Raw genomic sequence first — 130,469 nt, forward strand, 5'->3', positions numbered from 1 at the left:
TCCTCTTCAACCCATCAACCTTCTTTGTAACCGGCTGAATGGGTCGGGGCTCCGAAGCGAGCAGGTTTTGCCCAGGCACTCGCAGCTCCAAGCTGGGAAGTGGAGAGCTAGGCGCGCCTGCTGGAGCGCACCAAATGGAAAAGCTCAGTCTACGCCATTGCCCCCAAGCCACCGGCTGTTCTGGACTGGAAAACGCCCTAAACGGAGCCTGAGCGACCACTGAACGCCTCACTGTCCCCGGGTAGGGCAGCCAGAGCACACTGTCATCTCCTTTCCCGGCGGCGCCACCATTAACCCAGAGCCAGACCCAGGCGGAGACATCGGCGCCGAGACCCGCGGAAGCCAGGCTGTGACGGCCTGCCCGGATCTCAGACTAGTTTAGGGGGGCGGGGGTGAGGTAACGCATGACAGCGGAATATTGTCACCTGCCTGATCATTCTAAGGCCTCATCCCCTCCCCCAGTAGTAATAACAGCTTGGGCGCGCCTCCCAGCCGGGTACCAAGCCCAGGAGCTGACGAATGAAGCGTCCCCCCCCCCCCCCGCCCCAAACCCCAGTAGGGGAAAATCTTGGGAGCTGTCTTCTGTCCTATTACCCAAGGGGACTGGCTATAAATCTTCCTTCATTGTAACCACATTTACCCTCATCCTCCTCCGGGCTAGGGATGCTGTGTTAAGATTGCACTGATGTGCCAACGCTCAGGACCAGCTGCTCCTAAATACAGACAGGTCCTTGTCAATTAAGGCTTTGAGAAGCAGGTCCTTCAGGGCCCTGGGGCATTGGAGCAGCCAGCAGTGTGCAGCCCCCACAATTAGTATCCATTTGGAAGGGACCTTCAGGGCACAAATGCAGAGGCAAAGGAAGAATCAAAACACCAGGCAACTTCAATTCTGGAAATTGGTCTTGTAAGTGTTGTGAGACTGAACAGACGCCCCCAAGAAGGAAGCTGAGGTTTCTGGTGCGAGATGGGCCTCACATGCTACCCTCCACCTCCCACCCTCCCCCAATATCTTCCCTTTTGTCTTGTCTCAAGCCAGTCAGTAGATTGAGTTTGTGGATGGGCCTAGGGGTGGGCAGAGGTTGGGGGGGGGGGAGGGGGTGGAGAAGGGATAAATGAATACATTCAACTGGCAGGCTCCAAGCTGAAGTTGTCTTTGGGTGTCTTTTGTGGCCACCTCAAGCAGCTGGTCAGTCCTGCCCGGACTTTGGCCTTTGGCCCAGGGGGCGCTGGACAAGGCAGGCGCTCCAAGGAGAAGAGCTGGGATGCATCAGGTCAGCAAGGGGGGGTCAGGGGCCCCACCAGGAGGAAAGGTGTTTGTTTAAGGGATTACCAGCGGCTGGTAGTTAGGGGTGGAGAAAAGGGCAGAGCTTGTGACACGGGGCAACTGCGCTGGACAGCACGGGTGGACATTCGGAGCACATCACTGTTGAAGAATGTGTGACCCCACCAAGTTCAAGAACAGAGCAAACAGCACAGGCCATTAAGAACAGCCGTCAAACGGAAGGCAACAAAGCCAAGGGGGACGCTGAGAAAAATGCTTCAGTATTAAATATGGAAAAGTATTGGGGACCAGGTCAGGGGGGTCGCTAAAAGTCAACAAGAGCATGGGCTTCAGGAGGGAAAGAATTTAATATCAAAAATGCATATATCTGCAAGTGCCGGCAGCCCCATAATAGAGATAAAAGAACCAGTTAGGTCAACATTCTGCGATAATGGCACCATAATAGATAGCATCAGATTGTTAACATTTAACACAAAAGTTAAGGGAATGAAAAGACAAGGCAGCTCCCTTAACAGAGAACCTGCTGGAAGATTTCCACAGGCCACCCGGGGATGCACAGAGAATGGCTGAGCTGCAGGAGCCACCTTGGGGCCATCTGAGGAGAGGGGAGAGGAGGACCTGTTGGTCTTGGGGTTCCTACCGTATTTCTCATTTTCCAAAGTTTCCAGGTTTTCTGGAAAGAACCAAAGTTCTTTATTGTTTTTCCTCCTCTTGGTTCAGCAAATAAATTCACTTTTAACACTCGCTTCACCTCCCAAAGGAGATGCCTAGCCAGCAAACATCCTGACCAAGTTTGGAGTTCGCTTTATTTTTCATGCTAATAATTAAAATACACTTTTCTTCAGTAGAAGAAAAGAGCAGCCAAAAGACTTCAAAAGAATTTCACTTTCCTCGCTTTTCCTCCCCATCAACCAATAAGAAATCTTATTTTCAAGGAAATTTCCAAGAAGCCCAAGACCTTAAAATCCAATGAGGCTGGAGGAAGCAAGTCTTTCTCAGTGTGTTTACCAAAACTGGCTGGGACACTGCTCCATAGTACCTAGGAGCAAATGTTTTATCCTGACAGCAGCACAGCCACGTGGGCTGTCATGCCAGTGTGCGCACCTGCTGCCCCCATACCCAGCATCCTCCAGTTCCTGCAGAGCCAAGAGAACCAACCCCCACATAGTTATCTTGAACCTGTCTTCTACAGAGAGCAATTCTGGCTCCTTGTCTGTTATTTCAACTGCCATGATGCTTGCTGCTGCCCCAAAACACATTTCTATACATCATCAAAGCTGCTGTGAGCTGCTACTTTTTTGTGTGTGAATAGAAAAAAATATATATATATATATGGAGAAAACAAGTTCAGAATGATTAAATAAGACAACTAACTTTACACGAGCAATAATAAGTTCCTGACTGTGTGAGTGTTCCACACGCATGGTCCCCCACCCTGGGATTCCAAGCTCAGAGGTGCAGTCACAAACGGAGGACATCCTCTGGCCTGCATGAATGCCACTCACACACATCTGTCCTGCTCTATAGCACCTGCAGAATGTAGGGGGGGGGCGTTCAGAGGAGTGTCTCACAACACTTGTCATAAAAAAGACAAGACGCCTGACTCAGGAGCTGGTCATGTAGGCTGAGCCTGAGTCCTGTGGTCCCACAGTCAGAATCAACCTACCGGCCCCACTACATCTGACTTTTTTTTCCCCAAGAGAACCATGTTCCTTGAGGGCAGTGTTTTTGTATCTCATATGGCATTGTCTCCTGACAAAGCATTTGTGGAATTACTTAAGGAATGACTAATGGCTCCTCAAGGGAGGATGGCACCAGCGATAATAATCAAAGGGACGTTGGCAGTTTGCACCTGCCCCCAACACCATGAACAGTGACCTGGGAAACCGCACTCCAGATACTTGGGCATTGAAGAGTCCTTCTCTTTTTCTTAATGGTGAGAAAACATAGCAAAAGAAAAACTGATTCCTTTTGTTCTGTTCTATTCTGACACTGCTGCTAAGTCAGTCTCCTTTCTCCAACCAGCACTTCTAGAATGGAACAAGGGGAAAAGGGGGTCCCAGGACACACCCACGCTAGCTCTTCCAGCAGACAAGGCCCCGCCTCAACTCCTCACAGGTGGGTCATCCAGGACAGGCAGGAGGCCAAACTTATGTGCAGATACAGACTTGCTGTACCTTCACACCTGGCTTGCTGCGTCCTGTTCTGACCTCTGACTTGCGGCAGTGGCCAGGTAATGCTAGCTACTCCTCACTACCCACCCAGAAGAAGGCTCAAATAGCACAGTGGGCTCTGCCACCTGCAGCACACTGCACCCTGCAAGAGCTGATCAGGCCGGTTCTCCTCCTTCATACCACCGTGCTGCCCTGCATCTTGGCACCTGGTGCCTCAGGGTGTGGCACCAGGGTGGCATCACTCCCCAACCTTGTCGCCCTTCCCTCAGATCCAGTCAATGATCACATTCCACACTGCACTCCAGGAGGACGCCAGGTTGCCCTGGCTGGGGCTAGCTTTGTGGCCTGGCCCCCAGTAGCAACCCTCAGACTACTGGAATGGGGAGAAGGTGCTCAAAGAGCTTCTTTCCGTCCCCTGGACTACCTCTGCCACCTAACTACAGAAGACTGCCCAGGGGAGGGCGGGGGACAAGGTTTTTGAAGACCAGAGCACCCACTGGAGCACCACGCACCCGCATCACCGCGTTAGAAAGTGAATGAAAACCATCTTTGCAAACACAAGATGTTGTGATGCTCCACCAGCACCCAAAGGTGCTAGAACCTCAAACAGTTTTACAAGTTTGTTTTCTTTCTCCTAAAGCAAAAGCACGATTTAGCTAAATGGAGAAGCCTTGGTGGGGGGGGGGGTGCAGGAGGTCAAACAGATGTTAGACAAGCACACGGGAGTTACTTATGTCAAGCCGGGTTATTATAAAGGCGCGAGAGAGGATCGCCCAGTCGGCGCGGGTAAGCCAGTGGGCCTGCGCGCAGGGGTTAGAATGGCGGGCAGTGTGTCCATCCTGGCGGGACAGTAATTGCCCTGGGTCTGACACGACGCCGGGGCTGGGGGAGCTCTGGGCGCCTCCATCCATCTCCATCCAGTTAGCGCCGCGCCCCCCGCCGGACCTGGAGAGAGGCCGGGCTGAATAATGGAAACAATTGTCTCCCAGCCTGGCACAGACCCCCACAGCTCCCGATTCGCTGCCGGCTCCGCCTCGTTTTCCTGGCGCTACTTGGTCCCCAGCCTGGCATGAGAGGTCAGGGAAGACCAGGTACGCCCTGCGCCCAAGTCAGGGTGCCCGGGAGGCGCTCCGCAGCTGCGCGCCCTCTCTCCTCCACTGGCCTGCTACTTGCCCCATCTCCAACCTGGCCCCCCGCGAACCCGGCTGCCTGGTCCCTCCCAGCCAGGACCCTCCTGCTTGTCTCTAGAATTTTCCACCAGCTCCAGGGGCTGCTAAAGAGCCTCCTCTCCCCCAACCCCAACAATGTAATAGTCCCAAGTCATCATCTGCGTGACACTGGCCATCCATCTTCTCCCAGGGGAGGACAAAGCGAGGCCTCCTAGACTCCAGGCCTCTCCCGCCCCAGCTGATTCTATTTCGGGACCGGCTCCCCACAAGGGCGTCCTTATGAACCATAATGGCGATGTTTATGAAGGCCGCAATACCAGTGTATGAAGACAATTTTATGCCTAATTAGAAAATGATGTCACCCCAGAGAAGACAAAGAGGAACTGTCCCCCTCCCGTTTTTTTCTCTCTCTCTCCAATCACACCCCCTCCCCAAATTTCCCAGGACCAGGCTCCTTCGCAAGTGAGGGAGCGCTCCGGGGCTCCAGGGCTGTTGTTTTGACAGCAGCCTGGCGCCCCACGCTCCGCCGGCTCTGGCAGTCTCCGCAGCTCAGGGCAGAGGCAGGGGGATGCGGGCGGGGGTCCAGGGTCGGTGGGAGGCGGGACGCCTCGGGGAGGGGGCCAAGGCGGATGCAGAGGCTTAAAGAGATTTGGGACTCGCGCTCGCGCACTTTCTCTTTTCCCTGCGCGCCCTCATCCGAGGGGACCTCACCCCTGGGAAGACTCCAATAAATGCAATGCGGCGCCACTCGATTCCGGGATAATTTTTAATATATATGCAATAAATGTTCACTTTGTTAGATTGAATGACAGACAATAATATCGGCGAATCTTCATATCCATCCATTACCAGCAAATGAGCCGCACAAACGACAGATTTGCTTTTGATTAATTTATTTGCAGACTCCGGTTGATAAAGCAATAACTATTTGGTTAAACTTGACATTTGGTCTTCGGGGGGTTATCAGACAAATCCCTGTCGTTCGGAGAGATAATAAAGCTGTTTAAAGGGGATTAATTATTAATTGGCTGCAATTAATTTCCCCCCTTTGCTCGGCTGCTGCCACGATGGGCATTCCTCATCCGTGAACAAAAGGCGGGGGGCGGTTAACCCCCACCACAAGCACATCAAGTCGGAGTACAGAGGGTTCCCCCAAATCCCCGAGCGGAGATGTGGCACCTTGCATCCCCGTTACTCCGGCTCACTGTATTTAAGTGAACCCGGAAGCTTAATAAAGCCTATACTCGTGTGTCCAGAGCAGGTTTTCCTAAAACGCACAGTCCGTTTGAGCACCAGTGTAGGGATGATGGGACCTCGGGCCGATTTTTTCCTCTCTGAGAGTTTTGGAGATCTCTGTTCTTTTTAAACACATGCACCACCACTCCTCATTTATTTTCCCAGTGCAGAGGCTTGGGGTCTAGGGCGGAACCCGACCACAGGAGAACCCAGAGGTAAGCAGGCTCCCCGGGCCAAGAGCGCCTTCTCTCTCCCCCTGGCCGCTGCTCCCGCTGCGCCCGGGTGCGGAAACCCTTCCAGTGGCCGCGCCGTCCCGCGGGCTGAGGGCCGCCGGGGTCAGCCCCCACTGCGCGTGCACACGCGGGCTGCGCTGGGCCCGGAGCGTGCTGCATCTGCCTGACCCCGGTGCCCTCTCCGTTGCTAATAACCTGTCACAAGTTCACAGAACACACGCTGGGACCTAAGCCAGCCTTCCCGTCGCCCAGGGACAGCACCCTGGTTACCCGCGCGGCCTTCTGCGGACGCCCCCCGGCGGGCTTCCCTCTCTCCGCAGCCGTCAAACCGGCCAGTGGTCCCAGGGAGGCGTCGGCCATCCCCTCCCTTGCCCTCGCTGACCAAAGAAATAAACTTGGCTACACACAGCAGTAACTGCCACGCTCAAGGATCCGGGGCCGAGGAGCGCGAACTTGGGAGCAGCTCCTGGCTCCGCGGCCAGGTTCCTTCTACACCGACACAAACCTCAAGGCCAACCACGTCCTGACGACCTGGCCGGCCAAAGGATGCCGGCACAGGTGCTGGGTAGCAGAGGCCGCACGCGGAAAGGCCAACGGAGAGTCTGGGCCTGGCTCTGCCACCTGCTTTCTTGGGGTCCTGGGTTTTTTTTTTTTTTTAAAATCCTTTTTCTTTTATCCCTCTTCTTTTCTTTCGGTAATAAAAGGGGAAGGGTCCCTCACAAATGGGAGCGCCCAGGAACCTCCGGGGCGCGCGATGGGTGCGGGTCCCGCGCCCTGGCCCCCAACGGCGCTTTAGGAAGTGGTCACTGCTTGCTATTTCGAGCTCGAGAAAATGCATTCATGAGATTGTTTCTTTATCCGCCCCCCCCCCACCATCCCCTTTTCTGCCGCCTCTGCATTCTTTGCCTATTTGCTTTAGGGGGCTTTTCAGCCGTGTTACAGCCAAGAAAAGAAACCAGGTTCTTTTCTCTGGCGATTGGATCCGTTTTCCTGGTTGGGGCGCCTTTTGATGTCCCCATTTAGAGCTTTTGACTGGTCGGCTGAATGGGGCCGTCCGCCTTTGTCCTTTCCCACAAGTCCCTTCAGAACGATCCCTTGAAGCGCCCGGTACCCGCTGATGGATCCGTTTTCAAACGGCGCGCGGGGACGGCAGCGCGGGAGGCCGCGTCTCCTTAGTAATCGCCCGGGCCGGGCTGCGGCGAGGGGTCGCCGCTGGGGTCGCGCTCGCCCGCCCCCCGGGGCATGGGCGCCGGGCGTCGGCCGGGAAGGCGACGGGGACTCGGGGCGCTCCCGTGCACCCCGCCGCACTCCCCGGCGCCCGGCGCGCCTTCGCCCTCGGGGCCCTCCCTGTCTCCATCCCTGGGCGCCGCAGCCCAGGCCCCTCAAGTTCCTAGAGCCGCCCGCCAGGCGCCCTGCCCTATTTCATCTCCGCCCCCCGCCCCTTTCCCAACCATCACACTTTCCCAGAGGGGCCAACTGTTTCCAGAACGTTCCCACTCTGTCCCCGCTGTTGGGGGCGGGGGGGGGGGTGCTGGCGGGCTGCGCCCTGCAGGCTCTTGGCTGGGCGCCCTTGCCTCTTCCACTGCGGGTTCTGGGTGCGGGGTTCCCTCCCAGGAGATCCAGCTCTGGCGGCAGGGACCCCGCCCCACCGGCTAGGGGAGCCCGGGGTGGGGGGCGCGGGTAGTGATCGCCGACCCGCCCGGGCACCCCGGGCGCAGCTGGCCGGAGGCCCGGCATTCGCTCGGGGTCCGAGAGTGGCCATAGGCAGCCCAGTTAATACCGCAGCGAGGTAGGAACCCTCCCCACCCACCACCACCACCCACATCCAAACCCAGATGACACCCAGCCCGAGGCGATTACACTCTGAAAACCACAGACAACCCCTAACAAACAAAATGTCCGAGGCCCTTTTAGTGGCAAACCCCTGCCGGGTCGGGACCAGAACCCGAGCAGCCGCGCCGGCTACTTACGTGGGCGGCGCGCGTCCGCACGGCTCCGACCTGCCTCCGCCGCTCTCGATTATTTTAGACATTTCTCGGCGCTACACTTATAAACAAGTGGAAATTTTGCATCCTCCTGCACCATTTTATACATGATGAGCCGTCAGTAATAGGATTATTAAACAAAAACCGTCTCAGGCGCTGGCGTTAACCTTTTTTTAAAATGGCTAATTAGGTTTTGCACAGAAAAATTAGATTTCACATTGCTAACATTGTCTACATTTTCAGCTGATGCTCCGGTAATTTCGGATGGGCCGGGCTGCAGCCTTGCAAAGAGATAATAAAAGAAAAAAATTAGCTACCTTAACATATATTACAGATCCCCTATACCAAAATAAGGCAACGGATATTTTCATGATCAAATATTATATACATAAAACTAATTATCTTTTTTTCGGCTGCCTCCATCCATTACGTGCGCAGCGAGGGGCGCAGCGCGCCCTCTGGCGACTGCTCGCATCCTCCACGTTGTCCCTGTTCTGCTCGGGAGCAGAGCTTTGTGGCAGCCCACTAGGCCCAGACACTTGATAAATACAATAATAATAATAATAAAAGGCTACCTTTTGGGGAGCGATTTTAGAGCAATGTGAAGAATCAGTGTGTCACCGCGCGGAGTGGAGGGATTTGGAGGTGGTCAATCTGGTGTGGCCGACAAGGGACCATGGCTGAGGTCATGGGGCATTTAGTCTGCAAAGACTTCAGTGAGGATCCAAATACTTTGAAAATCGCTTAGATACAAGAACAACAACTCCTACTAAGTCGTTGGTCTGTGTGCTGAGCACCACAGCTTCTCCCATTGACATTACTTACAGCAAAACGCAGTCTTACTCCGGCTCTTGGCGGAGAGGTAAAGGGGCCCCCAGTGTCACCAGTGTGTAACCAGTGGGTCTCAGACCTGGGACCTGGTGTGGAGTTCATTCGGGTTTGCAGGTGGCAGCAGCGGGTGAATGGCTGTGCTTAGTTTGCCTGAGGCATACAGCCATGAGGCCCATGGTGGAAGGAGGTAGGGAACAGAATATGCAGAAGTATATTTGGGTAGAGTGACAGACTCAAAGGAGATGATTGAGGTTGCTGGTGGGCAGAGCAGAAGAAAAGCAAGAGAAAGCAAAGTTGCTTGCAAGAAAAGTTATTTTAAAGGCACCTGCACATCTGTCCTGCATCTGCATAGGACACCGTTACCAACCACTATAAATTTAAAGAATGAGTGATAGCTTTCCATCCTTCCACTCAATCCACCGTTGCATGACGGTAATTCATCACTTTAAATCCATCAAGCAAGCATGCCAGCCCTAACGTGATGTAAAGCTTTGTGACGATATGCAGGGAAGAGTCAGCAATGCTAGGACCTCGTTGCCTCCTTGCCTCCTCATTCGCCGTCCTTGTGGACTTGGGAAGCAGGAGGGCTTGACCTCAAAGCGCAACAGAGGAAGCCATGTTTAGCAGGAAGCAGCAGGCTCTTGCGGGGTTTTGTTTGTTTGTTTGTTTGTTTAATTTGTTTGTCCTGGCCTCAGCCACACTCAGACACTAGAGAACAGACTGGACTGGCCCAGTGTTTCTTTGAGAGGCTGACTGGCAGTTCTGGGAGGCAGGGTTTTATGAGTTAATCATGCCCGTAGGGGGAATTGGGCTGTGTGTGGTGTAGTCTCACCCTAGGGGTGTGATTACACGGCCGTAATCACTCCCACCCATGATGCCTTAGTTCTTAACTAATAAATCACTACAAATGATGTGATCAGCACAGCCATCTCTCACATATACTCCTCGCCCTGCCTGTGCGGGGGTGGGGGTGGGGAGGACGGGGAAGGAAGTGAGCATCCAGGAGCGCACGCGCGCGCGCACACACACACACACACACGAGATGCCAGGTGTGGAAAAGTGACATTCTCTGAGTGGACATATCCCATCTTTCCGTGGTTTAGGTATGCCTGCTTTGCCTTTCTCCAACCGAGCTAGGAGAGCGCAGCCCCTTGCCCACCCACGGTGAGGCCCCAGGACCAGTGTGGTGTGCCCCAGGCCCTCACTCCTGCTGGACAGAAATGTGAGCGCTTGCTGGGAGCTGGGTCGCTCGCTGGTCGCTGGTCAGGGAGTAGGCCAGGAGCACGCTTTGTGCTGTGCTTTCTCAGCAGGTGCACGTGCGCTTAACTGTCCCTCCGCATGATCAGTGACACCCGCTTCGTGCTGGGGTCTTGCGCTTGCCCCCCTCCACCACCTTCCACCTTCCTGCGGAAAGCGTTCGTTGGCTTTCAGCTTTACCTCGCCCTAATGGACCGAATCCATTGTTATTTGCCTAAACCTTTTGTTCTTCTGTACTTGTACCCTCCACTCTGTGAAGACCAAGGCCTTTTACTAAGGAAAAATATCTGGAGCTGATCCCATTTGTCTCTGCGCTTAGACAAAGGTAAAACCCAAGATGGAACCACATTTCAGAGCCCCCGGGTGAGGCAGGAGCTACACACACACACACACACACACACACACACACACACGGCCGAACCCGGGCAGGGCTCAAGCAAACACAGCCAGCCCTTCCCACAGTGCAATTTTCCTGCTGCAGAGTGGTGAAGAGGGGGAGGGGGGAAGCATGAATGTTTGAACGGTGACACAGCTTGTCTTCTGCCCACGGAAACCAACTCAGAAAACTCACAGCAGAAGCTGGGAGAGGAACCGCCAGGAGGGGGGTCTGTGGCACCAGCTTGCCGAGGAAGCAGCCAGTCCAGAGCTGCAATCGCCAGGGTACCAAGAAGCTTTGTCGTTGAGCGGCCCCGGCAGTTCTCCACAGGACTCACCAGCCCAGGCTCCACACAGCGTTTCTGATCCCACTGCCCACTGCATTTGGGGATGAGGCCTGAGGAGCAGGCTGTGTGACCTGTCACAGGCAGATCAGGAGAAGGGACCTGCACGTTTCAGGGTGACAAGCAGGGTAATCTCTGCCTCGCAGTGTCATGTGTCTTCTCATAGATGAATTCAGAGCCAAGGCAATATCCAGTAGCTTGATGAGTGAAACGATACAGAAAGAGAGAACCTCCATCCGTTGGGTCACTCCCCCAAAAGGCTGGAGCTTGATCAGTCTGACACCTGGAGCCCAGAGCCTAGACCTTGAACTTAATGTCTGTCTGGCCACTGTGTGCTAAGATCTGGCCGTGAGGACAAGACAACTCAAGCCCACAGCACTGCCCAGAGGAGCAGGTTGTGATGATGAGAGCTGCCACACATCGCGTGCACGTTGCATGTTCGTTCCACGTGCTTGCTGTGGACTTTCATTAACCCAGAACCTGAGGGAGGCCCTGCTCAGGGAGTCTAGCACAGTGGCCTAGTGGCTAAATCCTCACCTTGCATGTGCTGGGATCCCATACAGGCACTGGTTCTGATCCCAGCTGCTCCACTTCCCATCCAGGGAAAGCAGTCGAGGATGGCCCAAAGCCTTGGGACCCTGCACCCATGTGGGAGACCTGGAAGAAGCTCCTGGCTTCAGATTGACTCAGCTATAGTTGTTGTGGCCATTTGGGGAATGAACCAATGGATGGAAGATCTCTGTCTCTCCTTTTCTCTGTAGATCTGCCTTTCCAATAAAGATAAGTAAATATTTGTTTTTTAAAAAGAAAAAGCAAAATGCCTCATTCTTGGTAAAGCTCCAGGAATATACAATAAATGTTCTACATTGCAAAAAACCATATGGATCTGGCCTGACTGCATTTCTTTGTGATGCCTCGAACATTAACAATTCAGAGTTTTTAAAAAAAAAAAAACTTTCTACCATATACAAAGGCGCTTTAAAAGTTCATGGAGGGGCTGTGCCATTATGGCACATCAGGTTAAGCCACTGCCTGCTATGCCATCATTCTGTATAAGCACTGATTGAATCCTGGATGTATTTTCTTTAATCAGCTCCCACTGAATCTGCCTGAGAAAGCAGCAGAAGATAGCTCAAATGCTTGGACCCCTGTTACCCCTGTGGGAAACATGGAATTCCAGCCTGGCCCGAGTCCAGGTCTCCCTTATAGCTGGCAGGGGCCCAAGTACTCGGACCATCCGCTGCTGCTTTCCCAGGTGCGTTAACAGGGAGCTTGACAGGAAGTGGAACAGTTGGGCCTCCAACCAAACAGGCACTCCAAAATGGGATGCCAATGGAAGTGGCATCTTCAGTTATTTAAGTGGTACCTTTAGTTGTTTAATTTCCCCTTTTCCATGTAGGAGATGTTGGTGGCTACTTAATCCCTTTGGCCCACAGAACCAGCCCTGAACCTTCTGTTTTCATAGCAGCTGTTTCTTTCACGGTACTTCAGGAAGTAAGGTATGCCCAACACTCTTTGATGAACATCCCTGCGCTGTGATGGGAAGCCTTATAATTTCATAGGATGGCGTTGTGGCATAGCAAGTTAAACCTCTGTGGTGGTGCCATCCAGGCACTGGTTCAAGTCCCGACCGTTGCACTTCTGACCGAGCTTCTGGATAATACAGCTGGGAAAGCAGCTAAGAATGGCCCAAGTGCTTGGGTCCCTGCACTCATATAGTAAACCCAGAAGCAGCTCCGGGCTCCCAGCTTCAGAGCAGCCACACTCTGGCCATTGCGGCCATTTGGGGAGTGGATGGAAGATCTCTCTATCTCCCCTTCTCTCTCTGCCTTTCAAATAAAAATATTTTTTTGAAATGATCCTACTACTTGTCACTCCTTCTCTTGCATTGAACCCTTGTTCTGTACAATGAATGCAGCCATGGTCCAATTCACTTTGAGGATTACACCTCCCCAGATCACCTCATTTTCCTTTCTTCTGTGACTTGATTGCTTATCTAACAGAAGGCTGGAACAGGGATCAGTTTTGATATGTGGTTGTAACGCTAGTAATGATTTTGTTGAAATGGCAGTTCATTTGAAATGTGATTTTAAAAAAGAAATTACGGATGGGATTATGAATGTCCTTCTCGTTTCAATGAGTGGACTGCCCCCTGGTGGTGTGTAACCGTCATTGCACATGAAAACAGCCGCAGCACTTGGCTTCATGCAATGAAGGAAATGAATTCTAGTTCTTCAGTTAATATGAATCAGGTCCACAAGAACAGAACTTCCAATATATGAAATTCATAAAAATGGGCCATTTGACTCCTCTAGGCTTAGGACAGCCTCAAATATGAGGACAGGTTCTTAATCTTGGAACAATATCCATTTTTCCTAGAGTGGCTGAGGAGTTAAAAATTCTAAACTAGTGGATTATCTCAACATCATTGACATACAACTCAAGGATCAATCATTTTCAAAAATTATTAAGCAGTATGTCATGAATACATGGGTTGCTGAATGTCACAACAGCGTTTGATGATAACAGCCCATTCATACACATGTCATTGCAATGCTTCAGGTACTTTATTTAATTTCCCCTTTTCCACGTGAGAGATGTGGTGGCTACTGTCCCTGTGCAGGTGAGGGAACTGTACTGTGACACAGGTAGGATATGAGCAAGCTGGGTGGCCGCATTCCAGAGAGAGCGTTCTGCCCCTGCAGGGCTCAGGAGCCCAGCTTGCAGGTCACAGAACACGTTACAACACACAGCCTGTCTCCTGGGTACGCTGCTCATCCCGGCTGCAGATTACACTCCACCTGGAGCAGATGAGGCCCCTTGCTGCGCCTTCCACACCTCCCTGCTGTGACAGCCTGCAGAGCACTGAAGGGAGTACCCCCACCCACACGCTTCGCTGTCCAAAGGCTTTCCTCCAAGGTTTCAGCTTGCTTAGTGTTCATTCTTTTTCTCCCATAAAACTATGGTGAATCTTCCTTAACAAATCGTGGGGCTCTGATGGTTACATCTGGAATAAGATAGTTCACACAGGCTAGAATTACAAGTTGCACATCTGGACCAAAACAGGCCTTCTCCATTTTGGTAACCATGGCTCCCTATCCAGAGACACGCTTTTGAGACAAGCTGTTTTGTTCATAGCAGATGAATCCAGCTCATATTCCTGAGTATAATACCTCGGAGAAGTTCTCTTTTTTTTTTTAAGGTTTATTTATTTATTTTTTTATTGGAAAGTCAGATATATGAGAGGAGGAGAGGAGAGTAAGATCTTCTGATGATTCACTCCCCAAGAGACCACAACGGCTGGAGCTGAGTTGATCCAAAGCCAGCAGCCAGGAACTTCCTCCAGGTCTCCCACATGGGTGCAGCATCCTAAGACTTTGGACTGTCCTCTACTGCTTTCCCAGACCATGAACAGGGAGCTGGATACCGCAAGGGTGCGTGCAAGGCAAAGACTTCAGCCGCTAGACTAATGCGCTGGGTCCTTGGAGGGGTTCTTTGATGCCGAACTTCGAGAAAATCACTGTAATGAAACCTAAGCAACAAACTCTAATGACCCAGGGCGCACCCTCCCAGACATGGCTGGGGAGAATGGCTAGGTTCTGAAGTATTCCTCTGCCGGGTGACCCGTGCAGTCTCTGTCCCTCTTGCTCCACACAGTTGACACATTTCTTGTTTCCAGCCATTGGGGGATTTGCTGACCCACCAAAAGCTTCATTTGCTGGGGCTGCCACTTTCTGATGATCCTGTCTGACAATTTTGACCTTGACCTTTGCAAGTGTTTGAGCTCCACCTTTTTGTAATGTGTTTATCCTCATTCTATTTGAAGGAGAGAAAGACAGAGAGCTGAGCCCAATCGTGCACTTGAGCCATCACCTGCTGCCTCCCAGGGTGCACATTAGCAGGAGCCTGGGCCAGAAGTGGAGCCCAATACAGGATGTGGGGGTACCAAGTGGTGATGCTTCACCTGCCGCCTGCCTTCCCCTCGGGGAGCCACAGCCACATCTCCCAGGACACAGAGCATGGGCTCTCAACATTGTTGGGCTTCTGTGTGTACCCACCCCACACGCGACACTGGGTGAGGCTCCCGGGCGTCACACTCGGCACACACTCAGCTGGCACGCGGGATGTTGATGAACACACTGTCGTGTGCCACAAGCCAGCTATGCTTCTCTGTCCTCACTGTCCCTGGAAAGTGCTTCAGGACTACTGACAAGTGCACGCTCCTGAGACAAGTGTGAAGAAAGGAGGGGCGAGAAGCTACGTCAGCAGCCTACGCAGAGGGATCAGACTTCCGAACTGAACCCCGTACATGCCATGGTAGAGATGGGTCGCTGTGTCTCAAGGTTAAACATTTACCTGGTCACAAATCTCCCCGCTTATCCCTGCTGCTAGTAAACTCTGTGTTATAGGCTTTTTAAAAATGTATTATTATTTTTAGTAAATCTCGAACAAGAAAGACAAAACCCTCCCATTGGCAATACAGCATTAAAGCATTCTGTCTTCCATCTTTACCAAAAAATACTCAAAATTCTAATCGTTGTCTCAACTGTTGGTGTAGTGCTTCAGGCTTTAAGGACATTCTACCCACAACTCCCAAAGAGAATGGGAGAATCTTAGCATCAGCAGTAACCCAGGAGCACTGGCGTGGTTGGAAGCAGGCTGCCTGGGTGTCTGGGACACAAAGGAAGGCTTTGAGGACGGAGAGGCCTGAGCACACCCGTGTGGGGAACCCCTGGGGAAGCCAATCCCGGCTGCAACAGGGTTCCCATTCACAGCCATCAATGTGCCTCTTGAAGGGGTTTTCAAAATCCCAAGAAATTGTGATTACATGGCCTTAGCTTTTCATTTCCTAAAGAATAAATGAAAAGCATGAAAGTCTGCTGAACAATCCGAAGAAAAGTATTTTTTGGTTCTGCTAAGCTTCTGCTGTCCACCAATGAAAAGTACGTGGAAGGTGCCTTTAAGATCTATCCGATGGTCACTCCGTGGTGACTGTACTGGGACAGTTACAACCCCACCCAGGCTCAAACAGACCCTGCAGTGGCCACTCTTCTCACCAGATGGTCACTTAGTCAATGAAAGAATGCATCCCAGGACCAGGAAGTGGCGATTTTCCATCGGCTGTGAGATGTGCTTAGTTTTCCATGGAAGCAGCTTGGGCCATGGATTGGGAAGGGGGAGCTATTTCCAAATAAGTAGCTGGTAGGTTTGGGCTAGGAATTCCCTTCAGCTGCTTGATGCCATAGCTGCTGGACAAAAATGGACATCACCCAGTTCCCCAGCATGCTTCTAAACTGTGTTAGTAACACCGCCCTGACTGTGAGGGAGCTTCAGGAAGTTTACAAAACACTGGAACTGACAGATAAGCTTATTGTGGGGCCAAACAAAAAAGTTTGAAATCCATGCATTCAAAGAGTCTTCTCAAATTTCATAGGAAATGTGTATTATATTTAAAAAAAAAGAGCACATATGGGTTTCAAGATTTTTTTTTTTTTAATTAAGTAAACTTAGAGATTTGTGTGTGTGTTTCTTGTTTGCTGTTTGTTTTAGAGATGAAGTGTGAGAGTTTCCATCTGCTTACTGCTGGTTCACTCCCCAGATGAGTTAGCTCCTGGCCAGGGAGGAAGACGCCAGCCAAGCACTCAATCCAGCACTCCTATACAGGCACAGAAGCAGATCAGCGGTGTCCTCACCGGCTGCCTCCCAGGCTCCACATTAGCAGGAAGCTGGGATCAGGACGGGAGCCAGGGACCCAGCCAGGCACTCCAATAGGAGACCCAGAATAACCGGCGTCTTGAACACAAGGCTGATTATCCACTGCTAAACTTATCTTTTGATTCCATTTGCCACAAACGTTTTCCAGTTTCCTAGGGTGTTAACTCTGTATTTACTGTCAAAATAATAATAATAATAATAATAATAATAATAATAAAAGCACCAGGAATAGGACCAAATTGCCAGTGGACTGACTGATTTCAGCAAGAGTTCTAAGTAAGGAACCAAAGTAGTGGTTACCAAATGCTTTACAGCATGACCAGGTTTGGGCCCCAGCACTTCCACTGTAATTAGTTCAATGTACCATGAGCTCATCAGAGACCTCAAAGGTTCTCTTTGAGCTTTAACGTGTGTGAGACTTGCTGGGGCAGATATCCACATGTTAAAGATGTAGACTCTTGGGGCCTGGCGGCGTGGCCTAGCGGCTAAAGTCCTCGCCTTGAACAAGCTGGGATCCCATATGGGCACCGGTTCTAATCCCGGCAGCTCCACTTCCCATCCAGCTCCCTGCTTGTGGCCTGGGAAAGCAGTTGAGGATGGCCCAAAGCTGGTTACCGGCAGGCACAGCACCGGCCGTTGAGGTCACTTGGGGAGTGAATCATCGGATGGAAGATCTTCCTCTCTGTCTCTCCTCTCTGTCTACCCGCCTTTCCAATAAAAATAAATAAATCTTAAAAAAAAAAAAAGACATAGACTCTTCTCAGAAGTTATGATTTAGTTACCTGGGGTAGCATTCAGGAGCCAATATTGGAGCACACATATGATTTTGCTTCAGGAGTTGGTGGTGGACTCTTCTTGTTTTCATCAATTTAAAAGGCAGAGTATAAAAAAGAGAGAGAGAGAGAGATTTCCCATCCACTGGTTTGCTCTTCAAATGACTGTGACAGTAAGCTGCAGGCCAGGTTGAAACCAGGAGCCAGGAACATGTTCCAGTCACGTACTAGGTGGGTGGCCAGCTCCAAGCCCCTGGGAAATCATCTGATCATCTCAGGCGCATTAGCAGGCAGCTGGATTGGAAGTGGAGCAGTTGGGATTGTAATGTTGCCTCAAGTGCAGACTTGTTCCTGAAGGAACCAGAAGCCAACCAGCCATGCAAACAATACAGGACAGATGTAGCAGTGCAAGGGACCATCTTCCTCAGTGACAGGCATCTCTCTCCTTGGAGCCTCGCCTGGAGTTTGCAAAGGACTATAATATACATTCTTAGCTGTCCTGACAACTGGGCCAGGCATGCCTGGGCACCAGTCTCTGCACAGAAGTGACGGATACAAGTGGCTTGAGGAGCTATCAGTATCTGTGTTTTAGCATGAGTGACCAGAGCTCTGAGTGGCTAGTGGAGACAGTTCAAGTTGTGGTACCTGGACCTAGCATAGCAGCAAGGTGGCTCCATGCGGCCCATTCCAGATATGGGATACAGGTGTCCTGAATCTTTGGCTGCATCAAATGCCCCTCCAGCACCACATTTTCAAATGCTTTGCTTCTAAAATCATTGCAGTGGTGATGGGGTAGTATATACTGTGGAAGCTGGGGCTGAGCTGAGACTGACGTTGGGGTCAGAGGCTAGAAACCTAGGTCTCATGGGTGAGGCAGGGAACTAGTTACCTGAGCTATCAGCTGTGGCCTCCCAGGGTCTGCCTGAGCAAGAAGCTGGAATCAGGAGCTGGAGCTGGGAACGAACCAATGTACCGTGATGTAGAATGCGTCATCTCAACTACTATGCTATATGTCCACTCCTCAACTGAAATTCTTTTTAAAAAAAATTATTTGGAATTGCAAAGAGAGAGGGAAAGCCAGAATGAGAGAGACCTTCGGTTGCTGGTTCACTGCTCGGATAGCTGCAATGGCCAAGGATGGGCCAGGCTGGAACCAGGAGGTTCTTCCAGGTCTCTTGTGTGGGTGTATGGTTCCAAGCACTCAGCAGCCTTCCGCTGCTGTCCATGCGCATTGGCAGGCAGCTGGATCAGAATTGGAGATGCCGGTGTCACAGGAACCTGCTGTGCTACAGCACCAGCCCCGACTGAAATTCTTGTGGCCTTGCCCTCCATTCTCCAACAGACTCAACGTACCAGGTAGGTCTCTTAGCTATAAGCAAAAGATATCAAATCTGACTCTTTTAACTTACTCCAGACTGCTCTACTTCCAATTCAACTCCCTTCTACTATGCCTGGGAAAGCCTTAGAGGATGTCTCAGCAGGCTCCTCGGAGCATGCCCCACATTGGGGACACTGGGATGGTTAGGAGGCTGGGTGTGGCTTCTCCCCTTATCTCTCCACTCCTCACAGATACAGGAAGGAAAAAAGAGAACGTCAAAACGATGGTCTCACCCACTTTCCTTTAGCCCTTGACCCTTTGCACCCCAGTCAAATATGTAAAAATTATCAAATATAAAATTTATACAATTAACAAAACAAACACGTAGACGAAAAAGAGGATAGCAGGTACTTGGGCCCCTGCTACCTGTGTAGGAGACACAAAAGATGCTTCTGTTGCTTGCTTTGCCCTGACCCGGACACAGATATTGCTGTGAGTGAGCCAGCAGTTGGAAGATCTATCTCTGCCATTCAAATAAGCAAATAAGTCTTTTTTTTTTTAATGTCATGATCCTAATATTTAATAGATGTTCAGCAAACTTGTCTAGCAGGAAGAGATGAGTTAGAATACATTATTCTGACAGTATCTTTGCGGGAATGTTTTTAGAAGTTAAGACATGTTACTGTCCTGTCTGCCTTTCCCTTTCATTCTTTTTTTTTTTTTAAAGATTTATTTTTATTATTTTTTTTTATTGGAAAGGCAGATATACAGAGAGGAGAGACAGAGAGGAAGATCTTCCGTCCAATGATTCACTCCCCAAGTGAGCGCAACGGGTCGATACTATGCCGATCCGAAGCCAGGAGCCTCTTGCGGGTCTCCCACGCGGGTGCAGGGTCCCAGGGTCCCAAAGCTTTGGGCCGTCCTCGACTGCTTTCCCAGGCCACAGGTAGGGAGCTGGAAGGGAAGCGGGGCTGCCGGGATTAGAACCGGCGCCCATATGGGGTCCCGGGTGTGCAAGGCGAGGACCTTTAACCACTTGCGCCACCGCGCCGGGCCCTCCCTTTCATTCTTAAATAAATGCATTTTAGCAGCAAGTTTAACTCAACTGAATCTTGTATCTTCTGGGTCCAGCTTCTCCTTTAGTACTTTCTTTTTTCAGTTGAACAGAGAGGTGATATGTGTGCAAAGAAATCTGACTTGGGCATTCTTACAAGTGAATAGAGGAAACAGGTATTTTATATGTGATGATGCAACAGGATGCATCCGGGGCTTGTGCAGTGGCTTAAGCTGCCACCTGCAATGCCAGCATTCCATATAGGAATATGAGTTCAAGTCCTGGCTGTTCCACTTCTGATCCAGCTTTTTGCTAATGTGCTTGGGAAAGCAGCAGAAGATGCTCAGAGTACTTGGGCCCCTGTACCCACATGGGGATGGCGTTCCAGGCTCCTGACCTTATCTTGGCCCAGTTCCCCCAGGCCATTGCAGCCACATGGGGAATGAACTGCCAGATGGAAGACCTCCATCTATACCACTCTCTGTCACTCCATCTTTCAACTTAATAAATACTTATTTTCTTAAATAACATTTTTATTAAAAAATATTTCTTAAAATTTTTCTTAAAAATAAATATTTTCAAGGGTAGCACAGTGCTCAATAGACTAGTCTCCTGCTTTGCAGAGCTAGTGTCCCATATGGGAGCCAGTTTGAATTCAGGCTGCTCCTCTTGTGTTCCAGTTAATGACCTGGGGAAGTGGTAGAGGATGGCTCAAGTCCTTGAGCCCAGCACCCATGTGCAAGACCTAGAAGAAGCTTCTGGCCTCTGACTTTGGATCAGTCCAGCTCTGGCCATTGTGGCCATTTGGGGAGCAAACTACCAGATGGAAAATCCTCTCTCTCTTTCTGTCTCTCCTTCTCTACTTATCCAATAAAAAAGTCTTTTAAAAAAATGAGATAGTTTCACCTTGAAGATGATTTTAACAAAGCATAAAGTGTTGGAAACCTCTCTGAATCATCAATATTTTCCCAGCACTTGAAGCAGAATTTCCAAGAGCCTTTTAAACTTCTCACAGTAAGTCATTTCTGTTTAGACTGTCAATTTGTTTGCAGGTCTGCCATCCTGTACCGACTTTGCATAATTAATATCATCAACAATATTAACAATGCTCTTTGGTATTGGGATTGGAAATGAAAATTTAATTTAAAATATATCCCACAAATAATCTGACAAGTGCTTCTGTAAATGTCATTTTTAATGTACTTACAATTGTTTTCTCAACAACTTCCCTGGCGATCAGCCACACTGCACAGCAAATGCCTTATTTTCTTGGAATAAATTAGACAACATACTCACCTTCATCTGCACTTGGTTTTTACTTGCTGTGACTCAATCTGCTAACCTTGAATTTTAAAATGAGCAGGAAATTCTGGTCACCTTTTGTTTTCCCATAAAATTGAAAAAGAAAAAAAGATAGGATAAACACAAATTAAAACTAAGACTGGAAGGCACCTCTGAATTCTATCATCATCCACTTTCAGAAAGGAAACAACTGTATTAGCTTCCCGGGCTTGCTGGAGCAAGGCGATTGCTGGAATCAAGGTGTTGGCAAGGCCATTCTTTCTCCTTTTGAAAACTTTAGAGAAACCCTTCTTTGTCTCTTTTTAGCTTCCAGTAATTTTTCAGTGATCTTTCACATTCCTTGGCTTACACATGCAACTCATAACAATAACATGATATGGACTTCTCTGGGGTGTGCTGAACCATGGTCAAGCTTCCCTCTTAAAGTCTGGATCAAAATTTTCTCTCTTTTTAAAAAGATTTATTTATTTGAAATGCAAAGTGACAGGGAGCTCAAAGAGAGAGAAAGAAAGCAGGATACTCATCTTCCACTGACTAGTTAATTTCCAAAATTCCTTCACCAACAAGGGCTACATCAGTTCAAAGCCAGGAGCCAGGAGCTCCATTGAGTTTTCCCTTCTGGGTGGCAGAAACCTAAGTACTTAGCTGTCACCTGCTGCCACTGAGGCACATGAGCAAGAAGTTGGATCAGGAGGGTGGAGCAGCATGGACTCAAGCCAGGTACTCCAACAAGGGAGGCAGAGAACCAAGCTTAAGCTGTTGTGCCACAAAACTCATCCCCAAATTGTCTTCCATCTCTCTTTCTTTGCTTTTGAAGATTTTATTTATCTATTTATGAAAGATTTATTTTCATTGGAAAGGCAGATAATACAGAGAGTAGGAGAGAAAAAGATCTTCCATCTGCTGACTCACTCCCCAAATGGCCGCAACAATTGGAATGGGCTAAGCTGAAACCAGGAGCTTCTTCCAGCTCTCCCACAAGGGTGCAGAGTCCCAAGGCTTTGGGCCGTCCTTGACTGCTTTCCCAGGTCACAAGCAGGGAGCTGCAGGGAGCTGGAAGGGAAGTGGTGCAGCCAAGACACGACCTGGCACCCATATGGGAACCTGGCATGCACAAAGTCATTATTTTGCCACTGAGCCAGGCCCTACACAGGATTTTCATATTGCTAAGCTGTATGTATTTACAAGTTCAGATTTTCTCAGAACCAAGTCATCTCAGCATCTGATGTGTGTGAACTCCTTAGAGTGCCTCTGCTCTGTTCTGACTCCCTTGCATTCTCCATTGCCCACCCTCACACCAACACAGCCACCAGACACCACAAACTGCCGGATGACCAACTTTCACTCAGGTTAGCAAGTATGTGCATCCCATAAAGTAGCATGTTGGTCTGCTGTTTAAGCAGCCCGATGGGATGCCGGCATTCCATAGCTGGAGGGTTAAGCTTGGAGTCCCAGTTTCATTTCTGACCCCAGCTTTCTGCCAACACAGACAGACCCTGGGAAGCAGCGGGTGGCAGCTCAGACTCCTACCGCCCATGTGGGAAGCCTGAGTTAGTCTCTCAGCTCTTGGTTTTGGCCCAGGTCAGTCTCAAAACTGTTCTGGGCATTTGGGAAGTGAATCGGCAGATGGGCGCTCCCTCTGGCTCTCTCCCAGTGTCGCAAATAAAAAAGAAAAAAGAAGTATGTGTAGACTGCATATCAAGTGCTGAATTCTGGAACAGGTGGTTTTTTTTTTTTCACAGTTGATATCTTCAGTTTTCTAATATTGGAAACTTTTGTCTGACAAGACTATGGCTGTGTGAAGTGAAGTGAAAATATCCCATTGTAAGAATTAAGAAAAAAAATAAGGAAGGAAGAAAGTGAGTGGGGAATGTAGGCAGACAGGAGGATAGAGGGGGCAGTGTCACTATACTCCTAAATCTCTATCATAAATTATGTGATATTTATCCACTTTATATAAATAATTCTTGACGATAGAGCCATTTTTTTTCAGTGTTTCTAATACCCTTATTTAACACATCCCTTCATGTGATGTGATGTCAAACTAGTAGCACATGTTTCAAAGGAAGATGTTCTTCCTATCTTCCTCTCTCATGTTTTACTTTCAAATAAACAAGTAAATCTTTAAAAAGAGGTAACTTCTAGGGCCCGGCGCGGTGGCGCAAGTGGTTAAGGTCCTCACCTTGCACGCCCGGGATCCCATATGGGTGCCGGTTCTAATCCCGGCAGCCCCGCTTCCCTTCCAGCTCCCTGCCTGTGGCCCGGGAAAGCAGTCGAGGACGGCCCAAAGCTTTGGGACCCTGCACCCGCGTGGGAGACCCGGAAGAGGCTCCTGGCTTCGGATCGGCATAGCATGGGCCGTTGCGGTCACTTGGGGAGTGAATCATCGGATGGAAGATCTTCCTCTCTGTCTCTCCTCTCTGTATATCCGCCTTTCCAATGAAAAAAATAATAAAAAAATAAATCTTTAAAAAGAGGTAACTTCTTATATATATACATATATATACACATATATAAGAGAAAGAAGAAGGAGCACACTCAAAAAAAAAAAAACCCACAATGCTTAAGTGTTTATAGGATCAGGCAACCCCCGGAATCCTCCTCAATATGCAATTGAAAGTACTGTGCATTCTGGGGCCAGTGGCATGGTGTACATACCAGTTCAAGTCCCAGATGTTCTACTTCTGATCCAGCTCCCTGCTAATGACCTTTGAAAGTAGAGGAGGGTGGCCCTATTCCCTAGGTCTCTGCACCCATGTGGGAGACCTGGCAGAAGCTCCTGGCTCCCAGCTTCAGACCAGCCCAGCTCTAGCTGTTGTGGTCATTTAGGCAGTGAACCAGTAGATGGAAGAGCTTTCCCTCTCTGTCTCTCCTTCTCTCTATAACTCAGCCTTCCAAATAATAAGTAAGCAAATCTGTAAAAAATAAATAATTTAAATACGTACATTCCAAAGTCTTACGTTCTTCCTTACAGTACCAATTTTTGAAAAGCAGCAGTACTCTTTAACTAGTGTGCAAGCTGTATCTGCGGAGTTGACGGGACTCAACTTCCAGGCATCAACTCAGGGGGAAGTATTCCTAAGGAAGTGGGTGACTCAGCACTTCATATTGTAAAAATGCCCTTCCTAACCAATCATGGATGGACGTGGAATGAGCACATTTGTGACTTGATGGTTCAGTAGAATCCTCCATGAAAACTGGGGACAACCAAGTTATCGAGCATTCTGGAATCAATTCTTGTTCTATCAGCCAATTTCGAGCCACAAAGGGTAATAATGGCTATTTGGTAGCCAATGGTTTCAGTTTCTGAGCTTGAATACCTTGAGAGTGCTCTGACCTACAGTGAGAATAAGCTGGGTAGCAGAAACTCACCCTGACACTACTGACGTTTTTATCAAATGGAAAAAATTAGGCAATGGCATGGGCAATGGTTGTACACTGGACTGACCTCCACCAGGGACATCTGTGTCTCGTAGCAGAGTACCCATGGTAGTCTCAGCTACTACAGGCTTCCCCTGCAGATTCCTGCTATTGTGCCTGCGAGGTAACAGATAATGCCTAAATACTTGGGTTTCTGCCATCCGTATAGGAAACCTGGACTGAGTTCTCATTTCCTGATACTGGCTTGGCCCAGGTCTGGCTGGAATTTAGGGAGTGAACCAGTAGATAGAAGATTCTCTCTCTCTCTCTCTTGCTTGCTTGCTCTTGCTCTTTCTTCCACCTCTTTAAATAAATAAATAATGAATAAATAAATCTTTGCAAAGTGGTGGTGTCAGGAATTTTCACCATTTACCCAAGACACCAGACGCCAGCCAACCACAAAGATCTCTTCATTCAGAGCACAGGGATGGGGCTTGGAAGGGGGAACAATCAGGGTAGAGGAAGATGGTCCTGGGGAGGGAGCCAAGGCAGAGAAAACAGAGAGAGAAAGAGAGAAGGAACAAAAGAGAGAATTGGAGTACAGGGCCGCGGGGATCGATAGATGTGGTGGTAGGCAGGCCAGGAATACGGGGTAGCAAGGGATTTTGGGGTAGGGCTGTCAGGTGCGTATTTAATAACCCGAGACTTACAGAAATGAAACTGAAACTTAAGGGAACTAAAGCCTAAGGGAAGCAGCTATCTAAAAGCAGTGGGTCTAAACTGGTGGGGATCTCATCAGTCTCAGAGGTTGATGTTCAGTCACTCCTCACAGGTGGTGGGGCATTAAATATCAGCCATACATTCAGCAACAGAAACACAAAACAAGCCATCAAACTGTTGATGACATTTTGGCAGAGGAAAAAAAAAAGAGGTTATCGCACTTAAATAGTTGCAAGCAACCACCAGAAAGTCTCAAATGAAATACCTTGGAAAAGTGCCCTCAATGTGTTTCTCTTCTGCTTCATGTGTTTCCTGCTACCCCTAAATTGCCTGAAAAACTGTCCTGGAATCCACTACGGCGTTTTCTACTTCCTTGAGGCCTGGGAGGAATGACAGTCGGCTCTAGAGAGGCTTATGTGTGATGCTTAGCCAGTTTGTGGTTAGCACCCACTTGTCAGGTTAATTGACAGCAGACACAGTGTGGAAACTTCAGCACCCCGCCCTTCCTACTTCCTCAAGTTCATTGTGCCCTTGAAACCAGCTCCAGAGGCACCAAGTGTGCACCCCACCCCTCCCACCTGCCACATTATTGACAACAAGGAAATGGCTCCAGAGACTCCGCACTTGGCCCCTTCTGCCTCCTATTGGGCTAGGTTAGGTTAGTTAACTACAGGAAAACATTGGGCTCCCATAACTCCCTTCCTGCCTCCCACACATGGAAACGCTGCTCTGTACAACTCTCAATCTGACTGGAGGATGACAGCTTAAAAACAGCTGACTTCTGCAGGACGGTGCAGTGGCCCCTGGAGTGTAGCAGAAGCTGCTGTCACCAAGCTTAGGCACAAAGGCTCCTCCTAACATGTTACACTTGGATCCAGTCATCTCTCTCTTGTACTCTGCAGCATACGAAGTGAGAGGAAAATCTAGTCACTAAAAATGGTCCTGGGTTAGAAGGCAGGTGTACTGCCTGAGTGCAAAGACGTGCAGCCACCTGTCCACTATCAGAAAGCCAGGTCTCAGGACCATTTCAGCCTTCTGCTAACACAGACCCCAGGAAGCAGTAGTGATGAGTCCAGTGGCTGGGTTCCTGTCACCCATGAGGCACAATAGGTTCTGGCTTTGGTTTTTGCAGCATTTGGGGAATAAAAAATAACCCCCTACCAGGCCCTGTACTTGCAAGTACACACAAGAATCTGGTCTGGGATCACCTCAGACAAAGTTTTTTTTTGGGATCTCCCCAATCAAACTGCCAGACTCAGAACCCATGGTCTGCCATGGAGTGCAAGTGCCAGAGCAGATCCTCCTCAAAGGCTCAGATGAAGCAGTGGAGAGCATAACCAGGTGCACATGGAGGATATGGCAGTCTATCGGAACCTGCAGAGGATACCTGGCATCACAATAGAGGACAGAACAAATCAATCAACTACCCCAGCCATATGCTGGCAGTGAAAAACTGGGCAAATGGAGGCTCTAAGGTGGACTATGTCAATCAGTGGATTCTGCAGCGACCTCATTGTTCTTGGAATGGTGAGACTGGCAGCAATTCAAAAATATTGAACTATCAAAACCACTTGAGCAAGATCCTCGGAGCATGCCCCACATGAGGGACCTGGGATGGGTGGGGCTTCTTCCTTTACCTCCCCCTTTATCCCAGATACAGGAAAAAAAAAAAAAACAATGTGGAAATAATAGTCTTACCCACTTTCCTGAAGCCCTTGAACCTTTTTGCCCTAATTAACTATGTAAACATTGCCAAAAATAAAGAAAAAAAAATGGAAAAAAAAGAAAAATAACCTCCTGTGTATCATAAAAAATAGCACAAATTGAAATAATTATAAAAGAGGTGGGTACTGTGGTGCCATGTGTTAAGCCATTCTTGGGATATCAACACCCTCTATTAGAATGCCTGAGCGGAGTCCTCCCTCCCACATGGGGGTCCCAGATGGAGCAGCTGGCCTGGCTTCGGGTAGACATAGCCAATCTGTTCATTTGGGAGATGAGCCAGTGACTGGAAGATCTCTCTCCCTCTCCCCCTTTAAAATAAAATGGAAAAATTTTAAAAAAGATTTATTTTTATTGGAAAGTCAGATAATACAGAGGATAGAAAGGGAAAGAGCTTCCATCTGCTGGTTCACTCCCCAAGTGGCCGCAAGCTGAGCTGATCCGAAGCCAGGAGTCAGGAGTTCCTTCTGGGTCTCCCACATGGATGGCTTTGGGCCATCCTTGACTGCTTTTCCAGGCCACAAGCAAGGAGCTGGATGGGAAGTGGAGCAGCCAGAACACAAGCCAGCACCTATATGGGATGTGGCACGTTCAAGGCTAGAATTCAGCCACTAAGTCATCACGCCAGGCCAATAATATATTTTTTTAATGCTTTAAAAAAGATTTAGTCTCCAGAATTACCTTTTTCAGGGATCCATGTCAGATTCCTGACTTAGGTATTTTCTAGGTTCTCTGGGATTAAATCAGCTTTTGGTTACATTACGCAAGCACTATACTGTGATTCACGCGTGCAAGACTCTCTCCAGCAGTGTGTCAGAGGAAGGGCGCTTACCCGTATTCTGGAATCAGGACAAAGTTGCCTCCGCTGACCCTGTTGGCCAATGGGCGAATCAATGGGCCAGACTCACAGGTGGAATCAAAATCGAGAGAAAAACTACACTTCCCGTGATGCCTCGAGACTCCGGTTCCCTCCAACCCCGCGTCGCCTTCGTTAACGCCTCTTCCTCACGGAAGTGAAAGGAGCACTTCTGGGTTCGGCCTTCGCCGGGAGCCGGCCTTGTGTGAGGGCTGCCCCTTAGGGCCACACTCGGAAGCTCCGCCTTCCCGTCGGTTTTTCTGGAAAGCCGTCGGTGCTCGCGTCCGTGAGGGCCGGTGTTTCACGGCAGCTGCGGCGTGTCCTCGGAGCCTTGTGCTGCCCCGGCCCGGCGAGACCCTCTTCGCGCTCGCAGGTCGGGCAGGGCGGCTAGGAAGCCGGCGAGCCGGGGTCGGAGCCCGGCTGCCGGCGTTTCGGCCCTTTCTGTCGTCCCCTTGGGCGAGCCGGCGGCCCACCGCCATGGCCGACACGACCCCGAACGGCCCGCAAGGGGCGGGCGCCGTGGTGAGTGAGCGGGCCGTCGGGCTTGCTTTAGGGTTAGGAAGGCGAGCCGGGAGCTCGCGGGCGTTCGGAAGATCGGGGGTGGGTGGGCGTGGAGAGGCCGAGGGACAGCGCCGAGCCCCCGCTGGCTCGCCCGCAGCTGGTGCCCCTCGGCTCCAAGTCGCGGAGACGAGGCCCTTCCCGCCCTCCGATCGGCCCCGGGGGCCCAAGGGTGACCGAGGTCGTGCGGGGACGCCCACGCCTCGTGGTGCGCACCCCGGAGCCGCCCGAGCGCGTGTCGGCCCGCTTTGTGCCCATTCTATGGAAATTCTTAGGCCAAGACCCTAGAGCCGACCCTTCTCCCCCTCTTGGTGCATTTTGTCCTACGCTGCTTCTGAAGCAGGAATGCCCTTTACGCTTTTGGAAATGATCCTTTTAAACGTTTAGACTGCTGATCTGCAGCTTATTCGTTTATTGTCCCGGAGGCACTCTGTACGCTACTGTTTTATACAGGGGGCTACGGAAGGGAGCCAGCCAGGTCGCCCACGTGGGGGACAGGCACCCACCTTGAGCTGTCACCAGCAACCGCCAGGCCTGGGGGTTGAACCCTGGCGCTGAGATGTAGCGTGTGGAGGTCATAACGGCTCGGCTAAGCCCCTGCCCACTCTAGATATTAAACCCTGTGGGCTTATGATTTGGGCAGGTCACTTTTTCCTTTTTTTTTTTTTTTGAAAGTTTTTGTGCCATCTCACTATACACACTTTTTCATTCTGAGAGTTAGTCTCTGTGGTTAACCCACACGGAGGTGCAGTTACACAAGATATCACGTGTTTGTACATGTATTGTACCAGCCGAACAGAATTCTCTAGTCGTCCTTGGAAATGGCCTCCTCCTCCTGGGTTTGTAGTGGTGTCTGCTGGCTCTACCTTAGTGCATAGAGCAGCTCCCCTGTCCACCTCCTCCCTTTATTTGTATGTTTGTTTGTTTTGTCTTTCAAGACACTGATAGGGAGGAGTGACTCAAATGTCAGCCCCAAAGATTGATGAGACCCCCGCCTCCCCTACACGACATTTTAGACCTGCCTCTCAACCCTGATTTATACTTTCTTTTTTAAGACTTCTTCTTCTTCTTTTTTTTTTTTAATTTGAAAGCCAGGTTTACAGAGAGAAGGAGAGACAAAGATCTTCCATCTGCTGCTTCACTCCCCAAGTGGCCGCAAGCTCTAGGCTGAGCTGATCCGAAGCCAGGAGCCAGGCAGGAACTTTTTCTGGGTCTCCCACACAGGTGCAGGGTCCCAAGGTTTTGGGCTGTCCCCCACTGCTTTCCCAGGCCACAAGCAGGAAGCTGGATGGGAAGTGGAGCTGCCGGGACATGAACCTGCGTCCATATGGGATCCGGGCATGCAAGGCTAGGACTTTAGCCATTAGGCTATCGCACGGGGCCCCTGGTTTATACTTTTGAAAGTGAATAAAGTATTCAAGTCAGAAATGTCAATGAATCTTCAACAAAAGACTTTTGAGCAAAAATACTTAGTCTTAGGGGCTGGCACAGTGGCTTAACTGGCTAATCTCCACCCCATAAGCAGCATCCAAATGAGCGCTGGTTCTCGTCCCGGCTGCTTCAGTTCCCATTTAGCTCCTTGCTTGTGGTTTGGCATGGCAGCGGAGGATGGCTCAAGGCCTTGGGACTCCGGACCCAGGTGGGAGACCCAGAAGCTCCTGACTATTCCACTTCTGATCCGGCTCTCTGGCTATTGCCTGGCAAAGCAGCAGAGGATGGTCCCAAGCCCTTAGAACCCTGCGTCCATGCGGGAGACCAGAAGTAGTTCCTGGATCCCAGCTTTGAATCAGCTCAGCTCTGACTGTTGCATTCATTTAGGGATTAAACCAATGGGAGAAAACCTCTGTCTCCTCTTGGTAAAATCTGCCTTTCATTTAGAATTAAATCTTTTTTTTTTAAGTATAAAATAAAGCAATACGTTTTGTTTATTTGGAAGGTTCGGTTTCAGAGAGCGCTTCCGTTGATCTCAGTGGCTGGCCTGGGCTGGAGCCAGAGTCAGGAGCTTTTTCCTAAAAATAATGTTTAAAAGATTTGTTTATTTGAAAGGCAAAGCAAAGGAGAAAGGTCTAACATCTGTTTGTTCAGTTCCCAAAAAGACTGAACAACTAACTCTAGCCCCTAAACATTTTAAAGAGAATGTTCTAAAATTAAATTTCAGACGAAAGAGAATATTTGTAGAGAAATGGAACATTTTAAGAGTTACAGTATGTCATGCCTCAAAGCATAAGTCAGGTTATTTCTGATATTATATGGCATGTGATTAAAAAGACATACATTAAGACAAACTTGAATTTTAGGGGCATGGTGTTGTGGGGCAAGTGGTTTAAGCCACTACTTGCAGAACTGGCATCCAAGTCTGTTCCACTTTACTTCATCTCTCTGTAACGGACCTGGGAAAGTAGTAGAAGGTGGCCCAAGTGTGTTGGGTCCTTGCTGCTTACGGAGGAGACCTATGTTGTGTGGACTTTGGTTATATTCTAGCTCGTATGGTTGTTTGAATTGGAGCTGGATGTTAAAACGACTTATTACATTGTGGTAAACAAAGTGTAGCCACCCCTCCACCTTTTTAAAAAATTTGTGTACTTGATGTATTTTAGTGCTGGAACAGATTTTTATATTCTTGCCCTGATGGTAACGAACTGTGTATTGGGAAAAAAAAAAATAGCAAAGGAAAAGATAAGATGAAGGGAAAAAAGAGATGAAAATTATATTGTGGGAATTTAGTCTAGTACTATTGAACCAAGAGTAAAACTTAGGGGGAGCTTTTAGGGGAACGGTGCCATGGGACGGCTGACAGCCGTGCTCTGCACCTGCTCTGAGCCCAGGTCCTGCATATGCAGGCACGTTGACCGCAGGCTGGATTCAGCAGTGACGCTAGTATTTTTTCTTGGAAAGGTTTGTTTGGTCCAAACTGTTCCTTCAGTGCCCTCTTGTTCTGCTCTGAGACCCTACGTATTTGGATTTGTGATTTTTCTAAAAGTAGGCATTATGGCTCTCTTGAGAGCAATTAATTTTATTTGACACTGTTTTAAAACAGATGAAGACTATATTCCACATGTTGAAAGAGCACAAGACAATCAGCTGAATTTCCATTCAGGACTTTTTTCCCTAGTGAATTTTTGTTTTTAAAATGTCAGCCGGGCCCGGCGCGGTGGCGCAAGTGGTTAAAGGTCCTCGCCTTGCACGCCCGGGATCCCATATGGGCGCCGGTTCTGGTCCCGGCAGCCCCGCTTCCCTTCCAGCTCCCTGCCTGTGGCCTGGGAAAGCAGTCGAGGATGGCCCAAGGCTTTGGGACCTGCACCCGCGTGGGAGACCCGGAAGAGGCTCCTGGCTTCGGATCGGCATAGTATCGGCCCGTTGCGCTCACTTGGGGAGTGAATCATCGGGCGGAAGATCTTCCTCTCTGTCTCTCCTCTCTGTATATCCGCCTTTCCAATGAAAAAATAATAAAAATAAATCTTTAAAAAAAAAAAAAATGTCAGCCAATAATTTTCTATTTCTGCTAATTTAAATACTTCTGTTCCTTCCACATCAGAATTTAAGGTGTTTGGACTTGCCATCGGGCAGATAGTGAAACAATTCCTTGTGTTTTCAACTGGTGATTTGAAAAAAAGTGTCCTGAAGTTATGAAATCACTTAGAATAGGAATGAGGCTACATAATCTTCATTCCTAACATAATGTATACTGTAATATTTTTCTTTTTAAATGTAGCAATTCATGATGACCAATAAGCTGGACACTGCCATGTGGCTTTCTCGCTTGTTCACAGTGTACTGCTCTGCGTTGTTTGTTCTGCCACTTCTTGGGTATGTATTGTGCATATTTCTGCCTTTGACATTGAACTGTCTTTCAGGTGTAAGAATTGTTTAAAAAAAAAAAAAACCTGTAAAGTGATTTAGGGGCAAATCCCCTTATACCAAGCTAGAAACACCAGTTGGAGGAATAATTTACATTTCATGATTTCTGAAACGAGCATTGCATTGAACATCTAAAGAGAATGGATATGTGGGGTGGAAATGAATTTTTGGCTTCTTTTAACCTGACAAGAAGAGCTGCTGCTTTATGTCTGTAAGGGGATACTGCTGAGAGGATAGAGTTGTAATGTATTTGTACTGACAATTAAATGATTTAGGTGTTGTGCAATCATGATGCAATTCACAGAGGAGGAAGAGAAGTGATTGCTGTGTGTGTCTCCTGACACCCTCTCTGGTAATTTGCAGGTTGCATGAAGCAGCCAGCTTTTACCAGCGGGCTCTGCTGGCCAACGCACTCACCAGCGCTCTGAGGCTGCACCAGCGGCTGCCGCACTTCCAGCTCAGCCGAGCGTTCCTGGCCCAGGCCTTGTTGGAGGACAGCTGCCACTACCTGTTATATTCCCTCATCTTTGTCAACTCCTACCCGGTCACAAGTATCCTTTTCTGCTGCTTTTACAGTGGAGTTGTCAGCTAAGCAACAGGAAGGACTCAACAGTGAGGGCGTTCCATAATGCTTATATATTGCCTTTTGGTATTTCATTTGAAAGAAGATAATGTTTAGTGTAAGAATTTCAGAATTTTTTCTTAATACTAAGTTTTTTCTTTTGTTTTAAGATTATTTCAGTTGAACGTCAGAATTACAGAAAGAGAGAGGGAGAGACAAAGAACTAGATCCTCCATCTGCTGGTTTATTCCTCTGGATCTCTCGTGGGCCTTGGGCCATCCTGCTGTTCTCCCAGGGTATCGGCGAAGAGCAGTGAGAAGCCAGCATGCGGACTGGCACACATAGAGGAAATGGGTGCTGCAGGTGGAGCGTTGGCTGCTAAACCACTTTGCTGACCCCCGAATTTCTTTTAAAATGCGAAATCTAGACTTGGAAGACTTGTTTGGGGAATTTTTAACTTTTATTCTTGTCTCTTAAGCTTCTGTATTAGCAATGGATATTTTAAACTCAGATTCAAAGCACAAGCCTATGTATAAATTACTTTAGTATTTAATATTTTGATTTAACTTATTCATATCTTTGAGAAAATGCCCAGTTGTCTCTGGCTTTAAAAAAGTTCCTCAGCTCTTTCCTAATTCTCAGTGAGCTAGGAACAAATGGAAATTAATAAAGTAAATTTTTTATTGGAAAGTCAAAAAGGAAGATCATCTGTCAATTGTTCACTCCCCAAGCAACCATAACAGCTGGAACCATACTGATCCGAAACCAGGAGCCCGGAGCCTCTTCCGGGTCTCCCACCTGGGTGCAGGGTCCCATGGCTTTGGGCCATGCTTGACTGCTTTCCCAGGCCACATACAGAGAGCTGGATGGGAAACAGGGCCACCAGGATTAGAGCTGATGCAAAGCCAGGAGGAACCAGGAGCTCCCTGCGGATCTTCCATGTGGGTGCAGGTTCCCAAGATTTGGGTCATTCTCTACTGCTTTCCCAGGCCATAATAGCTGGATGGGAACTGTTGCCCATATGGGATGCAGCACTTGAAGGTGGAGGATTAGTCAGTAGAGCCAACATGCTGTCCCTGAAAAAGAATTTTTTAAAGCTAATTTTTATGAAAACAGTTGCACATTTTTTAAAATGAATTAGTTTACTTCTGTCTTTATAGATTACAAAACTTTATTTGATGTAAAATATACATAAGTAACACAAAAGCTATTGCACTGAACTCACTAATGTTTCACATCTGTGTATTTGGACATAATGCAAAGCCTACTTGACCAAGTTCCTGATGACGTTTGAATGTTGTCCTTAATTGTTTTCTACAGTGAGTATTTTCCCAGTCCTGTTGTTCTCTTTGCTTCATGCAGCCACATACACGAGAAAGGTCCTTGATGTAAGTACAGTGATGCTGCTCCTTTGACTTCTGGGTTAGGGTTGATATGACTGAGTTCTGAGTCATTGGTCATGCAGAGACTTCCCTACAAACTTGTTATAAACTATTTGTGATTTCAAAGTTCAAAAGTTTTGGCAGTTCTTATTGTTGAAGTTTCACAAAGTAGTGCATTGTGTAGATGAAGGATACCTCAGACTTACCCCTAGTTCTTGGAGGAATGCTTGAAGTTTGAAATAAATCTCTTACGGTTTTTGAGCAGCATGTGTCCTTCCAGTTTGGTGAGCTGGCAGGGATGTTTTGTTGTGGTGGTGTTTAGCATGCCGGCTAAGTGCAGTGTGGCGACTCACGCTGGTGGCAGACCACTGCTCTCAAGTGCTTGCTCGGGACATTAAGGCTGACTTCTTGTGCCAGATGACTTACTGCAGGAATTGCAGTTTCCAAATTTATTTGTATTGGTCTTTTTCTTTAATTCCTGGGCCACAACAATCATTGAATCTATTCTTGATTTGTTTTTAAATTTTTATTTATTCATTTAAGAGACAGAGAGACAGGCACAGAGCCACGTAGCGCTCCAGTTGACTGGCTCACTCCCGCGAAGGCCCAAGCTGGGAGCTATCACTAAAGCCGTCACTGCTGGCTGCTCCCCAGGATTTATGTTGGCAGAAAGTGAGTAACTGCTCTCTAGTGTTGGTTAGCTGGAGCCGCAGATATTTATAATTTTGGTTACTGAATAGTCAAAATTTTGTTTTTATTGGAGAGAGTAATTACCATTTTGGCTGAAGTCATCTGATGTCTCAAGAAAAACGAGCATCTAAGAATGCCAATATTTTTACTAAACTCAGGTATTTTTTTAAACTTCTTAAAAACACAAACTAAAGCAGGAAAATTTGTCCTTAAGTTATTTGTGAACTTACATACAATCATCGTCAGATAACTGGTTGTTAGTTGTGTTAGTTCTACAACCTTTAATCTTGAGAAATACAATGCAGTTGGTCCCCATGTTTGATTTCCATATCCATGGGTTTAACCAACCATCTAGGAAGGTATTAGAGAGAAAATTGGCCTAAAACATGGTCAGACTTTCTTGCTATTATTTCCTAAACAGTAACAGTTTAACAGCAATTTATATGGCAGTTACAGTGTGTTAAGAACTGTAAGTAATCTAGGTTTGATTAAAAATATATGTGAATATGTGCATAGATTTAGATGTGTATAGATTATATTGTGCCTTGTTGATGTAACAAAGTTGAATATTTGCATTTTGTTATTGGGGATTCCTGAAACCAGTCCCTCACAGATACTAGGGGACAATTATAGCTATTAAAAATGCTTTGTTTATAATATTTATTTCTTTTGTTTTAGGCAAAGGGCTCTAACAGTTTACCTCTGCTGAGATCTGTCTTGGATAAATTAAGTGCTAATCAACAAAATATTCTGAAATTCATTGCTTGTAATGAAATTTTCTTGATGCCTGCTACAGTATTTATGCTTTTCAGGTAAGAATAACAATATATTTGTTCCAGAAAAATGATGGCTTACTAAGAATAACTAAAAATTTAACTACTGGGCCATTGTTGTGGCATAGTGAGATAAGCTTCCGTTTGAGGCCTGGATATTTGGCTTCACATCCAGCTTCCTGTTAGTGCATCCAGGAAGAACGCGGAAGGCGGCCTACGTGCTCAGGAGGCCGGGGGCAGGGGCTCTTGGCTTGGACCTGGTTCCGCCCTGACGACTGCAGCCAGTTGGGGAACAGATGGAAGAAACCTGTCTGTTGTTTGTCTCTCTCTTCATAGCTCTGCCTGTGACATATATCAACTCCGAATTTCTCCTGCTTAGAGTGGGTAAGGTGTCTGCATGTAGAGCTCGATCATCTTGGCAGTCACCTAGTCCTTTTCTCTTTATAGTAGACATTCTATTTACTGAGCCATTGTAAGAAACTTAGGAATGTATACTATTTCTTCTGATATAGTATTTAACATTTTCAAAATTAATTTCAGAATTCCTGCTACCTTTGAAAGAATTTTGAGAAGTCTAGCTTAGCCTTTTCTGCCATTCTTACCCTTACACTAGAAAAAAAAAAATTACAGTCTTGTCATTAAGCTCCCTACCATTGCCTTCTTGTGTCTTACTTGCAGAAGTAGTACATGACTAAGGAAAACCTGCCTTTTAGAAGCTGAAACATTCGTCTGGTCTTGTTCCTCTTGGATAGTCTCGCATTTAAGTTCAGAGTCAGTGTACATTTGTGCATAGTTGGTTGCTGGATGAATATCCAGTCTTACAAGGACATTACAGATAAGGGCTAAAATATGTAGTAAACACCTTCTTACCTACACTTACATGCCAGTATTTTCTTAAGATATCAACTAATTTGCTATGTGTGTGATATGTTTTGTAGTTAGGTATTAGATCATGTCATATTGCCCTTTCAAATGTCTGTATTATCTGTTTTCCATAATTGTAATTTCTAATAAATATGACAATATGTTTTGTGATTTTTAATGTTCATTGTGTAAACTAGGCAACTTTTTTGTTTGTTTGAGAGGAGATGGAAAGGAGGTAGAGAGAAATGTCTTGTATTGTTGATTGACTCTCCACTTGGCCACAGTAGCTAGTGCGAAGCCAGACTGAGCCAGGAGCTTGGAATTACAGCTGGGGCTCCTGTGGCACATCAGCAGGAAATTGGGATCTGCATAGCTGGGACACTCTGATAGGGCTGTGGGTATTCCAGGTGGTGTCTTAACCCACTGGGCCCCAGCACCTGCCCCTAGGGAGGTTTTTATGGACCTTCTAGTTATTCCCTTTCTTTTTTTATTAAGATTTATTTTTATTTGAAAGGCAGATTTATGGAGAGAGAAAGAGATGAAGAGAGCGATCTTCCATCTGCTGGTTCATTTCCCAAAAGGCTGCAATGGTCAGAGCTGGGTCAGTCCAAAGCCGGGAGTCTAGAGCTTCCTTCCAGTCCCCTGCATTAGTGCAGGGGCCCAAGGATGCAGGCCATCCTCCACTGCTTTCCCGGGCACATTAGCAGGGAGCTGGATTGGAAGTTGAGCAATTGGCAGCTGAACTAGTGCCCAGTGGGATGCCAGCACTACATGTGGTACTTCTGCACCATGAAGCTGGCCCTAACTCCTTTTTTTAGTGGTCTCTTTCCCAGCATAGGGCAGAGTTTATAGATATTATTAGTAATTCAGAGCAGATCTGAAGCAAGGAGCTAGGAGCTTCTTTCAGGTCTCCCAAGCAGGTACAGGTCCCAGGGCTTTGGGCCGTCCTGGACTGCTTGCCCAGGCCACAAGCAGGGAGCTGGATGGGAAGTAGGGCAGCCAAGACGAACTGGCGCCCATATGGGATCCTGGCATATGCAAAATGAGGACTTCAGCCACTAGGCTACTGTGCTGGTCCCAAAACAAGTCCTTGTAAAGGTAATGGAAGGTAAAAATTTGTTACAATATGTGGCTTGTCTTTCGATTCCTTAACAATATCTTTTAAAGGAAAAAGATGAACTTCAATACACTTTTTATCATTAAAAAACAAATACATCTGTTTTATTTAATTGACAAAAATTAATTTGAGAGACAGAGAGCCATTATCTCTCTTAATTGACCTCAGAAATACCCACAGCAGCCCTCGCTGGGCTGTTGGCTCAGAAACAGGGGCAGGCATCTGGCATGAGTGTTAAAGCAGTGAGTCCCATAACAAAGCACCTGGGTTCGCAACCCACGTAGGAAATCTGCTTCAGCCTTCTCACTAGTGCAGACACTGCATAACGGTAGTGATGGCTCAAGTGATTGAGTTTCTGCCGCCCGTGTGGAAAGCCTGGATGAACCTTCTGGCTTTGGCATCAGTCTTAACCCAGCCGTAACTGTGGACATTTGGGGAGTGAGTCGGCTGATGCAAACTATTTCTCTCTGTGTGTCTGAATCTCTGTGTCCCTACCTCTCACAGTACAAAATTAAAATAATAATAAACACCGTGGTATTAATTAAAATAAATAGATGTCTAAAATCCTTCCATGTGCAACATTCCCTGAATGCTGAATACAGGCTTTGGTTAAGCAGTATTTTTAAATTGTTCAACTAAACTTTCACTGTAATGTTGAATAAAAGTCTTCTTTTTTCCTAGAAGGTAAAGGCAAATAAAAAGAAAGGGTAATTTGTGGTGAGGGGCAAAAAAGGATAATACAAAAACTCCAGGGTATCTCCAAGATTTTAGGTTTCAGTTTTTCATTTCCCTGTCTTGTAATTCTTACCACTTACACACTAATTAGTAAAAGGAACTTTTTGTTGTCCAGTGCTATTGTTTTCTTTTTCTTGGGTGACACCAAGTTCTGAAATTTGTCTCTAGTTAACTGGGTGAAAGTTAAAATATTTACCAAAACTAATTTTTTGTATCAGTTGATGCTCACATTCTGAGACTTGCAGCTTCTACTCAGTGTACCTTGGGCTCCTTTTGGTCATCTGGCAGTCAGGAACAGAGGTACTTGTACGCTGAGCTAGCTGCAGGGACGCTGACTCCATTGGTATTGACTCCATTGTGCTCTTGGGATGTTTTATTGGAACGTTAGGGATGTACAAACTTATCTTAATTTTAAACATTATTGTAAAGGAGATGAGAATTTACCAGAAATATTTAAATAGATGATTTAGTTTTGAAAATCAAGTCATACTTCATTGTTATTAGGAAAAGCTATTAATGCTTTAATCTATGACTTGAATATAACTCAGGTTATAGAATTAAAAGCAATGTGAATTCATTAGTAGTCTTCATTATGAGTCCCACCCTTCATGGTAGACACATAGTCTAATATCAGCCGGCTTTATTAAGTTATATTTGCTCTGTGTTTGAAAATGAGCACACAGTCGATTAGTTTATCTTCCACAAACATGCACTTGTGTGCAAAGACAGATAGAAGGATAATCATTGATGCTTTATTTGTAATTGTATGCTGGAGCCATCCTAAATATTCATTAGTAGGGAGCTTATTGCATAATGATAGAGACATAAGATGGATTACTTGAAGGTGGGGAAGGAGTGCAATTGTTTATGTGTTATGGTATGGGACAGCCTCCAAGAGAACAGGTCAGTTGGCTGACAACACTAGGTTTTTCTCATTTATAATTCGGAGTATGTATGTACAGCTGTGTATGTTTCTTTTTGTGTCAGTTTCATGGGTATGATAAATAATAATACCTCCCTCCTATGTGTGTTAAACGGATTCAGTGAATTATAAAGTGAACAAAGTTAATGGTTACATATATTTGTGTACATGTGTTTCTAGGGAAAAAGAATATCTTAACAAGTTGTGTTGTAACTGAGGAAGGAGCTAAACTGAATGCTTGGAAACTTGTTTCCCAGTGAATTTTTTTTTCTGTTTTTTGCATTAAGTGTTAACATTTACAATTTTAAAAGAAAATCTCAGGTTATTTTTTTCAGAGAAAATTAATGTGACATTTAGCTTAGTGTTAATTTATAATTGTTTAAATGATTTTTGTTGTCATAGTAATATGCAATTTAGGAAAAAAGACTGAGAAGTCATGTTTAGCATCTGAATGTCTTCCATAGTAAGTGTAAAATACATAATACGTTACAGTAGACATAGTTTTATATTCTGCTCTGTGGCTTTCACAATCAAGATTTTAACTAACTGAATACTAAGTCCACTAACTAGATAAAATTGCTTAGTCTTGTCACCTTGCTGTCCACATTATTTTCAGTTACTCAATATTTCTGTCAGTCCTGGTAGTTTTCTTAGGTAAATTTTTTTTTAAGATTTATATATTTTTATTGGAAAGGCGGATCAGATTTATGGAGAGAAAGACAGAAAGATTTTTCTTATGTTGGTTCACTCCCCAAATGGCTGTAGTGGCCAGAGCTGAGTCAGTTTGGAGCCTGGAGTTTCTTCTAGGTCTCCCACATGGGTGCAGGGTCCCAAGGCCACAAACAGGGAGCTGGATGGGAAGTGGCACAGCCTGGACATGCACTGGGTCCTAGATAAGCATTTGTAATTGAAATTTCATAAACTTCGGCTCAGCGCAATAGCCTAGTAACTAAAGTCCTTGCCTTAAACGTGGGCGCCGGGTCTAATCCTGGTGGCCCCACTTCCCATCTAGCTCCCTGCTTGTGGCCTGAGAAAGCAGTCAAGGATAGGCCAAAGCCTTGGGACCCTGTGCCCACGTGGGAGACCTGGAACAGACTCTGGGCTCCTGGTTTTGGATTGGCCCAGCTCCAGCCATTGTGGCTGCTTTGGGAGTGAATCATCGGACTCAAGATCTTCCTCTGTCTCTCCTCTCTGTTTAATCTGACTTTCCAATAACAATAAAGCTTGTAAAAGTAATTTTTTTTAAAAAAAGAAATTTCATTAACTTAATACTTGTATGTCCTCTTGGAGTATTATAATTGAGCTTTATAACTAAGAATACTAATTAGTACGGACTAGATAGGTTTACTAGTGAGCCAGTTTAGTTAAAATAAGCCGTTTATATTCATTTTAGGGTCTGATTTTATATTTGAAAAGCAGAGTTAACAGAGAGAGAGGGAGAGATCTTCTTTGTGCTGATTCACTCCTCAGATAACAACGGTGGCTGGGGCCTCGCCAGGCTGAAGGCAGGAGCTGGAATTTCAGCAGTCTCCTATTTGCGTGACAGGGGCCTAGGTGCTTGGGTCGTCTTCCAAGGCTTCCTGGGGGTGTGGGAAGGAGCTCGATTGGAGTGGAACCCGGAAACTCAAAACTTCTGCTCACATGGGGTGTTGGCATAACTGCTGTGGCGTGATGCCACCCCGCAACTCCCCACCCTCGTATCAGTTGTGATTGCAGAAGTGTTTGTGTAATATCTTATGATTTTATAAGTCATACAGAACATAACTCTTGAGATGGAAACAATAATTTTTTAGTTAACAGTTGTTTTGTTTTAAGAATTTGGGTATAGGGCCTGGCGGCGTGGCCTAGTGGTTAAAGTCCTCGCCATGAACGCGCCAGGATCCTATATGGGCGCTGGTTCTAATCCCAGTAGCTCCACTTCCCATCCAGCTCTCTGCTTGTGGCCTGGGAAAGCAGTGAGGATGGCTCAAAGCCTTGGGACCCTGCACCTATGTGGGAGACCTGGAGGAGATTCCTGGCTCCTGGCTTCAGATCAATGCAGCACGGGCCATTGTGGTCACTTGGGGAGTGAATCATTGGATGGAGGATCTTCCCCTGTCTCTCCTCTGTATATCTGACTTTGCAATAAGAGTAAATAAAAGTCTTTTTAAAAAAAGAATTTGGGTATAGATATGATAGACATTGCTGTCTATTTGATGAATGAAAAAGACATCTTCTGTTTGAATTGCTTTAAGTTCTGAAATTATGCATATGAATTGGTAGTGTATACTTACACCCTGTATTTATTTATTTCAGTGGTCAAGGAAGTTTGCTTCAACCTTTTATATATTATAGATTTCTTACTCTACGATACTCCTCTAGAAGAAATCCATATTGTCGGTAAGTTGAGAAATAAATGAGTCAGTTAAGTAAGTAAGTTTAAATCTGTTTTGTTTGTTAAAAATGTTGTGAAAATACAGTGTCTGTAAGTCTTAGGAATTGAGCTAGCGTATTGGAATTTAGAAATTGGCAGTGTTTTCCTTTTAGGCCTGTTACGACTGAGGTAGTAAGAAGGTAATTATACACGGTCCTCCTCTTAGGAAGGGGTTCTATCCTGATAAACCTTGATGGGGTGAAGATCTCCCAAATAGGAGTGTGCCTCCCCTCGGGAATGTCAGTGCTTTCCACCACTGTCCACTGTGGGTTTGTTTATCCTTTAGGATGCCGTCACTGACCCCTGCAGCCTGCTGCTGCCCAGTGCCGCCCGAGAGCCACACAGCAGTCTACTAGCCCAGGGACAGTAAAAGACTAAACCTCAAGCACAGTTCATATTGAATGTGTTTTGCTTCATACCATTATGAAGTCTGAAAATCTGAAGCCATCATACATTGAATTCATTGGCAACTGGGGCTGACGTTAACCTGATGACCTTTGAAGCAGTGCCCATGCCGAAGGAGCTTAAAGATGTCTGGCAGAGTGATGTAACTGGGAGGATTGGCTCGAGTGAGCGCACTCCGTGCTGCCTCACTGACTGTGTGACACCGGGAGAGGCACGCTGAGTGAGAGCGTGTCCATTCAAGGAAGCAGTGCTTGGACTGCTCTCATCATGTGATTTTTCTTTCTCTTCAGGATAGTTGAATTTGCCCAAGAAAAGGTAACTTCTGTAAAGAAGAAAATATAAATAATCCTTAGAGCAAGCAATTTATTAAACACTTTTGTTGAATAAACTTTCTATCCCAAAAAACCACAAGTGTTGATTTTGAGAATTTCCTTACATGCATTTTTGTACCTTCTGGGTCAGCAGTGCATCCAAGTTAAACATCTTCAGATTCTTTAATGTCTGCAGTAAATTCTCTTGTCAACATTTGCTTAGTGTTGTATTGTTTTTGCCTTGTGTTTCTAAAAGAAAACCATTTTGTTTTGCAGCATCTTGTTTAATGAACTGAGGATTGTTGTGGAACACATAATAATGAAACCTGCTTGCCCGCTGTTTGTGCGAAGACTTTGTCTACAGAGCATTGCCTTCATAAGCAGACTGGCGCCAACAGTTGCGTAGTTTTATATATAAAATATATAAGCATTATTAGCTGCTGGTACTTCTAGGGGTTGTAAATTCCAGGTGTGGCACTGACCTCGATCTAATTTACATAATTTACATGAATGCATCTCAGTGGAAAATAATCGTTTTCCTGGCATGTTAAGTCAAGCCTTTTTAAATTTTTCTGAGAAAAATTTGCTGTGCTATGTAGCTCATGGCTAAGGAAGTTTGTACTAAATTTTTTAGATGCTGCTGTCCCTGAATCATGAAGTACATTTACTTCTGTTGTAAAATAGCTTTAAGGTTTGTTGCAAGTTAATTAGTAACCTGAGTTTATATCTGGCATGGAATCATTATGGTAATATGTAAACATGAGAATTTAGTGTACTTTGAGACAGTATTCTTTTGCCATTTAGTAATTTTTGTTGGTGATTTATAGAAACACTTCCTACCTACTGTATGTAATTCCAAATTGTTACTGATTTGTGGGGCTGCTTTACCAGGATATACCATTTTAAGTATCTGATGCTAGAACCTTCTAAAATTTCATCTCCATAAGGACTTCTCCGGTTTCTAACATCTAAAAAAATGAAAAGGCTCAATTGTAAGCCTGTTAGCCAACTAGGTAAATAAGTGGGGTCAGCTAACCACTTTATATCAGCAGGCAGTAGTGACACAGCTTTCAGGAGCTCCTTGAGTAAAGCTTTCAAATAAGAAATCCTTTACAAATGTGGACACATAAGTTATTATAGTTTGTACAATTACCTAGTTCATTTTCTTGACTGCCAATTTTCTCCATTTCTTAGGCTTGAATTTTCCTAGACAAATGCAGAAGTTCAGATGCCTTTTCAAAGGAATGTAACTGAATATTGAGCATATATCTGTGTCTGTTCTGAAATAATAATGATGAGTATCCTACAGATTGCATACATATTTACTTACTAAATCTGATTTAACAGTAAATGAAAAGGTTTGTAGGTAAGCTGACTGGGAATGACGTGAGGTGGGGAGTGGTGGGTAACTAGTGTGCGTTTCAGTCTCAGTGCGTAGTGAAACTGAGGGGAATTAATGTATTATGCAGCTGTGATTTGTATAGTATGTTAAATGCTGTTTGAACTCCCATTAACTTCTTTATAAAATTTATTCTGATGCTTATTGCATGATTGGAAATGTATAGGATATTTTATAATTTTAATATAATGTGATGGGATTTGTAACCAGGTTGCTTCTACCTGCATGTAATTTGGATTTCTAAAATATATTCCTTAGTAATTTATCAGTAACATTAGTTTTTTGTTGCTGTTTTTCAACTTCCTAATCTGTGAAAAGGTGATATTCTTAGGATAGATTATGAGAAAGCTCTTGATAGCTTAACTGTAACCAACTATTTTTATATTTTTGTAATATCCACTAAATTGGAAAAGCAGCCCTATACAAATGTTGTGTGTGTGTGTGTGTGTGTAGCCTCATTATCACTAAATGTGTAATACTTTTAAAAACTAACCTTTCTAGAGCAATAAAATGATTATAATGTTAAGTAAACCTTGATTTATAATGTTTTTAAAAACTAAGTCTTGAATTACACATTTGACAGCTGAAAGGATATTTATTTTGAAGTTACTTTTCTCCCATTTTTTATCTTGAAATAATTTTACATTTGTCGAAGAGTTTTCAAAAATAGTAGAGTACCTATGTACCTTTTACTAAGCTTCCTCCTGTGTTAACACCTTCATAACCGAAGAACATTTATCCAAAGTACAAAATTAACCTTGAAACAATATTAGTAACTAAAGTAAAATATTTACTTGGTTTTTACCAGTTTTTCCAATTTTTTTTGTGTGTGTGTAGGTGTGTGCACTGATTTTTTTTTTTTTACCATGACCATCTTTTGCCTCTGTATTGAGTTTTTCTTCTTTATTTTCAGAATTAGTGTTGTTAAAAAAGATTTTCCTAAAGGAAATAGTTCATGCTGGTTTTAACAAAAAGATGTTTAACATTAAAACTATTACAGTTTCAAGCAGGGTTTAAATCAAGGCTTTTAATCACTAGCAGGATTATGTTTCTGATATGCTCATGCTTGAACAAAATGCAAATTTGTTCCTTAAAGGAAGGCTTACTTAATAAGTATAATGCGCTTAAATTTATGATAAAGTAAATTTTTTGGTAATTTGAACATATTTGATAATTAGTTTGCATGAACTTGTAGTTAGAAATTCTGCAGCATAATTATGTACAAGCAGCTAATTTAGCATCTGAAATTATAGTTTTAGGTGTACACCTGTCAAATTTAAATTAGGAAAATACAACAACAGTACATTACAAATGAGTGCCGTAGGAGAAGCTGTTTTGGATAAGTGGAGCCTCACACAGGATTTTTATTTATAGAGAACATCAAGGCAAGATAGCATTAAATTGGAAGTTGTAGAACGTTCATGGGGTTATTGGTAATTGAGCATTGCAAAGCTGACAGTGGTTCTTTTCTTCCCAAGAGCGGTTGCAACGATTCAGCTTAGGTTGGCTAAGTCTAAAACGTGAATATTATTTATCCTGAAAAAGAAATTGAGTACATATATTTAGCCCAGCAGAGATTTGGTTTTCAAAAGTGTTTCAGATCAGAATTAAGTGAAGTTAATTTTGAAGGATTTTTGCAAAGCCCCTGAAGTAATGCTAAGGGATTCAGTCCAGTTACTCTAGAACCTACCCGTATCCTATTCTTACAGTCTACTAGCTTCAAAGATGTCACCCAAAGTACACAGATTTGGGGCAGAAATGAAAACTTTCCGGAAATTAATCACAGTTACCTTTATCATCAGTAGGTGGCACTCTTTCCTCAAGGAGTCCTTCACACCCATCCCTTTTTTTTTTTGACATGCTATATTAGGTTAAAGGTCTCCAAATATATTGTCATAGAACTAAGAAGCCGAGTTTCATGAACCTTTTAAATGTGTAATCATTTAATATTGAACAATAATTAGTAGTTATTTACTGTGACTACATGTTTTAAAAACTGAAACATTGGAAAGGAATACCTTATCCAGTACTTATCCTGGAGTACTTTCCAGGAAAAGAGTCAGATTTAGACCACACAGTTGGGAGTCCATCACTCAGTTCATTGTGTACCTGGGTTTTTGTGTTTTATTTTAAGAGCCTAAATCACAACAAAATTATAAAATTGTTCTTTCTCTTTCATTTTTGCATGTGTGGAATCAGTAATATTTTCATCATTATGCAAATACATTGTATATACTAATTCAGTCTCTTAAAATTTACTTTTCACAATAACAGAAACACTAAACTTTTTGGATGTTGCACCAGCAGTGGTGTCTAGATTTGAATATTATTTGGGCTATAGACACAACTGATTTTTCTTAGCACTTCATGGGCATTCTCTAGCTTTAGAGTTCTTCAGAGACCAGATGATATATGCAGGCAGGCTTTCAACTTTGGTTTTTCCAGAGATTGTTTAAATGAGCAGTCCTCTTAATGCACCCAGGGCAGGAAGTTATTATTAGATCTGGGATTCAGAATAAGACAGGAATTACCAAAAGTTGGGAAGGTTTCCTAGAGATTATTCTAGGAAAGGTGTAGGCCGGTGGTGGTATTCAGGGGGCCCTTAACAAGGAGTGCAGTCCTAGTGGGGTGTTCCTTGTTATTTGCCTCCTCTTACACTGACTTGCCTTCAGTTGGAGGTCATGTGAGAAGAGATAAGATGCAGTATTTTTTGAATCTGCATCTTTTTCTCAGAAACTAACAGGAAAGTGCACATGGAGATCATTGTTAGAATATTGTTGTATTCTCAGAGAAGGAATGGTCCAAGAACAATGTACATTCCCCCCTAGCCTTCCAGTGCTACATGTTTTAGATATATAGGCTCAGCACTTTGAAACCTTTTCTTTTCTTAGCTCTTGACAGTTTGATTCCATATTTACTGTTTTCCAACTCTTAGAACAGGTTTTTTTTAAACACTAGGTTTTATCTACGTGTATATATATTTGTAAGTTGAGACCAAATGGGCAAAGTCTTGGGCAGGCACGTTTATGATGCGTGTATGTTGAAACAAATGTGAAAGGGCCACAAAGATTAGAAATCGAGCTGCTTGTTTTTGTAAATGCATTACTTCTGGTGCTCTATAATGGGATATATTGAACTCAAAAATTTGTATATATAGTGTGTCAGCGTTTCTAAGTTCTCAAGTGCAATTTTAATATCTAGTATTATACAGGTTGGGGAGTTATACTGTTTGGGCCAATACTATCTGGACTATATAAATTTATAAAATAAATTGAGAAATTCATCATTCCCCTATATTCAAGACCAAAGCACATAAATGCTAATGTAACTCAGAGGGAAAATAGACTTCTCCTGCATATTTGAGGAAATGTGAAGTCCTTTCGAAATCTAATCAACATAATCATCATAGCCTGCTGACACTAAGGAAAAAAGGACCTCATTCGCTTTTTTCTTTTATGCAGCGATTTACTGGTCCCTACTGCTTTCTAAATTGGATCACTGTAGTGAATTATCCATGCTGGTACCTGCGAAAGTAAGCCCTGGGATCCATATTGTTCTGTGTTATGCTTAAATCAGCAAGGATGATAAATGCGATGGTGTGAAATTGGAAATATCAAGGGCTTTCTGTGGTGATTGAGCAAAATAGTGTCTCCACTTGTAATTTACTGTGACCCCTTTTCACTGTGCTTTGTCTAATATTTATTTCAATACAAATTAAATTGTTGTTCCTTCATCTATATTATTATTTTATTGATTATAAAAATCAAATTGTGTAATAAAAAATCTCTGGATTGAAGTAGATTTTAAAGTGTTGCGTTGCAGTAGAACATTTTTCAGTTAGCAATCAGCTTTCCTTTGAGCCTAGTTGCCTTGCCGTAGAATAAGGTGAGTTTGAACTCACCTCTGCCATCCTCAGCCGCTGTGAAGAGTGGAAATGCTGTGACTTGGGCTCTGGCCTGAAACTGGCATAAAAGAAAAATTACATTGGCTACCTCAGCTGTTGGCTAGTTTCTGCGTGTGTGTGTGTAGTGATATTTATGGCCTGGTGGGTGAGTTAAATGTCTGCAGTGATTCTCAATATACAGTTGATCCAGAGTTACAGTCACACAAGCCAACAGGGAACATAGATGTCTCTTTCAGGTGTTCTAAGTTGGCACATCTTTTCTGTGGAGTTTAGTAACTGGTACTAAGTAATACAAGCAATTTGAATCTTCATCCACTTGGCCATGTAATGTAAGAGGTGTTACAGAGATCAGTTGTGTAAAGGCAGTTGTAGAAGTAAATGTTGGATTAATAAATGAATTATTCACGTAAGAGGAGGGTTAAAAAGCCTACTAAAAGTTAATGGAAATATATTTTAAAAACTATGCATGTGATTAAAGTGCTTGAACCACAGTGAACTTATCTTTTAGTTCAACTCCTCATGCATTTTTTGAAGTCTCTCATAAACATGATTGATGCACAATGCTTTTTCATTTATATTTTGGGACTATTTGGAGTTGTGTATGAAACTGAGCTTTGTGCAGGGAAATAACATCTCATCCCTAAGGCTGGCTGGCTGGCTGCAGAGTGTCTACAGAAGTGGTACCCTGACATCCTGAGAGTGAGTCTGATCAGGTACTACACCAGCAAAGTCTTTTTAAAGCTTTATTTGGGTTAAGGTGCTGCTTAGGTCCCTTGCATCCCATATCAGAGTGCTTGGGTTGGAGTCCAGTTCCACTTCCAATTCTAACTTCCTGTTCATGAGCACCCTATAAGACAGCCGGTGGTGGTTCAAATACTTGTGTTCCTGCCACCCACATGGCAGACTGGATTGAGTTCCTGGCTCCTGGCTTTGGCTTTGCTCAGCCCCCCAGATACTGTGGACATTTGGAAAATGAAGTGGACGGAAGATCTCTTTGCCTTTCAAAGCCAGGAGCTTAGAATGCCATCTGGGTCTCCCACATGGGTGGCAGAAACCTAGGTACTACAGCCATTAATCTGCTTCTTTTCCATACATAAACATTAGCATAAGAAGCAGGCCACAAGCAGGGAGCTGGATGGGAAGCGGGGCCATCAGGATTAGAACTGGTGACAATATAGGATCTTGGCACATGCAAGGCAAGGATTTTAGCCATTAAGCTACTGTCCTGGGCCCAGCTTTTTTGCCTTTTAATGCAGTAAAGTTAAAGAATCTCTAAGGAGGCTTACTACAATTGTTTGGATGTTTGTGTTCATTAAAGTTGCTCTCAGTGGTTCTGTTGCAGCTAGAATTAACTGATTGTATATTTAGTACTAACATGCATTCAGTAACATCAGATCTTAATAAACCTTTTGTCATTAAGTTGCACAAACAACCTTGAAGCAGATTTTTCTTTAAAAGATTCATTTTATTTTTATTGGTAAAGCAGACTTACAGAGAGAAGAGAAAGATCTTTTGTCCACTGGTTCACTCTCCAAGTGGCCACAATAGCCAAAGCTGAGCTGATCTGAAGCCAAGAGCTGCTTCTGGGTATCCCATGGGGGTACAGGGCCCCAAAGCTTTGAGCCATCCTCTATTGCTTTCCCAGGCAATAAGTAGGGAGCTGGATGGGAAGTGGAGTAGCCAGGACATGAACTGGTACCCACCCATATGGGATCCTAACAATTCCAAGGGGAGGATTTTAGCCACTGAGCCATCACGCCAGGCCCTGAAGCAGATCTTAGAACAGCATTTTCAGGGTGGCATTTGGTCTTGCTGTTGAAAATCATATCCAAATTGGAGTAGCTAGGTTTGATACCCAGCTCTAGCTCCTGATTCTGGCTTCTCACTAATGCAGACCCTGGACAGCAGCGGTAATGGCTGCAGTAGCTGGCTTCATGCTTCCCACATGGGAGCTCTGGATTAAATCCCAGCTCCTAGCTTTGGCTCCAGGATGGTGTGGGCATTTGTCAAGGGAAACAATGCATGCATGAGAGCTGTTCAATCTCCATGCTTTTAAAAGAGTTCTAGAGAGGCGGAGACACAGATCTAACATATACTGACTCCCCAAAAGGCTAGAACAGCCAAGCTTGGGCCACTCTGAAGCCAGGAGCTTCTTTTGGGTCTTCTACATGGGTGCTGGGGTCTAAGTGCTTGGACCATCTTCTGCTGCTTTCCCAGGTGCATCAGCAGAGAGCTGGATTGGAAATGGAAGCAGCCAGAATGTGAACTGGCACCCACATGATATGTTGACTCCACAGAGGCTTAGCCTACAACACCACAGTTCATTCTTCCTGTCTTGAAAAGACAAAGCTTTATGTCAACAATTAAATTTTTTTTTAAGTCTTAAAAATACCAAATCTTACACAGAACACAAAGCAAAGGTGCTGTTACTGACAAAATTAACTCCACCTTTGTAGCAATAATAGCTCTCCAGAAATGCATCTTCAGAATCAGTAGGCAATTAAAAGTCCTCTAAGACATACTGTTTTTTTTTTAAGGTTTATTTATTTATTTTATTGGAAAGTCAGATATATAGAGAGGAGGAGGAGAGACAGAGGAAGATCGAAGATCTTCCATACGCTGATTGACTCCCCAAGCGGCTGCAACGGTCCGAGCTGCACCGATCTGAAGCCAGGAGCCAGGAGCTTCTTCGGGTTTCCCACTCGGGTGCAGGGTCCCAAGGCTTTAGGCCATCCTTGACTGCTTTCCCAGGCCACAAACAGGGAACTGGATGGGAAGTAGGGACACCAGGATTAGAGCCAGTGTCCACGTTGGGATCCTGGCACATTCAAGGTGAGGATTTAGCCACTAGGCCACTGTGTCAGGCCCAAGACATTACTGTTTTTAAAGTGCCCTAAGTGAATAATAAGGATGCAGAAATAGGGTGGTAAAGGCTGAAGATGAAATTCAGCTGTAGTGTTCAAAATATGGGTTAGAATTGCAATTCTGTGATCACTGGGGAATTTGCCACAAATGGGGAGTGGCTGGACCACGTGTGAGGTACTAGGAAGTGTTCAATCAGAACATCTTCCCTGAAGGGCGGTGTAAAGGTGCCCAGCTCCAGGGCTCTGAAGTCCGGTTGCTGACACTCGTTAACTGACCTCTACTTCTCTGTAAACTAGAGCAGCAACTCCTGTACTGCGAGATGAGCTCACAGTGTTTAGCATAGTGCTTCACACTAAGAGCTCAGTAAGTTTTGCTGTCATTTCTCCTGTAATTTACAACAATCCTGTAGATGGATGAATAAATTGAGAAGTTAGCATAATTTCCCACTTACATCACAAACAGTAAGTAACTATAATTATCCCCTAGATGCCATATTGTAATTGATGATATCACCCCCACCCAGGTACTGTTTACATTCTGGAGACTACATGATACTATGATAGAAGTGAGAGCTTCAGGTGAGTACCTAGGTTTCAGGAGTGAGTACTTCACGCAGTCAAAACCTTGGCGAGCACATGTAAGCACTCTGAACATCTGTTTCCTCTTGTAAAACAAGGAGAGTGATACACGAAATCATGCCATGTATGAGCATGGCATGGGCTTTCTTGCCTTCCACCCTCTTCGTTTTCTAGAATGTTGGCTCTGTAAAGGCCACTCTCGCAGAGCGGTGTTTGTTTGAATGATGATGTCCCTTAAGAGAAACATCTGTAAAACCAGCAAAGATCTGACTGTTAAGTATTTTCCCTGGGAATCAGACCCCATCAAGGTTATTCCCTTCTGGCTCCTGTGCCTCCATGCACCCTGAAGTTCTGTGACCTGCCCAGTATCAAAGCAGAACCATTTGGGGCTGAGAAAGATTGACATTGTCCTTTGGAGGCAAGACCCAAGGAAAGCTGGAGCCGCATGTAGAAAGGAATAGGTCAGAACAACTCACTGGGGATGGTGTGTGATGTAATGAGTTGGGCACCAGTTTGAGTCCTGGCTATTCCAGTACTTCTGGTCCATTTCCTGCTGATGCACCAGAGCATGACTGAAGTGCTTTGGCCCCTGCATCCCATGGGAGATCCAGAAGAAGCTTCTGGCTTCTGCCTGGTTTAGCCCCATTGCAATTATTTGGGGACTGAACCACTGGATGGAAGATCTCTCTTTTTCTAACTCTGCCTTCCAAGTAAATAAAATAAATCTTAAAAAAAAAAAAGACGAGTAAAAGGTTGTTTATAGAGAAGTACTGCCCAGTAAAAATAAAATGCAGAGCACAGATATGAGCCACACATTTTTGTTTTTCTTCATTTGAGAGAATGAGAACTTTGACCACTCCCTAAATGACTTCCATGGCCAGGGCTGAATTTGGGAGATGGCAATAGTTAATCCAGGTTTGAGGGGACTTCAAAAATTTCATGGAGGAAGAAAGAGAAAAAAAAAAAAAAACAGAAATGAAAGATAAGTTTACCTTGGTTCAAAAAGTGTTTGAACTTCATGAGCAAGTTTTTGCCATAGTACTCATTCTCCATGAACTTTCTGAAGACTTCCTCATATTTTATTACATGCATCAGATAATGTGAACGCAAGAGAGTGTATACACCACTAACAATGTTGAACACACTATATGCTTTGGATTCCTAGAAAACACATTGTCTCCTAATGCTAATCCTACTTATCGAACCATTACCTCGTCAAACCAGCCCAAGAACAGTTTGCATCAGTTGCATCTTCAACAGTTAACCAAAGTCAGATTGTTTCTCTTCACCCACCAAAAGTTACCATCAGAGACGGAACCACCTTCTTCTCTCACCTAGATTATTACGAGAGCTTTCTTCTCTTCCTCTCCTGCTTTGGTCCACTGGCCTCCCCAATTTCTGTTCTTGATCCAATAACTACAGTGATTCTGTTAAGTGATCCATTCATTAGAAAATGTCTCCCGCGCACAACACCCTGCAGTGCCTTCTGACCTTGGAGCCCTTGCCATGATGGGCAAGACATCTGGGCTCCCCTCATTCACTGGGTCCCAGCCTCGCTGGCTACCTTGCTTGAAATGTGCTACTGCTCCAAGCATACAAGTACTTCCACCCTAGAATGTTGACCTAGACATCCTTTAACTCATTCCTTTACCCCTTTCAGCTCTGTATAGAAGTGCCACCTTCGTAAGACCTTTCCTTACCACCCTAATTATGCTACACTCACCTCTGAGCTTTTTCTCTTTCCCTGCTTTATTTTTCTCTGAAACACTCATCATTGTATGATAGTACTTGGTATTTAGCACACAGCACCACTGCACAATTGCTTATTTTATCATTGGCCTCCCCTACAAGTGGATATGCTTTACCAGAATGATTTTAGTTTTGTTACCAAAAGCCAGTTCCTGAAACAGTAGGCATTCCGTAAGTAAAATGCAGAATACTTGCAATCAAACACACCCTACTTAAACAGGAGAGGAAATCTGTTTTGAAGGACAAAGGTAGTTAACATAACCTGGAAGCAGCAGAGGATTGGGCTTGAATGCTATACAACCAGGACTGATGCAGTTTCCATTGGGAATAGTCATTGCTGTTTGTGGAACTCTCCTGGAAATCCATACATATGACAGGTCTTGAAAAGTTTGTTAAAAGTGCATGTTATGAAAAAATCACATTCATTGATTTCAAAAAATTTTGAACCAAAGTAAACTTTTAATTCCATTTTCCATGGGCTTTTTGGAGTGCCCTCATACATTCCACAAGGAGCCTTGCTTTTCCAGTTACTTTGCTTGAAACTAAGCTGCTCACAGATTTCTCAGGGTTGGAACCTGTCCCATGCGTGGGTCCTGATTGCAGGAGCCTGGGAAAGCAAGTTCCAGTCTTTTATCAAGAGGAGGCAGCCTGACAAGATAGGAATCTCCTCACATCAAAGTGTTGTTCAAAAATATGATAAATTTCCTCCATTGGCACTGAGTTCTTGTTGCTTTAAGAGTTGTTTATTTCAGAGGGCGAATGACAGGGATATAGAATTTTCTATTTACTGGTTCACTGTCCAGGCCAAAACCAGGAGCCTGGAAATCCATATCCACATGGACAGTGGGAGTCCAAGGTCTCAGGTCGTCTGCTGCTGTCCCAGGCATGCTGGCAGGGAGCCAGTCCAAAATAACGCTGAAGTACTTGAGTAAGGCATGTGGTACAGGATGCTGCTGTCACAATGTAGCAGCTTAAGCTGTTGCACCAAAACACAACATCCCCTTTTGCCCATTTTTAAAATCTCAATTGAACAGAGCTAATTTAGCAAAAACAATTTTTAATTTAGAATTTGCTTTTATGGCAACTAAAAATCTACTTTCAAAATTTTCTTCATTCCTAACTTTGCTCCTGTTTTTACGAGCTGCATATTTTCTCATTTGACCCCTTGATAAATAATACCCCAAATCCACTGCCCTGAGTAGGGACTGATACTCCTTTGGTGGGGTGTTTGTTGGGTGAGCTAACAAGTGAATATATTACTTATGGCAAAGGAGTAAGGGTGTGAACCCATTATCAGGAAATGCAGCCAGGATGTAAAGCAGTAGACTGTCATCTCAGAGCTCTCGCCTGTTTGTTACCTTCAAAACGCTGCATTCAGTAGCAAGGTCAGTGGCAAGCCGGCTGCCCAGCTCTGGCGGCATATCAAATACTATGGTTAGTCTTGACATCACTTTATATTTTCTATCATTTTTATGCTTCCTTTCTCTTTTTTTGCTTGCAAGGGTGATCGTTAAATTATCAGATATTCAAGTGTTGAATTCGCTGTCATTATTACACAGTGTAGCTGCTAAAATAACATGTAGCAGATGCCACAGTATAAGTTAATGAATAATTCTTTCTTGTACTCTGGCCTCTGATTGCATTGCCACAGACGTGGGTTGAGCAATCATTCTTTTTTTCAACTTTTTAGAAAGCATTACTTCTTAATTTTTAAAATATCCCTTTTGTTTATTTCCATGAAATCTTCCCATTTATTCCAATACGGGGGGCAATCTCTGGCTTTTTATGGTTTACTTCCGTTATAGGCAATGAAGATGTGAAATACTTCAGTGAGCTTGTTCCTTATTGAAAATAAGCCAAAGCCATGACCATCCTGTTTACCATCTCATAGCCACACAGTGGAAGTCTGAGCTTTCAAGGGCATATTTGCAACCTGTCATAACCATGCCTGTCTCCTGACCAGAAAATAGGACAGTGATGAGATTTTCTTCCATTCCAGCTTCTCTACAGTTGTTTGTGTCCAGAAGTAGACATAGCATTGTTATATGTAACACCAGACTGATTCAAGTCAGTCTCCTTTTACTAGTCTCCAATATATATTTATTTTTGAGGCAGAGAAAGATTATCTTCTTTTTTTAAAAAAATATTTTATTTAGCCTCCTGGCTAAAGTCCTTGCCTTGAACACACCCATATCCCATATGGGCACCAGTTCTAATTCTGGTAGCCCCGCTTCCCATCCAGCTCCCTGCTTGTGGCCTGGGAAAGCAGTTGAGGATGGCCCAAGGCCTTGGGACCTTGTACCCACATGGGAGATGTGGAAGAAACTCCAGTTTCCTGGCTCCTGGCTACGGATCAGCTTGGGTCCTGTCATTGTGATCACTTACGGAGTGAACCAGTGGATGGAAGATCTTTCTCTCTTGTTTCTCCTCTCTTTAGATCTGACTTTCCAATAAAATAAATCTTACCAAAAAAAAAAAACCTAAAGTTATCAGGTTAGCTTTCTTCAGCGGGAATCATCCATAAAGATTGGTGGAGATTTTATGCAATTAGTAAAATTCATTAAGCTTTTAGGTATATTACAAAGTTGAATTTCTGTTAAGATGTATTCATAAGGAAGGAACAACTTTCCAGTAATATTCAGAGTTTGGGGTAATATTGAGTCTAAGAATATATATAAGATGGCATTTCTTTTAGTGTCTGTCCACTGAACATTCTACATTATCATAGAAGGTTAACATACATTATCATAGGAAGTTAAAATTGCCTTACCATTCAGTTACAATTTGTTCACTTCACTCATCTGGTAAAATAAGACTGTTGAGGGGCTGAAGCAATGGTTAAACAGGCTAATCCTCCACTGGTTAAATCTGTGCTTAGGGTTCCCAATTTCCGTGTTGGAGTGCCTGCCTCCCAGACTCCCGCTGCTGCACACCCTGGCAGCAGCAGGCGGTGGGTTAAGAATTTCAGTTCCACCCAAACTGAGTCCAAGATCTGGCTTTGCCTCACCTGGGCCTGGCTACTACATTTGGGGGAGTGAACCAGCAGATAGATCTCTCTCCATCTTTTTGGTTTTCAGACAAAATGCAAAATAATAATAATAAATTTACTGCTATAACTTCTTAAGGACACCTCCTGTGGTGAGGGTAGTCAAGGAAGGGCCCTTTGGAGCACACCCCCCCTACACACGGTTCACGCTTCTGTTAGGTCTCTGTGCATCTCTGCAGAACCCAACGTACCGGGAACATACTGCACTTGTTGGTATATTATAGGCAACACTTCAGGGTTCCGAGATGAGCTCGCCTTTAAGGTGCTGGGCTACAACGGGGTGATCGAGAACGAGGGACCTGGGCAGACAGTGCAGAGATCAGAGTGCTGTGAGGACATTCCAACACCCGGGCCCAGCACAAAGAGGCAGAGAGGGCGGCTGCGTCCCTCAAGGCGTCCCTTGGCGGGGTTGATTTCCAAGAAAACACACCGCACAAGTGCAGGCAGAAGGCCGGGCTCCATCCCCACCTTCACTTGCAGCTACGCCCCTCTCTCCGCAGCCGGAGATTCGCGCTCCGCCCTTGACGTCCCTTCCGCTGTGGCCGCGGCGGGCGTCGCTCCCTCAAGTGACAGTTTCCGGGTCGCCGAGGCCGCCCCGCGGCGGCGCAGGCTTCGGGCTGTGCTGCTGTCCGGTCTATGGAGTCAGCGGGTGGCCGCGGCGTCGCGGAGGCCAGCGGTGCTGCGCGAGTCGGGGCCTGCGGCCCGCCAGGATGCTGCCGGGCTTGGCCGCCGCCGCTGCGGCCCACAGATGGAGCTGGGCCTCCGTGTGCCGGCTCCGTCTGCGCTGCAGGGCGGCGGCCCGCGGCTCCAGCGACCGCCTGGGTGAGTGTCCCCCGCCGGGGCCGGACAGGGCTCGCCTCGTCCGCCCCTGCCGTCCGTCCTCCAGCGCTCCGGTTCTCGGGGGTGGAGGGGGGGACCGGACCGAGCTCCCCGATCTCCGCCCGCAGCCCCCTTCCAGCACGGCGCCCCGCGAGCTCCTGCGGGACCGGGGCGGATCCGGCTGCGCCGAGCAGGGGAGCTGACTGTGTCCCGAACGAAGCCTTGGGTGCACGTCGCTGGCAAAGTTGGAAATGGCGGAGTGTCTGACTCATCTTTCTTGAGCACCGTTGGCCGCGGTTTGCATGCCCTGCCCGTTTTTCCACACTCCCAACTTGTTTTCTTAAATGTCCTAAGCGGCAGGGAGGCGCTGCTAAAGGCTGACGTGGTGGGAGGGTCGTGTACGGTCACCGCACGAGCCGGGTTTGGGGCTCAAACACCAGACCTTACTGTCCCGTGAACAGCGACAACGTGCGTCCTCCTCCTCCAGTTCTTTGTTGACATTTTAAAGTTTGCATTGCCGTGGTAAAGTGTAATCCAGTTTATCCTAGTGTTTGCCGTGGCATGACCCTAAGAAGTCGGTGGGAACGCTAAAGCGAGAAGACAGGACCCCCATCCGCGCCCAGCTTAATCCCCCAGCTGCTTGGGGTGGCATAGACGCCCAGGAATGTGTGTTTAAACCAGCCTGGTAGACTGTGACCTTCCAGCAGGAGGCAGAACGGGAGGTGTTGCAAGTTGCAGTGCTGTGTTAATACTTACCTGTGCAAATAAGGAAGATACTGTCGTTTTCTGTTTGTAAATAAGTAAAAGCTGGCTCTTACTATTTCAAGTGGATTCATTTTAACTCTTAGCGTTGTAGGGTAGTGAATGATAAACTTTACCGATGAGCTCTCCCCATTTTGGCAGACTACTTGATTCTCTAATGAGTGACGTGATTTATTTGGTCATATACTGTATTCCAAAAAATTCTAATATAATTACTTCTGTTGACCAAACAATTTTGGGCTTTTACACTGAAATAATTATAGTGGCTGTTAAATGAAGCCCAAATTGCCCGTTAAATGTTGATAGAAAGGAATTGAAATGCTGTCATTTGTAATGCCTATTCCTTGGGGCTGTCATCACGCTGGAAATTATATGCTCTTTGTCTTATCTGTCATTACCCATCTCACCAGACAGAATGACTTTGCACAGTTCCCTGGAGCGTTATTCCTAAAATGCATTTTCATACTTAAAAGCAATAGTTTTTTTTTTTTTTAACAACCACGTTTGTGAAAAATTAGTTGTGAAACCAAACTTTTTTCTAAAAGGGCAATCATAAATTCTGATAAAGTTTTAAGAATCATTTAGCCAACGAGTGCTATTCTGCTGGAAACATGTGAGATGAGGACTATTTGAAGACCCTCTTTGTGGGAAAGGGAAAGTCCACAAACAGATGTCTTTGTTTATCAATAAATAAAGTCTTTATGTTTTTGAAATGCCCATGTGATTGGGAGAAGCTGGTCAAGGATAGAGAAGGAAACCATGAGAAAAAGGATTGGTTGGCTTGAATAATTCAGCATGAGACTGTCCGAAGAATGTGGGAGCTGCCTGTGTCATTTGAGTTGTCTGGTAGAAATAGATGACATTAATTTGATATTAATTAATTTTACATACTACATTCAAGAGTATCTCAATAGATAATCAGAATGAAAATTTAAAGAGCTATTTAACATTTTTTTAAAAAATCCAATCTGGCACAATTCAGTTAAAACTTAAAGGTTTTTTTTAAGATTTATTTATTTGTATTGGAAATTCAGAGCTACAGAGAGAAGGAGAGACAGAGAGAAAGATCTTCCATCCACTGGTTCACTCCCCAAGTGGCCACAATGGCCAGAGCTGAGCCAATCTGGAGCCAGGAGCCAAGATCTTCTTCTGGGTCTCCCACACAATTGCAGGGTCCCAAGTCCTTGGGCCATCTTTGACTGCTTTCCAAGGCCAGAGTCAGGGAGCTGGATGGGAAGTGGAGCAGCCAGGATGCAAACTGGCTTCCATATGGGATCCTGGAGCATGTAAGGAGGACTTCAGCCACTAGGCTACCGTGCCGGGCCCAGTTGCAGCTAATCTTACTTCAGGTGCTCAATATACTAAGTGGTCTGCTGTATAGAGTGACAATTAGAGCTAATGATTCTGATTTTTTAAAAAGAATTTCTTTAGGATTTATTGGTTTTTCATTTCTAAGGAAAGGCTACAAAGAGAGGTAGCAAGGACTTAACTATGTTAGCCAGCACTGCTGCCTTTCTGGGGGCACATTAGCAAGTTGAATTGGACTACAACTGGGCACAAAGTCCGATGGGATGCAAGGGTCCTGGTTGATACCTTTTCCGGCAGGCCAGATGCCTGCGCTCCAAACAATGCTTTGGGAGGTTATTTTTTGCATACAAAGAACTGTAGACAATTCATGTTCTCTGACCTAACAATGCTGCTTAAAATGATTAAAGAAATAAGAACATGGGCAGAAGCTCATTGTTAAAGGACTATGGTAGTTTACAGTTATGACGAATTGAAACCCATTATGATATGCCTTATGGGTTGATAATATATTTAACCACTTTTAGGGGGATGACATAGATAACTTCTTGCATTAACTAAAACCATAGAAAAAGATAAAATTAAGAACATATATTGTGATGTTATCCATGGGTTTCTCTAAAAAGATTTTAGTGTTTTTGGAATGATATGCAGCAAACACATACTTCTTTATTAAAATTTTTTATTCTCACTTATTTGAAAGGCAGAGAGAGAGAGAAATAGAACAAAAATGACATCTTTTATCCAGTGGTTCTTTCCTCACTGCTCACCAGAGCTGGGACTGGGCCAGGCTGAAGCCGGGAGCTTGGAACCCCATTTCATTTTCCACATGGGGACAGAACCCTGGTACTGAGGCCATCCCATGCTGCATGCCAGGGCGTGCACAAGCAGGAAGCTCCATGGGAAAGAGAGCTGGGACTTTCAACCCATTCCTCTAGTGTCTCCCTGTAGGGCTCCAGCTTACCAGCTCTCCCATACCACCTGCCCCCACCGGTTTGTTTTTAATGTTTATTTTCTTATTTGAAGAGTGGAGTGGTGCAAGAGAGGGAAGGCAGATGTGCTCCCCAAATGTCTGCAACAGCCGGTGCTGACTCTGTCCTGGGCTCCCATGTGGATGCCATCACCTGCCACCATCGCTTGCTACCTCCCAGGTGCATTTGTAGGAAGCTGGATTGGAACTGCAGGGTAGCTGGGATTTCAGTGACTGCCTCTATCCTTCCCTTCTGAAAAATGTTACTTGGTGTGCAGGCGTGTGAATGTGTGAGTGTGTGTGTAAATCTAGGTGATGCTGTGCAGGAGGTTGTCAACATCTCCTGTTTCCTTGGTCTTTTGAAGAAAAACTGCATCATCAGTAGCTAACCAGGCTGAGCTGCTGTGACTTGGTCATAGTCACTCTTCTGCTTGCTAGATGGTTAGGAATAAAAAGGGGTTTTACTGCTGTTTCAGCTAACTGAAAGGATAAAAATATCTGAAGATTGTCGATATGTTAATATTACGCAAGCTTTCACAAATTGTGATGATGATGTTATAAGACCTTGATGAAGTTCCAGCTAATTTAGCAGTGGATGTATTTGTAAGTTTTAAAAACATTTTAGGCTAGCACTGTAGCATCATTGAGTTAAACTGATGCCTGTGGGGCCAGCATTCCCTCTGGGAGCGTATATGCATTCTGTTGCTCTGCTTCCTATCACATTTCTTGTTCATGTGCCTGGGAAAGCAGCAGAAGATGGTCCAAGTGCTTGGTCACCTGCATGCATATGGGAGACCCAAAAGAAGCTCTTAGCTTCTGGCTTTGGCCTGGCACAGCCCCAGCCATTCTGGTCATTTGGCATAAAATAGCAGTTGGAAGATCCCTCTCTCTGTCTCCTCTTCAATTCTTTCAAATAAATAAATAAGCAAATATTTTAAAATTTAGGTTTCAAAAATATTAAAAAAAGTGCAAGAGATAAGTGAAAATTAGGCATAATCCAAATATTCCACTGGTCACATTTGTAAAAATAACTTTTTGAAATTTTGAGAGTCAGTGGGTCCAGCGTGGTGGCGCAGTGGTTAAAGGTCCTCGCCTTAAACGCCCGGGATCCCATATGGGCGCTGGTTCTAATCCCAGCGGCCCAGCTTCCCATCCAGCTCCCTGCATGTGGCCCGGGAAAGCAATCGAGGACGGCCCAAGGCTTTGGGACCCTGCACCCATGTGGGAGACCCGGAAGAGGCTCCTGGCTTCAGATTGGCACAGCATCGGCCATTGCAGTCACTTGGGGAGTGAATCATCGGACGGAAGATCTTCCTCTCTGTCTGTCCTCTCTGTATATCTGCCTTTGCAATAAAAATAAAATAAATCTAAAAAAAAATTTTTTTGAGAGTCAGAAAGAGGGCTGCCTCCATCTGCTGGGCTTGTGTTAGCAGGAAGCTGCAGTCAGGACCCTGAGCTGACAATCAAACCTGGGCGCACTCCCTGTGGTGGCAGGTGTTCTCCTGAGCAGCATCTCCACAGCCGGGACAGGTGCCTGCTTCCTCTTTTTTTCTGGATGTCAGTACTTTGAAAATTTGGGGGGCAAACTGCTGAAACAGTGTATGTAAGGAGAGCAACTTCCAGAAGGCTTAAGCTACAAGCTTAACTCTCTTCTTTGCTAGAAGTAAACTCAAACTGCAAGGCACATTTTTGTTTTTACTGTTGCAGAAACAGTAAAAGCGATAGATTGAATTGTCAGTTCGCATGCGTTGGAAAAGGAAGTTTTTGTTCGGTTTGTTTTAATTATTCACAGTCTAAAAATAAGGCCGGATTTTGTTTGAAAGCCAAAGTGAGTAGTAGACGACATTCCAGATTGGTCATAGAATCATCATTTGGAGGTAAGAACAGCAAAATTAAAGGCCTCATGATAGGTGAGCGATGGCCATAGTGGTTAAGACACTGCTTGCCTGGTTTGCCCACATGCCATAGTGGGGTTTCTAGGTTTGAGTCCTGGCTCTACTTCTGATACCAAATTCCTGCCAGTGCAGCTCGGGAGGCAGCGGGAGGTGGTTTCAACCTGTCCCAGCCCTGGCTGTTGCCAGCATCTGGGGAGTGACCTGGTAATTCATTGAAGACCGCTCCTTCTAGCTCTCCCTACCCCTTCTCTTTGTATCTTAATCTCTCAGCCTTTCAAATAAAATAAAATAATTTTTATTTAAACTTATGGTTAGATTGATGGTTATTGTGATTAACCTGAAAAGATTGATAAGACACCAGTACTTGCAATCTTGATGAAAAAACAGACTCTATGTGTAGAAAGTCCTTGTCCATTACTGAGAGAGGACGAAGTGGCACTCTAAGGGCTAATCTTCCGTGTATAGTTAAATTCTAAAAGTCACCTTGATGAAAGAACATTAGTAGTAATACTTTTTGCTTTCTGTTTGCTAGAATCAATTCATTCATAATTCCTTCAACAGGTGTTTTTTTCTTTTGTTGTTGTTGTTGTTTGTTTTTACTGACAATTGAGATTTACAGAGAGAAGGAGACAGAGAGAAAGATCTTCTATCTGCTGTTTCACTCCCTAAATGGACTCTATGGCCAGAGCTGAGCTGATTTGAAACCAGGAGCCAGGAGTGTCCTCTGGGTCTCCCACGGGGCTGCAGGGTCCCAAGGCTTTGGGCTATCCTCTACTGTTTTCCTAGGCCACAAGCAGGGAGCTGGATGGAAAGTGGAGCAGCGGGATATGAACCAATGGCCATATGGAATCCCAGCACATGCAGGTGGAGAACTTGAACCACTAAGTTATCTGCTGGGCCCAGATGGTTGTGTTTCTACTGCTGTGTGTTTAGATACATTTGTTCTACATTTGTTCAAATGCCCTGTATAGTTAGTTAGAATGTAAAATGTCAAGAAGATAATGTATTGAATCTGCAGTTTTTGACTACATTAATACCAGATGTGTACTTTATTTTTTTCTTAAAGATTTGTTTGTTTTTATTGGAAAGGCAGATGTACAGAGAGAAGGAGAGACAGGAAGATCTCCCGTCTCATGGTTCACTCCCCAAGTGACTGCAACGGCTAAGGCTGAGCCAGTGCGAAGCCAGGAGCCCAGAACTTCCTCCGGGTCTCCCACATGGGTGTAAGGTCCCAAGGCTTTGGGCCATCCTTGACTGCTTTCCCAGGTCACAGGCAGGGAGCCTTATAGCTGGATGGAAAGTGGGGCAGCCGGGATTAGACCCAGTGCCCATGTGGGATCCCGGTGCATTCAAGGCGAGGACTTTAGCTCTTGTACCAGGCCCAGATTTGAACTTTAGAGTCACTGATCCCTGCAATTCTACTGACGTTAAAAATAAACACTGAAAAATGGCTAGTGAGGAAATAAGCTGATTATTAGAGTAGTGTCAAAAGAGTTTGAAGAGACCGCTACTGGCCCAAAATGGGACAGATTCAGGATTAATTAAAAAAAAAAAAAAAAAAACTGAAGTGAGTTGAAATATGGCAACTAATGTTTATTTTAAAATTTTTAACTTTTTCGCTAAACCCTTACCTTGCGTGTGCAGGGATACCATATCAGCCCTGGTTCGTGTCCCAGGTGCTCCACTTCTTTTCCAGCTCCCTGCTTCTGTGGCTTGGGAAAGCAGTAGAGGATGGCCCAAAGCCTTGGGACTTTTGCCAGATGTATTAGCCAGGAGCTGGATTGGAAGTGGAGTAGACTTGAACTAGCACAACAACAATGGCTCCACAGGACCTTTCTCTTTATATTCTGACCAATAGATGTTTTTGTAACCAATTAATGACTAAGTGATTCCAGACATTAAAGAGTAGTAGATACTATCACAAAAAAACCATAACAGATGTTTGATTCCTAATGTAAGAATCGTCACTACTGGGCCTGACGCCGTGGCCTAGCAATGAAAGTCCTCGCCTTAAATGCGCCGGGATCCCAAATGGGCGCCAGTTCTAGTCCCGGCAGTTCCACTTCCCATCCAGCTCCCTGCTTGTGGCCTGGGAAAGCAGTCAAGGATGGCCCAAAGCTTTGGGACCCTGCACCCGCGTGGGACTCTTGGAAGAAGTTCCTGGCTCCTGGCTTCAGATTGGCGCAGCACCAGCCCTTGCGCTCAATTGGGGAGTGAATCATTGGATGGAAGATCTTCCTCTGTCTCTCCTCCTCTTTATATATGACTTTGTAATGAAAAAAATATCGTCACTACTTAACAAGTAACATTGCTCTCATTTTTTAAAAATTTGAATAAAGTCTTTACATCTGTTGATTTATAGAATATATAGAAGAATGGGAATAAAAGCAAAATTCAGATTAGTAAACTACCAAGATAGAAAATCCATTTTGTGTTTCTTTTAACATTAGTATTGTGGGAAAAAGGCAACAACAACAACCAAAAAAAAAAAAAACCCTTAGATCAAACTATAGAGTGAGTGAAAAATGGATGTGCAGGTGGCATATTGTCTTCCAGTGAGTGAGTGCCAAGATTACCTAAAGATAGCCAGGAAGCGGAGCACCTGTGACCATGGCGAAGAGCCTCTCTGGAGAGTATGTGTGTGTATGTTTCTTTCTTTTTTACTTTTGACATACTTTTCTTTTTTTTTTTTTTTTTAAAGATTTGTTTATTTTTATTGCAAAGTCAGACATACAGAGAGAAGGAGAGACAGAGAGGAAGATCTTCCATGTAATGATTCACTCCCCAGGTGACAGCAATAACTAGAGCTGAGCCAATCCAAAGCCAGGAGCCAGGAGTCTCCTCCGGGTCTCCCACACGGGTGCAGGCTCCAATGCTTTGGACTGTGCTTGACTGCTTTCCCAGGCTACAAGCAGGGAGCTGGATGGAAGTGGGGCCACTGGGATATGAACCGGCACTCATATGGGATCCCAGTATGTTCAAGGCGAGGACTTTAACCACTGCGCTATTGTGCCAGGCCCTGCATGTGTTGCTTAGGAGAATCTGCCGTAGTTCTTGCTTCATTAATTAATGTTGCTACTAGGCCACATATCTTTTTCTTTTTTTTAAGATTTATTTTATTTATTGGAAAGTCAGATATACAGAGAGGAGGAGAGACAGAGAGGAAGATCTTCCGTCTGATGATTCACTCCCCAAGTGAACACAATGGCCAATGCTATGCCGATCTGAAGTCAGGATCCAGGAACTTCTTCCAGGTATCCCACATAGGTGCAGAGTCCCAAGGCTTTGGGCCGCCCTTGACTGCTTTCCCAGGCCACAGGCAGGGAGCTGGATGGGAAGTGGAACTGCCGGGATTAGAATCGGCTCCTTTATGGGATCCCAGTGCGTTTAAGGCGAGGACTTTAGCTGCTAGGCCACGGTGCTGGGCCCTAGGCCACATGTAGGAGTTTTCCACTGTGCTGTCTTCCCATGCTGGGCACTGGTTCAAGTTGCAGCTGTAACACTTTGGATCCTGTTGCCTACTAATGTGTCCAGAAAATAATGACCCAACCACCTGGGCTGCTTGACCCGGGTGAGAGATGAAGTGCCTCTCCCTGGCTTGGGTCTGGCCAGGCCCCAGCTGTTGCAGCCATCTGGGGAGTGGGTCAGTAGGTAGAAAATCTGTGTGTGTCTCTCCTTGTCTCTGCAACTCTACCTTTCAAGTAAATAAATCTTTAAAAAATAAGAATGGCTTTTTATTTTAGAAGGCATATATCTGCACTACTCCTAAATGAACTAACATTTTGGAAGATAGTTATTAAGTTGTGAGAAAAGTTTCAACTGTTAAATATTCAACAGTCCCGCTCTTGGAAAAATTTGATCATCTGTAATGATAAAATTTTATTATTTCACCTAAAACTTTAGAAACTATATGAATTATACCTACACAGGGCTTGTGCGTTCTTATAAAAAGAGGAATTCTCCGAGTGCTCACGGTGCAGGCAGAAGTCCCCCCAAGAGTGGACAGATTTACTTGTCCCCTGCTTTGGTGCCTCTGGGGACTGCGTTTTCCTGCTGTGTGCAGCCCTTGTCGCCCGTAGTGAGCACAGATGAGCAGCCCAAGTGCTTGGTGTTAGAATCCTGCTCTTCCACTAAAATCCACTGACGCCAAAGCATTGCACCAATGTGGATCTATTTGATTAAAAATCAGTTACTATGAATGACTGATTAGTATCACTGACTCAATGTTTGTAAAATGAGAGAGGAATGAATATCTCCAGCAGTTGGAAAGGGGACTCAGGATTATTTTAAATGGGAAGCCCTCCTGGCTACCTTACATTCCCCAGTCCTCGTTCCGGAAAAATATTTCATGACAACAATTTGTGGGCATGCAACCAGCATGAAAAATAATTATCTATAATGAGCTAGACACCTTCCAGAATGTCAGAATAATATGAACATCTGATTTTATATATTTTAAAGGTCCTTTATGAATTTTTTAAATTACAGAAAAATAGAGCATTTTCCTTGTTTTTTTTTTCTTGGTAAAATGTAGTCCTCTGTGCCTAGCACCATCAAGATACTGTCATTGGAGGGGATGACTTGAAATGGTGCCTTTGGGAGTTGATTTGAAATTGAAATAATTGTTTTTTCTTTTTAGAATGGCAGAATGTGGTGACATTTGGACGCTTTGCAAGTGTAGCTCCTTGTGGTCAACCATATGCTTGTATGCTGAGTCCAGTAAAGCTCTACTCTACAAATGTCCAGAAAGAAGGGCAGGGCTCTGAAACTCCCAGAGTGGGAAAAGTGCCATCGTTTGACGAAACAGGTGTGTGGGCAATTTCTTAAGCCTTTTTTTTTCTCTTTTTAGTATACTGGATTAGCTTGTGTAAAACTATTTGTCGCTTGGATATTTAATAGAACATGTAGTAACACTAACTAGAATCGTATTTTCCTCGTGGGAACTGCGTAACTGATGCTTTAGCTTAAGTTTTATATAACATTTTTTACTTAATTTTGTTTTTCCTTTTCCTAGGAATTTTCCCACTTTACTTAATTTTATTGGTATTAAATCCATGCATACGCTCGTGTTTCCCCTCAGTTATGTGTGTAGTTATATCTTTTTTTATTCCCAGTGATGTTTGTTATTTTCTTGATTAATCTTGCCAGAGCTTTGTCCTTTATTTTTTCCAGCTACTAATTTTTTACTTTGAACCGTGTTGTTGCATGGTTTTTGGTCAGTTTCTACTCTTTAATTATAGTCCCCTTTCTGCTTTCTTTGTGTTTATCCTGTATACTTTGCTCACTAATATTTAGACTTTCTCTGAAGGAGGCATTAAGCCATGATAACTCAGCATTTTAAATTGTTTGTACTTCTGAATGTGTAAGATTTGCCTACCACCATGGAAGGAATGTATCCCCCCGACTACAGAACAAGAATTTAGGTGGCTTTTATCCCAGGAAACCGCGGTCCCGGACTTCCCCTCCCGGTGCGGCGGGGAGGCAGCCTTGGAGGGGGCTGCAGAGGGAAGGAAAGCTGGACGAGTTCTAAACTCCCTTTAACACGGGAGCTGGGGCGGGGAGGGGGTCGCCAGGCCCTTCGTTGGTGCAGTGGTGATTTCACTGTCTCAGGAGCCCAGTTGCCATTGGTTCTGGATTACAGCCTGGGACCAGCTTGAAGCAAGCTCTGCCCTACTCTGGTTACCAGGGCAACCATCATTGTTTTTACATTGTAATTCTTTAACTTGTTCAGGTATAATTTAAAATTGCCAGGTAGATAGAAATTGTATAGGCATCATTTTGTAGTAACTATGTTGAGGAGAAATGCATGATCTGTGTGATTTGGTCAAAGTAACTGTTGAATAAATTTTTGGTTTATCACTTGGTCAGTGTTTCTTAATAGCCGGCATGTGCTTGATTTCAATGAGAGTTTCAACTGCTGGCTCAGAGTTTGTGTCATTTTCAGTTTTGTTGTGCTGTATGGACCTTTGTCTTTTCTTTTAATCTATTATTATCAAGATAGTGTTGGCATTTCATATTCTGGTGGTAGATTTAATGTTCCTTCCTTATAGTTCTGATTTTTGCTTTTTATATTTTGAGGCTTTGACATTAGCTAATACATATTCAGACATTTTTGGCTGTAAAATAGTGCTTTCTTTATAACATCTCCATTTCTTTTCACTAGTGTAAGCTTGGTTTTGACATAGTTAATATGACATTCTTTGTCAATTAACTAGAAGTTTAGGTTGTTTACATTTACTATAGTAGTCACTGATACGCTTGGGCATATTTCTACCATTTTATTGTGTACTTCTAGCATAATTTTCATTGTTTATAATATCTTTTTGCCTTTTAATGTTTTTTTCCACATCGCCATTTCATTATCCTCTTTTCTCATGGTTTCTCCGTCTCTTTCCCTCCCTCCCTCTCACACACACACACATACACACACAACCCACTTTTGTTTGGAAGTTATATGCTCTGTGTCCAAAAACTTGAAGCAATAGATATGTCACTTTTCCTTCTCAAAAATACAAGGAAATCAAAATACTTGAACTTGAGATTCCTTGCCTTCTAACTTACCATTCGTTGACTGATATTTTGGTGCTATCCTACTATTTCTTTTATATATATATATATATATATATGAAATACACATTGCTTAGGTATATCTAGAATCTGTATGAACTACCTTTTTGTACTTCTCTGATAGTTTTTTTCTGACATTTTATAGAAGGTACAGAAATTAATTTTATTTTGAAAGTCTTTTTCTTTGGTGTTAGTGGCAGTTTTTTGAAGTGACTAGGTGTGTATTTCTTGGTATTAGTCCTGCTTGTGGTAATTGGGCTTCTGGGATCTGATGACTGGTATTTTCCTAGAGTTTTAGAATTACCATGCATTGTCATTCTCTCAGGTAGTAGTTCTTCCGTGTTTCTGTTATCTCCTTTTGGAATTACTTGTCAGATTGTCCTGCTTTGCTTTCCAGGTCTCCATACCTTTCTGTCCTGCCTTTTAAAATTCAGTTTTCTAGTCTGTGTTCGTTTACTGATTTGCTCTTTAGTGGCCAATAATCTGCTGACTAATTGCATGTGTTGGGCTCTTAATTTTACTGCTTGTAATTTTCATTTTTTAAAAAATTGCTTATCAGCTTGCTTGAGTAGTCTTTCATTCCTCTTGTATTATCAAATTCCTGCTTTATCAGTAGACACAGTAAAGAGCTATGCTGTGTTTTGTGACTGAAAATTCCACTAAATGAAATCTTCCAGACTCTCACTATATTATCCCTTCCCTCTGTTTCTAGCCTTCTCACTCGTGATGCTATATCTGTTTTGTAACCAGATTGTTTATTTTCCTTGTAGTTTTTTGTTAGCTATCTGTTTATCTGGATTGAAGAATTGAAGATGCATTCTTGTTTAGAAGGTTTGCTTTTGTTTCTGTTAAATGCTTGAGGCACAACTTGGGGCCATGTTGAATTAAATTCTGTATTATGTCGTTTAAACCACAGTGGTAGCATGAGTTCAGGCTGTATACCTGTGTGAGCAGTGGCTTGTCCTTGGAATTTTCAGGGGAACATTTTTCTTTTCCTTTACTCAGTGGCAAAGCAGAGGCAAGTCTGCTTTCTTGTTCCCTTCTGTATATATTATTTATTTCTGGTTTGCAAATATATCACGTATGTTGCTTTCTAGACTCATTTGGAGAATAACCTAATGTTATTCTCTGGTCTTCCATGCCCTTTACAGCAGCAGAATTAGAATGTCAAAGAAAGGAGAAAGGAAGTAGAATCACCTGGACTGGTGGGGAGGAGCTAGGGATGGTGTTGGTAGTGTTGGCAGTGCCAATGTGAGAGGTGGAGCTAATGAAGAATGCAGCAGTCAGATGAGGCCCTTGTTCAGGAATTGGACATGATTTTTTTTTAAATTTATTACTGCTATCTTTTATTTTAATTTAAAATTAAATTTATTTATTTATTTTATGATTCCATAATACAGTTCTACAGGCTTCAGGATTTGCCTTCCTCTCTAAGTCCCCCATGTCATTACAATAGTATAGTCCTTCACAATCAGTCATACATGGACATGATCTTTTAGGCAGTGGGAATCAGTTGGAGGATATTAAATAGGGGAAATCCGTTCCCAAAATATTTATTTATTTGCAAATCAGAGTGTCAGAGACAGAAAGGCTTCCATCCACTGTTCATTTCCTAGATGACTGTAAAAGTTAGTACTCAGCCAGGTTCAAGTCAGGAGCCAGGAACTGCATCTGGGTCTTGCATGTGGATAGCAGGGACAAGCACTTGGGCCATCTTCCACTGCTTTTCCCAAGTGGATATTAGGGAGCTGGACTGGAAGCAGAATACCTAAGATGTCAGCCAGCACCTGTCTGGGATGCTGGTGTCCCGGGTGGTGGGTTTACCCTATATGCAACTACACCAGCCCCAGGTAGAGGAAATTCTTAATGAGATATAAGATTTTAGAAAGTAACTCCTTGCAAAATGCAAACATTGGAATGGAGGAAAACTGAAAGAAATAGAAACTCAGATCTAGACAAAGCTAATGTAGTGCTTTTGTTTTTTCTTGAAGATTTATTTATTTATATTGTAAAGTCAGATATATAGAGAGGAGCAGAGACAGAGAGGAAGATCTTCTGTCTGCTGATTCACTCCCCAAGTGACTGCCTAGCCGATCCAAAGCCAGGAGCCAGGAGCTTCTTCCAGGTCTCCCACGCAGGTGCAGAGTCCCAAGGCCTTAGGCCGTCCTCGACTGCTTTCCCAGGCCACAGGCAGGGAGCTGGATGGGAAGAGGGGTCACCGGGATTAGAGCTGGCCCCATATGGGATCCCGGTGCATTCAAGGCAAGGACTTTAGGCACTAGGCTACCACTCCAGGTCCAACAGTTTTATTTTGGACTCAATTTTTAAACATTTTCTTAGACTGAATTAGGTCTTGTTAGCCATCAAATAGACAGCAAGTAATTGTTTGACTGAAAGATAATTTTTATTTTTAAAGGTTGGAGATTGACTCTTGAATAATTCAGATCACACGAGAAAGCGGGAACGGCTCATTAGGAATCAGAGACTTGCTAAGGAACCCTTAAGGTTTTAAGGAGCAGTCAGATGTTTTAAATTTTAGTAAAATTAGTTTTAATTTTGATAATGATAGCAGATGTGTGGCAAACAGCCAGGGTTTGAACTTAAGACGAATGTCTAGGGATATTCGTGGATAGAATGTTGGGTTACTTGTTGATAAAGATTCTGCTCCAGGGTGCAGTGTGAGTTTATTAAAGTGATGGTATGTAAAATAAGATTCATATATGTACGTGAGGAGTTTACTATCATTCTTGTTTAGGCTTGATAACAGTATATAATTAGTAACAGCTAGACAGTTGGCAATGAGGAAGATATCCAGAAATATTCATCTTGCAGCAGCTCATTTTCTGTGATTTGGTTAAATGGCTTTGAACTGTGGAAAGGAAGAGAGCTGTTTCTGAACCGGGCAGGAGCTTTTGGTTGTTGAGTTCTCAGCTGAGTGTGGAGAACTTGCTACCCTGCTGCATTGCCTTTACTCTGCCCCGCCGTCACCCAAGGCAGTGGTAGGAAGTTGGCACATGCATGTTCCAAAGATGAAGATACTGGAGAAATTGTTTGCTCTGTAGCTGAAGAAAAAAATCATAATCATGTAACCCTTCAATCCAAATGTTATAAAGTATAAATTGAATACAGGTGCTACTAAACCTATCTTCAGTTGTTTTAAAGATTAATTTATTTTTATTTGAATGGCAGAGTTAGAGAAAGAGATCTTGCATCTGCCGGTTCTCTCCCCACATGGCCACAATGACTGGGGCTGAGCCAATTTAATGCCAGAAGCCAGGAGTTTCTTCTGGATTTTCCATGTGGGCACAGGGGCCTGTGGACTTGGGCCCTTCTCCACTGCTTTCCCAGGACATAAGCGAAGAGCTGCAGTGGAAGTGTAGCAGCTGGGATTGGAACTGGCACCATGTGGGCATAACCTGCGATGCCATGGTGCTGGCCACGCCTGTTCTTAATTTATCCGTGTGGCATCATCACCTGCTGGAGGGATACCTGCATCCCGTGGCAGGGAGCACTTGGGTTTAAGTCCTGCTTCTCCTTCTGATTAGCTTTCTGGTAATGCATACTCTGGGAGAAATTAGATGATGGCTCAAGTCCTTAAATCAGTGCCTTTCAAATAGATAAATACATCTTAAAAAAAAATGAAGAAGCAGAATAAGCTCAGAGAGAAAGAAGGGATGAAATATAAAAGAAACTATGAAGAACAAGAAATGAGTGAAATATATTGGTGAAATTAGCTGTTGATAATAAATGAACTGTCACTTAATATTCAATATTAAACTCTTAAGAATAATGAGACAGAAGGTTTTCAAAAGTTAAATAGTGTCTTTCTTTTTCATTTAAAAATTTATTTTTAAAACGGCAGAAAAAAAAGAAGAGAGATTGTCTCTTCACTGATTCGCTGCTGGATTCCAGCAGCTGGGGCTGGACCAAGCCAAAGCCTGGAACTCAACCTGGATCTCCCTGCTGGCTGTCAAGGACTTTAGCCAGTTCTGCCTTCCAGGATATCCATTAGCAGAAAATTGGAAATAGAGCTGAGACTGGAGCTCAGGCATTCTTCTAAATAAATACATATAAATTATGTATTTCTAAGATAGATTGAAGCGTTACATGATTATGATTTTTTTTTCTTCAGCTACAGGGCAAACAGGAAAACTTGATCATTGTAACAGATGGCAGGAAAGATAAGGAAAAATATGTCAAGTGAAAGTAACAGTAGGCCACAGAAGGTCAAATGCAGCACGGTCAGGGTGGCTCCACAGTACTGTAGATGTGTGGGAACATGGTCAGTTCCTATTTCATGACGTGATGGAGTTCCATGGCCCAGATTTCTCCTCATGTGGAAATAGTGACTATGTAATGTTGAGGGAGGCTGTGGGAACTTCTCCGTGCCCCAGTTTCTTCACAAGATAAAGATGGCAGTATTTATCTCACAGTGACTTTGGGAGTGTTAAATAACACACTTGAAGTATATAGAGTAATATATGGCACATGTTAAGTGGTTAAATGTTACCTCTAACTGATGATTTTTGATGTGTTAATTGATGACATAAAGACACATAAGGAAAACATTACAACAGTGGGTTTTTAAAAAGATTTATTTGAAAGGCAGAGTTAATGGAGAGAGAAAGAGAAGGAGGGAGGGAGGGGGAGAGAAAGAGTGAGCAAGAAAGAGAAAGATAGGTGTCTTCCATCCTCTGGTTCACTCCCCAGGTGATCAGGCTGTTGGGACCGGGTCAGACCAAAGCCGGAAACCAGGTTCCTCCTCTGGGTCCTCAGCCTGGGCACAGGGGCCTCAGCACCTGGGTCCTACTCGCTGCCTTCCCAGATACATTTTCAGAGAGCTGAGTTGGAAGTGGAGCAACCAGGACACAAATGAGCACCCATTTGGGGTGTCAGCAGAGGGTGCTTCAACTGCTGTGCCGTAGCACTGGCACCAACAGTGAGATTTTTATTGTGAAAATTTGATACATATAAAAGAATATTACAGTGCATAATACATATAAGTTAGGAGACAGTAAAATTAATACTTTGGAATTTAGTGCTGAATCTGAGACTTGTCTTTTCTTGGTCACACCTTTACCCTCCTTTTACCCCATGTGACCAGGTGCCTATCTGGAATTTTGGGTTGATTTTTAAAAAGGAATCACTTTATACATTTGTATATATCTCTAACCATTTTGCTTGTTTTGACTTTTAATGGCTATTTGTGTTATTCCTTGTGTGATTTACTTTTTCTGGTAAATTTTGTTGAGATTCATTCTAAATATCCATCCTAAAATTTAAAGTATTATAACGTCAATTCATTAATTGTCACTTAGATAACTATGCCACAAACTACTGGGAGATGTTGAGTGAGTAAATTGATACCTACTAAGGGCTTAGAGTAGTGCTTGGCACACAGTAAGATCTAAAAGAAAAACAGCCATTTTTTAAAAAATTTATTTATTTTTACTGGAAAGGCAGATATACAGAGAGGAGAAGAGACAGAGAGGAAGGTCTTTCATCCGTTGGTTCACTCCCCAAGCGACTGCAGTGGCTGGAGCTGAACCAATCTGAAACCAGGAGCCTCTTCCTGGGCCGTCCTCGACTGCTTTCCCAGGCCACAAGCAGGGAGCTGGATGGGATGTGGAGCTGCTGGGATTAGAACCGGCACCCATATGGGATCCCAGTGCGTTCAAGGTGAGGACTTTAACTGCTATGCTATTGTGCCAGGCCTGACAGCCATGCATATTATTCACCTGTGTGAAATGTGGTGTGACTGGGACGTGATTCCTTTTTTCCCTTGCTGCTGAGCGCTTGGGCTGCTTTCCAGGGTCATTGTTCTAAGCATTTGTGTACCTCGGCCTTTGTGCCCCGGTTTAAGTATCTTAAAGGCAAGTAAATGGACCTAGAAGAATTGCTGGGTTGTATAGGCATGTTAGAGGATGGCAGTGTGTTTGGAAAGGTCTGTTCCTGCAGGCAGTGTGTGTGTTCCTCTTGCTATCTACCCTGGCCAGCATTAGGTCTTGTTTCCTGTGAAAGTTTTTTTTTTTTTTTTAATCTCCATTTTTCCCCCTCATGGATGGTATTTTTCTTTGACCTGGAAGCATTTTTAAAAAATATGTAAAAAGTTTAAATATTTAAATATTCTTGATTAGTTGGAAATATCTTCTCTGCACTTGAGGCTTTTTCCTTTTCCCAAGAATTATCTCTAGAACAATTATAAGTGGAAAAACTATACACTTTTTTTTTCCTTCATTGTAAAGAAATGTCTGTAAACTTTCACCATTGAATACATTATTCATTATTGGTTTTACACGTTAAAGAAATTTTTTTGTCCTAATTTCTGAAAGGGCTTATGACTTGTATGACTATTAAATTTGCTGCACGATTTTTCTTTAGCTTCTAAAATGGTTCTATAGTTGTTGTTGTTGTTTTTAAATCTATTAACGAGGGGGAAAATAACTTTAGTAAAGGTTAATTACTCTTGCTGTCTTAGAATGCATTCATCAGATACGTTACCTTTTTTAGACATTGTTATATTAATTGTTCTGGATTAGTATGACATCAGCTCTTTAATGTAAACTTTTGTTTAATAAACCTTGCAGTGGAAAATATAGGCGCAGAACTCAAGGCTCCACTTAAAGAACCGCTCCAAGTAAGAGGTGAGTATCTGTTTCATGCTGTTTTTTAACGTGAATATGCTCTGAATTAAGTATATGTTGATAATTTATATAGTTCTCCTTAGTCTTCTTGTATTCTAAAATATAGTTTATATTTACTTGTATTTAGAATCATGTAGATTTAGTCTCTCTTCAACTTAGAATAGCAAATGGAATTGATAAATATTGGAATAGAATATGAAATACATTACAATTTGAAGCAGATCACCGATTTTTTGGTAAGTAGCTTCTACACTGAGATGATTTAGATAGACTGGTAGGACATGGTTTGCACTTCGTCGTCAGTGTCATCTGCTGTAGACGAACTGTGAGAAAAAGCTGGGTGACGACAAATGCAATTTCACTCTGTTTTATACTTGTATAATTCTTTTTTTCTGATGTGATTGTGTCACAAAAAAGGAGTCTTTTTAAGCAGAATTTGTTAGTATTAGCATATATTCATCTTTTAGTGTGTATATTTATTTTCTTCATTTTTTGTTTAGTCAAAGCAGTCCTTAAGAAAAGGGAGTATGGATCTAAGTATACACAGAATAATTTCATCACTGGAGTCAGAGCGATCAATGAGTTCTGCCTTAAATCCAGGTACAGTAGTTTGTTTACGTGTAATAGTGTGCCTAGCTACATAATCCCAGTAAGTGCTATGCCTTAGAATCTGCTACCATCCATATGTGAGGATTTTCCTTCTGATTTTTTTCTAAATTGAGGAAATATTTTTATCTAGTCAAAAATGTGACAGTTGTTAAGTAACCAAACTACATTTTCCCCTCACATAAGCAATTTTGTTTCTTAACATCTTAAAAATCACCATGATGAGTTCTTTCGAACTGCTGTATTATCCTAAAGTCCTGGGCGTGGTGCAATTGCTCAATAGGTAATTCCTTCTTTGCATATGCCAGGATCCCATATGGTGTCTGTGTCCTGGCTGCCCCACTTCCCATCCAGCTCCCTGCTTGTGGCCTGGGAATGCAATGGAGGACGGCCCAAAGCCTTGGGACGCTGTATCCGCATGGGAGACCTAGAAGAGGCTCCTGGCGTCAGCTCAGCTCTAGCTGTAGCAGCCAATTGAGTGAACTAGCAGATGGAAGACCTTTCTGTCTGTCAGTCTGCCTTTTCAATAAGAATAAATTAATTTTAAAAGGAAATATGTATATCCATAACAAATGTTACAGTTTAACTTAAAGTAACAGTGAGAACACTGATGTAAAACTATTCCATTTCACATTTAGTTCAAAGAAAAATTTTGTGAATTAAGTGGATCAGATATTGATTGCTGTCTCTGTATTCAATATGTTAATGACTTTCCCAGTTCATTTAACAAATCAGTGACAGAGAGTTCGTTACATAGCTTTTGATGTGTTGTCCGAACTCTGACAAGTACTGGCTGTCAGTTTCTTGAAAATATAGGTTTAGTTTCTGCAATTTATGATGTCCAGATTTTTATTTATGGGTGTTCTCATTAGGAAAGTTCTTTAGGAAGAACCAAAGTTAAATGGAAAATGTTTATTTAGTAGTAACTCGATGACCAAATAACCCTCTCAGAATATGAGAAAGGAAAATCTTTACAAAAACAGGTAACTAACATAACCCTTTATGAATTTTGACACTTTGGGATGGTTTTACTACTTACTAGTTTTCTAGATGAAAACAAACTTGGTGTAAAGTTTTGATTTAATTGATTTCTTCCAAGATGATTTCGGGGCAGAGAGTGAGGGTGAGCGAGCGGGGAGACACTTAGACAAGTACATGCTCTCCTGCCTGCTGGTCCGCTCCCCGGAAGCAAGTCCAAAGTAGCCGGCAGCACGGAATGCGAGTGCAGTCTCCCCAGTTCCCAATGCTCTGCTGCCTCCCGTGTCCGCAGTGGCAGGAGGACTGACCCCGCACTCCAGGGTGGCCCTTCTGTATGCTGACCTGCATCGTAACCAACTGGACGAATACTGCCTGTTAAATTCTTAGAATGATCCACTAATCTGTGTTGTTTCTTTTCCCATACATTAAGAATGGCACTGTTGTGCCCATTACAGATTAAAAAAAATAAACCATGGATGAGCAGGAACTGAATCTCTGTATATTACATGATGGCGTTTCTATTAAATATCAAAAAATCTTTTTCCTTACTGTCTCTGGATCATTTTTTAATGTGAAATACCATCTTTGAACTGTTCTTTAAAAGCTGAGGATCTGTGTAGTAGCTTTTTTCTGCCCTTAGTAATCTTTTAAAGTACATAAACTATATGTTTTTTCTAAATAAACTCAATATATTTCTTTCTCCAGTGATCTAGAACAGCTGAGAAAAATCAGGCGGCGAAGTCCTCATGAAGATACTGAGTCTTTTACTGTGTACCTGAGATCGGACGTGGAGGCAAAGTAAGAAGATCCCTGCGTGCAGTTAAAGTACAACCCAGACACAGGACTGAGAAACACTTAAACAGTCAGAATTTATTGTATCAAATATTTAAAAGATTACATGTTTATATTCACAAATGTGTCTAACTGGGTATTAGTTCTAACTTAGATGTACATATAGCTGTAAAATATATATTGCAATGTATAAGAAAACTCACTGTTGAATTCACTCATATTTTTAGACTTAATTTGGAAGTTTCTCACGTGATCTGTGTTTTCTAAAAGGAACTTATGCTTGGTTATGAGATTCTCATTTGCATATGATATGGTTCCTGGATAGATTTGAGTATGATACATCAGAGTCATTAGCGTTGTTCATTGCTGATGACCATATGTGTGTGCATAGATCTTTGGAAGTTTGGGGAAGCCCTGAAGCTCTTGCCAGAGAGAAGAAGCTACGCAAGGAAGCAGAAATAGAATATAGAGAACGTAAGTGGATTCGTTTAAAGTTAATTGAAAAGCAACTCTTGCAAATGAAAAAAAAAAAGTTAATTGAAAAGTAAGTAAGAGTTGCACCGTGGTAACCGCGTGTCTGTAATGTTTGCACGCCTTCTAGCCTTGGACTCACTTATCTTACAAAAAAAAGGATGCTTTGTGTTTTTCCCCATAGCATTTTTTTTTAAGATTAATTTTTTTGGAAACGTAGATTTACAGAGAGAAGGAGAGACATCTTCCAGCTTCTGGATTCACTCCTGAAGTGGCCGCAATGGCCAGAGCTGAGCCAATCCAAAGCCAGAAGCTTCTTCTGGGTCTCCCACTTGGGTGCAGGGTCCCAAGGCTTTGGACCATCCCCCATTGCTTTCCCAGGTCACAAACAGGGAGCTGGAAGGCAAGTAGAGTAGCCAGGACCCAAACCAATGATCATGTGGGATCTCAGTGCATATAAGACGAGGACTTTAGCCACTAGGCAACCGCACTGGGCCCCTCTGCATAGCATTTTAAGGATGAGAGGGAGAGAAGCTACAAGTTGTAGTTTTTATAACAAATGTAACTATTTGAATTTCAGTCTAATTTGAAGATTCTACTTGTTATGAAAATAATAGACAGTAACTGCTTTCTTCCAGAAAAGTCTGTTAATTCAGCTTTGACTTTAAATAACTTAGTAGATATTTGATAAACACCTATTGTGAACAAGAAGCTGTGCTTGGTGTTTGAGTTCTGGCTGTGTTACTTCCCAGCCATATATTGACACTCAAAATGCCTGTAATAGCTAGGAATGGGTCAGGCTGGATCCAGGAGCCAGAAACTTAACCTGGATCTCCTGTGTGGCTCTAGGGCCCCATGCACTTGTGCGTGGTCAGCTGTCTTTGGAAATGCATTAGCAGCAACTGGAGTTAGGAGTGAAGCTAGGATTTGAACCCAAGAATTGTAGTTTGGCTTTTTCACAAGCAGCAGCTTAACTACTGTGCCAAATATTTGTATCTCTTGCATTTGTGAATGAAAAAATATGGGTCCAGCATTGTGTTGTAATGGATTAAGCTGCTGGCTGCAACCGTGGCATCCCATCAAGTCACCAGTTCAAGTCCAGGCTGCTTCACTTCCAGTGCAGTTTCCTGGTAATGGGCCTAGGAAAGGAGCAAAAGATGGTGCAAGTCCTTGGGCCCCCACACCCACATGGGAGACAGAAGAAGCTCCTGGCTTTGGTCTGTCCCACCCTCAGTCATTGCAGCCATTGGGGGAGTGAACCAGCAAGTGCTCATCTCCCTCTTTCTCTCCTTAACTCTAGCTGTCAAACAAATAAAAGAAATATTTTTGTAATGAAAAATTTGTTTTTATATTGGGTTTAAATAATTCATTTCTAATAACTAGTATCCAACTGACTTTACCTCAGTGCAAACCCAGGCACCCCCCCCCCCCAATCCACTTTTATTGTGGTGAAAACTATGAGTAAGACAGAATTTGACATTGCAACTGTTTTTTAATGCGCAGTCTAGAAGTTTTAAGTATATTCACACTGTTAGAAAGCAGATTTTCAGAGTCATTCATGTTTCACCATTTAGCCTGTACCCATTAAGGAACTACCATGCTTTTTCCCCAACCCCTGGCAGCAACCATTTCGCTTTTCATTTCTAAGAATATGAGAACTTTAGATACCTCATATAGATGGACTCATATTTGTCCTTTGTTATTGGTTTGCTTTCCTTAGCATATTATCTACAAGGTTATTGCATGTTGTAGCTTGTGACATGATTTCTTTCCTTTTTAAGACCAGATAGTATTCTGCTGGATGTGTGTATCTCATGTTCTTTATCTATTCATCCAATGGATGTTTGGGTTGTTTTACCATTTAACCATTGTGAGTAGTGCTACTGTTAACACGAGTGTTCACATGGCTCTTCAAAACCCTATTTGTTTGAGATAGATGGCTAGAATTGAGATTGCTGAACCACAGAGTAATTCTGTCTTTAATTTTTTTAAGTAACCCCACATTGTTTTTGACAGTGATTGCATCTTTTTGCATTCCTGTCATCAGTACACAAGCTTTCCACACATCCTTGCCAACACTTGTGCTTTTTGTTTAATAGTAGCCATCCTAATGGTATGCGATGATTCCTCCTTATGGTTTTTATCTCTATTTTTCTAATGGTTTTGATATTGAATATCTTTTCATTTGCATATCACTTTTGGAGAAATACCTGTTGAAATCCTTTGCTATTCTTTAATGGGGTTGCACATGTAAATATCCTGTAACTTGATAGTTTTGCTGGGAGCTAGTAAAGCAGGTTTACCATAGTCCTTTTATTTATTTATTTGAAAGGCAAAGTTACACACAGGGAAGGAGAGATGGGAGAGAGACGTCTTCCATCTACTGGATCATTCCCCGAAGTGCTGCAACAGCCTGAGCTGGGCTGGTCCAACGCCAGGAGCATCTTCCTGGTCTCTCATGTGGGTGCAGGGGCCCAGGGGCTTAAGCCAGCCTTCACTGCTTTTCTGAAACATTATCAGGGAGCTGGATTGGATGTGGAGCAGCTGGGAGATGAACTGCTGTTTATATGAGAGCCAGCATAGCAAGCAACGTCTTTATCTACAGTGTTGTCCCCAACATATCTTAAAAGGAATAATTGCATTAATCTAAGCTGCAACTGCAAAAAATATGTATGACCTAAATTTATTTTGTAATTCTTATAGGGCTGTTTAGAAACCAAAAAATATTAAGAGAATATAGAGATTTCTTGGGAAATACCAAGGTAAGGAAATCTTTCTAATAATGTGTGTTTGAATTTGACTACTTCAGATATTTCATATTATTATTAATATTAATTAATATTGCTATTCATACTGATGGTGGTATTATAGCACTAATATTAGCCCATTGCAAATTCTAGTATGTCTATGGTTTAATTCAGGGTTTTCTTGAGCAAGCTAGTTTACTAAATTATGTCTATTCGTTGCTGATTTTCTTCAAATTTTAAAAATTGAAGTAGATTTTCTTTAAAATATAACCATGTATGCACATTAACCTGTAGCTGTAGATGGAGAAGACTTTATTTTCAAAAGTTTTGGCAGGATTAGCTCTCATGGATACCCTGAATTCTTTCCCTTCTGCTGCTTGTGACTCTGGTTTAACATTCAAGCTACCAACTCTCAGCTTAGCCCCGAAAAACTCAGCCCTTAGATGAGAAAAGTACATAACTATCTTGACCATTTGTTTCTTTTCCATAGGACTGTATAAAATCAACAGACAATATTGTTTGTCTTACTAACCTTACCCAGCACATTCACTCTCCTACCATTTGCAACAGTTACACTATTTGCAATCTTCCCACTGTTCACTCTTCCACTGTTGGCCCTATTTAATTGAAAAAATAAGTACATAGTAATTTAATAAAAGTGCATCATCTTTTGTCCCCAATTATATACCAGAATGCACTGTTTTTCTTCTTTCAAGGAGGAACTTAATATTGGGGTAACAGAAAGTTTGCTGTTATTGCCTCTTTTTTCTACTGATACTGGTACAATTTGGGCATTTATGATGTACTCCACTGAAATGGCTCTTACCATTGTCACCAGTCCTTCCAGAGCATTCTATCAGCTTATGGTTTGTTGCCTTCCATCCATTGAAACTTGGCTAGGAGGAATCTCTTATCAAGAAGTCGTTCCATTGCTCACTTGGGCAGAACATGCACTAAAATTGGAATGATACAGAGAAGATTAGCATGGACCCCTAAGCAAGGATGACATGCAAATTCATGAAGCGTTCCATATTTGGGGGGAGCTGCCTTCTTCAAGGAGAAGGAAATCAGGGAGGACAAACTGTGAAATGTTAGTTTCTGAGTTTTACCATATAGAGTCTAAGATTAAAAAAAAAAGTTGCTCCCAAAGAGAGTGCTTGGCCTAGCAGTTTAGACAACCAGTCATACTACAGTTCTTGATGATGCGCTCCCTGGGAGGCAGTGATGACTGCTCTTAAATATTGGGCTCCTGCCACCTTTGAGAAAGCAGACCAAATTGGTATTAATTTTGGAACCTTACTATGAACCATTTCGTTTTTCTTTTTCTTTTTTTTTTTTGTAATTCTTTATTATTATTATTATTATTATTAATTACATTGCATTATGTGACACGGTTTTATAGGTACTGGGATTCCCCCCACCCCTTCTCAAACCCTCCCCCCATGGTGGATTCCTCCACCTTGTTGCATTACCACAGTTCAAATTCAGTTGAGATTCTTTCATTGCAAGCATATACCAAGCATAGAGTCCAGCATCTTATTGTCCAGATAAGTTCAACGGCTTGTTGGGGAGACCATCTCTGGTCTGAAATAGAGCTGGCAGAGTATCATCCCAATCAATTAAAAGCCCCAACATAACATCAGCAACAATTTATAACATTATGGAGTTAATTCACATAGTATTGAGTAGCCAATATGTTAAAAAAAAATGCAAGTTCTTAACCACATCCTGTGACTTCCTCGTTGACATTTCAATTTTTGTTTATGTACAACTGGGTTCTATACACCTTAAAATGGCTATAGGTTACTACTCAGCTGTCTCGTGACTATTTTCATTATAGTATTTAGCATTTTATAGCATTGAAGCATAATTTTGCTGAACTTGGCTTTTTTCTGGGTAGTCTAGATTGGCTTATAACTCTAACAGGACATATGTCAACAGTTTAGGTGCAGAACAGTTTTAGGAGGGGTGTGCAGAGAAATCTTCAATGCCCTAGTGAGGAGTAACTAATCTTTGTGTCCCTCCTAGTAAGAAGTAAGTGAATCCACGCTGACCGTTTCCTGTCTGATTCTAAGATTTACTTGTTCTCTGTCTGTCTATTCTAGATTGTTTGTTTGTTTGTTTTGAGGGGTTGGCAATGACCTCCTGATGGTCATTGCCAGAGAGGGTGGGGACCCAAAGTTGGAACCAAGCGAGGACCAGAGAAAGCTCCCCTCCCTAGTCCCGAAGGAAGTTTACTGTTTTTCTGTTTCTGCGGACCACTCAGGGCTCCTGACTGTTGTTCTGGAGCCCTTGGATCCTGTGAGGAAGGATTTGGACTTGTTCCATCCCATGTGGTAGCTCCAAGTGGGAGTGGATGACCTCAGAGTTCTCGGCCTCCGAGGGCACTCCAATTCCCTGTGGTCTCCTTGGCTGTTGGGATGTAGTCCTTCGTGCCCGTACTGATAGTCCTTGGTGAGAATCCGGGAGTCTCTAGGGTTGGGATACAAGCCTCCTCCTGTCCATCTGATCCACTCTGGTGTCCCCCACTGCTCCATGTATATGACCTCCTATTAAGAGGTTGTCAGGATCGCTCTTTTTTTTTTAAAGATTTATTTTTTTTTCGGGCCCGGCGCAGTGGCGCAAGTGGTTAAGGTCCTCGCCTTGCACGCCCGGGATCCCATATGGGCACCAGTTCTAATCCTGGCAGCCCCGCTTCCCTTCCAGCTCCCTGCCTGTGGCCCGGGAAAACAGTCAAGGACGGCCCAAAGCTTTGGGACTCTGCACCCATGTGGGAGACCCGGAAGAGGCTCCTGGCTTCAGATAGGCATAGCACCAGCTGTTGCGCTCACTTGGGGAGTGAATCATCGGACAGAAGATCTTCCTCTCTGTCTTTCCTCTCTGTATATTCGCCTTTCCAATAAAAAAATAATAAAAATAAATCTTTAAAAAAAAGATTTATTTATTTTTTATTACAAAGTTAGATATACATAGAGGAGGAGAGACAGAGAGGAAGATCTTCCGTCTGTTGATTCACTCCCCAAGTGAGCACAACGGCCAGTTCTGCGCGGATCTGAAGCCGGGAACCAGGAACCTTTTCCAAGTCTTCCACATGGGTACAGTATCCCAAAGCTTTGGGCCGTGCTCCACTGCTTTCCCAGGCCACATGCAGGGAGCTGGATGGGAAGTGGAGCTGCCAGGATTAGAACCGGCACCCATATGGGATCTGGGCACGTATTTCTTTGTGGATCACCAAAAAATTTTGGCTTTTGGCCCAATGAGAAAGAAGATAGATAAAAATTTGATAGATTGGGGTGGAAGGTAGTAGCATTTCAGGGAGAAGAAAGAAAAACCATAGGAAGAAAGTATTCAAGGAATGACAAAAAAATTTAAATCAAGAAAATATTTTCCCTGATTATGTTTCTCTGTTGTTTTGTTACCTTTGTTGGGTCACTTTGACAAAGCAAATGCATTATTTTTATTTCATTATATTTCATTCATCTGCAGAGAACACTCAGGAGTTCAGTAGAGCAGGAAACTTGTTGGCTTGGATTGTTTCTTTCCTAAAAGTGAACACATTGCTCAAGAAGATTTCAAAAAATTAGAATATATGGATTTTCAGTTCAATATTTATATCACTTTATGAATCATTTCTGTGTAGCAGACTCAGATCCTTTTGTAAAAGTAGACTGGTCATGAATTATAAGGAAACAAAACAAAGTTGTGGAAAAAGACCCATTTCAAGGAAAAAAATTTAGAGAGAAAGAAATAACCTAGTTTTTCTGAGATCTTTGAACTAAGAGAAATTCTCTGGTGTGTCAGGGCCCCCTGTTATAGCACTGTGCTCGGATATTTTGGAGGATTTTATTTCTGCTTTTTTGCAGCCACGCTCTGGAACGGCATCAGTGTTCTTTAAGGGACCAGGAAAAGTGGTGATGGTTGCCATTTGCATGTAAGTACTGAAAAGTAAGCCTTCTTAGATAGCAGCATATTCCTTTAAACAAGTCTATATTATTTTTTGAAAATTGAAGAAATCCTCAATAGTGTTTGTAAGGGGTGGGGGAGAAGTATGAGTCTATATAGACACCCATGTTTGTGCTCTGTATACTTACAATGTAATTAAGAACATTTGGGGGCCCGGCACGATGGCTCAGTAGCTAAATCCTTGCCTTGCATGTGTCCGGAATGCCATATAGTGGGCGGTGTGTGTCCCAGGTGCTCCACTTCCTAATCCAGCTCCCTGCCATTGTGCCTAGGAAACAGCCAAGGATAGCTCAAGTCGTAGGGCCCAAGTACCTTTATGGGAGACCTGAAACAAGCTCCAGGCTCCTGGCTTCAGTTCAGTCCAGATCCTAGTCATTGCGGCCTTTTGGGAAGTGACTCAGTGGGTGAAGATCTCCCCTTTCTCACCTCTCTGTGCAGAAATCTGAATTGCAAATAAAAATAAATGTTTTTTTTTTTTTAAATTGATCAGGAGTAAGCATTTAGTCTAGCAGTTATACCTGCATCCCACATCAGAATTCCTACACTAATTTTAGGCTCTGTCTCCTGACGCTAGCTTCCTGCTAATGCAGACCTGGGAGGCAAGCAGTGATGACCTAAGCAATTGGGTTTCTCCACCCTGTGGGAGACTGCATTGCATGCTGGCTTCTTGCTCCTGCTCAGTTGATGTGGGTATTTGGGAAGTGAACCAAAGATTGGAACTTTGTCTTTACCTGTAAAATAAGAGAACATTTTAAGAAAAGAATACATGAAATTTGTGATTGATACTGTGATGGGATCTGGGAATATCAAACTTAATTTAATTCATAATTATTTAAGGATTAGAAGGGTGCTAAACTAGAAGAAAGCATTTCCAATAATGTAGGCAAGGAGAGGATGGTCATGGTGGTAAACTTGGAGAGATGTGGAAATGTTCCAGAAGTGTTTAGAAGTTATGGGGAAGAATGGGCCCACAGTTTCCAATGTACAGTTGGAAAGCTATTGCATGATTCATGGAAACAACGCAGAGTGGGAACAAAGAAAATGATGCATTCCTGTTTGAGTTTGAGGAGTCTGTAGGCTTTTGTAAGAGCTGGCAGTGGATTAGTGGGCTTTTTGACCAGGAAAACAGGGACATCATTACAGTTTCCATCAAAGGAATATAAATAAACCGCTTACCATACCAGCTAGTAATATGTACTGAATAAATTGATGCATATTGTTAATATATATATTTATCCGAAACTCAGGAGGCTGACCAAGATAGTGATTTGGTGTCAAAAATTTGATACTATCTATGTGACAATTAAAGTCAAAAGGAATCATTAAGATAACTTAGAGAATATACATATAATGTAAGGAAGAAAAAGCCTTTGAGAGAAATAAAACTGCATTGCTGAGAATTGAGTAGGGGAGAAGGAGCCTGTACACATAGAGAGAATACCGGGAAACTGAGGAAAGACTATTTGAAAAAAATAATAATAATACAAAATGCATCTGAGGAGGTAAGGAAAATACTGAAATGTTTCCAGGAATTAAATTGCAAGGAATGAGTGGCAGTGTTGGTAAGAACAATCTAAGATGGAATTTGAAGATAGAAAACATTGTTGAATTATTTGAAGTCTTTATGCAGTGAAGAAAACTGAAATAGCAAAAAGGTATTTTCTCAAGATTGAAGGAGAGACGCAGGGAAAAGGGTAGTTGGAAGCGGGTGGGGATGTGTGTTTTCCTTGTCATCAGACATGGCAATGAGTAGGATTGTGCCTTCATAACATTTCATGGCTGAAGAGATCTGGGCAGGAGTCCCCTCGGAGCCGACCATGTTGAGCTCAACAGCTGGATCTCCTAGGATGATCCAGGGACCGTTGGTCTAGTTGGTCCAGCATCTGCCTGTTTGAATAAGCAGACCCTCCCCGAAGTCTTGCCTTGGATACTGTGCTGCTGGGCAGTAGCAAGTGCAGATCCTCTTCTCCACAGCGCCTCTTTTTAATTTCATCATGCCCAAATATAGAACACATGTTCCCTCATCAAATCTCAAAACATATTTAAGTGATTTGCTTACATTTGGCACATCTCTTCATTTGAGTTCTTAACGGCACCATAATCTCTATCCTTCAGACTGCTCCTTTGTTGCCTAAATTTAAGGTCCTTATAGGCAAAGGATGTGCTTTCAACAGAATGTAATATGAAGTCAGTTCCATGAGCTTTTGAAGGAAATTTTAATCAAAACCTGGGCTAAGTTGTTTTCTTTTTCTCTCCTAGCAATGGATTAAACTGCTTCTTTAAGTTTCTTGCCTGGATTTATACAGGATCAGCAAGTATGTTTTCAGAAGCTATACATTCATTATCTGATACTTGTAATCAGGTGAGATTGAAAGTTTTTTTCTAAATAAATTTAAAGGTATTTTCTCTTAGGCTTTAGCCAGAAAGTTGACCTACTTATAAACAGGTATTATTTTAGTTTTCTTGTTGAAGAGGACAGAACTTTACGTCTGAGTGATAGAATGTACTTACATATGATCATGGCTTTTTTTGTTTTGTTTTTTTTTTTTAAGATTTATTTATTTTTATTACAAAGTCGGAGAGGAGGAGAGATTGAGAGGAAGATCTTCCGTTCAATGATTCACTCCCCAACTGAGCGCAATGGCCGGTGCTGAGCCAATTCAAAGCCAAGAGCCAGGAACTTCCTTCAGGTCTCCCACATGGGTGCAGCGTCCCAATGCTTTGGGCCGTCCTCGACTGCTTTCCCAGGCCACAAGCAAGGAGCTGGGTGGGAAGTGGAGCTGCTGGGATATGAACCAGCGCCCAAATGGGATCCTGGCACGTTCAAGGGGAGGATCTTAGCCACTAGCCTACTATGATGCTGGGCCCGATCATGGTGTTTTAAAGCAGGATATAATGCTTTAGAGCTTCCCACAATGTATGGGCAGAGCAGTACATGATTTCCATTCACTGAATGTTCTGGACATGTTTTTGTACAGATTTCTTAAAATGAGCACAATTTTTGAATCTGACTATAAGCTACTTATGATTATAAAAGTAAGTGAATCTAAGTCTTTTGAAGAAATAAAATGATCATGTTACTGGAGAAAACATCTTAGTATTAGAGTGGTAGTTTGAATTACTTTCCTTGAATTTGCAAATAAACAGTTTTTATAAAATTAAAATACTTTTGAATCCCCATGACATGCAATTGTGAATTCTTAATGATTACAATAAGTTTCTACTTGGGTATCATTTAATAGTTTAAAGAGTGTAGCATATTAAGAGACTATATTTTCAATGTTTATTTATCTATACTGCTGTCGTGTAGGAACAGATGCCCAGTGTGATAGCGTAATGGTTAAGGGCCTCGCCTTGAACACGCCCGGATCCCATATGGACGCCAATTCTAGTCCCAGCAGCCCCACTTCCCATCCAGCTCCCTGCTTGTGGCCTGGGAAAGCAGTCGAGGATAGCCCAAAGCATTGGGATGCTGCACCCATGTGGGAGACCTGGAGGAAGTTCCTGGCTCCTGGCTCCTGGCTTCAGATTGGTACAGCACCAGCCGTTGCAGCCACTTTGGGGAGTGAATCATCAGACAGAAGATGATATTCTCTGTCTCTCCTCCTCTATGTACATCTGCCTTTCCAATAAAATAAGTAAATCTTTTTTAAAAAATTAAGTTACAGGACCTGGTGTGACAGCGTAGTAGCTAAAATCCTTGCTTTCATGTGCTGGGATCCCATATGGGCATTGGTTCATATCCTCGCTGTTCTGCTTTTCATCCAGCTCCCTGCTTGAGGCCTGGGAAAGCAGTAGAGGATGGCTCAAAGCATTGGGACCTTGTACCCACATGGGAGACCTGGAAGAAGCTCTTAGCTCCTGGCTTTGGATTGCCTCAGCTTTGGCCCGTGTGGCCACTTGGGGAGTGAACCAGTGGACTATGTCTCCTTCTGTCTGTAAATCTGACTTTCCAGCAAAAAATAAATAAATAAATCTTTAAAAAAAATCCTTAACATGTAATAAAATTCAATCTTGCAACATATGAAAATGATGATCTATCATAATCAGTAAGTGATTTCAAGATTGGTAAGGTTGGTTTAACATTTAAAATATTAGGTATAGAAGGTTAATGTGCAAAAATCTGCATTTGAAAATGAACAAATAAATGAAGAATGAAATTTTTAGTAAATTCAGTCTGATGGAAACACTGAATATATAAGAATAGATCTTCGAAAGATACAGAAGACCTGTATACTGAATACTATAAATACTGCCGGGAAAAACTCAAGGTCTGAAGAAATGGAGACATAGATTCCGTTCACATGAATTAGGGACCATGATGGTAGAATTCACCTCAATCACAGTCATCTCTACAGACTTTTCATACAAACTGAAACAACACGGAAACACTAAATTCTGAAATTTAGATGGAGGTGCAAAGCACCTGGAATATTCAGTGTAAGCTTGGAAAAAGAGAAATTTGATGGACTTTGAGTATTAGTATAAAGTACAGTAACTGAAGCAGTGAGACATTGGCAGAAGGACGGATAGTGATGGAACAAAGCAGAGGAGTCACTAGCAGGCCCGAGTTACAGGCCAGTTGACTTTGGCAGAGGCATGGCAGCAGCTCTGTGAAGAAAGGAAGTATTTGTTTTAAAGATGTATCTATTTATTTTTACTTGAAAGAAAGATTTTCATCCTCTGGATCACTTTCCAAATTTCCTCAACAACCAAAGCTGGGAGCTAGGAGCTCCCACATGGGTGCAGGGGCCCAAGGCACCCCTTTCCTAGGCCGTTAGCAGGGGGCTGGATCACAAGTGGAGCAACCAGGACTAGAATCAGTGCCCAAATGGGATGCCAGCACTGTAGGTAAAAGATTAGCTTTCTACACTACCTCACCAATCCCTGAGAGAAAGTTTTTTTTTTAGCAGTGCTAAAAAAAATGTGGATGTTCATATGGAAAGTCAAGGACGCTTACTCCCACTTTACCCCATATAGAGATTTGAGATGGATCGTATACCCAGCTGTAAAAAGCTAAAAATGAAGGTTAGAGAAAAAGAATCTAGAAGATCTTAGCTCCTGACTTCGGATCAGCTTAGCTCCAGCTGTTGCATCCACTCAGGGAGTGAACTAGCAGAGACATGAATGGTGGTCAAAAAAGACATGATAAAGGTATCAGGAAAAGAATGCTCAAACAAGATACGTCTCATCACATCCATTTATGATGGTTAAAATTAAAAAGCAAATGTTGGTGAGGATATAGAGCAGCCAGGTCTCAGACCTTGATGGTGCAAGTCCCCCTGTAGACATGCATCTCGGCACATGACTCAGCGGCTCTGTCCTTAAGCGTCCACTCAGGCGAAATTCCTGAGTGTCCCCAGAAGACCTGGGAACAGAATTGCTTCTGGCTTTGACTTGAGCGAGTGAAGTCTGTGTTCTGGCACCCTTGTCCTGCACTTTGGTTGTGCAGTACTGCACATCCTAACTGCCTTCCTGCCCCCTCCTACGTCATGCTTTGTCTAAGACGTTTTCCATGTCAGTTCAGAAAGCCACATCCCATTGCCATTCCTCTGAATTGTTAGGAAATTTATTAATTTATGGTGTAACGGCTTTTTTTTTTTTTCTTTTACCATTTCCAAATATTTTTTTTCAGGTTGTTTCCATGTTCTTGATCTTTATAAACAATGATGGTTTGAGCTCTTTTATTTTTTTAAATAAATATTAGAAAGCAGTGGACAGGTATACAAGGGTACTGCTACATACAAAATGGAATCAGAATGTTTATCTTGCTGTAAGAACTTTTCAAGTCCTTCAGTTTGTAAATGTATGTGTTTTCCATGAACTTCTTGAAGATGCCACCCAGTGCCTTTAGCCGTTGTCAGCTTGTGCTTTCCAGATCTTCATCTCACTAATGTTTACCTTTGTTCTTCCTCGTAGGGGTTACTAGCCGTGGGCATCAGCAAGTCAGTACAGACACCAGACCCTTCACACCCGTAAGGACACTACTTCTATTTTTGTTTGACAATATTAAGACAAAAGCAAATGTGAAATGTTTGAATTTTAACATGTATCATTTTTTCAACTAGCTTCATTAATAGAATTTCATTAATTTTTTTTTTTGAGTGGCACACACACACAGAGTCAGAGATCAGTAGAGAGCTCATCCGTCTGCTAGTTCACTCCCCAAATGGTGACAGTGGCCAGGGCTGGGCCTAGCTGAAGCCATTTGGGGAATGAACCAGTGGATGGAAGATCTCTGTTTCTCCTCCTTTTTGTATAACTCTCCTTTTTCAGATGGAAATAAAATAAATATTAAAAAGAAAATTACCTGGCTCTCCTAGATGTGCAATAAATTATTAATGCTAAACTATTCAGTATCCAGTATCAGATTATAGGGATATAAATCGTGGACTGGCTGCACAAAGAACAAAATATTCAATTAAAAGCTGCATTATAAGGCAATTTAAGCTATTCCATTCATTAAACATCTGAATGCATTTTAAAAAAGAGGTTAATTTTACTAGCATTTGTAGTACGTAATAGTAAAGCAACTACTAAATCAAAATAAGTATTAGAAAGGGAATTAGACTAGAATTTAATAATATTCACGTTATGTGTTTTTGAAGATCTTATAAAATTTTCCTACTTTTAAGTTGCTTTTTTGATTAGAATTTGGCAATTATATGTAACTTAAATATACAAAACTATAATATTTTCATAATCTTTAGAATTTTTTTTTCATTGGCCTGTTAGCTGTGTATTTTGAAAGAAAACCATTTTTATTTTTGCAAAATGTATTTTTTTCTCTTTCAGGTATGGATTTTCAAATATGCGCTACATTTCTTCACTAATTAGTGGTGTTGGTATTTTCATGATGGGAGCAGGATTATCTTGGTACCATGGAGTCATGGGATTGCTTCATCCTCAGCCAATAGAATCTCTTCTATGGGTAATTTTTTTTTCTGTTTTGAAGTAACGTGACCTCGTGATTGAGTACAGCAGAGTCCCTTGTCATTTTGTTGTTAAAGAACAAGAATAACATAGACCTTTTTGACTGTGACACAGGGTTGTTGCTCTGTAGTTGTGTTTGTAAAAAAACAAAAACAAAAACACAACCTGCTTGGATATGACTTAAACCCATATGATCCATTGATGTTTAATAAGAGGATCTCTGCAATTCTTAAGTCTCATCTCCTTTATTAACATTTTAGGCAGTTCTATTAATTTCTTTGGTTGTTTTTGAAGAACCTAAGAGGTGCCTTAGTTCATTTTACTTATAAGAATATTCTAGTATCTATAATTAAAAACACCTAGCTGCATTTTGGGGGGATGATTTATTTATTTTTTTTATTGGAAATGCAGAATTACAGCGAGATTAGAAGAGTTGGAGAGAGGGAGAGAAAGATCTTGCAACTGCTGGTTTACTCCCTAAATGGCTGCCAAGGCCAGGGCTCGGCCAGGCCAAACCCAGAGGTTTTTCTGGGTCTCCACATGAATACAGAGGCCCACAGACTTGAGCCATGTGCTGCTGCTTTGCAAATCACATTAGCAGGGAGTCCGATTGGTAGTGAACCGTGGGACTCAAATGGTGCTCATTTGGGATGCTGGCATCTCACGTGGAGGTTTAGCTTGCTACACCACAGTGCTGGGGAGAAAGAAACAACAACCCAGTCTTGTATAGTAATAGTGAGAGAACCTTCCGGAAGGAATGGGAGGAGAGTTATCTCTGTATTCTCCCACCTGGGGCTTCTCCCCCTCTAGGCTGAGCTTGGGGTAGAAATAAAAGGTACAACTTTTTACTGGCATGATACCATTTTGTGTTATTGCTCTGTCCTTTGTTTAAGGCTTGGATTTTCTTATTGGAGGTTAACATGTGTGGTTGTTCTGATGCTGGCCCCTCGACAAGCACACATTGATCACTGTCAGTTCTTTCAGCTCATGCTGTTGTTCTAGATGCTGTTAACATTGCCCTAAGTTTGGCAAGAATACCTTTTGTACAGTTGATCTGCAGAATATTCTGGGTTTTGGGCCCAGCGCGGTAGCCTAGCAGCTAAAGTCCTTGCCTTGTACATGCAAGCATTCTTTATGGTTGCTGGTTCATGTCCCAGCAGCTCTATTTCCCGTCTAGCTCCCTGCTTATGGCCTGGGAAAGCAGTTGAGGACAGCCCAAACCTTGGGACCCTGCACCACCCTGCTGGGAGACCCGGAAGAGGCTGCTGGCTTCAAATCAGCTCAGCTGCGGCCGTTGCAGTCACTTGGGGCGTGAATCAACACATGAAAGATCTTTCTTTCAGTCTCTCCTGCTCTCTGTATATCTGAGTTTCCAATAGAAATAACTACATCTTAAAAAGAAAAAAAGATTTTGGACTTCATGTCAGGGCCAAAACAGACATGTCTAACTTCCTGGGGGAATGCAGGTTCTTCCCCGATAGTCACGTACTCTGCTGACGCGGCTGTACCGGACGTGTCTGTAGAGTGATCGTTCAAGTGCGTCTCAGACACAGTTTTCTGTGATTTCTAGATTCTGGGGGACACACATCAAACTTTCTGAGCAATCTCAACGACCCGATTGCTTTCACCAGTGAAGCCCTCACTGTGGACCTCAGCTCAGCTTTTCCTGGGTGGTTCAGATGTGGAGTTAGGGCGTGGTCTAGTGGGCACAGGCCCCAGGCTGTGCTTACCTTCTGTGCAAGGACTAGTAATGATCTAACAACTGATGTTAGAATAGGAGCGTGCTCAGAATCTGTTTTGTTTGGGTTTGGGTTGGAGCTAGAACAGGACAGAATTGCTATCATTTTAACTATCCTGTTGATCATATAAATGTAAGTAAAGCAAAGCCAGTCAGCTAACTCATTTACATTTGGTGTTGACTAGTTTCCTATGCTTTTTACTTACTAGTTTATTTTTCTTGCCATAATACATTTTATGTAATTAAAATGACCAAATGTCCTCCCTTCCAAACTAGTTTGACCGCTTTACAGCTATTTCATTGTCCTAACATCCATCTGTTTTTTTCTGAGGTTGATTAATTACTTGATTAATCTGAAAAACAAAGGGAGATACAGAGAAGAAGTTGACTCCCCAGATGGCTACATCAGCTGGGACGGAGCCCGGCTGAAGGCAGGAGCCTACACCTTCATGTGGGCCTCCCGTGTGGGTGGCAGGAGCCCAAGCACTTGAACCATCATTTGTTGCTTTCCTAGGCACAGAGAGTGGCAGGGAGCAGAATCAGAAATGAGCAGTCGTTTCTTGAACTTACATTCTAATATGGGATGCTGGCATTGTAGGCAGCAACTCAAACCGCTGTGCCTAAACCAGCCTTTCGTAGCATTGTTTTACAGGGGCAAAAGAGAGAATTTTTAAAAAGAGAATTTTTAATCTGTGTGTAAGTTATAAAGCTTCTAGAAACTCATGCATCTTAGTAGCTAAATGGGATTTTAAAAAAATATTTAATTATTTTTATTGGAAAGACAGATTTCCAGAGAGAAGAGAGACAGAAGGATCTTTCATCTGCTGTTTTATTTCCCAAATGACCACAATGGCCGGAGCTGAACCAATCTAAAGCCAGGAGCCAGGAACTTCTTCCATGTGTGCCATGTGGGTGCAGGGTCCCAAAGTTTTGGAGCTTCCTCCGCTGCCTTACAAGGCCACAAGCAGGGAGTTGGATGGAAAGTGGAGTGACCAGGACACGAACCGGTGCCCATACGGTATGCTGGCGCTTGCAGACAGAGGATCAGCCAATTGAGCCCTTGCTAAAAGGGATTTTGTTAGACCATGATATTTTGCTAAATAAATAGTAGATTCAGTGCACTATAAACCAGTTTATGTTTATTAGTTACTATTTTGGAATCCTTACTTGACTTGCTGTCGTCCTTCATTACATGATAAATATGTCTTGAATACTTTTGAGAGGTCCCAGTTCGGTAGCCTAGTGGCTAAAATTCTCACCTTGGATGTACCATGATCCCATATAGGCACTGGTTTGTATCCTGGCTGCTATATACTTCCCTTCCAGCTCCCTGCTTGTGGCCTGAGAAAGCAGTGGAGTACAGCTCAAAGCGATGGGACCCTGTACCTGTGTGGGATACCCGGAAGAAACTCCTGGCTCCTGGCAGATTGTCTGAGCTCTGGCTGTTGCAGTCACTTGGGCAGTGAACCAGCAGATGGACAATCTCTCTGTCTCTCCTCTATGTCAACCTGCCTTTCCAAAAAAAAAAAAAATTAATTAATCTTTAAAAAATAACTGGGGCCCGGCGCGGTGGCGCAAGTGGTTAAGTCCTCGCCTTGCACGCCCGGGATCCCATATGGGCGCCGGTTCTAATCCCGGCAGCCCCGCTTCCCTTCCAGCTCCCTGCCTGTGGCCTGGGAAAGCGGTTGAGGACGGCCCAAAGCTTTGGGACCCTGCACCCGCGTGGGAGACCCGGAAGAGGCTCCTGGCTTCGGATCGGCATAGTATCGGCCCGTTGCGGCTCACTTGGGGAGTGAATCATCGGATGGAAGATCTTCCTCTCTGTCTCTCCTCTCTGTATATCCGCCTTTCCAATAAAAAATAATAAAAATGTTAAAAAAAAAAAAAATTAATTAATCTTTAAAAAATAACTGGGGCCCGGCGCGGTGGCGCAAGTGGTTAAAGGTCCTCGCCTTGCACGCCCAGGATCCCATATGGGCGCCGGTTCTAATCCCGGCAGCCCCACTTCCCTTCCAGCTCCCTGCCTGTGGCCTGGGAAAGCAGTCGAGGACGGCCCAAAGCTTTGGGACCCTGCACCCGCGTGGGAGACCCGGAAGAGGCTCCTGGCTTCGGATCGGCATAGTATCGGCCCGTTGCGCTCACTTGGGGAGTGAATCATCGGACGGAAGATCTTCCTCTCTGTCTCTCCTCTCTGTATATCCGCCTTTCCAATGAAAAAATAATAAAAATAAATCTTAAAAAAAAATAAATAAATGAACACTTTTGAGAGGGAGATGCAAGGATTGAGAAGAGTTGTTGGGATTTTTAGCTACTGTGTTAATTATGTTTCATACTGAATGGAAAAACCTTGGGAATGAACAAGAGAGGCGGCTGCTGTTTCTCTGTGCTAAGGGAAAACAGCCTTGGAAGATACCAGCTTCCTTTCCAGCATTGTGAGAGTGTTGGACTCTGTCCTTCAGGAAAGTGTGGTGTAGCTAGTAAAGCTGCCACCTGCGACGCTGGCATCCCATAAGCATCCCATAAGCGTGCCAGTTCATGTCCTACCTGCTCCACGTGAAATGTTCTCTGCCATGGCCTGGGGTGAGCAATGGAAGATGACCCAAGAACTTGGGCCCCTGCACCCTTATGGGAGACCCAGAGCAAGCTCCTGGCTCCTGGTTTGGGTTTAGCCCAGACCTGGAATTGCAGCCATTGGGGAAGTGAACCCATGAGTAGAAAATCTTTCTCTGCCCCTCCCCAACTCTGGCTTTCAGATAAATAAATAAATCTTGTTTTTTGAAAGAAAAGTTTGGGGGTTCCAAAAGGGCACACTGAAAATTCTATAGATGCTTGGCTTCATTTTCACTAAAAGTTTTGAAAAATTTGGGCTTTTTAAAACCTGAACTAAAGATTCTATTGCCATCCATTTAATTGACAGATCTTGAGATGACAAGGAAAGTAGTGTTACCAAAAAGAAAATAATAGGTTACTGTTTATAACTGTTTTTCTCCTTCAAATCAAGATTCTTTTTGCACTGGGCACCCAGACAACAACCCACAACTTTATTGAGTATCATGTGGATCTTACTGTATCTGATGTGCACACTCCAGCTTTGAAATGTTTGTGTTCATATCTTACTGTGCTTTTAAGAATTGTTTCTCATCAAGAGCCTAATCATCTAGCTTGGATTGGAATTTATGTTTGGGTTTTGGATATTACAAACCATGCATGAGCAGTTCTGTAGTAAAATACTCATTTTGTGCTATATTTATTTTCTAGGCATATTGTATTTTAGCAGGATCGTTGGTATCTGAAGGAGGTAAATACTGTCAAAGTTTATCTTTATTGTGTAATAATATTTATTCAGTGGTCCATTATTGCAGTTTGCTAAAGTCTGTTGATTAAAGAAAATCGTAAGACCAGAACTATAAGCGTTGTCTGCTATAAGGGAATAAAATCTATATAATGACTGGTGACTGTTCCTGTAGTGGATGGAGGCAAGGGGAATGTGTGTTGGTTCTTGGGTATCATATCATCTCAGAACACTTGAAATAGAGTATACAAGTGTAACTGTATTGAGCTTTCTAAAGTCAGGTGTTAGTAGTGTCACCAGAAGGCGACTGTGTTTGTAATGTGAATAGCTCATTTCTGAAATATACAGCTGTAGTAATAGGAAGCTACTTCAGAAGTCCATGGAGAGGCAAGCATTGGCCAGCTGGTTAGGAGACTAGTTGGGATGCCTACATTGCACATTGGAGTGCTGGGATTGGAAACCTGAGTGTGACTGCAGCTGACTGCTTGTGCAGACCCTGGGAGGCAGTAGTGATGATGGTTCAAGTAATCAAGTTCCTGCCGGCTGCACAAGAGACCCGAATGCCTTTCATGGCTCTTAGCCTCAACCAGGAATCATTGGGTGCATTTGGAGAGTGAACCCATGAATGGGCGTGCATACACACACTCTTTTACTTACTCTCATTCTTTCTCTCTCTCAAACAAACAAACAAAACATAAATAAATAAATGTTTAAAGTAGGTGTTTGGTACAATCGTTAAGATGATGGCTATGATGCTAACATCTCACGTTGGAGTGCCTGGATCTGAGTTTTGACTCTTGCTGTCCATTCCAGTTTCTTGCTAATGTCCACCCTGGGATGCAGCAGGTGATGGCTCAAGTGTTTGGGTTTCTGTCACCCCATGGGTGACCCAGCTGAAATTAGAAAATTTTTAAATCCACATGTATGAAGGGTCTTCCAAAAGCTGAGAAATGTGTGTTATGAAAAAACCATGCATACATTAAAATTTTTTTTGCACCAACTTAAACTTATCTTTTATTGAAGTTTTTTGTTTTAATATTTATTTTATTTGACTTGAAAATCAGGGTTACTGAGAGAGAGAGAGGAAGAGAGAGAGACAGAGAGCCAGGTCGCACAGTGGCGTATGGGATCTCTGAACTGCAGGCAGCAGCTTTACCTGTGCCAATGCCAGTGAACTTCTGTGAATTCCATTCTCCCATGTATGTTTTGAAGTGCCCTCATATTCCCAGAGAGAATAACAAGTGTTGACATGAAACTGCCTAGTTTATTGCTGTATGCATAAACACATTGCCATTTCCCATGCACTTTGTTTCCTTCATTTGGTTTTTAAAAGTATTTTCATTGTCAGATCATAATTGTACATGTTTATTGGGCCCTTCATCTTTGGTAATGTATAATCTAATAATAACACCTGCCTTAGAATTTTGAGAGGATCAGAAAATGTTTGTTCTGGAGTGGTGCCTGACAGTTGAGGCTGTTGCCAGAGAAATTACGTTTATTATGGCATTCATATTATGATGGTGATTTAGTTAATAGAGGACTTTCCCTTATTTTTAACCCTGGCAAAAAAGTGTTGTACTATTTATTTATTTATTTATCTTTTGAAATGCCATCTTTAAAATGAAGGCATGAAATTTCTTCCTGGTTGATGTGAATGCCTTTCTTCCAGCTACACTTCTTGTTGCTGTAAATGAACTTCGTAGGAGTGCTCGGGCCAAAGGAATGTCATTTTACAAGTATGGTATGTGTTTTAGAAACTAGATATTTATTTTAATTCTTTTATTTCCTTGAAATTACTTAATACTCTTGCTTTGTTCCTAATAGATATTGTGGATCTGTCCCTTCCTTATGTGGCTCTCGTGTACATTGGGTCTTTTATAAGCAGAAATGTGGGAGTGGGTGTTGAGTTTAGTGGCTAAGACACAAATTAAGACACACTCTTATTGAGAGCTGGCTCCTGGCTGCAGCTTCCTGCTAACGCAGATCCTAAGCAGCAGCTGTCTTGACTCAGGTAATTGTGTTTCTGATATCCACGTGAGAAGCTTGGATTGAACTCCTGCCTTGTGGCCACTGTGGGAGTTTAGAGAGTAAGCCGTGGATGGGGACTCTCTTGTGTTTTTCTCCAGTACTCAGATAAATAAGTAATAATATTTTAAAAATGGGGTGGGTTTTTGATGTAGTGGTGAGGCTCTTCCTAGGATGCCTACATTCCAGGGGCCGTAGCTGGGTTACATCCTGGCTTCAGGCGGCAGCAGGTGGAGCTTCAGCAGGTGGATCCTTGTCGCTCATGGGGAGATAGGGTACTGAGTTCCTTGTTCCTAGTTGGCTGAAGTTGTGGGTATTTCAGGAGGAGTGAATAAGTGAATAGGAGTTCTCTTTTTGTGCCTTTCAAATTAAAAAAAATATAAAAAGAGAACTGTAGTACAACTTGAACACAAATACTTTAAATTCTAACCAAATGAATTATTATATTCCAAAATGTTAGCAGAACTTGGGAAATTGACTTTATATATTATATGTTATTGCTACATAAGCCAAGAAATTATATTTATACTTAACAATTTTAAAAATCATGATGCCTTCATGCAGTTTTTAATGTTAATTTATATAGTTTGATTTTAAGTAGATAAGATGTTACCTGATAGCATCAGGCTTTAAGATTTCAGAAATTTTCTTGTTTCTCTCTTAATGATGAAGTGATGGAAAGTCGTGATCCTAGCACGAATGTCATCCTGTTGGAGGACACGGCTGCAGTGTTGGGTGTGATGATAGCAGCCACTTGCATGGGTCTTACTTCTATAACAGGTAAATATGTCTTAAATTACTAAGGATTTGTAAAGCCTGATTATTTGATTTTGAACTCTAATTATAAACCTTCTTGTTAATTGTGCTTTACAAGTGGTCGTTTTTCTTAGCATAGACAGCGAGTTTACTTTTTAGTTTTCTGTTTTGACTAAATGTTAGTAAAACTAGTGTGTAAATTTGGATTTTTGATGAAATCACTGGTATATTTTGTCAGTTATTCAGAGAGCTAAGCAAAATCCTGACACTTCACTCTTAGAATAAAAGGGCATATCTGTAAGACTTACTATTAATGCTTATTAGTGTTATATAAATATTACATATGTGTTCATAGTAAGTTAGCATTGTTTGTTGGTTCTGGGAGAGAATTAATCCCTAATAACCTAAGGCAGATGTGAGAGAATCACTTCCAGGGCCAAGGGAAATACAGCCAGCTAAGCCCCATCTCCAGAACTCTGAAGGTCCAGGGTTTCTGGACTCAGTTGATTTCTGCTATGTTCTCAAGTGATGCTGCTGCTGGTCAAGGAACCACTTTTGAGAGCCGCCACCTTAAGGCACCCATGGCATGAGATGAACTAGCTTCTGTCCTTTGCCTTTTAGAGGAATACTAGCTACATATCATCTTTGGCTTAATGAGGAAAAATCATTCATCATTTTCTGTAGCTTAATTCTCTTTCAAAACTATAATAGGAATAAAACCAAAAAAAGGCTTTACTTTTTTTTAAGCATTTGTTTTCACAATTATTTTGTCAGTCTGGGGTAAGAAAAACACTACTGATATATCCAAAAGAATATACATATCATGCTTCTTATTTAAAAAAACTCTGAATTATCATTGATGGAATGGTCAGATATGGGAAAATGGGTCTTAAGTAACTAGGTCATATGGTGCTCTTCATGTAATACTCTGATTACACAGCAAGTGATATTAACATCTCCCTTTGTAGTAGGGTAAAGCTAACGGAAGTAGCTAAAGGAATTAGATGTGGAATTTACTACTACTTTACCTACTAGTTTTGATAAATGTAACATCATATTGGATAAGTATGAAAGCTAATTTGTAATTTTTTCAAATGTGCTTTGTCTAGGCAATCCACTGTATGACAGCCTGGGTTCTTTGGGCGTGGGCACCTTGTTAGGTGTGGTCTCAGCATTTCTCATCTACACTAACACAGAGGCCCTCCTGGGGCGATCCATCCAGCCAGAACAAGTGCAGCGGCTTACTGAGCTATTGGAGAACGACCCTTCAGTAAGGTCAGCCTTGTTTCACTGACGCTTTTATGGCTTACAAAGTGTATTAGAAACAAAAGTGCTTGATTTGTAAATACTTTCAGAGGGCAATTTGCATTCCTAGCCTTTTGAAGTTTGCAAAGTGGTTAACTCCTTCATGTGGAATCCCTACATTTATACTTGCTACTATTTATATTGCAATTGCAAGTAAAATTTTACAGGATTTTTATTCATGATGAACTGATTACCAAGCTACAGATGCATTATATTTCTTTTGAAAATTGACTGATTCAGCTTATTCAAAATTATTTTCCTTGTAACTATATTTTAAAATTGTGAAAGATGGACAAACTAAAGTCTTAGGAGAAGCAGAGAACTGTGGTTCTGATAGAACTTTCCAGTGAAATCGAGCAGCTGTGTGGTTCCATGATGACTTGGAAGAACAAACCTTTAAACTCCTCATTTTCTGTTAGTATTTCTTCATATGTGTTTTTCAATCTTCAGCAAGATTTTTTTTTAAAGATTTATTTATTTTTATTGAAAGCCAGATATACAGAGAGAAGGAGAGACAGAGAGAAACATCTTCCATCCACTGGTTCACTCCCCAAGTGGTCGCAATGGCCAGAGTTGAGCCAATCCAAAGCCGGGAGCCAGGAGCATCTTCCAGGTCTCCCACGTGGCCATCCTCAGCTGCTTTCCCAGGCCACAGACAGGGAGCTGGAAGTGAAGTGGAGTAGTTAGGTTTTGAACCGGTGTCCATTTGGGATCCCAGTGCACACAAGGCACGGACTTTAGTCACTAGGTTACCGCACAGGGTCCAGTAGTGTTTCAGTTTGTCTCTTCCTGTTATACCAGAATACCTGAGCCTGAAGATTGTATAAAGAAAAGGTGTTTGTTTAGCTCATATCTCTAGAGCTAGAGAAGTTCCAGACCTGCAGGCTGCGTCTGACATGGGCCTCCTGCTGCTTCAGTGCATCATAGAAAACAGAAGAGCAAACATTTGGAAGAGGCAAAAGATGAGAAATAACTTGCCCCATCACAGCCCACTCTGTGGTCACTAATTAAGTCTTAGCAGAGAACTCATTCTGCAAGATGCCTTTCAATTAATACAAGTAAATAAATTTTTGTAGTTTAAGATTTTAAATTTCCTGTTTATCTTCTGATCCCATTGGTTTATCAGTTATTCAAAGTCGGTTACTAATATCTTCAGATAAATTTTGTTGAATTGTCTGGTTTTCCTTTCATTTCTATCAGTTTTTCCCCCTTTTTTCCTTTTTTTTCTTAATGTATTTTGGTTGGTTGTGTGGTACATATATGTTTATAGTTTTACATATAATTGAAATCTGAAAATTATAATCTCAGAAATTGTGACAAATTTGAAATTTTCTGGAAAGTAAGGATCTTTGTATTAAATTTTTGAGAAAACTAAATGATAACAATCCAAAAAATTCATACAGCTTTTAAAGTGTCACATTAGCTAACTATTCATGCTTGACCAAACAGCCTCAAGTGTTGGGGTTTAAATAATCTGATAGCTTCTGTGAGTCAGTGCATACATGGCTTATGTGTCCTCTGGTTTTTTGTGTTTTTTTGTTTGTTTGTTTTTAATTTTAAAAAGGAGAAAGATCTCCATCCTATGGTTCACTCCTCAGATGTGCATACCAGCCAGGTGTGGACCAAGCTGAAGCCAGGAGCTGAGACCTCCATCCTGACCTCCACATAGACCCAAGTTCTCGGATCATCTTCCGTTATAGTTGTTGGCAGGATTTAGTTTCTTGCCACCTGTATCTCCCCAGCATGACAGGCTTTCTTTTTTTAAAGATTTATTTGATTGCTTTATTTGAAAGAGTTACAGAGAGGAGAGACAGAAAGAAAAATCTTCCATCTGCTGGTTCACTCCCCAAATGGCTGCAATGTCCAGAGCTGAGCCCATCTGAAGCCAGGAGCTTCTTCCTGATCTCCCCTGAGGGTGCAGAGTCCTAAGGCCTTGGGCCATGCTCTGCTGCTTCCCAGGCCACAAGCATGGAAATGACTAAGAAGTGGAACAGCTGGGACACAATCCAGCACTCATAAGGGATTCCAGCGCCACAACAGAGGCTTAGTCTACTATACCACAGTATCAGGCCCCATTGAAAGCTTTATCAAAGCACTCAAACTAATATAGCAAAAGGAATTCAGTGTGAACAAGACTGAAATCTCAGGCCCAGCACGGTGGCCTAGCAGCTAAAGTGCTTGCACTTGCTAGGGTCCCATATGGATGCCACTTTGCGTCTCTGTGGCCACAGTTCCCTTCCAGGTCCCTGCTTGTGGCCTGCAAAAGCACTCAAGGATGGCACAAAGCCTTGGGACCCCTGCACCTACGTGGGAGACCTGGAATAGGCTCCTGGCCCCTCTCTTTGGATTGGCTCAGCTCGGGCCGTTGTGGCCACTTGGGGAGTGAATCAACAGATGAAAGATCTTCCTCTCCGTCTCTTCTTCTCTTCATAAATCTGATCCGTCTTTTCAATAAAGATGAATTGCTAGGGTCCGTGCAATAGATATGGATGGCACAAAGGTGTGAAGAGAACAGCTTCCCTGCTTGGCAGGGCCCGGGAGAGCTTCCAGCTGTTTGGCAGGGCCCAGCGGATTTCTCACTGACCACCTTGATGCTGTTTCACCCCGTTTGCATGGACACTCAAGCACCCCACTAAGAATTCTGTAATCTATTGAGGCATTGTTGTTTGCTCCTGTGGGATGGCTTTTGTCACCAATGTGAGCTTGAGAGTAATGTCACTGATAATTAATGTCTTGGTGAGTTAATGTCTTGGTGAGTTAATGTCTTGGTGAGTGGGCCTTTGACAATTTACACACAAGAGCAAAATTAAGCCCATGCCATTTCTGGACACCTTATTCTGTACCTACCCATTGCCCCGAAATTGGACCCAGACATATAGCATGTCTTCTGGGAAATGGCTTAATAAGAATTTTACAAAGTAATGGAAGTGATGGGAGTGAGAGCTGAAACTGCTATGGCAATAAATATAGTCATTGTTATCTCAAAGGCTAGCCTGTCTTTGCAGTTTTTTGGAACATAGAAAATGTAACTGTTTTAGCTGCTTTTATAATTTTTAGCTAGAGGAATTAAGGATGCTTTTATTAAAGAAAAATGCTTTTGATTATTGCTTTATTGTTTATGGGGTTGTAGGAGTCTATAGCTATAGGGAGATTTAACATTTCAAGTTTCTGTTTTAGATTTTAGGTTTTTTCCCTTGTAACCTATTTTCCCATTAAATGATGGGTAAATTGTAGAAGTAGAAATGTGGTGGGAATGTAATACTGATTAGCAGGTAATCGCATGTGCCTTGGCCTTGGAGTCCTGGCTGTTGCTCCATGGCTACTGTTGAAGAATGAATAATAGCTTGCTTTGAAGAATATGAATACAGTATTTTGCAGAATTATCTTTAGGGGCACCTGCTTAGCCTTGAAGTGCAGACGGAGTGACCAAATGTCTGTACATGCCCCCTTAGTCTTGAAGTAAAAAATAGAACAATTAGTTGCTTGTGTAGAAGCTTGAGAGGGGTTTTGAGAAAATAAAAAGGACAGCTTTTTCTTGAGCTGTGGTGAGAACACACCAAGTGTCTGTGTCTGTGTCTTTCTTTGTCGCCAACTCCAAGCACCCTTCACGAGCTCCGAACCCGGCTGGAGCTGGACTCTGGCAATGAATCTTTTTAAAAACTAGAGATCATTTATTTGGGAAAAGGATTTTGGACTTAGCTGATTGAGATATTAGGGCTGAATGTGTTAAGAATTCTTGCAGTTTCACACTTTCCCCCTGTGGATCTCTGTTGTCTTTGGGTTTCAGAATGCTTCCTTAGTTCTTTCATATCCTGTAATGACAAGGTGATATAATCACCATTGAAAGCGGAGGACTTTTCAGCAGCTTTCTGGGGAAGATTGAGGTTGGGGGCTAAAGCAGGCTGGAAAAGCATCTGTGTTCTTGGGAGGAAAACCATAGTACAAGGCCGCCTGCTCTCTGGGGACTGGCTAGGCTGCCAGTGATCGGTGTCCCTGTGGAACTGTTTGGAATCCAAAGAGGTCAGCCTGTCGAATCTGTGAATGCTGTTCACTAAATGGCTGTCTTTTTTTTTTTTTTTTTTTTAAGATTTACTTATTTTTATTTGAAAGACAGACATACAGAGAGGACTAGAGTCAGAGAGGAAGAACTTCCCTCCCATGGTTCACTCCCCAAGTGGCCACAACGGCTGGAGCTGAGCCAATCCGAAGCCAGGAACCAGAAACTTTCCTCCAGGTCTCCCATGCGTATGCAGGGTCCAAAGCTTTGGGCCGTCCTCGACTGCATTCCCAGACCACAGGCAGGGAGCTGGATGGGAGGTGGAGCTGCCAAGGATACAAACTGGTGCCCATATGGAATCCCAGTGTGCTCAAGGCGAGGACTTTAACTGCTACGCTATCGTGCTGGGCCCTAAATGGCTGTCTTTTAGATGACACTGGATTAGGCTCTTCAAGTGGACCCTTTCTGTCTGTGTTAGTGCATCATTCCTAACATAGTAGCACACCTGAGGTGGTTATTGCTACTGCATCCTAATAGGACACTTCACAGAGCTGTATGAATACTTTTAAAGAAGCTAGTGAATATAAAACAACTCACATATTTTGAAGTTCTGTTACCAATAAAACAAATTTGTAATGTTTAAGAAACTGATAAATAGATACAGGGAAAACTGTGAGCTAACATGATAACATTTTAGGAAACCAGTTTAGAGGTAACGATTTTTTTTTTAAATGTACAAGTATATAACTTACCTGCAAATGACCAAAAAGCATATTTATCAGGGTTTGCAGCTTTGGTCTACCGTCAGGGTAAGAGATGCTAGGTATATCATGAACCGTGACAGGCAGTTGGTGATCCTGTGAAACCGTCATGCTTCATCTTCATCACCCGCAGGAGGACGACTGTCCGCGCTGCGTGCCGTCAGCATGCGTCTACGTCAACTGGTGTGTGTTGTTTTTGATTGCAGGGCCATTCATGACGTTAAAGCCACCGATCTGGGATTAGGGAAAGTCAGATTTAAGGCAGAAGTAGATTTTGATGGACGAGTTGTTACAAGATCCTATTTGGAAAAACAAGACTTTGACCAAATGCTGCAAGTGAGTTTATATATTTATCATTTTCTTCTGTGGCCAAAGATTAGAAAATGACTCTTTGGGTAATAAACCTTGTATCTTACAGGTCTTTGACGTAACTTCAACTGTCTGTTTTGTAGGTTCCAAAATTTGAGAGTGGGTTGAGGGGACAGCAGAAAGGCAAAATTACTATTGAACTGTTAACGCTTCCTATGTGCCAGGCATTTTATCTGTTTCATCTGATTTTTTGTTAATTCCCCTGTGAAGTAAAGAAATAACATTTTCATTTTAATATGTAGGCAAAATGTGACATGGGGAAACTGGATAACTTGTGTCAAGTTGCAGAGCCCTATATATGGAATCGGGATCAGTACATTTTCATCAAGAACCAATGGGACTGCCCTCCATCCACATTTTCACTCTCTAAGCTTATATCTTTTCACTGTCAACTGTGAACTGAAAATACTAAATGGAAAATGAATGAAAGAAATAGTTTGGGGGCCTGATGTTATGGCCTAGTGGCCAAATCCTCACCTTGCATGTGCCAGGATCCCATATGGGTACCAGTTTGTGTCCTGGCTGCTCTACTTCCCATCCAGCTCACTGCTTGTGGCCTGGGAAGTCATAGAGGATGGCCCAAAGCCTTGCGATCCTACACCTGTGTCGAGACCTGGAGGATGCTCCTGGCTCTGCCTTTGGATCAGCTTGGTTCCAGCCATTGTTGGTCACTTTAGAGAGTGAACCAGTGGACGGAAGATCTTTCTCTTTTTCTGTATCTCCTTCTTTCTGTACATCTGGCTTTGCATTAAAAATAAATAAGTCCTTTTTTTTTTTTTTTTTAAGTTTTAAGTTGCTGTTCTGAGCGGAGTGGTAAAATCTTATGCCATTGACATGACATGGATCATTGTTGCATGTATCTCAGAAGTAAACCAGTGGTTGCAAGGTTCCTTCTGTCCCTCTGTTCCTCCCTCCCTGTTACTCTATCTCCTTCTCTTTCTTTCTTTCACTCTGCGTTTCAAATAAATAAATAAAAAGGAAATGTATACAGTACAATACCATCTACAGCAATTTTCAAATAAATCAGGACACTTGAATTGAATAAATATTTCAAAAAATGGGTACACAGCCCAGCACAGTAGCCTAGTAGCTAAATCCTCACCTTGTATGCACCAGTATCCCATATGGGTGCCGGTTCTAATCCTGTCTGCTCCGCTTCCCATCCAGCTCCTTTCTTGTGGCCTGGAAAAGCAGTTAAGGACTGCCCAGAGCCTTGGGACCCTGCACCCGCGTGGGAGACCCAGAAGAAGCTCCGGAATCCTGTCTTTGGATTGTTGCAGCTCCAGCCACTTGGAGTGAATCAACAGATGGAAAATCTTCCTCTCTGTGTATCGAACTTTGCAATAAAAACAAATAAATCTTAAAAACAAAAGTTAGTTTAGATACAGTTAGTACTGTATACATTTCTTTTTCAAAAGATTTATTTAATTGTTTGAAAGGCAACGTGATAGAAAAGAGAGAGTACAGACATCTATTTTTCTTGTTTATCCCAGCTGCTCTGCTTCTAATCTAGCTTCCTGCCAATGAACTTGGTATTTGTCTGCTGCCTAGGTGAGAGACCAGGGTAGAGTTGTGGTTTCTGGCTTTAACCTCACCCATCCCTGACTGCTGTGGCCATTTGTGCCGTCAACCAGCAGATGGAAGATTTCTCTCTCTCTGTTACTTTGCTCTTCAAATAAATTACATGCATAAATTAATAAATCTTTACACAAATAACTTTAAAATATATTTTCTGTGAGAAAAAATAATTTGTTTTCTTCTTTTCTTTCCTACATAGGAAATTCAAGAAGTAAAAACTCCAGAAGAACTAGAGACATTTATGCTTAAGCATGGAGAAAATATTATTGATACCTTAGGAGCTGAAGTTGATCGACTTGAGAAGGAACTAAAAGTAAGATGTACTCATAGAAGGAACGTTAATGACAGTGGCAGCCATGTTTTGAGGACTTGGTATCAGACACTGTTCTGAGTGTATGGCCTGTGTACTGTCCCCTCAGGAATTCCACGGAGGGCCAGGAACATAATTGGGTTGGAGAAATTGGATGACAGGAATTGTGATCTGATCCACTATTCAGTTCTTCATTCTATGCTTAACTGCTCTGTACTGTCTTGTTTAATTTCTAAAATAGTCAAAAATCTCTGATAGAATGTCGGTTAAAATGTATGGGAAATTCCAGAGCCACCACAGAGTTCTTTATACTAAATTTTCAGATGGATTTTTTGCAGGTTATAAATTTGTCAGAAGGCATAAGAAAAAAGGTTATATTTTGGTAATCAGGATTTTGAAAGTTTCTACAGAAAGAATGGAAACTGCACTCTGGTCAGAAGTTAGAAAAGCAGAATTTAACTAGAAAAATACATGCATGTCTTGTATTCAGTCCGCTTGGCATTAGTTAACATTGTTTTTCTATTTAGTTGAGATTATTGAAACCTGTTGGTTATGTTACTTAAATATTGCCTGATGAAATTGTTCTTAAAAACATCTCAATATCCTTCAACTGTCATTTATTAACATTGAGTTTGTTTCCTTTACGTACAAACTTGAAAATGATCTTTAACGTGTAATTTGTTAAGGGGGCTCCTCTTCAGTTGGTGTTGACATTTCTTTAATTTTGTTTAAAATTGAAATGAGAAACAAAATGGAAGCTAGGCATTCCTGTGCTTTACGATTTATCTGACAATTGTAGATGACCATTTCTTAGATATTTTGGTCTGGTTATTCTTTTCATTCTTAATCTTTCCCTTTTTTTTTTTTAAGATTTTTTTTTTTTTTTCTAATTGGAAAGAGCCACAGAGAGAAACATGGAGAGAAAGATCTTTCTCTGTCAGTTCAGAGAGAATACAGAGAAATTCATCTACCCGTTTCCCCCTAGATGATCAGAGTGGCCGCAGCTGGGCCAGCCCGAAGCCAGGCGCTTCCTCCTGGTCTCCCCTGTGGGTGCAGGACGACCTGGGCACCACCAGGGTGGTGGATCAGAAGTGGAGCAACTGGGACAGGAAGCAGTACTAATACAGCACTAATAGCCAGAGATTCTATTAGTTCTCCGTGACTGACTTGATGAGTGAATGACTTGTCATCCCCAGCCCCTCGAGAGACAGAGCAAGACCCCACCACATATCCCACTGTTAGACCAGAGGCCAGTGCACTAAGAGACATAGCCTCCCTGGAGCCCATTCTAGAAGTCACATCACAGTAACAGAGGACAGAGGCCAGACCTCCATCTGGGTCAGTTAATCCTCTACTTTAGTCTGGGGCCCGGTGCAGTAGCCTACCAGCTCAAGTCCTTGCCTTGCACGTGCTTGTATCCCCCATGGGCACTGGTTTTAATCCCAGTGGCTCCACTTCCCATCCAGCTCCGTGCTTGTGGCCTGGGAAAGTAGTTGAGGATGACGCAAAACCTTGGGACCCTGCACAAATGTGGGAGACCTGGAAGAGGCTCCTGGCTTCGGGTTGGTTCAGCTGCGGCCATTGTGGTCACTTGGGGAGTGAATCATTGGATGGAAGATCTTCCTCTCTATCTCTCCTCCTCTCTGTATAATTGACTTTCCAATAAAAAATAAAGTCCATAGTCTGTCTTTGAATCCTATTTTGACTGTTTTTACCCAGACATGATTTTACGACATCATGAACTGATATCTTGAAAAACATTGGTTCACTGACTTACACAGATCTTTCAAGTGATATTCTTATTCTTGTAAATTCAAACAAACAAAAGCATTTTGGGTGACTTCATTCTTCAGTATAATATGGAAGTGCTTTATATATAACTTCTCATTTTGTCCTGCATCTTACAAGTATGCCCAAGTTGAGGATTGATAAAATTGATAATTTCATTAGTTCAAAAACAGATGTTTTAAAGTAAAACTAGTTTTATTTGTTTCCTTTACCTGTTGAGTGTGTGGCAGTAAAGGAGCCAGTGGCAACTGGTGCAGTTTGCTTCCCTTTGCCTTGACCTCTGCAAAGGTGCCCCGAGTTTTATTCTCCATTACTTTTGTGTCCTTTGAAAAAATGCCAGCTGAGCAGAAAGTTAATATATTAGAGCTCCTTTGGAAATGTTTTTGACCTGCAAGTCCTCCAGAAAAGCTCGTAGGCCTCAGCAGACACACTGGGAGGTACACAGTAGGAGCCTGCAGGTACTTCTGTAGAGGGCAACCCGAGAAAGCATAAACCTTGATCTTCTCCTTGGCGAGGGAAATAATTAACTCAATCTTTTATTCATTATACTTTAGTAGGAACATCAAATCGGGAGCTAGGTGTAAAACAGGTTGGTTATTCTAAACCGTGTGCTTTCTCAGGCACATCGGCAGGAAGCTACATGTGGAGCAGCCAGGTCTCAAACCCACACCTAAGTGGTACGCCAGCACTGCAGGCAGTGGCTTAACCCATCACACCACAGAGCTGGCCTACGTTTTATAGGCATAGACTTTTCTGTCCTTCATCCTCATATTGTGTTTTTATAATATCTCTCAAATTGCATTGGGTGCTTTCTTTGTGTACTAAGTAATAGCAAAATCTTTAGCTTCCCCATAATATAATAATTGCACTGCTTAATTATCTGTAAATCCTCACTAGACATAGTAAGGTCATTGAAGGCAAATAAGGCTTGTTTCCATTTTCTGACTCACAACAGGTATATATGATAGATCATTTATTATTTTGGTTTTTTAAATTATTTTACTTGATAATCAGCTATCGAGAGAGAGGGGGAGACAGAGAGATCTCTTATCTGTTGGTTCACTTCCGAAATGGTTGCAGTGACCAAAGCTGAGCTTTTCTGAAGCTGGGAGCCCGGAGCTTCTGCTGGGTCTCCCACGTGGGTGCAGGCACCCTTCCACTGCTTTCCCATGCCCATAGCAGGGAATGAGATCAAAATGGGAGCAGCTGGGACTTGACCCAACACCCATATGGGATGCCGGCACCGCAAAGGGAGTAATTTGCTGCATCTCCACACTGGCCCACATTTTTGTTTTTGAGTTGCAGTGTATACTCTAAATCCTTAATGTGTCTTTGTATTAATGAACATATGCGCCCAGCCAGGGAGGTGTAACCACGTACCGTACCACCTGGAGTGTGTCTGTGTTCCCTTACCGATCCTTGCTTCTTGCGCGGAGAGTGCTCTTGCCTATCAAGCTATAGTGAATTAATTTGACCAGATATCTTCAGTGGCTCTTAGGATCCAAAGGCATAAAGAGAAACAGGTTTTGTTTCCTACTAATACAGTGGTGGTTTTCTTTCCAGAAACGAAATCCTGAAGTTCGGCATGTAGATTTGGAAATACTCTAAGCATCACCTTGGGAGCACGCTTCTCCAGCCACTCGACGCAGCCTGTTTTCTCCTGTCCACGCTGACCACAGCGCCATCCAGCGGCCATCGCGCCTGAGAGGAAGGAAGCACTGTGCGAGAACAGCAATGGAACAGGCCACAGACAGAACTAGAACTGCCTTACTTCTGGATGACCCATCACTCTGCAGTTGGCGAACATGCTGCTACTTCAGTTGTTGATAATTTCTCATTCTAGCTGCCAGTGCGTATTGTACTTTGCAATCATGTTTCCTTGCTTCACATCGGTAAAAAAATAATTGGCATCCCTAGGATTATGACTTTCAGTTGAGTTTCACTCTGTTAAAATCTGCCAACCTGGAATCTTGGGATGTGGTTCTTGAACAGTCGCTGTGTTTCGGAGTAGGTCTTTCCTTAGGAGATGGGTCAGTTCCTCCCACGTTCCCTAGGACTGCGACCTGAGGACTGGGAGCAGCACTCTTCTCATCTTGTCCAGTGTTCATTCCAGAAATGATTTAGTTACTGAACTGAATGCAGACATTTCATTACACTCTTTTAGGTCATAGTTGTAATTTTGTAAAATTTCTTGTTTCTCTTTTGCTTTTTTTCCTGATTCAGTTTACTTTTTCTAATGCTAAGAGCTATAAGATAATCCCAGGCGTCGCCATAGGCCAGTGTGATAACTTTCTCTTCCTTCAAGCGAGTTTGCAGTGCCATGTGTTTATTTCTTGATAATACAGTTTCTAGCATTTTAACATTCTGTAAAATGGACTAGAAATATTTATAATTTTATAGACTGGACAGCATTTTATTTTTAATTTATTTAAGAAGAGGCACTATGTATGTGAATCTGTGGGATATTTCTTGCTTTAAGGGGGAGAGAAGTAAATCTCTTACACTGAAACTTGTGTCTTGTTTTGTTTTTTTTTTAAGATTTGTTTATTTTTATTTGAAAGGCAGATTTTAAAGAGAACAGGAGAGACAGAGAGAAAGATCTTCTACCCCCTGGTTCACTCCCCAAGTGGCCACAATATCTGGAGCTGAGCCAATCCAAAGCCAGGAGCCAGGAGCCAGGAGCCAGGAGCTTCCTCTGGGTCTCCCATGTGGTTCAGGGTCCCACGGCTTTGGGCCGTCCACTACTGCTTTCCCTGGCCATAGGAGGGAGCTGGATGGGAAGTGGAAGCCATATGGGATCCTGGAACTTGGAAGAGAAGGATTAGCCAATTGCTCCATAATGCCATGTGCTGGTTCATGATTCTTTATAACATAATCAATAATGTGTCTGTGAGCTTCTTATAGTTACACTTGGATATTTATCATAATATATTGTGATAATATATTACATAAGTAAATTCACTTGGTAATGAACATAAGGTATCAAGGTAAAAATACATACTGAATTCAGTAACTGAAGGTTTAGTAGAAACAGCTATCTCCATTGAAATAACTCATATGTACTTAAAAGTCTTTAGGTAGAAATAAGCAGTGCTCGTGAGAGTGGTGACTGGCGAACGCTTTTCCGGACGGACGAGTAACTCACAGCCCTAACTGCCTGTGTGAGGTCAGTATCTGCAGACTGGCCAAGGTGGGCATTTATGACATCATGCAAATGGTGATGCCAGAAACAAAGAATAAATATTTGATTTTAAAAGTTTTGCAACTGAATTTTTTGACCCAAAACTCTGTTGCTAGAACATTAAAAATCTGCCTTTAGTGTATTTTCTCTTTTTACAATTATAGAGCATTTTGTATGCTTTGTATTTTGAATTCTGTAACATTCCCGTCTTACTCCTTAAATACTTTTTTACATATATATATGCATTTGATTCTCTGCTCTTCTAGTTTCAAATTCCCCATTCCTACACTTTTTTGAAACTTAATATCACCCCTACTAGGATTCACTCTGTACTTTCTTTCCCTCCTGCTCCATTCCCACCTGCCATTTGTTATTTCATGTCATTGGCAGGTGAGAAAAATGACGCCTGACAGCTGGGGACTCCTGCACGTGGCACCTTCTCCCACCTCCATAGTCTCAAGAAGGTCCTTGACCTCTGGGGTAGACAGAAGTCAGTGAAGCCAGCAGAGGGAAAGGAGTTTTATTAAGGAAAGTGGCAAAAAAGAGTCTATTCCATAACAGGGCAACCCTGTGTGTGGGTGGAATTCCACGGCCCAAGGAAATGTGTGTTGCTGACCAGGAGTAGTATTCAGTTAGCTCTGGGAAAATGGTATGAACTTCCAGGAATTCCAGGTCCACCTCGTCTTTCAGTCAGATGGTCATTTGTACAGGTTGTCATGGCACCGTGGAGGCATGGCTTTTACTAAGCTAATAGATTACAGTGAAGGTAAAATAAAGCTGGAGATTGAGTGATGGTTAATTTAGATGCCATATCATATCACTGATTTGAACCAGTTCCTTTGCCTGAATTTTATTTTTCCTTTCTAATTCCTGGAAGGTGGAGGGGCTTGCCAGGCACTGTCTGAAAGATGCTAAATCATATCCAGTTTCCTCTTAGTAAAATTACCCCGGATAATTTCACATAGCTAGAAAAAGGATTAGCTCATTTCTAAAAAGACCCTCAAAGTTGATAGGCATAAAATATCCCAAATGGTAGCGCTTTTTTTAGAACTCCCTGATAAAGGCCAATTCTTGATATTCCTTTGAGTTTTCGAATCTGAACTTGAGTGAGTTCCTGCTGCTCTGAAAGAATCATCCAAGATTTTCTGTAACTGTTTTCCTTCCAGTTGTGTCCTGCACTGATGTTTTTTTTTTTCTTTAAGATTTTTTTTAAGCTTATTCACATAAATTTGACATAAAGGAATGAAGCATATCTGGGCTTTTGAACATTTTCTGGAATTTGGAAATCATGCAAATTTTACGTCATTTAGTCAAATTTGCATTTGTAAATTTTACTCCAACATACAACATTTGAATGGTAATCATGTAAATTAATATTTTCAAGGAAAGGTGTTTTCAAGGAAAATATTCTTTGTCAGCGAATAATTGCAGAAGTAATTTGTACAGGGAAGATCACCAAAGCCCTGGGGAACTATCAAATGTTGCCTGTCCCTGTTTTTCACCTTGGCGGGGAGTAACCACCTATCAGTGGGAAACAGCAAGCCCCAAACTACAGAGGGCTGCCCAGTTTTAGACCCATGTTCGGTAATGGGAAGTTAAGAGATAGTAAGTACCATCCCGTTCCCAAAATAGGGTTCCTGAGCATATACTAAGGACCTATGATTTAGGATCAGACTGAAGAAGTTTTTTAAATCCAGTTTTCTATACATATCCCTGCCCCCACTTCCCACACACGCATACATACACTAAATCACCTAGAATAACAAAATATAATAAAATGTGAATTTGAGGGGCCAGAATGGTTGCTTAGTAAGTTAAGCACCACCTGCAGCCCTCGTACCCCATTTAGGGGCCAGTTGAGTTCTGACTACTTAACAGCTGATTGTACCCCCACTAATATGCCTGGAAAGAAGCAAAAGTTGGCCCAAGTGCTTGGCCCCTGCACCACACGGGAGACCTGGAAAAAGGTCCTGGCTTTCAGCTTTGACCTGGCTCAGCCCTAGATATTGTGACCATTTGGGGGGTGAATCAGTGGCAGAAGATATTCTCTTTCTCTCCCGCTCTCTCGCTCGCTATGTCAACCTCCTACCAGTACCAACCACCCAGTCTTTCACTCCCTCTCTATAATTCAAATTAGTAAAACAATCTTAACAAAAAGATGAGTTTTGGATATATGACTTTTCAGTGTTGCCTTAATTAATCTCATTTGGATAATTTCTGCTAAAATTAATGCCATCTAAGAAACAGTTTATGCTTGCGATCTGATAATTCTGAGGTAAAATGCTGGAAATACAGAAAATTGCACGGCCTTCTAGAATTTGTATTATCTTCTTAGATTGCATTTGTCAAGCTTTGGCCCATTTCTTTTAAATGTGATGACCCCCAATTTGCCAAACTGTCAGAAGTCAGCGAAGCAAGGAATTGAAGGTAAAGTGTTGATTCAAAGATTGTCTCCCCTAAATCCCTCATCCCTGTCTCCGAGATGGAACTTCAGAAGGCATTTTAGAGAGAAGATTGGTCTGACGGCCTTTTTATTTGCATTTCAGTTTACTTGCATCCCTAGACTTGCTTTCATGGAAAAAGAAAAAAATTTCATTTCGATTACATTGCATTTCATCTGTCTGATTTCGCTGGCAGATTAAGATGGTCCCGGTCCCTCAGGCTGCTTTTTTCCTTAGTAAATGTCATATGTAAATAAGAGCAACTCACGCAGTTTGGGATTTTCCCCCTTGATAAGTGTTTGCTTAACATGGTGCTTCTTTACCTCACTTGCCAAGAAACTGCGTCATTTATTTTACCTGAAAAATGTTTGTGAACTGAGTTGTTTATTCAGTTTCCTTGTCTGGAAGTTTTTCACAGTTGTACCAAATCAAACAGTAATAGCACTTAATCATAATCAGTTTGTGGTATAAAGGGAACTATGCTACTAGGGTGTCATATGTTTGGCAAAATATAGATCTGAAAAGTTACTTTCCTTTGTGGTAGGCTACGGATGAGCACATTTTGAAACATTAGTTACACACTTTAATTAAGATATTCGTCTTGTGCTGTGTCCATATGGATATTTGGAGAAAAAATATGAAGCACTCACCTGAAACTAGCCAGAGCTGCAACCCAGTATAAGCCAATACTGCAATGCAAGTTGAATTGTACACTTATCCTATAGAAATCTCTTTCGTGAGGAACTAGACCATATCCAAACGTAATATGGCATTTCCAGGGAGTTTAGTTTCCTCCCTAAATTCAAAACCTAGTAAGAGTCTAGAATGTGCATAACAAGACACTTGTCTTGTGTCTTTCATGGCTTATCCAGATGTTTTAAGAGACAAAGACCTGCCAGTGTCCTCACCGGGAGAACCGGAACTCCTTGTGCCTGGTGCTGTCTTACACTTGTTAACCCTTCGGACCTGCGCAGAGAGCCAGTGAAGCCGGAAGTGTTCCGTTTCTACAGGTGAAGGAGGTACTGAGTTTAATACGCCTGAGGCCACTAAGCTGATAAGGCACTTAGTCAGGATCTGAACACAGATAGTCTGACTTTTAAGGAAGCATTCTGCTGAGCAGGGGAGCCTGAAAGAAGTAACACTGCATAGAAAGTGAAAAGTAAATAGTTCTTTCATTATGATACAACACTCTTATGAATATTTAAGAGTAGCTGGCCATACTGTGGACTGCTTGGTACATGGTGGGGGCGGGGGAGGCTGGTGCCATGGGGTTCAGGGTGGGATGCAATGAAGCTGCCAAGCATCACAGGCCACCTGAAAGAACATGCCCCAAAGTTTATTTAGTTAAGTGATCAGTAAGGTTGCTGGGAATATTTGCTAAAAACCATCCCCCACCTCTTCTCAGTCCCAAGTGTCAGTCAGGTGCAGTTCCGGTCTTCACCTTGATGCTTGCAAGTCAACTCCTTGTGAAAGACAAACTGGAAATGAAGAGAGTGGTATACGGTTTATTATTGGAAAGTCACTCCCCAAGGGGCCAAAATGTCTGGAGCTGAGCCAATCTGAAGCCAAGAGCCTGGAGCCTCCTCCAGGTCTCCTACATGAGTGCAGGGTCCCAAGGCTTTGGGCCATCCTCTACTGCTATACCAGGCCACAATCGGGGAGCTGGATGGGAAGCAGGAATACTGGAATTAGAACCAGCAGACCATATGAGATCCAGGCACATTCAAGGAGAGGACTTGAGCCATTTGGCCTGAGAAGTTAACATCTTAATACTGGACCCTGAGATGCTTCACGGCTACCTCAGTCCCTGATCAGAGAACTAGGCCATCTACCCTTCTTCCAGAGACAGGCTGGGGCCCACTTGCCTGTCACAACATTCTCCAAAGCTACTGTCCTATTGAGGGGACTCAGAGGAAGTCTACCAAGACCTCAACCCTGCACACAAGCCAGTTGGCCTGTCTCACCCCCAGGTTTATAGGGCTGCCCCCCTCTCCCCAGCCCCTCCATGAGTACGGGACTCCAGCAACAGCATCTCCACTGCTTGCTCTGGGTGTTGTGGTGAAACATGGGAAGTTTCACCTCCTGGCTCTTCTTCGGATTCCAGCTTTGCTAGTCTAAGTCACATCTGAGACCTGGATTGGCTCCTGGTTTATAGCTTGAGCTCAGCCCAGCTCCACCTATCACAGGCATTTGGGGAATGAAACCCTGGTTGGAGCCTCCTGTTTGTCTGCCTCCCAACTAAAATGAAATAATTTTTAAAGACATGTGAAACAGGAAGACAGCTGACTGACAGCTGATGTGATGTGAACATCGCTGAGATCTGGGAGATGACTGAACACACGCTCCCAATTTCCTCACCTCTTTGCAGAAACGGTCTCATGCAGTCTTTTCCGCTCAGGGACTGGAAACTGGAGAGTAGTGGTTGGTTCCTCTCCATTTCCATGCAAGGAGTATGCAATACCTCTGCAAAAATCAAACACAGTCAGAAACCATTTCATCATGTCAGTAGTTTTAATGTCAGTTGCTGTCACTTCTCGCCAGAATGATGTACAGCCTCTTCAACTGGTTCACCTTGTAATGTTAGCCCACACGTTCCTGCATTGGGCAAACGTGCTTCTGATCATCTCTAAGTGCCTGGGCTTGAGTTGCTGCTTGTCTCCTATTTCCAGCTTCCTGCTAAGGTACATCCTAGGGGACAGCGGGTAATAGCTCAAGTGGGTCGGTATCTGCCACCTGCATAGGAGACCTGGAGCTCCTGGATGCTGGTTCAGGCCTTGATGAAAACAATTCTTTGAAATTCTTTGAAGTTCTTTCCTCTCCACCCTTCTCCAGCATGGAATGAATTTACTTCTGTTTGTTATCTCTACTGGAATGTGAGCACTGTATGAGCTGGCTCTCCTGGGACCGCAGTGGCATCTGACTCATCACACCCATCCAGTTAACATCTGCTGAAGCATGCAAGGAAGGTTTCCTGTGTGGTGTTCGTCTCCCTAGAGCTTGCATAGATGACAAAGCAGACTCAGTCTACCAAGGCCCTGAGAGGACATTACATAGGGGCCTGCTCCAAGGCCCGCAGCACAGTGCAGCAGTGTAGTCTCCGCATTTTCGCTTCAGTGGACTGTATTGGTGTTCACATGGCAAGCTCCAGTGCTCGGCGCTGAAGGTCTGCCTCTGCTGGATGTGTGTGGAGTTCAGGTGGCGCAGCTTCCTGGTCTCTCTTCCATGTGTAGGATTGGGGGATCCCCACTGATGACCTGCTCAGCCCCAACTGCCCCCCAAAGCTCCTCCCACCTAATCAACACGGGCGGAGGCAGTTTCGACCTTCTTAGTAGTTCACAACATGGATTCACACGAGTCCTTGGGGGACATGCTCAGATCATGGCAGACACACTGCGAGCGTGTATGTAAAAATAGGCAACTGACAGCCATGTTAATTAGTCTCTTAGAGTCCTAACAGGAGCGTCCGAGTAGATTTTCATTCCTGAGGCCCTCTTCCTGGTATGCAGCCTTCCAGATCAGACGCATTCCACTCTGCCACGTGTCCTTTGGATCTGAGGGTGCAGCACATGAGCCCCAGGTCTATTTCACAACAGTCTCATACCTAGTAGTTCAGTGTAGTTAGCTTGTTTCCTCCTAAATGTGGCTTCCAGATACTGTTTCTTGCTAAAATTCTGCACAGCGATCTATCCTAGCTCAGTAGAAATATTAAATAATTGGAAAAAGCTTGAAAATCTATTTTTAAAGATTTATTTATTTTTTATTGCAAAGTCAGATATACAGAGGAGGAGAGACAGAGAAGAAGATCTTCTGTCCGATGATTCATTCTCCAAGTGACTGCAACGGCTGGTGCTGCGCCGATCCAAAGCCAAAAGCCTGGAACTTCCTCCAGGTCTCCCACGCAGGTGCAGGAACCCAAGGCTTTGGACTATGCTCAACTGCTTTTCCAGGCCACAAACAGGGAGCTGGATGGGAAGTGGGGCTGCCAGGATTAGAACCGGTGCCCAGATGGGATCCTGGCACGTTCAAGGTGAGGACTTCAGATGCTAGGCCACGCCGCCAGGCCCAAAAATCTATTTTTATTGTAATGTTTCTTACCGAACTTTAGATGTGGCTTTAAGATGATTCAGCGAGATGAGAAAAAGGGCAATTGTTAAACTCAGATTAAAGGAATTTCAAATTTTACAGGCATTTATTTCTGAGATAGGATTTCTTGGTCTTTTCTACAGTGGAACAAGAATGGATCTCCAGAAAGAAAAAAAAGAGATGTCACAACTGCCTACCACCTGTCTTGTCCCTCAGGCTCCCTCACTGCTCCCAGCCTGCAGGGTGTCTGGGGGACTCTGGCTACCTTGCCAGGGACCCGCTGTGTCCTGAACACAGGCCTGCTGTGGCTGTGTGTCATCCCTCAAGTCCAGTCACTGTCTTCAGCTTGGAGTTCAATCTACTGCATTTCCTGCTGCTTACCTCCTCCCAGTGCAACTCAGCCTAACTATAGTCCACTGGAAAGTTTACATTCCTCAAAGTTTACTTCTGGAATGAATGTTCCTTAACCAAAAAGAATTATCACTGAGCCTCCTATCGGCAAAAACATCCTTTCACTTTAATCATGATTTCATTGCCATTGCACATTAGGCTTTCTCCTGGGATCAGCTACAGCGTTGCTTTTCGAACTTCTCTGTTCAGTAGAATAGTAGCTCAGCATGCTCATCCTCAGCCAGCAGTACCTAAGGGGTACTGGTTCGTGTCCTGGGTGCTCCACTTCTGATCAAGCTCCCTGCTTACGGCCTAGGAAAGCAGAGAACGATGGCCCAAATCCTTGGGCTCCTGCACCAGCATGGGAAATCCAGAGGGAGCTCCTGGCTTTGGATCAACTCAGATTAGGCTGTTGTGGCCCTTTAGGGAGTGAACCAACGAATGTAAGATCTTTCCTGTGTCTGCTTCTCTCTGTAAATCTGCATTTCAAATAATAAACACATTTTAAAAACAACAAAATTTCAACCTGCATATACACCACCTGGGCATTGCTCCATGGAGATTTTCTGGTCTTGTAGTTACTGAGATCCTGTGTTCCCAACCAGCTCACTGCTGGCTGCATGGACCACACTTACAATAAGGAATTAAAAAAAGCACTATGAGTTGTCTTGCAAAAGAGTACAATCTTTCTGGGGCCTGTGTGGTGGGTCAAAAGGCTAATCCTCCACCCTGTGGTGACAATGTTCCATATGGGCGCTGTTTCTAGTCCCAGCTATACCACTTCCTAGTCAGCTTCCTGCTTGTGGCCTGGGAAAGCAGTAGAGGACAGCCCAAAACGTTGGAATCTTGCACCTGCATGGAAAAACAGAAAGAAGCTCCTGGCTTCAGATTGGCTTAGCTCTGCCCTTTGCAGGAATGAACCAGAGGGTGGAAGACTTTCTTTCTGTAAATCTGCTTTTCAAATAAAAATAAATATTAGGAACCGGCATGGTAGCCTAGTGGTTGAAGTCCTCGTCTTGAACACACCGGGATCCCATATGGGCACCGATTTTAATCTCGGCAGCCCTGTTTCCCGTCCAGCTTCCTGCTTGTGGCCTGGAAAAACAGCTGAGGACAGCCCAGAGCTTTGGGACCATGCACCCGTGTGGGAGACTTGGAGAAGGCTCCTGGCTCCTGGCTTCGGATCAGTGCAGCACCAGCCGTAGCAGTCACTTGAGGTAGATATTCTCTGTCTCTCCTCCTCTATATATCTGACTTTCCAATATAGCTAAGGATGGGTCAGGCTGTAGCCAGGAGCCCGACATGGCAGATTGCCTGCATGCGCAGCATGAACTCAGGTACTTGGGGCACCCTCTGTTGCTTCAAAATAGCAGATGAACTGCATCAGACGTGACGTGGGTGGGCACTCTAATATGGCATGCGGGCATTCCAAGCAGTGGCCTAAGTTCCTCTACCACAACACCCTCCTTAGTTCTTTTTTCATGCATGTTTCATGGTGTTCCTCACTTCTAATTTTGTATTTTGTTACATTTATACTTAAATATTTCATTGGGGAATATTAGCATAGGTGATGTTGTGTCTTTAATATCCAGTTCTTCTTGTTCATTGCTGGTGTAAGGGATAACTTACAGAATACCTAGTGCGGTCTCTTGAGTAGGAAGAGCTGTCAGTAGTCGCCTACAATTATTTTGAAAATTACTCATCCTTCCCTCCCACACCACTGAGAGAATGGTGATTTGTAACAATGAAGATTTACTATGAACTTTTCATTATAATGTAGATGTTAGCAACAGGAACTCTTTTTTTTAAAAAAAGAAGAAATTCACTTCCTTTCAGGCAGAGTATTTCCACATGGGATGAGTCCATTTTAGACAACATGTGTGTAACCATGTGAGCTGTAAGACAGGCTACAAACCATGTAACCCACAGCCTGTGAGAGGTGTACCCAGCTTTTCCTGCATTCATGCTAAGCTGAGCTCTGAATGGGAAAAGCTGAGCCAGGCCTGGTACCAGCAGGACGTGCGCTCCCGTCTCCCCCAGACCTGACCTTACAGGGCAACTTCTGATTCTCCCCAGCCAGAGACCACTGGTTTGCACTCGGTAGCAGGACATAGCTGCTGTGAAAGATGCCCAGCTTGACCCCTAGGTAATCTAGCACTCTCCCACAGCAGGGAACTGGGAACAGGAACAGGGCTCAGGAGTGACCCAACACTTGTAGCATTTACATTTGATGAACATGAAAAGTAAAATAAAAAGGCTAAATAAAAGACAATGCGTGTATAGCTTCACGTGGCTCAAAGAGAGACGGAACGGAGCTTGTCCTGTGTTCTTTATTGAGTAAGAACCAGAGCTGAAAAGACCAGGAGCCATGACCGCATAGGTACTCTGCAGAAGCGATGAGTAATTATGTGTTGCTTGTTTGTGACAGTCTGATTCTTAGAAATAAATCTGAGTGGCCAGATTTTAAATCTTCCTGAACACTTCCACGGGTAGGCAAGGAACCACAGTAACAGTGACATCTGCTCACTGAACAGACAGCATTGCGCAGAGTAAAGGCCCTCAAACAATTCCATTTATTCTTCTGATTAGAGCAAAGGGCAGGAGCATGCAGGGAATGGTGCAGGCGGAGGCTGCAGCCGGTGCCTGCCCGCAATGCCAATGCACAGGCTTGCCAGCCCAGCAAAGCACAGGATCGTTTCCCTAAGAACTGTTTCCTTACAAATATTCTTTATTACTCTCCCATGTGCAACATGAAAGAGTCTACCAGATAAAGGCCTGGCATGCTTTGGAAAAGGTACATGCCAAATCTAGCTGTAAGGCATCTGGGGGAGCAAAACAATTTGATTTCAATAATGATGGTGACACGATGCTTTTTCCGCCAGGGCAATTGTGATTTTTGGAACAAGGTTCATCCGTTGCTTGTTCTGATACTCTGTGCCTAAACAAACAACTTGAGCATTTCATTTGAACACTTTAGAGCAGTGCATTTTACAGCAACGGCTTTTCATACAGCCAAGTATGTTAACCAAGAATTTGAAAACCGTACGACCAAATGTCAGAGAAAAGTCAGGCTGCAGAGAGAAGGTCCTGAATGAGTCTTTTTTTTTTTAATTAATTTATTTTTTAATTGGAAAGGCAGATTTACAGAGAAGGAGAGACAAAGAGACAAAGATCTTCCATCTGCTGGTTCACTCCCCAAGTGGAGCTGAGCTGATCTATATAGCCAGGAGCTTCCTCCAGGTCTCCTGCGTGGGTGCAGGGTCCCATGCTCTGTTGCCTTCCCAGGCCAAAGCAGGGTGCTGGATGGGAAATGGAATAGCTGGTATTAAAACCGGCGTCTATATGGGATTCTGGGCATTCAAAGCAAGGATTAAGCCACTAGGTTATCCGCTGGGCCTGGATGAGGCCTTTTTAACACTTGGATTGTGGCTAGCCTAGGGGATATGAGAACCCCTTAACATTTTCTTTAACATCCTAAGTGTGCATTCATCTGGATCGAGGGTCCCTCGTTTTGATCTTGACCTAAACGGTTAATCCTTTTTATTAACACTTGTTAAGACAGGTTAACCAGGGAGTGGGGCAGGGAGAGGGGTTAAAGCATAGCTGGTTAAGCCAATTCTTGTAATGTGGCAGATGCTGGCCTGGGAGGTTCTGCGCATGCATAGTGCCGTCTCCTGTGAACACCTGTGGGAGGTCATGCCTGGCCACTACTACTACCAACCTGAAGAGATTGAAAAAGAGCAGGCTGCGGCTCAAAAGGCTGTGGACCAAGGACCACCTCTGCTCCTGAGTTCACAGCTACCCAGCCTGAGGCTGCAGACTGCTCTGAGGGTGTGGAGGTGCCCTCTAGGCCCACCCATCAGTTCCCCACTGAAGGCTAAGACCGGTCTGCAACCCCCACGGCTCAGGGGTGAAAACAACCACGAGTGGTCTTAAGTGATACGCAGTATCTGAAGCAGAAGTGGAGTGAGGTTGATGGAAAATAAACAAGTTTCTAACGAGAAAACAAAACAAACAAACAAAAAACCCAAAAAACAAATTAGGATGCCTGTATCCAGAGCCAGGGTTTGAATCCTGGCTCTGCTCCTAATCCCAGCTTCCTGCTTCCAACTTTCTCTTAATTTCTTTTTAAGTTTATAGTTTGTTCATCACAGATTTATGTTGATATTCCAATTGTGCATCTTCAAACAGAAGTGGGAGGGCCTGGCACAATGGCTCTGAGGCTAAATCCTTGCCTTGTAAGCACTGGGATCCCATATGGACACTGGTTCATGTCCCGGCAGCTCCACTTCCCATCTACCTCCTTGCTTGTGGCCTGGGAAAGCAGTCGAGGATGGCCTAAAGCCTTGGGAACCTACACCTGCACTGGAGACCCAGAAGCTCCTGGCTCTGGATCAGCTCAACTCTAGCTGTTGCGGCCTTTGGGGAGTGAACCAATGGATGGAAGATCTTTCTATCTCTCCTTTCTGTAAATCTTTTCAAGAAAAATTAAAAAAAAAATTTTTTTAAGATCCAGCACAGGAGGCTGAATTTGCGGCACAATGAGTTAACTGGCTACCGAGCGAATTGGCAACCCGTAACAGTTTCAAGTCTCAGTGCGAAATTCATTCCTTGTTCATCCAAGTCTCATGGCAGAGAACCCAACGGGTTCTTTGTGAAATTTATGAAATTTCTTTATGAAATTTTTTCATACATTATACACAGTAGCCACCTAGTTTTGACTTAGATGTTTTTCTGCAGTCTATCTAAAAATACACTGGGAACGGAAAGGTAAATTATTTAGCACAAAACAGTAATAGAAAACATGACACAAGTCACCGTCCAACCAATCATCATGTTTCTTCAACTGAATTCAAAGTGCTGCCATGTTGCCACGAAGGGGAAAGCATCATCACTGGGTTAAGGCTACCTCATGTCTCAGCAGAGGCTCCTGGAGAGAAAAGTCCATTTTTAAAAAAATGTTTTGAAAGGTAGATAGATCATCCATCTACTGGTTGAATCCCCAAATGAGCACAAAAGCTAGGGCAGAGCCAGGCTGAAGCTAGGAGCCAGGAATTTCATCCAGGTCTGCCATGTCAGTGGTTGGAACCCAAGTACTCAGGCTCCACTCTCCCAAGGGGCACCAGCAAGGAGCAGCCAGGACTCGAACCAGCGCTCCTGTAAGGGATGCTGGTGTTCTAACTTGTGGTTCATCCTGTGCCTCCACATCACCAGCTCTTTTTTCCTTTTCCTGAAAACAAGCTTTATTTGGAGGAATAAGCTGTCGAGTGGAATCTGAGATTGTCTCCATAACCGATGGCTTTTTGCAATCTTTCTCCAGTTATCTAACCACTAGGTGTAGATGTTTAGAGCCTGATAAAAGGCTTTCATGTCCAAGCTCTGAAGTAGAGCCACAGCAGGCACACGCTCGGTAAGCATGTCCCAGGACTAGGGAATCCATTTGAAAGGGGTTACATCATGGCAAAATTAAGTTTCTGAATGATGTCATTCATTCCTGGGCAGCATTCCCCTGATACTTTGAGCATCCAGGAACTTCACATAAATCCAACCATAGAGAATATGACTTTCATGTTTGACCTTCCCCACGTTGCACCTCGAGTCTGAACCTCATCCTTGGTTTTACAGCTGCATCTCTCTCACCGTGAGCACAGTGCATTTCATTTGCCCATTCTCCAGTGGGTGGACACTCGAGTTCCTTCCACGGGGAGACATTATATAAACATTGTTCACGCACGCTGATGCTTGAGCTTTGGTGCAGATGCGCTTTCCACCCTCTTGGGCATACGCGTGTCAACAGGAATGCTTTGCCATATGGCAACACTATGGTTAGCTTCAAGGAGGTCTAAAGCGACTGCACTACTGCTAGTGACATTCTCATGAGCAACTTCTCAGGGTCTCAACTTTCCCATCTTCACCAACACTTTTTTCGCTCAGCCACCTGAGTGAAATGCTACCTCCCTGGTTTGATCTCTTTCCCTAGCAATGGCGCCAAGCATCTTTTCTTACGCTTACTGGCCATTTGTCCATCTTTACAGATTCTGTTAAGTTCCTTTGCCCATTAAAAAAAAAAGGTTCATTTTTTATTGGAATGTCAATTATACAGAGAGGAGGAGAGACAGAGAAGATCTATCCATTGATTCACTGCCCAAGAGGCTGCAATGGCCAGAGCTGAGCCGATCTGAAGCCAGGAGCTAGGAGCTTCTAGGTCTCCCACGTGGGTGCAGGGTCTCAAGGCTTTGGGCTTTCCCAGGCCACAAGCAGGGGGCTGGATGGGAAGTGGGGCCGTTGGGATTAGAACTGGCGCACATATGGGATCCTAGCGTGTGCATGGTGAGGACTTTACCATTAGGCTACCATGCTAGGACCTGCCCATTTGAAAAAAAAAGATAATTTTTACTGGAAAGGCAGATACACAGAGAATCAAGATCTTCTGTCTGCTGGTTCACCCCTCACGTGGCCACAACGGCCAGAGCTGAGCCAATCTAGAGCCAGAAGCCTAGAGATTCTTCTGGGTCTCTCCACATGGATGCAGGGTCCCAAGGCTTTGGGTCGTCCTCAACTGCTTTCCCAGGTCACAAGCAGGAAGCTGGATGGGAAGTGGAGCAACTGGGAACACGAAACAGTGTCCATATGGGATCCCGGTGCGTGCCAGGTGAGGACTTTAGCCTCTAGGCTACCACGCTGGGCCCCTTTGCCCATTTAAAATTTTTTTTAAGTTTCAAGAGTTCTATTCTTCTACATTCTGGCTACCAAGCTCTTTTAAGATGCACAATCTGCAAATATTTTCTCGCAATCTACAAACTCCCTTTTGATGTTTCATGATATCCTTTAAAGCACTAAAGTTTTTCCTTTTGTTCGAGTATAACTTACCCATTTTTGCCTCTTGCTGCTTCACCGTTTCTTGCCATCCTTCAGGCTACAGAGGCCGCAGAATCATTTATGCTGGCCCTGCCAAGGAAGCCACAGTCAGAACTTGGTCGTCAGTCAAAACTATGGCAGGGTCATTTTTTGTTTTAATTTAATTTTATTATTGATGATGTTAACATAGCTGACCAGGGTGGGAAGGGTTGAGAATCGGGGGATAGTGGGTGACACCCTTGTTTACATATTTTGTTTTTCTTCCTGTATTTGGGGAGGTGGGGGATACAAGAGGAACCACGGCCAGCTTCGCAACTGCCACATCGCCCCAGGGACTGGGGAACTGCCAACTGATGTCATCCGGGGTCCCCATTGCAGAGCATCTTCTGAGGGTTCTGCTGCTGTGTTTTTGACAGTTCTGAGATGCTGCTGCTCTTGCCGCTCCATGGATGAGGAAATCTTTCTGAGGTCGATTGGCTGTCGTAGTCTGCCTCTGAGTCTCCATTGACCCAGAAATTTGCTGTCAAGTTTCACTGGGGTAGTTGATCCATTTGTTCTGCCCTTTATCCTCAGCAAATCAATGGGTGCTGTGGCCCAGCCCAGCCCTCCACATGCTTGGCTCTCACAGACCATACGGGGAGCTGCAGCCCAGTCAGAGTGAGCCCCGATAACCCTCACTGGACCAGGCCCCCAGCTCTGGTTCCTGTGCCTGCCAGCATGTGCAGTGGACTGGTTCGGTCTGCCCCGTATCCCATTGAGATCTCACACATCACTGGGCCCTGAAGCTTAACTTAACCTAACTGACTCCACCTTCCAGCCCACACTTATGCCTGTAGGACTTGCAGCCCATCAAAGAGGAGCCCACAACCCCTCCACTGGACTCACTCCACGCCCCAAATTTCGTACTTTCCAGGTGGTTTTGCGGTCTAGCTTGACAGGACTTGTCCCCTAGTTCCAGGATTTGCCAGCGGATGCTGAGGCAACCTGCCTGCCCTTGTTCTGGCTCATGCTTGGACCTGTGGATACAATCCGTTACCCGAGCCTGGCTCTCCCCCAACTCAGTTCACATGTAGGCCAGCAAGTGTTGTAGCCCTGCCCCACCTGGTCTGGCCGCAGCTCCAGTTCTCAAGCTCGTAAGCGTGACAGCCCTGCACTGGAGACCCCACTACTCCCCTACCAGGTTCAACTCCCCAATGCCGGTCTATCGTGTGCTAGTGGGTAACAGGGTCCAGTCTCATGTGGCCCATATCACCTTGGCATTTGCAAGCAGCTGTTGTAGCCTGGCCTGGCCTGGTCTGCCCCCCAACCCAGTGCAGTCAGCCCTCAGTCCTGGCCTTAACATGAACTGGCTGGTGATGCAGCTAGACCTAGCCGGTCTTGCACCCCATCCTGCTTCTCAGATCTTCCAGTGGGTGTTATGAACTGGACCAGAGCAGGCTCATTTTTAAATTGATAATTTTGTATGGTTGAGAAATGATGTTACAGTTATTCAAACAGCCCTTGACAGCAAAAAGGTTCCATACCCCTGGAATCTGAGGTTAAGGTTTACTTCTGTGTTTGAAGAGTTTTAGTCTTAACTCATAAAGCATTTAGCTCCATGATCCATTTGAGTTATATGTTAGGGTTACTTTTGCCAGCTAGCTGACTTCCTTGCCATTTTCTGCAAAGGCAGCTGAGATGGAGCTGTTCTCTTCACACCTTCATGCAATCCACACCTACTGCACGGACCCCAGCAATGGACAGCAACTGTATGGAATCGGTATCAATCTGGGGGTATTTCTATCTTTTTTTTTTTTTAAGATTTATTTATTTTGGGCCCAGCGGCGTGGCCTAGCGGCTAAAGTCCTCGCCTTGAACGCGCCGGGATCCTATATGGGCACTGGTTCTAATCCCAGCAGCTTCGCTTCCCATCCAGCTCTTTGTTTGTGGCCTGGGAAAGCAGTTGAGGACGGCTCAAAGCTTTGGGACCCTGCACCCATGTGGGATACCTGGAAGAAGTTCCTGGATCCTGGCTTCGGATCAGCATAGCATCAGCCATTGCGCTCACTTGGGGAGTAAATCATTCATTGGACAGAAGATCTTCCTCTCTGTCTCTCCTCCTCTCTGTATATCTGACTTTCCAATAAATAAATAAATCTTAAAACAAATTTATTTATTTTTATTGGAAAGGCGGATATACAAAAAGGAGAGACAAAGAGGAAGATCTTCCATCCACTGATTCACTCCCCAAGTGGCTGCAATGGCTGGTGGTGTGCCGATCTGAAGCCAGGAGCCAGGAGCTTCCTCCAGGTCTCCCATGTGGGTGCAGGGTCCCAAAGCTATGGGCTATCCTCAACTGCATTCCCAGACCACAAACAGGGAGCTGGATGGGAAGCAGGGCCTCCGGGATTAGAATCAGTGCCCATATGGGATCCTGGCACGTTCAAGGCAGAACTTTAACCACTACACTATCGCACCAGGCCCGGTATTTCTATCTTAAACTATCTACTTGGGCTAATGCATTGCAGGCTAAAACTCTGCAACTCTCAGAGAAAAATAGAACTTTATATATTTGTCCTAAAATGAAACTAAATTTCGCCTAAGTTTTTACTGACTCCAATTTATGAAATAAGATTCATTCTCTAACGGTCGTTTCAGATTATATTTTAGGCAGTAAAAAGTGGGAATCCACAACAATTTCACCTTATTAGCTACAGTTATTTAGCTCACACCGTTGTTCAAACACCATTAACCACCAGCATTTTTTTTTTCTTCAATTTCAAGGTCATAAGCAGCTATGGGATTTTATTTTCACAATATTGTACACACACTGCGTGAATATAGAAACTACTGCACAGAAACTTGGACTAGGACTAAATCAGTATAGGCTGTGATCCTTTAAACAGGCAAATGAATTTTTGGATGATTTTTGGTCATTTCTCTGACATATCTATCTACAATATATTTATTAAGCAAAATAAGCTCAATAAACATATTGTAGATAAGTTGAAGGCTTTTCACCTACTGGAGATTAGTGAAAAGCCTTAAGTTCTATATACAAAGAGAGAGAAGCTTTTTGTGATGAATTGGTAAAAAAAACAAAAATGCAAACGGCATGTTAAAATGCTTAACAGAAACTTGACATTTATTGTGCAACTTTATTCCCAACAGAACATGTGGCATTATAGAGGTATATGAGGTAATAAAATCAATACTCCAATTAGAACACCTGAAATAATTGGCTCTAGTAACAAATGTCTCTTATAATTAAAAATATTGAATGTTTAAAAAACTCTTATAACATTTTAGGTTTCTAAAAGAAATGTGCCTAACACTTAAAAAACAACTTACTCTTCTATATAAATTGTTCACAAAAAAATCTTGCTATTCTATATTACACTACACATTTGTAGTTTTATTAACATATCCCCATTGGATATTAATTCTACACAGTACAATCAAATAGAAACTATTAATAAAGAATCAACAAGACTTCAACAATAAAAATATCAGGACCGATGGATTTGTCACAGTTTCTCCACGAATATTCATCATAGAAAATAGAGTCAAGGCAAGTTGGCCCCAGTGTCAGGCTGCTACATGAAGTTTAGAGAAGAGAGACACGAAGGCAATGCTGAAAGTGGACACTGTTGTGCTGGATCAGTAACCTTCAAAGTTTTATGAGCCCCCCTCTCCTGGCATGCCCTGTTCTCAACAAACAAAAATCAGGGCCCTAATGGTCTTGGTATGCCCTTGAACTTAAACACAGCTAAAGTGATGTTAAAGCCAAAAGCACAAGGGGATCAACAGATCACTGCATTTTCTTAAAAATGTTCACCGACATCGTAAAATCCTCCTTTCCAAAGCAGATCACCAACTAGGGGGGCTACAAAGACAACACAGGTGGAACATGAATGGAACACTGCCTGATGCCCACGATGACAGAGGCAGCATCGAACCATCAGGACTGCCCAAAGACCACCACTTCACTGAGGTCAAACCTTGGCTTTTGTACCTCTGCATTTCCGTAGTGGGGAACACTTCTGCCCCCCAAACATGTGAACAAGCTAGCGACCAATTTACCCACTTCTAAAGTCTTCTAAGTTCTCCTCTCTGGGTGGTCCTCTCCTGATGAAAAAAAACCAAAAAAACAAAAAAACAAAGTCCTCCGTCTTCATCATTGTCTTAAGTAGGAAGCTGGACATTTGAGAGGATATATGGTTTATATGCTCAAGTATCCTTTACTTCCAAAGTTATTTTTAATAAGAGAAATACGACCTTACTTTTGATGCACAAATAAAGCACATACTTCAGTGTTCACAGACTCTG

At 43.5% G+C, this 130,469-nt stretch overlaps 2 protein-coding genes, 2 long non-coding RNA genes and 1 other non-coding gene across 8 annotated transcripts; 3 read left to right on the top strand and 2 right to left on the bottom strand.

Annotated features, from left to right (window-relative positions):
• Positions 1-27,888: 27,888 nt before the first annotated feature.
• Positions 27,889-47,491, top strand: TMEM33 (transmembrane protein 33). Of its 2 annotated transcripts, XM_040965792.1 has the most exons (8): positions 27,889-28,228; positions 31,977-32,071; positions 32,486-32,673; positions 34,005-34,072; positions 35,435-35,568; positions 41,463-41,546; positions 42,573-42,693; positions 43,491-47,491. In XM_040965792.1, exons 1-8 carry the CDS (start codon positions 28,184-28,186, stop codon positions 43,494-43,496), a joined length of 741 nt encoding a protein of 246 aa, XP_040821726.1. In that variant the 5' UTR covers positions 27,889-28,183; the 3' UTR covers positions 43,497-47,491. The 2 variants fall into 2 exon arrangements, with proteins under 2 accessions (XP_040821726.1, XP_040821725.1); XM_040965791.1 differs by having other exon boundaries at positions 42,573-47,491.
• LOC121146424 lies at positions 47,387-56,377 on the bottom strand. Its single transcript, XR_005882219.1, has 3 exons — positions 56,306-56,377; positions 56,029-56,136; positions 47,387-47,657 (listed from the first exon to the last, which is right to left on the bottom strand). It is a non-coding gene; the product is annotated as an uncharacterized LOC121146424 (long non-coding RNA).
• Positions 56,378-56,415: 38 nt separating this feature from the next.
• SLC30A9 (solute carrier family 30 member 9) lies at positions 56,416-111,717 on the top strand. Of its 3 annotated transcripts, none has more exons than XM_040965736.1 (18): positions 56,416-56,659; positions 66,228-66,395; positions 74,743-74,799; positions 75,300-75,399; positions 77,089-77,181; positions 77,567-77,649; positions 80,350-80,408; positions 84,257-84,324; positions 86,616-86,718; positions 90,276-90,331; positions 91,152-91,287; positions 96,286-96,325; positions 97,989-98,060; positions 99,017-99,124; positions 100,210-100,375; positions 105,370-105,499; positions 107,310-107,423; positions 110,772-111,717. In XM_040965736.1, the coding sequence occupies exons 1-18, from the start codon at positions 56,548-56,550 to the stop codon at positions 110,814-110,816; spliced, it is 1,710 nt and encodes a 569-aa protein (XP_040821670.1). In that variant the 5' UTR covers positions 56,416-56,547; the 3' UTR covers positions 110,817-111,717. The 3 variants fall into 3 exon arrangements, with proteins under 3 accessions (XP_040821670.1, XP_040821671.1, XP_040821672.1); XM_040965737.1 differs by having other exon boundaries at positions 56,429-56,653; XM_040965738.1 differs by lacking the exon at positions 74,743-74,799 and having other exon boundaries at positions 56,429-56,653.
• On the top strand, positions 81,325-81,430 carry LOC121146893. Its single transcript, XR_005882272.1, has one exon. It is a non-coding gene; the product is annotated as a U6 spliceosomal RNA (small nuclear RNA).
• A 4,261-nt stretch (positions 111,718-115,978) lies between the features above and the next one.
• LOC121146351 lies at positions 115,979-116,337 on the bottom strand. Its single transcript, XR_005882206.1, has 2 exons — positions 116,226-116,337; positions 115,979-116,144 (listed from the first exon to the last, which is right to left on the bottom strand). It is a non-coding gene; the product is annotated as an uncharacterized LOC121146351 (long non-coding RNA).
• Positions 116,338-130,469: the final 14,132 nt, after the last annotated feature.

The sequence above is a fragment of the Ochotona curzoniae genome, unplaced genomic scaffold (genome assembly GCF_017591425.1).
Source record: "Ochotona curzoniae isolate NIBS_2020 unplaced genomic scaffold, NIBS_Ocur_1.0 scaffold_4505, whole genome shotgun sequence".
NCBI classification, from domain to species: Eukaryota; Metazoa; Chordata; class Mammalia; order Lagomorpha; family Ochotonidae; genus Ochotona; species Ochotona curzoniae.

What these genes read in the sequence shown, in the direction of transcription:
- TMEM33 (XM_040965791.1), top strand. Translation starts at nt 28,184, where the DNA reads ATGGCCGACACGACCCCGAACGGCCCGCAAGGGGCGGGCGCCGTG. An exon ending in CGCAAGGGGCGGGCGCCGTG is followed by an intron (nt 28,229 to 31,976) that starts GTGAGTGAGCGG and finishes TTTTAAATGTAG; the next exon opens with CAATTCATGATGACCAATAA. An exon ending in ACACGAGAAAGGTCCTTGAT is followed by an intron (nt 34,073 to 35,434) that starts GTAAGTACAGTG and finishes CTTTTGTTTTAG; the next exon opens with GCAAAGGGCTCTAACAGTTT.
- SLC30A9 (XM_040965736.1), top strand. Translation starts at nt 56,548, where the DNA reads ATGCTGCCGGGCTTGGCCGCCGCCGCTGCGGCCCACAGATGGAGCTGG. An exon ending in TATCTGATACTTGTAATCAG is followed by an intron (nt 86,719 to 90,275) that starts GTGAGATTGAAA and finishes TCTTCCTCGTAG; the next exon opens with GGGTTACTAGCCGTGGGCAT. An exon ending in AATGTCATTTTACAAGTATG is followed by an intron (nt 98,061 to 99,016) that starts GTATGTGTTTTA and finishes TTAATGATGAAG; the next exon opens with TGATGGAAAGTCGTGATCCT.